This window comes from Eublepharis macularius, chromosome 12 (genome assembly GCF_028583425.1).
Source record: "Eublepharis macularius isolate TG4126 chromosome 12, MPM_Emac_v1.0, whole genome shotgun sequence".
NCBI lineage: Eukaryota > Metazoa > Chordata > Lepidosauria > Squamata > Eublepharidae > Eublepharis > Eublepharis macularius.
Window position 1 is genome coordinate 69,184,318 of NC_072801.1, and position 122,477 is coordinate 69,306,794.

The window sequence follows — 122,477 nt, forward strand, 5'->3', positions numbered from 1 at the left end:
CAAAAAAAAGCTTTGGCAATAATCCTCTTTTCTTTTGTGCTTTTGTAGTCTTTTTGTCTAGTTCCAAATCTGTCACTCCATTGAAATCTCCAGCAAGAATTATCTGGTCATATACAAGATCGTCTAAGTGCTTCCTTAAGTCCTCAAAGAAGCTTTCCTTTGCACCGTTAGGTGCATAAAGTCCGACTACCAACACTCTCTTTAAGTTCCAGTTACATTCCACTGCTACAAATCTAGCTTCCACATCTCTCATAACAAATTTTGGCTGCAGCTCCTCTTTTATATACAACACCACTCCTCTTTTTTTCTTGTTGGAAGCCGCTACAAATTCTTTGCCCAATTTTCCAGATTTTAAATATTTTACATCCTGTTTTCTAATATGGGTCTCCTGCAAACAAACAATATCACATTTTTGTTTTAGTAGCCAATGAAAAATATTTTTTCTCTTATTCGGTGAGTTTAGTCCATTTACATTCCAAGATAATACTTTACTCTCCATATTCATGGTTTTGTTGGTAAGTCTTTTTCATTGTCCTTAATAAATCTCTCCATCTCCCGCTCAGATCTGATACGCTTTTTTGCCCCTCCAAACTCAAAGGACACTCCTTCCGGTAACTCCCATCTGTACCTAATGTTCATGTCCTTCAAAGTCTGAATTAACACTCTATATTTTTTCCTGTCCAGTAACACTGATCTGGGCAATTCCTTCATTATGATAATCGTCTTGCCATCAATCTCCAATGGGTCTTGAAATTGTTTTGTCACAATCCTCTCTTTCATATTTCTAGTTGTAAACTGCACGATCACATCCCTTGGTAGTTTCCTCTGGGTTGCAATTCTCGAGTTCACACGATACGCCACATCTAGGATAGCCACAATTTCCTCCTCCTCCTTCCCCAGGTATTCAGCCAACACCTCAGTCATCTGTTCTTGCGCTGACTTCCCTTCAACTTCTGGCAGACCACGAAAACGAAGCTGCTTCTCCATGTGTTTAGTTTCTGCAACTGACATCCTCCCCTTTACCGATCTCATCTCTGTTTGTTGCGTTTCTATTAAATTCTCCATCGCGTCTTCTACTGTTTTGACTCTCTGTTTCGTTCCTTGTAATTCACTGCTAATCGTTTCCACGCCTTTTTTCACTTCTGACAGCTCCGACTTTACTGTCTGTGTAACTTCTTTGACCTCTTTAATAAGCTCCAATTTCGTGTCCTTAAGTTCTTTCATCATGTCTATAAGTTTTTTGTCCAAATTTTCTATTGCCGATTGCCACTCTTTTTTCGACATCGTGGGGCTTGCTTTAGCTCGCTCCCACGAATCTGCTCTCTTCCTCAGCTCCGTGGCGTATAATTAAACGTTTTCCTTTTTTTTCAAATGTCCCAATCTTTGCCAAAATTAATTTTTTATATCCAAAATGTCGGGCGTCTTTTCTCTATGGTTTCTCTATGTTATTATAATCCAAGATGGCCTACTTCCTCTTCCGCTGAAGCCACGACCCTTCCACTTTCAAAAATGGCGATTCCCCACTTCCTGTCCCTTGGCAAGGGCCGCTTCCCTCCAGCCACTCTATTGTTATTACGCACTTCCTGTCTCCCGTCTTCCCACAGCAGGTCTCGCGATGGTGTCTTTTTCCCACAGCTCCAAGACCACAGGTATTCAAAACAATAGTCCGATTTTTGTAATAACTTCTTTAAACTTAGTCTCTTTTAAAATACAACTCCTGCCGAGTCTTCACCTCCTTTTCACTAATCTGTTGCAGTTTAAAAATCTACTTTCTTTCCTCTCTGTTTTTGTCAATCTGTCCCGTTTCAAGAGATAGCGATCTTTACCTTCTCTTCAACTTTCTCGGGTTGTAATCGCTGTTTCGATCTTAAATTCTCCTCTCGACTTCCCTCCCCGATCGAAGCTTGGGTATGTAGGTCTTATGCCAGCCGAGTTGGCCCCAAAATTGCCGCAGAGATTATAGCCGACCCGTCGCAAGGTGGGACCTCAAGGATCGGGGGGGAGACTCCTTGTGTAGAGCCCCCCCTCGTCCGAGATCTAGCTCACCCTAGGGTCTTGAGCGTTCTTTGCCTGCTCCCCGCCTGAGAGCAGTCGGCCGCGGGTTATTTTCACCCCTCCGGCCGGTTAAAACGGCAATCCGGTCAGCTCCGCAAATGGAGCTGCGTTAGACCTCCATGAATCCCAAACCGGAAGTCGCAACGAACAAGGCTTGTGATGACCACCTGTTTGTTTGGAATGGGGACTCACTAATATTAGAATTCCTGGGCAATTAAACTCACAGTTAGTGGAGGTATAAATCCCATCTCCAATGACAAGCAGAAAGGAAAGAAGATAAGTCCATTAATTCATTCTTGCTGTCTCAGCTAATTGCCCATCAGGACACCTGCATCCACTCTGGCGCTAGGAGTTGATCCTGGGTCGAACCCTTGTCAGCTGCTACCAGCAAGGGCAACCGGACAGGAAAATTCGCCAGCTTTTGACATTCTCCAGATGTCTTTTAGGGGTGTGAAAATCCCCCGGGTGGTGCAGTTAACTCCCCACTAGAGCAGAGCTCTGAGGTTACTGCTTCACTCAGCCATTTCGGGAAGTCATCTCAACACTTGCCTTCTTCAGGATCCGTTGTTGTTGTTGTTGAGTGTAGTATAACTAAGGTTTAGAGGCAGGTCTTCTGTGTGATTTCGGTATTGTCAGTACAAAAACAGCTGCACGTATAATGATGAAGGCATATATCAGCATGGTTTTTAGGTATTAAGCTGCAGTATGAGTCACCTTTTCAAAGCCTGTCTTGGAAAGCATCTCCGTTCAGCAGGGAAGAAATTTGCTCTAAACTGAGATGGATAAACGGATGTTGTTCCAGCCTTTTGGTACCACTATAAAACCAGAAGCATGAGAGATGTGGCTGACGTAGCTATGGACTTCGGGACAGAGTGGTTTTAAGGGGGGGAACTCCTCCCCTTTTCAAGAAAAGAGGGTAGAAAAGGTCTCTTCTGCCTATTTTGTGAGTGATTCGGTGGGATGGAGAACAGAGGGCCCTAGAAATAGGCTTTCCTATGCCTTCCCAAGCCTTGAACAAGTATTGTCTGTTAACTCTGAAGGGACAGTTAGATATTGGTTTTCTTAGATTTGGTTTTTCCCCTCTTATTAGCTGTTAAGCCTTGTGCACTGTTCCTTCAATATATATTCTTGGGCTCTCTATATTTTATACTCTATAATATACTTTTTGCCTTCCTCTAGGCATAGGAGAAGGGACCACTGGGGAAAGTGAGGGGGGAATAGCTGTGTATTTTCTGCATTGTGCAGGGGCTTGGGCTAGATGCCCATTGGGTCCCTTCCAGTTCAATGTTTCTATTTTTCTATGTTCTATGTTTCTAATAAAGGTCATTCTTTTGTTAAACTAAGCTGTGTCCAATCATCACCTTTGAGTTTTCTTCTTAGCCATTTGCTAGAATTCTGCACCTACACAGAGGCTCACCTGTTCTCCAACAGCCGGTGAAGGGTCAAGTTTGTTTTAGCTTGTGCAGTGGTGGGCTACTGAATAAACAAACTGTTTAGAAAGGAGTGAGACCTCCTCATCATAATAGTATGAGAAACTTGTAATCACAATGTTTTCATAGACTTTGTTAAGATAAAATGTAGTATGAATGATCTAACACAATTTTTATATACTTCAAGAAGAAGTTTCAAATATAGACAACCTTGTTTGGGGTTTATAAGATAAGTTCACCAAGAGGGTATACCCTTCAAAGTGGGACAGATAGTTATTGTTAGGAGATAGTTCAGAAACTGTAGAAATATCAGAAGCTTCGATTCGGAGCTTCTTCCTAGAAGGGTCTCCTTGTCTGTGATCTGCTTATCCTTATGTAAAATACTTTTGAGATTTGTATGATTGCTCTCCTTTAATGATCTATGTAATTATAATGGTTAATATGATCTTCTTTTGATTGAGTTCACATTAAGAATATTAAATTATCATGTTTTATTAATAAAGACCTGGAAAAGAAGCAGAGACTCTGTAATAGTGTTACTTGTGTACTCTACCCGGTAACAAACCTAAAATGTTTTTTTGTGATGTACTTTATGCCAGGGGTTAAATGATTTGATGGAGTAAAGCTAATTAGATGCTTAGAGCTTTTTAAGTGCATGCGTATATCTGAATAAGACCTGACCAGAGCCATCTCGAACATGATGTTCCTCTCAGGTCTTGCCAGATAAGTCCCCAAGCACTTCACTCAGACACTTATGTGTAAAAGTTAAAGTTGCTTTATTAGAGATATATCAGTAGCAAGGTACTCAAACAGGGTCATTGGCAGAAGTGACGCAAGGTGGGTGAGCAGTGTTAATTATAAGCGGAGGAGGTGTTCCCACCCCTGGGAATGGGAGACTCTTAGGGTTTTGGTGCGAAGGGCCCAGGCCTGTGGGAGTAGGGAATGGGGAGGAATGAATTCACCACAATTCTTAGGGAGGACTGGCTCTGGCCAGCACTCCAAGGCCACGTTCTCAAGCTGGCTGGGAAATGGAAAGTAAAACACCTGCAGATAAGTAGCTAACAGCCAAGTAGCAATTAAGAGTATCCTTTACCCATTCTCAGAGGAGCAAAGGATTATGCATAAACCCAACCATGATAGGTATACAGGGGTTTATCTGACAGTTGCTTTCTCTAAACAGGTGAGAAATGTCACGGCTGAAAACATAGTTGAGGGACACAGCTAAAAGTTGCCATGAACAAACATGGTAGTCACATGATTTCACAAGTCTTTGAAAATACGATCACAAAAGTTGTGCACTAGTAAATTCATATCCTCATTTCAATGTGACAGGTAATATTATGCCCCCTTCCCATCTCTCTGTGATGCTAGAAGTGTGTTTCATGAACCCCAGAGCCTTTTTCAAACACCGAAAAGCCTACATGCATATTGCCTTATTGGACAGGATATCTCTTATGAGCAGATTAACCCAGCCACTTTGCATATTAAATGATCAACAACAATTCTGTAGAATGTTATCAACTCATTTTTTCTGTAAAAAAAAGGAAAATCATTATCAGTTCTGTACAATTAGCTGTGCTTTCTTGAATAAATATTTTCTAGAAAAGAAAAAAAACTAATGGGACATATTTTTTCACCCAATGACCCACAATTGGGACAAAATATACCCGAGTGCCAAACCAATGCATTTTGTTTTATATGCCAGTTACTTTTCTGATTACATAAAGCAGACTGATAAGAGAGCAAAGTGATGAAAGACTACTTTGGGGACATTAGAAGTCTGGAGAAGTGGAATACAAATTTAGGAAATCAATAAATAATGTACAGGCGACAATGTCTTGAAGGACAAAGCTGTATAGCCATTTCTTTATCCTTTATGCATTCCAAAATGCAATTGGGAAAGAATTTCATTGTAGAATATTGGGATATGGTCTGATAATAAAGCACTGTTTAGTCAATATATCTCATCCTAACCAACATCACAGCTTGTTCTGGAAATAAAGGTGAGAAAGTGTGTACATGCTGGCCTATCTCAGGGAAAGAAGAATAAAGAGCATCTACAGAGATGAACAAGTTGTGTGCATACGAATCTCTGTGGCTGATTTCTGAGGAAATTTAGCTTGACTGGATCCCTTAATTGTTCACTCTTATTAGCTGCTCCCTCTTGTTTAGTTCGGGTCTCAACACAATAATGTAGCATTTAGGGGGAAAAATGCAGCCCAGTAACCCTCCACTAGAGGCTAAGATTGAAAAGACCTCCACAGCCACCATGTCTTTCCCTTTGGTGCTCAGGTAGGTTGGAATAAAAGATAACCAAACGCTGCAATACAACAGCATACTGAAGGTGATGAACTTGACTTCATTAAAACTGTCAGGTAACTTCCGAGCTAGGAAAGCCACAACAAAGCTGACAATGGCCAGAAAGCCCATGTAGCCTAAGACAGAGTAAAACATGGAGACCGATCCTTCATTACATTTCAGAATAATTTCTTCAGTCATGGAGTGCATGTCCAAATCTGGAAAGGGAGGAGAGGTTGCCAACCACACAGCACAAATAGTGGTTTGAATAAAGGAGCAAGAAAGAACAATGGAGGCAGCCAGTCGTTTGCCCACCCAGTTTCTCATCCTGGATCCTGGTTGGGTGGCCATGAAAGCTAAAACTACTATGATGGTTTTGGCCAAGACACAAGAAACAGCCACTGAGAAGAGGATGCCAAAAACGGTTTGCCGAAGGAGACACGTCACTTTGTTGGGTTGGCCAATGAATAAGCAAGCGGCAAGGAAGGAAAGCAGGAGAGAAACTAGGAGAGTGTAGGTGAGGTTCTGGTTGTTGGCTTTAACTATTGGAGTATCCCTGTGCTTAATGAAGATTCCAAGTACTAAAGCTGTGATGAAAGAGAAAAGAATAGCCATCATGGTCAAAGTTATCCCCAAGGCTTCACTGTAGGACAAGAATTTTATATATTTGGGAATGCATAAATCTCGGTCCTTGTTTGAATAACGATCTTCTGGACATTGTAAACAGTCATCCATGTCTGAAAAGGAAAATGTGTTTTTTCAGTACCTGGCAACTCTAAGTTCAGTTCATTGAAGAAATTCTACTTTAATATTATAAATTTCCAAATGAGGGCTTTCTTGCTCGAAATGTGATAGAAAAACTTGTTGGAATTATGTTTGCATCAACATAGTCACCTGTTCCAGGAGGGAGGATCTCCAGGAATCATGATTTTTTTGGCTTTTTTTTTGCATTAGAAATATTACTTTCATGTCTTCTGCTATACTCATATAGGATACACATAAAGTACATATGATAAACTCTCTCTGGTACATTTCTTACCTCTCTGGTTGGAAATCTTCCCTTCTGGACATGGAAGGCAATCATAGCAGCAAAAAGGTTTCCCTTCCTTCTTCATTCTACTATAACCGGAAAGACAACCATTATTGCACAGAGAAAGTGGTCGTCTCTGTAAATAAATGGAACAGGACAATCTTTTAATATTTAGAATTCATATTAGAGGCATTTGTATGACCGTAGTCTTTATGCAGATAGGGAAGATAGCATGGTATATGCTGATATTATTGGACCTGGGAAGCTAAGCAGGATCAACCCTGGTCAGTACTTGGACGGTTTACTGAGGAAGACTTGGGTTGATACGGTAAGCCCCTGTGCAGGAATGGCACAGCATTTGCTGCTGTTGTAGGGTGGAAATCCTCGTGACCAGGGCTGGAAGGGAGATTCTTCCTTGCACTCAGAGGCAGCATTCCTGGCCTCTGTAGAAAATATTGGGATAGCACATCCCACACCCCTTTTTGGAGATTCAACATTAGGCGCTCCCCTCATCTTGCTCTGAGCATAAGTAAATAATCCCCAGACTTCTCTCCCCTCACCCCCAAGTTTCTTTTGAGGATCAGTCTAATACATTTGTATAGGTAGGTAGATAGATAATTATAGAGATGGATAGGTATAGATTCAGCTGCAGCATGTATTAAACTGTTTGTTTTAGAAATGGGATATCGCTGCAGCAAAATGCTCTCCGGTGGGAGGGCTGGAACAATTTGACACGGTTGCAGTACTGCAGTACTGCAGCCTGACCTCTGCTCATGACCTGAGTCCGATTCTGGCAGAAGCTGGGTTCAGGTAACCAGGTTAACTCAGCCTTCCATCCTTTCGGGATCGGTAAATTGAGTGCCCAGTTTCTTAGGGGTAAAGTGTAGATGACTAGGGAAGGCAATGGCAAACCACCCCTTAGCGAAAGGTCTGCCAAGAGAATGTCGTGATGCAACATCCCCGTGGGTCAGTGGTGACTCAGTGTGCACGGGGGACTACCTTTACCAAATGGTGTGCACAAGTTCACCTTGCGTGGTCAACTAACAAGTTTTCTTCAGCCCAGTATGCTGCAGGACGTGGAATCTGCACTGCGGACCCATAGGGGACTGGTTCTTCGGGCACATCCTGGATGGAGTTATTGGCTGGACCTGTTGCCAGCGAACCATGGAAATTTGTAACCACTCATGGGTTCAAGGGAGTTCTGGGACTGTGTGCTTCCTCCACCTCAGCAGCCCTCTCAGATGGGGTTTTAGTGTTTTGCCTGAGTCACCCAATGTCCATAGCCTTGGCTGGGCATATGCTGCTCTTCCTCGGGGGCCTGGCGCCTGGCCCCCAATGTCTAGAGGGGTATACAGTGTCTAGCTCTGTGGTCCTTTCTCACATGCCCAGGGTAATGCCGATCGCCAATTTGGGGTCAGGAAGGAATTTTCCTCAGGCCTGATTGACTCTGGGGTTCTGGAGGTTTTTTGCTTTCCTCTGGACATAGAGCAGGGGTCACCGTGCCATCCAGGTGCCCTCCCCCGGAATGCATGTCCTTGCCATTGGTGTGTTCTGCCTTCTCCCCCCTCCCATTTCCTGGGGGAAGGTGGTCATCGGCAGGATGCTCCAGGGATCCCCTGCTGCGGATGGGGGTGTTTCACACATCCAGACGTGCTGAGCTACATTGTTAGATCCTAAGCTCCCTGCTGATTCTCTCTTCTTAGCTGCAGGTTCTGACCTGGTTCTGGTATGGACTTGCCAGAGAGGATGGCGACGGCCAGGTCCTGTGGTGACAAGGTGGCCAGGTCCTGAAGGGGGTGCGCCAGCACAGTGGATCCTGGCAGTGGCATCATGGAATTCTTCCTGGAACGTGGGCATCCTGCAGTTCTTCAGGACCACCAGGGGGCTCCTCAGGGGGCTCCAGCTCAGGATGAGCCTCCTTGAACAATGGGCTAGAGAGTTTCACGGTGCCCTGCCCTGATTGAACAGGATGCAAGGGGCAGAGGCTGAGGGGCGACCAGTGGAGTCCCATGGGGTGATTCTTCCCTGGTCATCTATCGTGGTATGGTGATGGATCTTGTGATGCCCTTCCAGCTGGGGTCTGGACGTGCGGCTGTAGAACACTGAGGGAGCCGCTTGTTTTGGTTTTGCAGCTCTTGGAGCGTTGGTGGTGAGCCATTTTGTGGCTCTTGTGGTGGATTGGGGCATTGGGCACCGATCCGTTTGGGGGGAAACAGGGCCCTCAGGCTCAGTTTCCCTATTATGGGGATCCCCATAAGGGGTCTGGGGAGTGAGGAATGGCCGGTGCATGCCCAAACGGGGGCTGTCAGTCCGCCTCACTCCCAGGTGACAGGGGATGATCCACACAGGGGTGTACACCCACCTGGCATCCCACTGACTGTCATCCCATGGTTCCCCCCCCCCCTCAGCAGGGGTCTGAGGGGGCATGTGGTTCATCGGCTTGGCAGACGGGTCAGCCGATGCTCGGATCTGTGCCCTATGCACGCCTTTGCTCCCGAGCTGTAATCTCAATAAAGTTGTGGCCTCTTTACCTCCAGCACTGTGTCTGTGTGTTTCTTGTCGCCGTGCCCCCTCCCCGCTCTCCTCCCACCATTTAGCACTCGCCTGCAAATGCTGATATTATTGGACCTGGGAAGCTAAGCAGGATCAACCCTGGTCAGTACTTGGACAGTTTACCGAGGAAGACTTGGGTTGATCTGCAGAGGAAGGCTGTGGGAAATGAACTCTGCTGCTCACTTGCTGTAAAAAGACTTGATAGGCTCGCTATGACCTCATTGCCAGTTGAAGGTACTCATATATATAGTCTTTATAAAGTATAAGATGGGTTGATATTGGCAGTGCTTTTATTGAAGACCAAGAATGCAGGAGTTGTTTAGACTACATCTGGAGTTTTTGACTTTATGGTAATACGGGCACTTCCTCAAAGGCAGGTTACATTGGAAGACATTAAAAGGAAATTTGTCACATTTCTCTGCCCTTTGACGAAATTGATTAGCTTTTCATGGTCAGACTTTTCCTTTCTTTGTTAATTGTTTGCTACTGTTATTTAGTTTTTCTGCTGTGTACCTTGCCTTTTGTCATTGCTAAACTGTGCAATTGAAAAAATTGTGTTGATGGCTTTTATTCAAAGCTTATGCAGAATTCCTCAGGTGTTCTACTGTGTAATTGGTGTATTTTACAACACAGACTTAGACATCAAAAATACTGTAAGAGCATGGAGTTTCAAAACTGCCAAGGAGAAATTTCCAGTTGGAAGTCGTGGGCTGTAGGAACATCACTCAGACAAAAGAAAAAGATACTCAGGTTGGAGAAATCCTTCCAAGTCTAAGAAATTAACTGCATTTGAATGCTTTGAACATAACTTGGCATACCTTGGTACACACATGATCCCTACCTTATTAAACCTGCTCGGCCACACAATGGAATCCTCGTCAATGGTGAACATCCTCTCTGAAGGAGCCTTCGGGTCTACCTTTCCCACTTTGATTCTAAGGAATGACAGGTTAGCAGATGTGATCCAGTTGATAATATCAAACCCAGCCAGTAGTTGACCCTTTGGGTCAAATGCAATCTCTTCCCCGCAACTGTTGTTAAAGGAGACCCATCTGAGAAAGTGCTGCAGCTAAATAGGAGGAAAAGAGAATTATAAGGATTTTCAAGAAAAGATACAGACAAGCATGATATAGGGTAATTTTTCACACTTGTGCCTTGTAGCCAATGTAGTCCTCCATGCAGCCATCGATTATCAGTAGCTAAGCACACCATCATGCTGGGCCTTGTGCTGTATTGTTGCAGTAATTGTGACAGATTAGGTTTCAAGGACATAAAGGTAGATCTCAAGATGCTGTTTTGTTTGTATGAATCTGAGAGCATGAAAGCAACTAAAACACACAGAATATATAGGAAAATATATGGAGCTCCGTTAAAATGGGTAAAAACAACAGCTGATTGTACCTAATGGTTTTCAATGACCTGCCTGAGGCTGTCAGGAATGCTCCCTCCATTTACATCATTGCACTGAGGGCCAAGCTACAAGTGACGAATTACACTTGAACAGCAAGTGGATTGAGCGGAGGGCAAGTGAACAGGGAGAAATACACTTGCTGTTCAAGTGTCATTTGTCACTTGTAGCTTGGCCCTGAATGTGCAAAAAGAGAATGATAAGGATTTTCAAGAATAGATGCAGATGGGCATTCATTATGGTCATTGCGGCCGATTAGGTTTCAACAAGATCTCAGGGTGCCATTTTGTTCATACAACGAGTCTGAGAGCATGAAGGCAACTAAAACACACAGAATATATAGGAAAATATATGGAACACCCTTAAAATGGGTAAAAACAACACCTGACTACCCAGTCATTCCCCTTTTTGTGGAATGGTCTGCCTAGAAGTCAAGAATGCCCTTCTCCATTTACATCTTTCCACAGAATGTGCAGAAATAAATGCTCAGGAGAGAATTTTTATGAAGGAAATGGGGGCTGTAATATAACTGAATAGTTCAGGAGGGTGCTTTGTAAATGGCATAGGACGGTAGTCCATTTCACTTATTATTGTATGTATTTGGTGTAGTGGTTAAGAGCTCGAGACTCTAGTCTAGAGAACTGGGTTTGATTCCCCACTCCCTCACTTGAAGCCAGCTGAGGGACCTTGGGTGAATTACAGCTTCTAGGAGCTCTCTCAGCCCCACCCACCTCACAAGGTGTTTGTTGTTATGGGGAATAATAACATACTTTGTAATAATAATAACAGACTTTGGTGTTAAGGGTGGTATATAAATTGAATGTTGTTTCATTTCTTTTGCAGCCTTTTGCATTTGTTCTGTTATACTATGTCTTAATAATTTTTTTTGTCTGCACTGTCTTTGGATTTTGAAATTATCATTGTTATTGTTAATAAGAAAAATCCATAGTTGTCTGGAATGACCAGAATAACCAAATCCACGATGGATTCTGGGCTTTGAAGTGAAAATCATGTACCAAAGTCTTGTTAGAAAGAATGTTTTTTGTACTGACTGTGGCCTTCTAAGCCAGTTACCTGATACAGTTCTTGATCTATGAGCGGCTGTCTGCCTCTCCCCCTCGTTGCTCTGTGGTTAAATGTAAAGAAAGGTATGGTTTGCAAAGCATGTGCCACGACATAGACAGCATTGTAGACACTGTAGCTGTGGGCAGTCATGCTCATTTCAAACACAGACACAGGAAGAGCCTCCAGTTTCTCTTCACCGGTGCAGGCTCCCTCAACCATCTCGTCCCCCTCTGAGTGGGAGAATAAACAATTAAACGCATGTTGCCAGAAGTCCCTGATGAAGCCATCTTCTTTATGTGAGGCAGGGGTTCTCCTCTGAAGAAACCTTTGGAATCCCTGGGGCTGCTTGGAGTGAATCGCCAAAGATATTGCACCGTGCATGAAATCAAAGTCCCAGGTTCTTTGAAAGGAAATGGATGTGAAATCCATCTCAGCCGTCATAATCCAAATTTTTGTCTTTACAGAGGTCTCTCCAAATTCTGAGTAGTGGATCAATATTCTCAAGACCATTATTGTCTCAAATTCACCATGTAGGACCACTGCATTGGCTGTGCTTCTCATGACAGCAATAATTGTTGTAACTCCTTCAGCCATCAATTTATCGAAGTCATCTGAAAAACATATTCTGGGGAATGTTTCTATAAATTCAACGCAGATACCACTCTGGGAAAACATGGGGACCACATCCTTTACAAATATTTCTGCGCTTTCTTCATTCAGAGAAATAATACCAATCCATGTCCAGCTGAAATATTTCAGTAACTGGAGAATCGCCATATATTGAAGGACCCCATTTGGGAACATGGACTGGAAGCCTGTCCCTTCGATATGATAATTAATCATTGAAAGGTAACCATAAATTAGCTGTAGAAAATAAGGGGAAAGAGAGGTGAGAAGAAAAGAGGTTTTTCAAATATAACCACAGAATATTTTTTTTTAATTATGTTTGCCAAACTGTAAGTCACAGTTTTTGTTATCGTGGGTGAAGAGATTTTTTATTGCTTATACTCTGTTTCAGCATTTCTTCAGCTCTGTACTAAAGATGGGCACGGACCGGGAAAACGGTATGGACCATTGGTTCATGATCCGTCTATTTTTATGGACCACAGACCATAAACTTTTGATGGGCCGGCCCGGTTCGCAGACCAGTTCAGCAGTCCATGGACAGTCACTTCTGGGGGCCCTGGTTCCACCCCCTTCACACCCAAACTCACAGAAAATCTTCAGCAGCCTTTCCTCCAGCTGGAGGGAGTGGATTTCTTTTGGGAGACAGGAATATCCCTGGACAGGACAGAGGCAATCTTGAGGGACATCAGTGGGAAAGGCATGCCAGATGGGTGAATACACGCATGCTCTGGACATGGGTGGTGGTGGGGGCAGCAGAGGAAGTTCCTGGCCATGGACAATAGGTCCGGCCAGATGGCACCTTTCCATGCCCAATACTTCAAGGGATCAGAGCCAGGGGACTTGGGGGGGGGGGCTTAACAAGGTACTCTCGCACCATCACTTCTATCAAGTCCTCTGCAAGGGCAATCGCTTCAATTCTGATGCCAGAAACCTCACAGTTCAACACTGGGGACCAATAAAGAGGGTGGTCCCTGTTGGGTGGGCTCTCCCAGTCTGGGATGCTGGGCTCATCTGCCACAGCTGCCTCCTCCTCCTTCTCCTGCTCCTCTGGCAACAACCCCTGTTCAATGCCCTCTTCCCTCTGGCCATGTTTGTTCTCCTGAAACCTGTGGACCTCTCTGCGGAGATCCTTCTTCCAGCACTGGAGCTCACATTAGTGCATGGCAATGGCACCCTTTACACCGGTGGTGGCACATGCATGCCATTCTGTGCACCCACAGTTTACAGACAGGATGCAAGCGGGTAGCCACACCTGCCTGCAACCTCTTCACTCAATTCTTGACACCAGAGAGAAGAGCTTCCCCCTGCTCCAGCTCTTTGGACAGTGCCTGGTCCAGCCTATGGATCAAGGGGATGGCTTGCCCCAGGCTGTACTTGTAGAACCAGAGGAGGTTGTTGGTGTCCTGAAATGGCTTCAGGACATGGACCATTTGGCGCAGGGGTAGCCAGTCCATGGAGCTGATACTGAGCACCCTTCCTGTTGAAGAATGCTCATGGAGGTCATGATGTCCTCCAACATGTGTCTTTGCTCCACCAGACACGCTATCATTGTGTAGGTAGATTTCCAATGGGTGGTCATGTCCTGGAACAGCTCGTGATCATGATCTCCCCCTACCCCTGGTTCCTGTGGAGCTGGAGACTTAATGCTGTGGGAAAAGTGGACTCTGAGACAACAAAAGCTGTCCAACAACTCTCCCTTCTGCAACATTTGCCGGTCCCAGGTTTGCTTGATGTTGCAACCCAGCCCAAGAGCATCGTCCATGACCAGGTGCAGCTTGTACACTAGGCAGAAGAGGCCCTCAACGGATGTGTCATTCAGGGCTGCAAGCATGTTTCTACCTGTGTCCATCACCCAGTAGCCACGGACAGCATTAGTACCCAGTAGCCATGGACACAATTGTAGAGGGAGGACAAGACTCGTCAGCCAATGGTCCACTTTGAGGGCATTGTGAACCATGGAGTAAAATGTCTCAGCACCTGGCGAAAGCCCACTTCCTCCAACACGGGCAAAGGCAGTCCATCCAGGGCTATCATCTCAGACAGTACAAGAGCACCCGCCTCCTCAGCTCTCCCCCGGAATATTTTGCTTTGCACAGACAACCCTAAGGGAACAACCTCCTGAAAGGTATCCTGCCTAGAGGCTCCACTCCCATCCACAGCACCCTTGGTGCAAGTCTTCTTCCTCGGGGTAGATTCTTGATCCCCTCTCTCTTCACCCTGCTCAGAAACCCTCTTACCCCATCGCTGGATGGTACTTATTGAGGCAACAGGTGCAGATGATGCCTCTGCATATGCTTGCAGAGGACCCTGGATGAAAGGTGATGAGGTCCAAGGCCTTACACAAAAGGGTGTTGCAGGCCCTGCAATGCGTCAAACAGGGTCCATTTAGGAGGGTCTCGAAATGCTGCCAAAGCCTGGGACTGAAACAGCGACTGGGAGTTGGTGGGTCGGGAGGAGGATGGATCCATGACCGCTGAGGTAAGGGGTTCGGCCGGGGGGATGGACTGCAGGCAGTGGCAGACCCAGGAGGTTGGGATGTGGAGGAGCTGGATGTTCCAGGGCCTCCCAAGGCATCCTCCTGACTAGATCCCTTTTCCTGAACATTTTTTACAAGCTGCCCTTCCTCTGTCCATGCTAAGAGCAGCTGTGTCTCCTCCTCGAGCCACAAAAGCAGAGCCATAAAAAGAGGCTCTTCTTCTGATACCTCCCAGTCCCCAGTATGGCTGGTGCTGGGCACCAATGGCAATGAGCAGCCAGGACAATGCTGGCACTTCTTTCCCCCACAACTACCCTTCCTCATTGTTGCAACCTTCATGGTTCTATAAGAATAGCCCTCAGCGGAGGAAACCCAACCAGCTTGGTCCCGGTTAAAGCCTGACTGCAGCCTGCGATCGGGATGGGGCAGAGCCCTGTCCTGATGCCACAAATTAGAATTGAAAGGGGAGGGGAAAGGAGACAGAAGAAGAAAGGGCCCTCAGCCAAGGAAACAGCAGGCTTGGCCTGACTTCAGCCCTGAAACTGGTGGAGGACAGAGCCCTTAAAAAGTTAGTATGCATATAAAGTAAAGTTATACTGTTCCAAATGTTTATTATGTAACTATTTAAATTGTAACAGTACAATTTTTTAACTGTACCATGTTGTGCTTTGTACAGGAATGAAGTTTGTCAGTGGAAAGATTTGAAAAAAATGAAAATATATTTTCCTTTAAAAAAATTTCTTACACTAGCTAGAAGCAAATAAGAATTAAAAGATTTAAAAAAAAAACAACAACAACAGAACAATCCTCAGCCGAGGAAGCTTTCCTTGCACCCAGAGAGACAGATTGCACCTCAGAGACTGGAATGGAGCACAGCCCTAGATTGGCCCACCACCCCAAAAGTAAATAAGAATGGAAAGAAAAAAATATTAAACAGAAGACTGGGCCCCCTCAGCCAAGGAAACCCTATAAATAAGCTTGCTCCTTAGGCCTTGCTGCAGCACAAGTCCCAGGACGCCCTCTCATGCCACGCAATCCAGAAACAACTCCCACAGCAAGTAGTTCCTCACTCAGTAACTGTGAGCTGGAAGTAAAAGAAAAGCTCCACAGCTCTTTCTATCATACTAAACAACCAAATAGACAATAATGGGAGATTTTGGGTCAGCAGCCAGATCTGCCTATCAAGGTTTTCAGGGCTAAGATTGATGTGTTTTGAGAGTGGCAGAATATCTGCAGGCCGTTCTTATGTTGCCTAAGGAATTGATTACTCGGAGCTGAGATGTCTGGTTTCACAGACAACTGGACCGACCGTCCGGCTGAAATTTGTAGCGTCTTTGAAAAATTGTGCATCCCACGACCCACCAGCTCACGAACGCTGAACCAGTATGAACCATGCAAAATTTGGGTCCATTTTCCAGACCGTGCCCACCTCTACTCTGTACTGAATTTTTGCCTATGTGATGCCTTTGCAAATTTGGAATTGTTTATCGAATATCTCTGATACTGCCTATTCTAATCTCACACTATGTAATCCACCTTTTAGTCTCAGTGAAAAATGTGGACTGTAAATGACATAAATAATAAATAATTTTTCAGTTACATATTGGGGCAGGATAATGAAACAACAGCCAATTATTTTGTTTCCTAAGTCAGAAATATTATTGACAAGGATATGACTTTTAAGATACTTCTTAATTTTATCCATGAACAACTGAAGAAGAGAGGACAAAAATACTGGTTATACTCCTATGCCTCACATTCATATCTTACCACTGGAATCTTGTAGGAACATAGTATTGCCGTGAAACTGATATCAGAAGTTGGACCTCTGATGACTGCTGCTGGAATGTTCTGGGCATCACACTTGTAATTAGGGATGAAGTTTTCCTGTGTGGAGAGAAGCTCCAAAGAAGCGAGGTAGGTCCACGTTGCACTGAAGAGACTGTTATAGATGTTAAAGCCCAGGGTGACATTCAAGTCCATCTGGGGATCTTCATTGATCTCTTCTATAGCAAATGCCAAGGCCAGGACATGCTGATAGTTGTGAGTAGGGATGTGCGTTTCGGCATTCAGAATGCCGAAAGAATGCCGAAACAAAAGTGTTTCGGCTTCTTTCAGGGAATGCCGAAACGTTTCGGGGAATCCCGAAACGTTTCGGGTAGCCGAAAGAAAAAAGCCGAAACGTTTCGGGATTCTTTCGTCTTTCATTCGGCTTTTCAATGGGAAAATGCCTCCGTCTTCCCGGACGTCTGGGGGAGGCATCTTCCCACCGAATAAGCCCAAAATTGGTGGGGACCTTCCTCTAACCCTTCTCTAACAACCACCCAGGTTTCAGACAGATTGGACTTTGGGGGGCCATGTTATGGCCCCCCAAAGCAGGTCCCCCCATCCTCCCATAAAGGAGCATCTTCTTCATTATTTCCTATCGGGAAAAAATGAAGAAGAAGGCTTCCTTTGCCAGGGGTGGCATTTTGCATGCAAAATGCCCCCTTACCCTCAGGGGCCCTTCTCCCACCCCTCCTCCCACCCCCCACCAAGGCTCAGCCTGCTCCCACTTGGGGGGGCCATTTCATGGCCTCCCCAAGTAGGTGCTCTAATCTCTACCACTGACAGCTGGGGGAGGCTTGTGTTGCCAGGGGTGGCATTTTGCATGCAAAATGCCCCCCAACCCTCTGGGGCCCTTCTCCCACCCCTCCTCCCACCCCCCACCAAGGCTCAGCCTGCTCCCACTTGGGGGGGCCATTTCATGGCCTCCCCAAGTAGGTCCTCTCAGCCCCTAAATTCCACCCCTTACAGCTCCACACAAACCCAATTCCCCCCAGCTGCCACACACAGACCCAAATCCCCACATTAGCCCCTCACAGACCCAAATCCACCCCCACCTGCCCCACACCCATAACCCCAGGAACAGGCTGGCAAAGGCCAGCCCTCTCCCTTTGTTCCCTATGCTGGGAACTTCTAAACTCTCTTTCCCTGGGCAATTCTGCACAGCCCAGGGGTGCCACAATGGTGGGCACACTTCTGAATGCCAGCTGGTCCCTGTGAAAGAGCACCTGAACCACAGACACCCTCCCTCAAATTCCCCCACCACCTACAGAGATGGCTGGCCAGCCAGCCCCATTGTTCCCTATGATGGGAACCAACTGCACAACAAAGAATAAAACAAGAACAACACAAAATAAAGTTTTTTAAAAATTATTTTCTCCCTTCCAAAGTACAAGTAGGCAAAGCATTATGACACATAACACCAGCAGTCCCCCACACAGAAAAATAACACAACTCACTTAACATCAGAGAATCACAAAGCACGATTCCTGTCAAAAACACTTTATTTCTTGAACAGCTTTAGGCTACACAGCAGGGGGGGAACACCAAAGGGCATGGCAGCAGTATCTTACACAAAAATAACACAACTCACTTAACATCAGAGAATCACAAAAGCACAATTCCTGTCAAAAACACTTTATTTCTTGAACAGCTTTAGGCTACACAGCAGGGGGGGAACACCAAAGGGCATGGAAGCAGTATCTTACACAAAAATAACACAACTCACTTAACATTAGAGAATCACAAAAACACAATTCCTGGCAAAAACACTTTATTTCTTGAACAGCTTTAGGCTACACAGCAGGGGGGGAACACCAAAGGGCATGGAAGCAGTATCTTACACAAAAATAACACAACTCACTTAACATCAGAGAATCACAAAAACACAATTCCTGGCAAAAACACTTTATTTCTTGAACAGCTTTAGGTTACACAGTAGGAGGGCACAAAAGGGCATGATAGCAATGTACTACAAAAAATAATACAACCCACTTCACCGTTTTTGACAGCAATTGTGTTTGTGTGATTCTCTGATGTGAAGTGAGTTGTGTTATTTTTGTGTAGTACACTGCTTTCCTGCTCTGTGGTGCCTTCCTACTGTGTAACCTAAAGCAGTTACAGAAATAAAGTGCTTTTGACAGCAATTTTTTGGGGTGATTCTTTAATGTGAAGTGAGTTGTGTTATTTTTGTGTAAGATACTGCTTCCATGCCCTTTGGTGTCCCCCCCCTGCTGTGTAGCCTAAAGCTGTTCAAGAAATAAAGTGTTTTTGACAGGAATTGTGCTTTTGTGATTCTCTGATGTTAAGTGAGTTGTGTTATTTTTGTGTAAGATACTGCTGCCAAGCCCTTTGGTGTTCCCCCCTGCTGTGTAACCTAAAGCTGTTCAAGAAATAAAGTGTTTTTGACAGGAATCGTGCTTTGTGATTCTCTGATGTTAAGTGAGTTGTGTTATTTTTCTGTGTGGGGGACTGCTGGTGTAATGTGTCATAATGCTTTGCCTACTTGTACTTTGGAAGGGAGAAAATAATTTTTTAAAAACTTTATTTTGTGTTGTTCTTGTTTTATTCTTTGTTGTGCAGTTGGTTCCCATCATAGGGAACAATGGGGCTGGCTGGCCAGCTATCTCTGTAGGTGGTGGGGGAATTTGAGGGAGGGTGTCTGTGGTTCAGGTGTTCTTTCACAGGGACCAGCTGGCACTCAGAAGTGTGCCCACCATTGTGGCACCCCTGGGCTGTGCAGAATTGCCCAGGGAAAGAGAGTTTAGAAGTTCCCAGCATAGGGAACAAAGGGAGAGGGCTGGCCTTTGCCAGCCTGTTCCTGGGGTTATGGGTGTGGGGCAGGTGGGGGTGGATTTGGGTCTGTGAGGGGCTAATGTGGGGATTTGGGTCTGTGTGCGGCAGCTGGGGGGGAATTGGGTTTGTGTGGGGCTGTAAGGGGTGGACTTTAGGGGCTGAGAGGACCTACTTGGGGAGGCCATGAAATGGCCCCCCCAAGTGGGAGCAGTCTGAGCCTTGGTGTGGGGTGGGAGGAAGGGTGGGAGAAGGGCCCCAGAGGGCTGGGGGGCATTTTGCATGCAAAATGCCACCCCTGGCAACACAAGCCTCCCCCAGCTGTCAGTGGTAGAGATTAGAGCACCTACTTGGGGAGGCCATGAAATGGCCCCCCCAAGTGGGAGCAGGCTGAGCCTTGGTGGGGGGTGGGAGGAGGGGTGGGAGAAGGGCCCCTGAGGGTAAGGGGGCATTTTGCATGCAAAATGCCACCCCTGGCAAAGGAAGCCTGCTTCTTCATTTTTTCCCCATAGGAAATAATGAAGAAGATGCTCCTTTATGGGAGGATGGGGGGACCTGCTTTGGGGGGCCATAACATGGCCCCCCAAAGTCCAATCTGTCTGAAACTTGGGTGGTTGTTAGAGAAGGGTTAGAGGAAGGTCCCCACCAATTTTGGGCTTATTCGGTGGGAAAATGCCTCCTCCAGGCGTCCTGGAAGACGGAGGCATTTTCCCATAGAAAAAAGCCGAAAGAATGCCGAAATAATGCCGAAAGAATCCCGAATCCCGAATCCCGAAAGAGATTCTTGTTTCGGCTTTCAGCTTTAACGATAGAGAATTTTCTTTCGGCTTTCTACTTTCGGCTATAGCCGAAAATTTTTGGCTTGCACACCCCTAGTTGTGAGTCATTACACTGCAATGAGAGTTCCATTCTTTGTCACAGTAGATTTGCTTCAGGATTTGACATCTGGTAGAAAACTTCCAATAACAGTTGCACATGCATGCGTGCACGTGTGCACGCAAACACAAACACAGACACACACCAAGTGTTGCATTGTATGTCTGATAAACTTTATAATGGTTTTATGTACTGGACTTTCTCCTTTCTGATAGTATAGCCTGTCTGAACTGTTGGAGAAGGCCAAAACCCATAATAAAGTGGATACTGGGAAGTAGGCTTAGACCATAATAGCCTCTAAAATATCCTGGGAAATCAGTTTCTGAAGACTGGTTGCCTCTGCAGAAGCTGTAATCTTTCAAAAAGTTACAACTCCATTTTATTCTTCCCACATTTCTGGAAGCCTTATGTGACCTATTCTCTGATACCAGTGCTGTAACACCAATATTAAAGACAACAACACATGCACAATGTAGCCTCTGCTACTGCAGGAGGGTTCCATTGATACATGCAAACCATTACCAGGGGTTGTGGCATATAGAAATTCCTTCAGTCTGGGTGGACCCCCTTCAGTACATCTTGGAAAGAATGGTGATGGGTAAAAGATACATGAAGTTTGCATACTACTTAATAATAAAGGCTATACCTCTCAGAAAGGAGATTGATCAGACTGTTTCTACTAGCAGGTTGAGATAGACTCAGCAGATAGAGAGACTCTGACAACTAATACAAGGACAACTAATACAATTTACTGGAGTCAGTATACCAGTACCAAAGAAGGGTTTGATTGATACACCCAACCCTTTTTCAGGATTTGAGGAATATAGGAATTCCTTCAGCCTAGGAGCTTCTCGTGAAGTACTTCTTGGAAAAAATGATGGATGGCTGAGCTTATATGAAGATTGCTGCCTACTGAATAACAGTGAGTGGTTCATTGATCGCAGCAGTGCTTTCACTACTAGATTGAGATACACTCAGAAGATAGTGAGAAATTGATTATTGTTACATGGTAGGAAGGTTACATCAGTGCTTAGTTCTCAAGGCCCCTTGTTACATGCTGAGGGTAATGCCGGTCACCACTTTGGGGTCAGGAAGCACTTTTCCCTAAGCTAATTTGGCTAGCAGTCATGATGGTGTTTTGCTGTCTTCTGGGCATGGGGCAGAGGTTACTGGGTGTGTGTGGGGGGAAGGTAGTTTTGCATTTCCTGTGTTGTGGAGGAGGTTGGACGAGATGACCTGGAGGTACATTCCAACTGTATGAGTCTATGATTGTCCTAGGTTCAGTGTAATGGAATTTGGATGGTTTAATTCAAACAAAACATGCTCCTGAGACTAATGAAATGGGAGCAACTATTTTCCCATTGACTGTATGCCTTGTGTAGTTAGACAAGATGAGATCCAGTTTGGTGTAGTGGTTAAGAGCATGGGACTCTAATCTGGAGAGCCAGGTTTGATTTCCCACTCCTCCACTTGAAGCCAGATGGGTGACCTTGGGTTAGTCACAGCTTCTAGGAGCTCTCTCAGCCCCATCCACCTCATAGGGTGATTGTTGTGGTGGGCATAATAATAACATACTTTGTAAACTGCTTTGAGTGGGAGTTAAGTCATCCTGAAGGGCGGTATATAAATTGAATGGTGTTGTTGTTGTTATTAAATGGTTTTCTTCACACCTTTCAAGAGCTCTTAAATGGATACCAATCCATTTAAGAGCTCTTGAAAGGTGTGAAGAAAACCATTTAATGTTTTTCAGGCTGCCTATGTTGTTAGTAAAGCCTCTACAATTTCAATTGCCTAAAGGACTGGGTTTCATATTTAGGAAATGTTATTTACTCATAAGGAACAGATACAGAGTAAGAAAAAATGGAAATAATACAGAGCAGTTCAACTCTAAAAAATATTGGAGAGGTATATAATTTTCTCTGTTTGCCATCATAACACAAGCAGTGAATGCCTCACATATTTTACAGATATCTTTTTGGTACTTCTATCATTTACAGGAAAGAGAGTCAAATTCCTGAAAACTATATGCTACCAAAAGTCTCCCAATAATTAAAATAGACATTGATTACTGCTTCAATATTAGATTTTTTCAACACACAAGAAAATCTCAGTTTTAACATTCAGATTCCATTTATCTGGGAGAAATCCTGGACTCCAGTATTCCTCCAACCACACTCCCCCATTTATTCTTAATGTTCCATGATAATAAAATGGATGTCTGTCTCAGAAGCAACTAGCAGCCAAGGTAGATGCAAGATTCCATTTCCATTGGGAAATTCTTAAACAAATATTGGCATTCCTCAACAAAGAGGATTGCAATATCCACCTGCATATATAAGGAAATATCAAACATTAGTACTACTAGTAGTACAAGTACTAGTACTACTAATGCTAATATGGAATAGGCATGGTTCTAGAAAGTGAGCATTGCACTAATATATGTATGTATATGCTATCAAGTCACAACCAAGTTATGGCCACTCTAGCAAAGGACTTGCAAGGCATGTGAGAAGCAGTGGCTGTTTGCCATTGCCTTCCTCTGCAGAAACCTCCTTGATGCACCCCCATCCAAGTACCAACCCTACTTAGTTTTTGAGAACAAACAAGATTAGGCTATACCTTGCTCCTTTTCCAGCCTCATTCCCCTACCAGAAAAGGCAAAAGCCAATCCATAACATTAATCTACTGATAATACTGATAAATGACAATTGATAATCTCACTTGGCAAGGTAGTTTTAAAAGAACTAACAAATTGTAGTACTTACACGAGGCCATCAATTGGTTCCTGATGAGGATGTCTTCTGAATGTCATCACATCAGAAGAGATGTAGATATGAGATATAATGCCGCCAATGACGAGGTCTCCTGGCTGATAATACTTGTGAAAGAGAGGCAAAGGCTTGGCAACAGGGCAGTCAATGAAAGGAACCAGGCACACTGCCTTAGACAGTAGTGGCGTTAATACCAACATTAAATATGCCATCATGCTATGTGAATTGTTTTTAAGACAAACATTCAAATGTTCCCGTAATATCTTTTGTATGTCCTTGAGTGGTACAGCCTAAACTGACTAACCACTCACTTCTCTCAATTAAAGCCAGGATTATATATCATAAAGCATCAGAGACCAAAATGATGGAGACTTGTATGTCTACACCAATTGTGAATGGTAGGAGTATATTAACAGCATCTTGGTTCTTAGTTTTGGTCGTGGGCTCCAGAATGCCCTAGGGACTTGGAAAAGAAATAGAGATAATAGTGGGTAATAATGGCAAATTTGATGATTACAGGGGTGGAGAAATCACATAATTACATGAACTCTGTGTGACACAAGAAAAAAAGTGTTGCTGGTTCCTTGGCAGAAGTCCTCTCTGTTCCTCCTTGGGGAGGCAGCAATGGATACTTTGATGTAATGAAGCACTGCAGGGGGAAATTGCCATATAAAGGAGAATAAGTTTGAAATGTATTTATTTGTACAGTTGTTACAAAACGTTTGTTGCCATTTCAAATTGCACCATTTTTTCTAAATCTTTTTAACTCCCGAAGGTTAGAATTTCATTGAGCGAGAGCTGGCAAAACCACGGGTTAGTCTTTTGCCTTAAAACCCCCAGCAGGTGACGCCACATGTTGGCTATGACTTGATAGCAGTTTGCATACTAGCAAGAGGTCCTCCACTGCAGATGGAGAAGTGAGAATATGAGAAGGCAGCTGCAAAGTGTGGCTAGCCATCTCTCAAGGGTAGACATATACTGTAGCTGCATCACCAATGAGGAAAGCCCTTTTATTGGGCCATATACATAGTATTGTTAAGGACGAGAGTTGGTTGATGGGGAGTGCCAAACAGGGCAAAGGAGCCAGAAATACACCAGAAAAAACACTCTTTCATTTTGTTAAAGCAGCTTCCAGAACAGCGAACCAAGCTGGGAAACCAAATTATAATGACATGCTCCCATCAAAAAGTTCATGTGTGGGAGAGAGCCTTTAAGTTATTGATTAACTAGTCATTTATTAACTCGGTTAGCAGGAAGGGGGAATGGGAATAATGGCCATGAGAGTCTTCCCCCTCCATTGTTACCTGGGCAGTGGCATTGTCTTGTCTTGTCTTGCTACCCATCAGTCCTCACAAAAGAAGACAACTCCCCTCCTATTCCTTTTGGAAAACTTTGGAAGTGAGAAAGTTCAGATGTGATGGAATGGGCTTTTAAATGAAAGGTTTACTAAGTACAGCACACAGAGAGTGGAAGGGAAACCATTGCAAAAACTGCCTGAAGGAAGGATAATTGACATGCTGCTCACCCCTTTCTATGATTGGTCAATGAGAAGGTAACACATTGGATCTGACTGTATTGTTAGAAGAGAGATGAACCTTGGAATCTGACCAGGGAGGATCAGACTGAGATTCCTCTGTGTTAGGAAAAGAGGAAAAAAGTTGGCCCTAACTGGGGCAGCTTAAGGTTGATGAAAAGGTTTTAGTTGATGATCTAAAGCCAGCAATAATTTTACTCAGAGAAGATAGAACTGGGAGCATGTGATTGGCAGATGAAGTAGATAGTAAGGAGACTCCCCTTCAGCCAAGAGAACAGGAGAAGAATAATTCTGGCCCAGCGTCTGGGAAGTGGGTTCTGGCTCTGAGGAGGACCCTGGGTCTGGTGTAAAGGTGAAAAAGTGCTGTATGGAAGTCAGAACACCTAAGCTGTAAAGTGAAATCTCTGAAGAAACCTTCTTAAAGTAACCTAAGTCTAAAATGACCAACTTCTCACTTTTAAGATCTGTGACTACTAAAACCAAACTTTAAGATTATTGTGACAAATGCTTGTGAAATATTCTGTTTTCCAATCAAAGCGTACCTCCATTTTTCTTTCCCTGAATGTTTAATAAACATGAGGGTCCCTTTTGCACTTTACTCAACCTCTAGTGCCTTTTCATTTGAAGAAGATTTGGGCTCTTGCTTCTCTCATTCTAAATAATTGGACTGGGATATAGGACAAAATAGGTTTTTAAATGTGGGACAAAAATACCTTTGAATTACACCCAGAGACTCACAACCAGAGGCTGACCAGCTACAGGAAGCAATCTGACCATTTTGGAGGGATAATCTGCTTCCAGTGGGGGACACAGTAGGGCTTACATTGTAGCAGACATCAACCATAGGCTGCAATTTTTTAAAATAAGATTTTATTTAAAGAGATAAATTATAAATTAAGAAGCATAATAAAAGATTATACAGATACTAGATGAGAAATTTTGTTGAAACCTAAAAAATCCTTAATAAATAAAACACATAGAATAGTTTTGAGAGTTAAAGAAGGAGTACATTTAAATGTATATTGACCTAGTAAATAAAAAAAACATTCATATCATACCTAAGCACAGATGCATCATCATGATTCTCCTTCCCTCTCCTTCCCTCTTCTTGGTTAGTTTTAGTTATGCAAGCTTCTATATCAGTTAATTTCTGCCTAAGTAATCAAAAAGGCCCATTTTTTTCCAAATTCGGCTATTGGTCTATTAGATAAATAGGCGGCCAGTTTAGCCATTGATGCTTATTCATAAATCTTATGTCTTCACTCTAACACATCAGAACAGGTACCTGTTTTCCATTTGCTGCCAGCACCATGTAATGGAAAAAAATCTCCCTGTTCTTTTCTAACATTAACAGTTAGGATATTAAATTAAGAGGCTACTTTTAAGATTTAATTCAAATTTAAGAATAAATAGCACGCACATAGATGAACAATTCTGTGCATATGAATCTCTCTTGCTGATTTAAGATGAAATTTAACTTGAGTTGATTCTGTAATTCTTCCTGCTTATTAGCTGCTCCCTCTTGTTCAGTTCGGGTCTCAACATAATAATGTAGCATTTAGGGGAAAAAATACATCCCAGTAACCCTCCACTGGAGGCTAAAATTGAAAAGACCTCCACGGCCACCATGTCTTTCCCCCTGGTGCTCAGGTAAGTTGGAATAAAAGATAACCAGACACTGCAAAACAACAGCATGCTGAAGGTGATGAACTTGACTTCATTGAAACTGTCAGGTAACTTCCGAGCTAGGAAAGCCACAATGAAGCTGACAGTGGCCAGAAAGCCCATATAGCCCAAGACAGAGTAAAACATTTCAACAGATCCTTCATTACATTTCAGAATAATTTCTTCAATCTTGGAGTGCATGTCCAAATCTGGGAAGGGAGGAGAGGTTGTCAACCACACAGCACAAATAGAGGTTTGAATAAATGAGCAAGAAAGCACAATGGAGGCAGCCAGTGGTTTCCCCACCCAGTTTCTCATCCTGGACCCTGGATGGGTGGCCATGAAAGCTAAAACCACTATGATGGTTTTGGCCAAGACGCAAGAAACAGCCACTGAGAAGATGATGCCAAAAACGGTTTGTCGAAGAAGACATGTCACTTTGTTGGGTTGGCCAATGAATAAGCAAGCACCAAGGAAGGAAAGCAGGAGAGATACAAGGAGAGTGTAGGTGAGTTTCTGGTTGTTGGCTTTAACTATTGGAGTATCCCTGTGCTTAAGGAAGATTCCAAGTACTAAAGCTGTGATGAAAGAGAAAAGAATAGCCATCATAGTCAAAGTTATCCCCAAGGGTTCATTGTAGGACAAGAATTTTATATATTTGGGAATGCATAAATCTCGGTCCTTGTTTGAATAACGATCTTCTGGACATTGTAAACAGTCATCCATGTCTGAAAAGGAAAATGTGTTTTTTCAGTACCTGGCAACTCTAAGTTCAGTTCATTGAAGAATTTCTACTTTAATATTATAAATTTCCAAATGAGGGCTTTCTTGCTTGAAATGCGACAGAAAAACTTGTTGGGATTATGTTTGCATAAACATAGTCACCTGATCTCCAGGAATCATGATTTTTTTGGCTTTTTTTTTTTGCATTAGAAATATTACTTTCATGTCTTCTGCTATACCCATATAGGATACACATAAAGTACATAGAATAAACTCTCTCTGGTACATTTCTTACCCCTCTGGTTGGAAATCTTCCCTTCTGGACATGGAAGGCAATCATAGCAGCAAAAAGGTTTTCCTTCCTTCTTCATTCTACTATAACCGGAAAGACAAGCATTATTGCACAGAGAAAGGGGTTGTGTCTGTAAATAAATGGAACAGGACAATCTTTTAATATTTAGAATTCATATTAGAGGCATTTGTATGACCGTAGTCTTTATGCAGATGGGGAAGATAGCATGGTATATGCTGATATTATTGGACCTGGGAAGCTAAGCAGGATCAACCCTGGTCAGTACTTGGACGGTTTACCGAGGAAGACTTGGGTTGATCTGCAGAGGAAGGCTGTGGGAAATGAACTCTGCTGCTCACTTGCTGTATATAGACTTGATAGGCTCGCTATGAGCTCATTGCCAGTTGAAGGTACTCATATATATAGTCTTTATAAAGTATAAAATGGGTTGATATTGGCAGTGCTTTTATTGAAGACCAAGAATGCAGGAGTTGTTTAGACTACATCTGGAGTTTTTGACTTTATGGTAATACGGGCACTTCCACAAAGGTAGGTTATGTTGGAAGACATTAAAATTTGTCACATTTCTCTACCCTTTGATGAAATTGATTAGCTTTTCATGGTCAGACTTTTCCTTTCTTTGTTAATTGTTTGCTACTGTTATTTAGTTTTCTGCTGTGTACCTTGCCTTTTGTCATTGCTAAACTGTGCAATATAAAAAATTGTGTTTTTTTTTATAATATTTTTTATTTTTCAATATCTAACATACAAAGCTACTACATACATACATAACCTACAAAACAGTAACTACAAAAGACTACAATAGCACAAGGGATGGGAAAGAAGGGAGAAAAAAGAGAAAGGGAAGGGGGGGTGGAAAAAAGGGGAAGGTAACCTACAAACACTAAACACTACATTTCAATGCTTTCCCTTCATACTGCCATAATAAAAAATAGCTTAATAAAATAGTGACGGAGTGGTTGATCATACAAATTACAAATTACAGTTCAAATTAAATCTTTTTCCCTCCCCTGGGCCTCGGGCGCAATTCTCTCTGTGCAGCTACCGCCGGAGCGCTCATTGCCTCCCCCCTCCCTTCAGGCTTCGGATCCTCTTCTTTTTGCTTGGTGTCTGGTCCAAATTCTGGATTTTTATCCACAAAATCCCTTAGCTGATCTTCCGAATTAATCTTGTAAGCTTTATCTTTATAACTAAACCCGATTCCTTCCGGGAGTAGCCATTTGTACTTTATGTCCCGTTCCCTCAAAAGAGCTGCCAACATCTTGTACTTAAATCTTTTCTTCCACACTAAAAATGTAACGTCCTTCAATATCTTGACTTTATTTCCCAGAAAGTCCAATTCCGCATTGTATGAATTATATAGGATACTGTCCCGGACCCTCCTAGATGAAAACTCGATAACAATCTCGCGAGGCAGCTGCCGCTTCGTTGCATATTTTGAAGATGCCCGACGGACTCCCAAAATGGCGCTTTTCACTTCTTCTTTAGTTGCCCTCGCGGGTGTCGCTAAAAGTTCCGAGGCGAGATCCCATAAATCCTCTTTTTCCTCCTCTTTAACATTCTGGAGACGCAAAATGGTTTGTGTTCGCTCCACTTGCAGTCCGATCAGCTGGTTTTCCACCAACTTGAATTCCCTGTTCGTTGCTCTTGTGAGTGACGCACTTTCCCGGGCAGACTTCTCTGCCCCCCCGCTGCTTCTTTAATGGCTTTCACATCGCTTTCAATTAAGCCCACCCTTTGATCTGTTTCATTCAGCTTGTCAACAAAGGGTTTTATGGCTTCCATAACCGCTCTTTTAACCAGTTCCTCAAGCGTCTCGCCCCTCTGCAAGGCCGCCGTAACTGACTTGCCAAGAGAAGGACTCTGCTTTTTCACTGCCATTTTAGGGTGGGGGGAACCGCCAATCTTCCGAGACTCTATGAGGGGGGAAAAATCCGAGTCTTCTAACCTTCAGACCCCCTCACTCCTCACATACGCTTGTAGTAACAGAAGGGATTTGCTTACTTGCAGGCTTTCGCCTAATCCTGCTCCTTGCCGTTTTCCATAGCCCCGCAGCACACTAGGTGCCGCACTCGTCTGCCGGCCTCCATAGGGACAAACGGGCGATTTACCCCCTGCCTCGATCTGTCAGAGGGTTCTTCCCGCCGCGTCCCGGACTCAGACTCCCTGCCTGAGAGTCTGGGGGCTAACCTTTGCAGATCAGCCGCCCGGCCAGGTGGCTCGGACGCTTCCTCTCGGACCTGCCGAGAGGAGCATCCGACATGGCTGCGAAAACGAAACCGAATGATATAAAAAATTGTGTTGATGGCTTTTATTCAAAGCTTATGCAGAATTACTCAGGAGTTCTACTGTGTAATTAGTGTATTTTACAATACAGCCTTAGACATCAAAAATACTGTAAGAGCATGGAGTTTCAAAACTGCCAGGGAGAAATTTCCATTTGGAAGTCATGGGCTGTACGGACATCACACAGACAAAAAAAAAGATAATCAGAATGCAGAAATCCTTCAAATTCCAAGAAATTAACCACATGTGAATGCTTAAAACATAACCTGGCATACTTTGGTATAGCCACAGATCCTACCTTATTAAACCTGCTCGGCCACACAATGACATCCTCGTCAATGGTGAACATCCTCTCTGGAGGAGCTTTCGGGTCTACCTTTCCCACTTTGATTCTAAGGAATGACAGGTTGTCAGATGTGATCCAGTTGATAATATCAAACCCAGTCAGTAGTTGACCCTTTGGGTCGAATGCAATCTCTTCTCCACAAGTGTTGTTGAAGGAGACCTGTCTGAGAAAGTGCTGCAGCTAAATAGGGGGAAAAGGGAATTCTAAGGATTTTCAAGAAAAGATACAGACAGGCATAGTTGAGAATAATGCTTCACACTTGTGCCTTGTGGCCAATGTACACCCTCATGCAGGCGTCCAATATCAGTAGCTAAGACCACCATCATGCTGGGCCTTATGCTGTATTCTTGCAGTTGTTGTGACTGATTAGGTTTCAATGAGATAAAATTAGATCTCAGGGTGCCGTTTTGTTCGTACAATGAATCTGAGAGCATGAAGGCAACTAAAACACACAAAATATATAGGAAAATATATGGAGCTCCATTCAAATGGGTAAAAACAACAGCTGACTGTACCTAATGGTTTTCAATGACTTGCCTGAGGCAGTCAGGAATGCTCCCTCCATTTACATCATTGCACTGAATGTGCAAAAAGAGAATGATAAGGATTTTCAAGAATAGATGCAGATGGGCATTCATTGTGGTCATTGCGGCTGATTAGGTTTCAACAAGATCTCAGGGTGCCGTTTTGTTCATACGAGTCTTAGAGCATGAAGGCAACTAAAACACACAGAATATATAGGAAAATATGTGGAACACCTTTAAAATGGATAAAAACAACACCTGACTATACCCAGTCATCCCCCTTTTTGTGGAATGGCTTGCCTTTAGAAGTCAAGAATGCCCTCCTCCATTTACATCTTTCCACAGAATGTGCAGAGATAAATGCTCCGGAGTGAATTTTTATGAAGGAAATGGTGGCTGTAATATAACTGAATAGTTCAAAAGGGTGCTTTGTAAATGGCATAGGACTGTAGTCCATTTCACTTATTATTGTATGTATTTGGTGTAGTGGTTAAGAGCGCGAGACTCTAATCTAGAGAAACGGGTTTGATCTCCCACTCCTCCACTTGAAACCAGCTGATGTTCTGTTATACCATGTCTTAATAAATTTTTTTGTCTGCACTGTCTTTGGATTTTGTAATGATCATTGTTATTGTTAATAAGAAAAATCCATAGTTGTCTGGAATGACCAGAATAACCAAATCCACGATGGATTCTGGGCTTTGAAGTGAAAATCATGTACTAAAGTCTTGTTAGAAAGAATGTTTTTTGTACTGACTGTGGCCTTCTAAGTCAGTTACCTGATACAGCTCTTGATCTATGAGCGGCTGTCTGCCTCTCCCCATCTTTGCTCTGTGGTTAAATGTAAAGAAAGGTATGGTTTGCAAAGCATGTGCCACGGCATAGACAGCATTGTAGACACTATAGCTGTGGGCAGTCATGCCCATTTCAAAAACAGACACAGGAAGAGCCTCCAGCTTCTCTTCACCGGTGCAGGCTCCCTCAACCATCTCGTCGCCCTCTGAGTTGGAGAATAAACAATTAAACGCATGTTGCCAGAAGTCTCTGATGAAGCCATCTTCTTTATGTGAGACAGGGGTTCTCCTCTGAAGAAATCTTTGGAATCCCTGGGGCTGCTTGGAGTGAATTGCCAAAGATATTGCACCGTGCATGAAATCAAAGTCCCAGGTTCTTTGAAAGGAAATGGATGTGAAATCCATCTCAGCCGTCATAATCCAAATTTTTGACTTTACAGAGGTCTCTCCAAATTCTGAGTAGTGGATCAACATTCTCAAGACCATTATTGTCTCAAATTCACCATGTAGGACCACTGCATTGGCTGTGCTTCTCATGACAGCAATAATTGTTGTAACTCCTTCAGCCATCAATTTATCGAAGTCATTTGAAAAACGTATTCTGGGGAATATTTCTATAAATTCAACGCAGATACCACTCTGGGAAAACGTGGGGACCACATCCTTTACAAATATTTCTGCATTCTCCTCATTTAGAGAAATAATACCAATCCATGTCCAGCTGAAATATTTCAGTAACTGGAGAATCGCCATATATTGAAGGGCCCCATTTGGGAACATGGACTGGAAGCCCATCCGTTCAATATGATTATTAATCATTGAAAGGTAACCATAAATTAGCTATAGAAAAGAAGGGGAAAAAGAAGTGAGAAGAAAAGAGGTTTTTCAAATATAACCACATTTTTTTTAATTGTGTTTGGGAAATTGTAAGTCACAGTTTTTGTTATCATGGGTGGAGAGATTTTTTATTGCTTATACTCTGTTTCAGCATTTCTTCAGCTCTGTACTAAAGATGGGCACGGACCGGGAAAACGGTATGGACCATTGGTTCATGATCCGTCTATTTTTATGGACCACAGACCATAAACTTTTGATGGACAGGCCCAGTTCTCAGACCAGTTCAGCGGTCCATGGACAGTCACTTCTGGGGGCCCTGGTTCCACCCCCTTCACACCCAAACTCACAGAAAATCTTCAGCAGCCTTTCCTCCAGCCGGAGGGAGTGGATTTCTTTTGGGAGACAGGAATATCCCTGGACAGGACAGAGGCAATCTTGAGGGACATCAGTGGGAAAGGCATGCCAGATGGGCGAATACACGCATGCTCTGGACATGGGTGGTGGTGGGGGCAGCAGAGGAAGTTCCTGGCCATGGAAATAGGTCCGGCCAGATGGCACCTTTCCATGCCCAGTACTTCAAGGGATCAGAGCCAGGGGACTTGGGGGGGCTTAACAAGGTACTCTCACACCATCACTTCCATCAAGTCCTCTGCAAGGGCAATCGCTTCAATTCTGATGCCAGAAACCTCACAGTTCAACACTGGGGACCAATAAAGAGGGTGGTCCCTGTTGGGTGGGCTCTCCCAGTCTGGGATGCTGGGCTCATCTGCCACAGCTGCCTCCTCCTCCTTCTCCTGCTCCTCTGGCAACAACCCCTGTTCAATGCCCTCTTCCCTCTGGCCATGTTTGTTCTCCTGAAACCTGCGGACCTCTCTGCGGAGATCCTTCTTCCAGCACTGGAGCTCACAATAGTGCATGGCAATGGCACCCTTTACACCGGTGGTGGCACATGCATGCCATTCTGTGCACCCACAGTTTACAGACAGGATGCAAGCGGGTAGCCACACCTGCCTGCAACCTCTTCACTCAATTCTTGACACCAGAGAGAAGAGCTTCCCCCTGCTCCAGCTCTTTGGCCAGCGCCTGGTCCAGCCTATGGATCGAGGGGATGGCTTGCCCCAGGCTGTACTTGTAGGACCAGAGGAGGTTGGTGGTGTCCTGAAATGGCTTCAGCACATGGACCATTTGGCGCAGGGGTAGCCAGTCCATGGAGCTGATACTGAGCACCCTTCCTGTTGAAGAATGCTCATGGAGGTCATGATGTCCTCCAACATGTGTCTTTGCTCCACCAGACATGCTATCATTGTGTAGGTAGATTTCCAATGGGTTGTCATGTCCTGGAACAGCTCGTGCTCATGATCTCCCCCTACCCCTGCTTCCTGTTGAGCTGGAGACTTAATGCTGTGGTAAAAGTGGACTCTGGGACAACAAAAGCTGTCCAACAACCCTCCCTTCTGCAACATTTGCCGGTCCCAGGTTTGCTTGATGTTGCACCCCAGCCCAAGAGCATCGTCCATGACCAGGTGCAGCTTGTACACTAGGCAGATGAGGCCCTCAAGGGATGCTTCATTCAGGGCTGCAAGCATGTTTCTACCTGTGTCCATCACCCAGTAGCCACGGACAGCATCAGCTGGGGACACCCTCACTGCACCCTTGATCACACCAGCAATGTTCTTCTCTGTCTGATCTGCATCTGCCATCCGCACGTGGAGCAGAACTGCTATGAAGATCAGCAGCAGGAATGGGTCCTCCTCCCAGGGCACTAAATTTCCCACACTGTTCCAGGGGTCCTCTGGTTGCCACCAGTGTGCAATGATGGCAAGGTAGCTGTGATGACATCTGCTCCACAGATTGGCTGTGAAATGCATGGTTCCCCCTCGTACTCTGTCCAATGGTTTCCTGACCATCTCCACCACACAATTGTAGAGGGAGGACAAGACTCGTCAACCAATGGTCCACATTGAGGGCATTGTGAACCATGGAGTAAAATGATGCAGCACCTGGCGAAAGCCTACACCCTCCAACACAGGCAAAGGCAGTCCATCGAGGGCTATCATCTCAGACAGTACAAGAGCACCCGCCTCCTGAGCTCTCCTCCTGAATATTTTGCTTTGCACAGATGACCCTGAGGGACCCTGCCTAGAGGCTCCACTCCCATCCACAGTACCCTTGGTGCAAGTCTTCTTCCTCGGGCTAGATTCTTGATCCCTTCTCTCTTCACCCTGCTCAGAAACCCTCTTACCCCCATCGCCGGATGGTACTTGTTGAGGCAACAGGTACAGGCATATGCTTGCAGAGGACAGTGGATGAAAGGTGATGAGGTCCAAGGCCTTACACAAAAGGGTGTTGCAGGCCTGCAATGCACCAAACAGGGGTCATTTAGGAGGGTCTCGAAATGCTGCAAAAGCCTGGGACTGAGACAGCAACTGGGAGTTGGTGGGTTGGGAGGAGGATGGAGCCATGACCACTGAGGTGAAGGGTTCAGCCGGGGGGATGGATTGCAGGCAGTGGCAGCTGCAGGAGGTTGGGATGTGGAGGAACTGGATGTTCCAGGGCCACCTGAGGCATCCTCCTGACTAGATCCCTTTTCCTGAAAATTGTTTACAAGCTGCTCTTCCTCTGGCCATGCTAAGAGCAGCTGTGTCTCCTCCTCGAGCCACAAAAGCAGAGCCATAGAAAGAGGCTCTTTTTCTGATACCCCCTAGTCCCCAGTATGACTGGTGCTGGGCACCAATGGCAACGAGCAGCCAGGACAATGCTGGCACTTCTTTCCCCCACAACTACCCTTCCTCATTGTTGCAACCTTCATAGTTCTATAAGAATTGCCCTCAGCCGAGGAAATCCAACCAGCTCGGTCCCAGTCAGAGCCTGACAGCAACCTGAGATCTAGATGGAGCAGAGCCCTCCCCCAATGCCACAAATTAGAATTGAAAGGGGAGGGGAAAGGAGACAGAAGAAGAAAGGTCCGTCAGCCAAGGAAACTACAGGCTTGGCCTGACTTCAGCCCTGAAACTGGTCTAGGACAGAGCCCTTAAAAAGTTAGTATGCATATAAAGTAAAGTTATACTGTTCCAAATGTTTATGATGTAACTATTGAAATTGTAACAGTACAATTTGATAACTGTACATTGCCACCCTAGTTGGAATAAAGAGGCAGACACCAAGTTGGATCTAAGGGCCACTTTATTAACTATATACATTAACATTAATACAGACAGCGGCAAGAGCCTAAAGCGTTACAGGTCAGGCCACAGGATCCCCATGGACCACCGCCCTGACCTGTCTGGGCGAGCCCCGAAGCCCCAGGTGTGACCCATCCCTTGGATGGTGCAGACCCGGCCATCCAGGCAACGTGATCACCCCCTTCTCAAGCTCCTAACACCTCAGCCGTATAGCAGTGAGGTAAGGACTCGCAAGCTGGGGTTTCCAAAGGCAGCCTGCCCTGCAACTGGCAGCCATCAAAGCAGTACCAGCCCTTCAGGCAGGCCCCTCTTCCCATTAAAGGGGAAGCGCCAAGGGTGCTCACTGGCCCGCACCCTAACTAACCCAAAACCTGCCAGGACAGACTAACTGGCACCACCCAGCAGCCAAACTCCTCAATCCCACCTACTGGTGCAAAGTAGGCGAAAAAACCCCTCTCCACTTTGCCAATTCAGGAGGGGAGGAAAAATTCCTACCTGACTCTGACACAGCAGCCGGCTAATCCTGCACAAATACAGGGAGAGGAGGGTGGGCCAAACCACAAGCAGCGACTGCAGCTGGGCCGGGCAGAGCTCGCTCTTTGCTCCTGCTCCGCCCTGCCCAGCAACCCAATCCAGGAAGGAGGGTGGGGCTGGTGTTGCCTCACTCCTTCCAGGGAGGCAATGACGGCACCTGGCTGAAAGGCCTCCACCCTGCCGGGTAAGTGCCATATTGCCACCCTAGTTGGAATAAAGAAGCAGACACCAAGTTGGATCTAAGGGCCACTTTATTAACTATATACATTAACATTAATACACACAGCAGCAAGGGCCTAAAGCGGTACAGGTCAGGCCACGGGATCCCCATGGACCACCGCCCTGACCTGTCTGGGTGAGCCCCGAAGCCCTGGGTGCGACCCATCCCTTGGATGGTGCGGACCCAGCCGGCCAGGCAATGTGGTCACCCCCTTCTCAAGCTCCTACCTGGAGCAACAGCCTTACAGGCAAAATTAAGGTAACCCATGAGCTGCTGTAGCTCCACCAGGGTGACCTTACGCTGAGACCGCATCCTAACCACCCTGGACTTAAGCTCATCCACCTTATCCTCTGGTAACCTGAAGGACTGCTGGACAGTGTCCAACTCTATCCCTAAGAAAGTCAGCACCTGAGAAGGACCCTCTGTCTTCTCATGCGCTAATGGCACACCTAACTCATCCGCTAAGGCCATGAAAATGGCCATAATCCGAGCACACTGACCTGACCCTGCCGGCCCAGCAAACAAAAAATCGTCCAAATAATGGGCCGTATCGCGAGAGGCGACCCTATGCCGCACCTCCCATTCAAGGAATGAACTAAAGCGCTCGAAGGCTGCACACGAAATGGAGCAGCCCATTGGCAATGCCCTATCCATGTAAAACTCCCCATTAAAGGCAAAGCCCAGAAGCTCAAAATCATTGGGGTGCACTGGCAAAAGACGAAAGGCCGACTTAATGTCGCATTTCGCCATCTCAGCCCCCACCCCACACCTATGGACAACCCTGACCGCCTGGTCAAAAGAGGAATACCAAACCGAGCATAACTGTTCAGGAATTGCGTCGTTCACCGATTCCCCTCTAGGGAATGACAGGTGATGAATCAATCGAAATTCCCCCTGCGCCTTCTTGGGCACAACGCCCAGAGGAGAGACTCTGAAGTTGGGGGTCGGAGGGGCAGAAAATGGTCCCAACACTCAGCCCTCTGCACACTCCTTATCAATTTTCTTTCTAACTATATCCTCCTTTCCCAGAACCGAACGCAAATTATCAGACATAAATGGTGCCCTGGCACCCTGAAACGGAATTCTTAACCCCTCTTTAAACCTTTGAAACAAATAATCCGCGTCCCCCTGCTTAGGATAATATTGCAAAAGCAGCCTAAGGACCCTCAACCTTACCGGGCTGGGGCCCTTTGCCAGGGGGGTGCTGACCCCCTGTACCGCCACCTCCTGACTTCTTCCCACCCCACCCCGGCTTACCCTTGGGACATGAATTGTATGGGTGGGAACCACCACAGGATGGACACTCATGTCGGAATCGGCAAGGCTTCCGCATACAGGAACCCTTGTACACGAACTCCCAACACAGGAGCCAGGGTTGAACCGGCTGACCCGCAGCGATGCGGGAGCTCATGGCCTGCGAAGACCGATGCACTACGTGCCCACTATCTGACCTGTCCACAACATTCGGCTTGGCCGGGGACATAACATGTAGCCACAGTTCCTGGTGAACCCGATCCCATGGAATGTTTGGGTTCATGGCTGCCCGCATATGGAACTCCTCATCGTACTGCATCCATGCAGCACCTGAGAAGCCCGTGTACGCCTTGAATATAATATCCAAGTATTGAAATAGTTGGATCACCCGGCTAGGTTGAGCCCTGGCAATGACCCCCGCATAAATCAAAAAACCGGGCAGCCAATTATTCCACGTCCTATCCACCTTCCTCCTCTTGAGCTGCTCCTTGTCTCTCTCATCCATTTCGTCCTTACTCTTTTTCTCTAGCTCTCTAAAGAGCAGAGAAAAAAGGTCCACATACTCCCCTTTCAATATTTTATCTCTGGTCGCCTGGGTCAGGTGATCGCCTAAAGGCAATGCCATGTCCCCAAATGGAACAGCGTTGAAGGGGACCTGGCCATATTCCAACTCCGGGTGAGGATAAAACCTCCACTGGCTCCCTGCATACCCAGGCCACCCCAAAAACGGGCTGGGGAAGGGGAGAGCAGCTCCACCTCCCCAAGATGCAGCACCAGAAGGTGCCTGCCGTGGTGGTAACCCCACACCAGCTGCCGTCCAAGATGCCTGACTACCCCCGGCTACCTGCCCCCCTAAAGGCGTGTAAGCCCCCTGCAGAAGAGCAGGCACAGGACCTGCCACTGCTTGGCCCCACGGCCCCCAAGGCCAAGGACTAGCTGACTGTGGTGTAGTGTCTTTACGTCCACACTCCATGGGTACTACAGCAACTGCCACAGGGGATGATTCCTCCTGCCACGCCTGCTCCACGTCCCTGGTCATCTCTTGAGGTTCTGTGAGTTCAGTGCCACTCCTGCTGCTGCTTCTGCCAGCTGCTCCTCCAGCTGCCCCCTCTAGAAGAGATAAATACCATAAAATGTCTCTGTTAACTGCATTTCTGGACGCCCTCCTAACAGGCCTCACCATATCAGCCTCCTGCGGTGGCACCCCTGCAGACCCTTTCACCTGCTCCAAAGCAAGCAGGCGCTTCAGAATATCCTGCTGGTCCGCCCCTTCTTCTTCTTCCAATAAAGACAAGGCCGGATAAGGCCTCTTGGCTGCCTGCCTAGCTGCTGGCTGTTTCCCCTTGGGGGGTCCTTTATCTTTTTTTGTTGGCATGTTGTGCCCTTACCACCCCAACCTAGAGCAGGCAAAATGCAGCAAGCCACAAAATGGCCTCCCACTATAGTGCAACCACAAAATGGCCGCCACTTGCCTAGATGCGGCCCACAAGTCAAGCCCCAAAGAGTGGGGCAAGAACAACCCTGCAAAATCCCTTCTTAACCAATGCCAAGGAGGGAGAAACCGCCCTGAGGGCCTGATGCAGCCTAATTCCGGCTGTAAGCCCCAAAAGGCAGGCCGCACTGGGCCCAACCACTCCAAAATGCCCCTACCACCCAGGTAAAAAGGTGTCTTGGGGGAGGGAATGCCCATGTCACAACGAGGGGGGAACAGGCGGGGGTCCACCCACAGCGCAGCACCCCCCCAGCCGTACCCGCACGCTGCCTGTGCCGACGCACACAGGCCTACGCCACACTGGCCCCTTTTCCCCTCTCTTAAACTGTGCCCAAGCGGCGCTTCCCAAACGGTTAGCAGCGCCACCCGCCCAAAGTGCCCTGCCCAGCCAAAAGGCCGCGCCGCTGCCCAGAATGCCCCGCACGCAGCCGGGCAAAAGCCCCAAGCCTCCAGGCGTGCAAAAGCGCCAGCAGAGCCCCCCGTCGCATGGCCACAAGGGCCCAAAAAAGGTAACCCCCGCTCTCGCGTGGTAGGCCACTCCGCTGCCCGCAACGGCCTCACACCAAAGGCTGCGCCGTTGGGCGAAAGTGTCCCCCAGTCATGGCTGCGCTATAAAGCGCTGCACCACGCTTCCAGGCAATACTCCCACTCCCAAAGCTGCCACCACCTTGCCGCCGAATCCGCTGCCGAGACGTTGCCACCGCCGAGAGACGCTGCGACACGCTGCTTGCCCAGGGTAGACGCGTCTACCCTCTCCAAACAATGAGCAGTGATGGCAGCTGGGACGGGCAGAGCTCGCTCTTCGCTCCTGCTCCACCCCGCCCAACAACCCAATCCAGGAAGGAGGGCGGGGCTGGTGTTGCCTCACTCCTTCCAGGGAGGCAATGACGGCACCCGGCTGAAAGGCCTCCAGCCTGCCGGGTAAGTGCTGTAATGTTGTGCTTTGTATGAGAATGAAGTTTGTCAGTGGAAAAGTTTGAAAAAAATGAAAATATATTTTTCTTCAAAAGAAAAATTCTTACACTAGCTACCATCCCAGAAGCAAATACGAATTAAAAGTTTAAAAAAAAAAAAACAGAACAGCCCTCAGCCGAGGAAGCTTACCTTGCACCCAGAGAGACAGATTGCACCTCAGAGACTGGAATGGAGCACAGCCCTAGACTGGCCCACCGCCCCAAAAGTAATTAAGAACGGAAAGAAAAAAATATTAAACAGAAGACTGGGCCCCCTCAACTGAGGAAACCCTATAACTAAGCGTGCTCCCTAGGCCTTGCTGCAGCACAAGTCCCAGGACACCCTCTCATGCCACACAATCCAGAAACAACTCTCACAGCAAGTAGTTCCTCACTTGGTAACTGAGAGCTGGAAGTAAAAGAAAAGCTCCACAGCTCTTTCTTACATAACAATCCCGTAGAGAATAATGGGAGATTTGTGGTTGGCAGCCAGATCTGCCTATCAAGGTTTTCAGGGCTAAGATTGATATATTTTGAGGGTGGCAGAATATCTGCAGGCTGCTCTTATGTTGCCTAAGGAATGGATTGCTCGGAGCTGAGATGTCTGGTTTCACAGACAAACGGACCGACCGTCCAGCTGAAGTTTGTCGTGTCTTTGAAAAATTTTGCATCCCACAACCCACCAGCTCATGAACGCTGAACCGGTATGAACCATGCAAAATTTGGGTCCATTTTCCAGACCGTGCCCACCTCTACTCTGTACTGAATTTTTGCCTATGTGATGCCTTTGCAAATTTGCATTTATATACCCTCTGGAACTGTTTATTGAATATCTTTGATACTGCCTATTCTAATCTCACACTATGTAATCCACCTTTTAGTCTCAGTGAAAAAGGTGGACTGTAAATGACATAAATAATAAATAATTTTTCTGTTACATATTGGGGCAGGATAATGAAACAACAGTCAATTATTTTGTTTCCTAAGTCAAAAATATTATTGACAAGGATATGACTTTTAAGATACTTCTTTGTTTTATCCATGAACAACTGAAGGGGGAGAAGAAAAAAATGCTTGTTATACTCCTATGCCTCACATTCATATCTTACCACTGGAATCCTGTAGGAACATAGTATTGTCGTGAAACTGATATCAGAAGTCGGCCCTCTGATGACTGCTGCTGGAATATTCTGGGCATCACACTTGTAATTAGGGATGAAGTTGTCCCGTGTGGAGAGAAGCTCCAATGAAGCGAAGTAGGTCCCCGTTACACTGAAGAGACTGTTATAGATGTTAAAGCCCAAGGTGATATTCAAGTCCATCTGGGGATCTTCATTGATTTCTTCTGTAGCAAATGCCAAGGCCAGTATGTGCTGATAGTTGTGAGTCATTACACTGCAATGAGAGTTCCATCCTTTGTCACAGTAGATTTGCTTAAGGATTTGACATCTGGTAGAAAACTTCCAATAACAGTTGCACATGCATGCATGCACGTGCGCATGCAAACACAAATACAGACACACACTAAGTGTTGCATTGTTAGGTCTGACTGATAAACTTTATAATGATTTTATGTACTGGACTTTCTCCTCTCTGAGAGGTATAGCCTGTCTGAACTGTTGGAGAAGGCCAAAACCCACATAAAGTGGATACTGGGGTGACTTCTGGTTTGGGATGATGGCAAACTGAAGTTTTCTGGCGAGCTGGGCAAACAAGACTATCTGTTTTGGCAGGCCAGGTGCTTTGATCACCTGCTGCCACCCCTCTCCAGGTATGGGAGGGTCTGGAACACTACATGATCCTGAGAGTGTGTGATCTCGGCAGAGGTGGGGGTTCTCCAAATCCAAATCCAATTTATTACAGCAAAAGCCAGCAATATAAAACAATACGATTACAAGCAATAAATCAATATTATCAATACAGAAAAACCACAGGCATAAAGGGATAAGGGTGAAAATGGAATAACAATAATGAAAATAGAAAAAAAATTATAATGTTTTTTTCACTAAGAGACGTTTACGTTTTCTGATAGCTGAAGAACAGAATTTGGTCACAGCATAGGTTACTGAGCTCTGAGAATCTTCTAAAAGAAATTTGCGCAGAACTTCTGGTCTAAATTCCAAATAGGATTGCAAAGGGATAAATTTAGACAAAAGAGGTAGTATGAGGCGAGACCGTTCTTCACAATAAAATTCACAGAATAAAAGTATGTGAGTAACCGATTCCACCATATTGTCCATGCATGAACATAAGCGCTCATGCATTGGTATCTGCCAGAATTTGCCGTACAATACAGCTGAAGGCAATGCCTCAAACTGGGCTCTAGAAAATGCCCATCTGTAGGACTCATGGGTAATACTGGATAAATATGGGGCAGCTGAAAAATTAGGCCAAGATTTTAAGCACCTGAAGTTCTTGGGAAGTAAAGCTTCTTCATTTTGAAGTTCAATATCAAGAAGCCTCTGAGTAATAGCTGTTTTTGCCATATTCAGGGTTCCATTAAAAAGATCTTCAGGATTTAGGCCAATTTGCTTGATCTTGTTAAAGATTTGTGTGAACCAAGGTGGATAAGGGTTCACAGCTAGGAGATGAGTTATCATTCCCTTTGGATTATAATGAATTTTCAGCCAGAGGAATATTGCCTGTTCCCATACTTTTAATTCAACTCTGGGTAATCCTGCCTCTTGTCTAAATATTACATTAGATGTACTCTTGGGAGCACCAAATAGAGATCTAAGAAATTTTGATTGGACTGTTTCAAGAATCTTAAGATTGGCAGAGAGTCCAATTTGTGAGCCATACAAAAGTTGGGCCAAAGATTTTGCCTGGTAAGTTTTTAAGGCCATAGGGAGAAAGCCAGCGCCTAAACAATTTAAGGATGGCATTTGCACTTCTCTCTGCTGAAGTGGCTGATGAGGTCAGATGTGCTGAGAATTTGGCATTATAGGAATAAGTTATGCCTAAATACTGAAAGTTCTTAATTTGATCTATGACATTTCCTTTCATATTCCAGATATATTTCCTAAATGAGCTGCCAAAACGAACAATTTTGGTTTTAGAGAAATTAATTGTTAACAATTCGATGTTACATTGATCATTAATTTTTTCTAAAGCTCGCTTCAAGCCAACTTTGGTCTGAGATAAAAGAACAGCATCATCAGCATACATTAAAATTGGAACTTTTCTGCCACTAGAGAACACAGGGGCATGAGTGTCCGTTGTATGAAAGCATGTGATTAAAGAATTGACATAGATGTTAAATAGGAACGGGGCCAGTAGACAACCTTGTCTGACCCCTTTTTGGACTGGAATTCTTTTTGAGAGTCTGCCGTCCTCTGTAAGTCTTATCTGAAGGCTATTATTTTCATGTAACTTAATTAATAAAAATAATAGCCTTTTATTGATGCCCAAGTCAGCCAATTTAACCCAGAGCCTTCCCCTAGACACAGAATCAAAGGCTGCCTTGAGATCCACAAAGGCCCCATACAGTGTCTTCTTCCAGTGTTTCACATATTTATAAATAAAATAATCTAACACCAAGCAGTGGTTAATAGTGGAGCGACCAGGTGTAAAACCGGCCTGTTCAATCTCGAGTAGATTATTTTGGTCTAATCAATCACACAGTTTTAAACAGATGTTTTGTGTATAACTTACAGATCACATTCAAAATACTAATTGGCCTATAATCTGATGGATCAGAGGGGTTACCCTTTTTAAATATGGGAACAATTGTGGCCAAGCCCCAATCCTTAGGAAATTGAGCTGAGGCATCTATGTATGAGAACAGATTTGCTAAGACCGGAGCCCACCAGTTTATATGTGATTTCAGAAGCTCAGCAACAATAAAGTCACTTCCTGGGGCTTTACCAGATTTCATTTGTGAAATTAACAAGGAAATTTCAGATTCAGAGACTGGTGGCCACTGTGTAGAGTTATCTAATGAGATAGCAGGGGGAGCAGAGTGCCACTGATCCCTAAACAAAGCACTATAGTGCTTTTCCCATACATCTGCGGGGATAGTACTGGATACCTTGGGTGCTTTGGTTTGGAGATTAGAAATAATCTTCCAGAAACTAACATTGTCTTTTTCTTTGGTGGCTTTGATAAGAGACTGCCATAAAAGATGATCAGCATCTCTTTTTTTAGTTTTTCACAGCTCTTTATATTTCTTTTTTTTAAGTTGTAATTCAAGTTTGGTAATTGGGTTTGGGTTTTGGTGGAAAACCCTAAAGCATTCCCTAAGACCGAGGGAAACAGCACACACGGTCAGCATGAGCTCTCTGATTTTACCTTTTAAAGACTGTTTTACCTTTTAAAGACTGTTTTAATGAACGTAGAATTTCTTTTTCTTTTTTTTGCTGAAGCTTTAAGATCCTCACAGAGTGATTTAGAGTACTCAGCTCTTAATTTTTAATCTGCAACTGCTTTTTAGAAACTATAAAGCTGAACCGGGCTATCTCACAGGTGTTTCATTGATACGGCTCTTCGCAGACGGAATGGAAATATAAAATATAAAAGCATGCCAGTAACTCATTAACACTCTACTTTCCTTGAAACAAGTGCTCTACTAATTAGATAGATAACTTTTGCTGTTTTTGGAGATACTCTCTGACCTTGGAGCTTTGAGGCTGTTATGTGAAGAGAGGGATGACTCAGCAATCAGACAGCTTTACTGGCAAGGGGAGAGGGGTTGGGAAACGCCCCAGAGAATCTGAAGAATCTGAAGATGAGGAAGTGGTGTGTCTCCCTCGTATCAAGCAAACGAAAATTAGGGAATTTTTCCCTAAGAAAACAAAGGATATGTTTTCCATCCCGGTGTCAAATCCTTTCTCCCCACTGGCAGAGATGGCTGATGTCGAATCCACGCTGAAGTAAACCAATGACAAACAGCCTTCTAACTCCTCAAACAATAATACTCCTAACTCAAAGAGTCTCAGTAAGGATTCAACTACTTGTGCTCAGCTGAGAGATAGTGCTAGAGAAGGAGAAGGTTGCTACTCAGATATTCTATTTGAACACTCTGCTATGTTAGACTTAATTGCCAAAACAGTGGACTATATATTTAAATCCCTAAGGGATATCCAAGAACTTCTAGAGAAGATTCTCCCATCTGCATCTTTAAAATATAAAGACAGACCCCCAGATTCCCTGAATGATGATTGGGCTCCACAAGCTCCCCGTGCTCCTGTGTTATCTCATGCAATCTCCCAGGCTGCCTGTCAATATGAAAAGGAACAAAATAAGGGAGAGTTGCACTCTATATCTTCTTATAATCTTTCTTTGCAAGATACTAAAGACTGTCTAACTGTTTGCCCCTTTAGAGGCCAGGTGGTTAACTGGTCCTCTAAGAATTGTGTAAGGAGGCACCTGTCTAGACTTTTGAGGGAAAACCCTTACTCCATTGATCTGAAGTGTATTGAATATCTTAACAGCATGCCACAAACTCAGAGGGTATTACTTTATTTTGAGTCTAAGAAGATCCCTACGCTTATAATGTCTCAAAGATATACTTTGAGACCTTTTGGAATTTTCCCCACAAGAGTCTTTACTAATACTAAGATCTGCCCTCTCCTACCTACTCATACACATAAAAAGAAAGCAGCCAAGCCTGAGGACCAAAGCCTAATCCCTTTGACTAACACGACTTCAGCTTCCTTGGTCCCGGACCTGATTAGCTGGACTGATGCCCCTCTTCTCCCATTGACGAAGGCCACCTATCTGGAAAACTCCGTAGAGCAAGAACTACTCTCATCCTTTACTCATCTCCCAAAATCTGAACGAACAGATATTATGGATAGATTGGAGGAATTAATACTTCGTCTCCGCAATTCAGAAGGCCAACCTGATATAAATAAGTCGGTCTACCCCTCTAACTCAGCCCTGAAAATGGGGTATGAAACCTCCCCGATGATGATTGAGCCTACATCCCTGCCTTGCCCAAATGAAGTATATGCTGAAAATATTGCTGCTCCCCTTACCTCGGTATCAAAGAACTCACCACTGAATGGGTGTATTTTCCTGGATACTGAGAAGACCTTGGACACTATTGACAAGGTGGGGGTTCTAAATAAAGGATTTTCCCCACTGCCTTGAGGTCCCATCTGAGAAGGATGAGCTAAGATCTCTCCAGAGCTCTTTGGAGTTGAATGCTGACATAAGATCGCCTGAACCCAAGCATCTGTACCGAAATTGAACATCTTTAAATGGAAGGAACAACACGAACAGCCCAAGTTTAGCAAGAAAAGGTAACGATTATTATCACACTTTCCAGACTTAAAAGTGAAAGAAAAAGGATAAGAGGAGCAAAATAAAAAGACAAGGCTGCTAGCTGAGGAAAGGACTAAGGCAATCTTGAGAAATTTGGTGAATTTGAATGAAAAAAATAGCATTAAAAGGGGAAAATAAGTTTTGTTTATACACACCTGTGGCTTTGCAAGAGATAATAGCAGTGGGAAAGGGGAGGAAGAACTGGCTGGAACATTGTGAGAATATTGTGAGAATAAAAAGGACATTGAGAATAGACAACCTTCCTGCCTAGAGAGGAAATACGTGGAAGAGGAAGCAGAGAAGGAGAGCTGAAAGGACCATGGAAGCAAAACAAAGGAACCATCGAGAACCATTGAGAGGAAGAACCATCGAGAGGAGCCGAGACTAGAAGGTCAGCAGGAAGCGGAAGTCAGCCATTTTAAGAAGGGAAGGAGGAACAAACTAGGCAAAATATCATAGAGAAATTGTGCCTGACATTTTGGTAAGGTCTAAAATATTAATTTGAGACAAAAAGTAATTTTTTAAAGTAAGACCTGGAAACTAAGGGAAGCAGACATGAACATTAAAAACGGAGCTCAGAAAGAGAGCAGATACTTGGGGTGGTGCGAAAGCTAGCCCAGGCACGATGAAGAATGGTGAGAAAGAATTGCAAGCGGCTATGGAGGCGCTGGAAAAAAAAAGTGATAGATGGTAACAAGGAGTTGTCTCAATCAATACAACGAATAGAGGAGAGCTTGTTAAAAAAATTTAAAAGACCTAATAAAAGCAGAGGTCTCATGGTTATTTTACATGACTTCAGCAGCAAGACTTTTGTATGCGCAGAAATGGAAGACACAAGAAATACCAACTGTAGAAGACTGGATTTATAAGTTGCTGTACATGGCAGAAATGGATAAAATGACAAGGAAACTTAAAGATCTTGACCTAGGACAATATATTGTTGATTGGGGGAAATTGAAACAATTTTTGGGAAAAAAAAAGTGGGATGTAAAAGGAGAACTGTGGCAGTTTGAAAATTTTTAAAAAAACAATGTTGCAATGAGAACAGAGAAGGGATCTTACCATTTAGGGGGAATGTAATTATAATCTAAGCTAATATAATATTTAAGGGAATTTTACATTGAATATATGAGATAATGAGAAGGGGTAAATAGATATCTCAATGAGGTATACTATATATGATATATAACATAAAATAATGGGTTAGTGGATCAGACTTTACATTATAACATATTATGTGGTTATGCTATGTGGTGTTGTGTGCTGTGCTACATTGGTGGCATAGCATACAATATATATATATTACTATATAATATATGATAGTGTATTTGATGGAGTATATGCCTAAAAGAAAAGAAATAGAATAAGTTTAAAGTAAGAGATCGTGCGATCCCTGCTATATATTATACTATATTGTTATGTTATATTGATATGAGATATACTATATTGATAGTATGTTTGATAGAGTTTATGTAAAAGAATAAGAATGTGCTTAGAGTAAGAGATATTATGATTCAAAGTTGGTAGAAAATATAAATGAAATAGATTTAAGTAATAAGAAGGGTTAAGGGTTGGAAAGCTGTTGGAAGTCAATAGGGAGGGGGGAGGAAAAGGGTGGGGGACAGAGTAAGGGGAAAAAATGGGATTATATGTGTTAAATTTGGAAAATTTTCTTTTGTTTTTCCACTCACCAATAAAATTTTATTAAAAAAAAAAAGCAGAGGTCTCAGAATTGGCTAAGAGTATAGGAGAGTTAAAACAGAGCTTCAAACGATGAATCAAACGGTGATGGAGGTGGAGCAGACGACCTCTGGTTTAAAAACAGAAAATCAAGCATTAAAGGAGCGGATGGCGGTGATGGAATGCAGAATTATGGAAAAGCAATTAAGATTTTGAGGCGTGCTGGAGTCCTTGACTCAAAATACACAGGAGCAAATGATTGAAATACTATCAGATTACTTGGAAAAACAGCCAATATGGATTTGGCCTATAGAATAAATTCCAGCTATGCACAGCAGAAGAATTTACCCAGAGATATAATTGTACAATTTACAACCAAAAGAATGAAGGAAGAAATTTTGAGAAGACATTTTCAAAACCCACTGGAATTGGAAGGGTCAGAATCATGAAGGAGTTACCAAAGAAAATTTTGCAAGAGCGCAAAAAATACCTAGAGCTAACTGGGAAATTGAGAAAAAACATCTGGTATAGGTGGGAAATACCTGAAGGCTTGAGTTTTATGTTTAATTCTACAAGAGTGACCATTAAGTCAAAGCATGAGATGACGGTGTTTTTTTTTTTATAATTTTTTTTATTGGATTAGAAACATTTAATATCTATTACAATCACATTCCCATAAATATTCCAATTCTAATTCTAACCCCCTCCCTTTCCCCCCTTTTGTTGACTTCCAACAGTTTTCCAACCCCTTGTCTATTCTCCCCCTACTCATTTCGAACTTATTTTATTTATACTTTCAAACTCTTCTAAGCTTATCTGCAATAACATAGTGCTATCACCATTCCCTTCCCATTTAATTTATCAATAAGATAATACACTCATAATATATCTTCTTCAATAACCATAACCTTTTCGATAACCTGTAACTTATCTTCCTCTTTCTAATCTCTTCAATATGGGGCAAACAATTTGTCCCTCTATATACATAACTTCAGGTACTTCTATAAACATTGCATACATTCATTATAAATCAGTCAATTTGACCTATACTCTATGTATTACTCTTTGCTTCCTTTTACATATCTTATCTATTTTAATTGTCTAATTTCTCCATTATAAAACTGTCTGACAAGAATAAACAATTCATATACGCATTTGGCATAAGTCTATCAATTAGACCCACATTCTGTATGCTAATGTATATTACTTCTCCATTGTACAATTATCTACCAGCAAAGAGATTAATTAATTTCTGTCCTTATGGTTCTTATAGTAATAAAATGGTAGCACTTCTATAAATTGATACTATATATACTAGTCAAATAAAATAATTGCTTAGAAATTTTCATTTAACTCTCCTCCCCCGGTAAAGTCACCTCCCTCTACTTTTACTGCATTTCAGTAATTTTCAAACTGCCACAGTTCTCCTCCCACCTCCCATTTTTTCACCAAATATTGTTTCAGCTTCTCCCAATCTGTGTTAAACTGTCCTGGATCAAGGTCTCTCAGTTTTCTTGAGATGACGGTGTTTTTGGTGGATACCGAAAAAGACTTTCCAGGAGTGCTTAAAAAGTAAGAATACGGAGTAAAAATTAATATCTTGGAATGTTAATGGTTTGAATTCACCCCAAAAACGCAAAATGATTTTTCATTGGGTTAAGAAGCAAAATTGTAATATAATATGTTTACAAAAAACCCACATTAAAGAGCAAGATTGTAAGTATTTAAAAAATGGACAATTAGGACAAGAATTCTGGGCATCTGCTAAACAGAAGAAAAGAGGGATTGTGATTTATATAAAACAGGAATTGGACCCTAAATTAATTTTTAAGGATAATGAGGGAAGATATCTGGCAGTAAAGACTACTGTGAATTTCAAGAAGACCCTGGACTTAGGTATATATGTACCAAATGGAGCCAAAGAAGATTTTTATAAGGAACGAAATCAGAAAATGGATCAGTATTCGTATGAGCAAATTATAATGACTGGGGACTTTAATGGGGTGGTTAATTTGCAGTTAGACAGGAAATCCAAACTACAGAACAAAAAGGCTGGGAAGTTACCAAAATCTTTTTTGGAATTGGTTGGACAGGAAATCCTAGAAGATACTTAGAGAAAATGGAATCCTAAAATAAAAGACTTCACATTTTATTTGACAAGACACCAGTCGTTTTCAAGAATTGATATGATTTGGGCAACAAAGGACTTAAATTTGCTTACCAAAAAAAATAGAAATAATGCCAGGGGTGAGGGCGGATCATAACCCAATGATGTGGGCAATTATGACAGGAGTTAGGAAATTCAGGTGGAGATTAAATGAAGATCTTTTACAGAGACAAGAGAATATTGAAACAGTTCAAAAAGAGACAAAAGACTTTTTTCAACTGAATGCTGGTCAGGAAGTCCCAACACATACGGTGTGGGACGCTTATAAAGCTGTGATGAGAGGGATCTTGATTACATTGAACAACAGGGAAAAGCAAAGCAAAGCAAAGCAACTTCAGGAGATACAAGAGAAAATTTCTAAAAAAGAGAAAGATTTACAGAAAAGATCGGGGAAGAAATCAATAATTCAGGAAATAAAGATATTACAAGAACAATTAAGAGCTTTTGCAAACAAAGAGTTAGAATGGAACTTAAAATCTCTGCAGCAAAAATCCTTTGAGGGGGCCAACAAGCCAGGGAAATATCTAGCCTGACAGTTGAAAAAGAAAAGGGAAAAAGAGTTATAGGGAAGATAATAAAAGAAGGAACAGAAATAATGGACCATCAAGGGATAAAAAGAGCTTTTTATAAATATTATGCTAAATTATTCCAAAAGAAAACAACAGACCTAGACAAAATAGAAGCATGATTGGAAAGAGCCAAATTACCAAAGATTTCAAGGACAATGAGAGAGATTTTGAATGTTCCAGTAACAGAAGGAGAAATGTTAGATGCTATAGAATCAACTAAAATAGGGAACGCACCTGGTCCGGATGGAATTTCAGCAAAATTTTATAAAGTAATGAAAAAAACCTTGGTGCAGCCTCTACAAAAGTTGATGGAATGAAATTATCAAGAAGAAAAATCTCCCAAAGACTTGGAATGAAGCAAATATTTCACTGATTCCAAAAGAGTCACAAGATTTATTAAATGTTAACAATTACAGGCCAATATCCTTATTGAACAATGATTATAAAATTTTTGCAAGAATAATAGCAGAAAGGCTGAAGAGATTTTTAATGGAATTTGTGGGGGAGAAGCAGGCCAGATTTTTACCGAACAGACAAATTAGGGATAATTTGAGAGTTGTGTTGGACACCATTGAATATTATGATAAGCATCCAGAAAAAGAAGTAGGCCTGTTTTTGCTGATGCTGAGAAAGCCTTTGACAATTTAAATTGGGATTTTATGTTTGTGACGATGGAAAAGATGGATATGGGGCAAGATTTTATTAATGCAGTGAAAGCTATATATTTTGAATAAAATGCGTCATTAGTGGTAAATGGTGATTTGACAGAAAAATTTGAGGTAAGAAAAGGTACAAGACAAGGATGTCCACTTTCACCGTTATTGTTTGTTATGGTGTTGGAAATACTTTTGAGACAAATAAGAGATGATGACAATATTAAGGGTATAAAACTCAAAGGGTTTTCTTATAAGTTCAGAGTGTTTGCAGACGATGTAATGTTTAAAGTAGAGGATCCAATCCAGACATTACCAATATTGTTAGATAAGTTAAAGAGTTTGGAGATCTGGCAGGATTTACTATGAATAGATCAAAGTTGAAACTGCTCTGCAAAAACATGACAAAAAAGAAACAAGGACAATTAATGAATGTTTCAAAGTGTGAAGTGGTTCAGAAAATGAAATACCTAGGGATAGAAGTATCAGCTAAGAATATAGATTTATTTAAAAATAATTATGAAAAACTGTGGTCACAGATAGAGAGAGACCTGTTGAGATAGAACAAATTGAATCTGTCACTGTTGGGACGTATCTCAGTTGTTAAAATAAATGTATTACCGAGAATGATGTTTCTGTTACAAATGATTCCCATTGTTAAGGAAATGAAGCATTTTGATAAATGGTAAAGAAGGATTTCAGATTTTATTTGGGCTGGGAGAAAATCGAGAATTAAGATGAAGGTACTGTGTGATGCAAAAGAAAGGGGAGGCTTGCAATGACCAAATTTGAGACTGTATTATGAAGCAGTTTGTTTGGTCTGGCTGAAAGAATGGGTCAAATTATCTAATCTTACATTATTAGCTTTGGAAGGGTTTAACAACCTGTTTGGTTGGCATGCGTATTTATGGTATGAGAAATATAAAATGGACGGTATGTTTCAGCATCACTTTGTGAGAAAGAATATCTTTATCATTTGGCAAAAATATAAGAAGTTTTTGGGTGAAAAAAAACCTATGTGGATTGTACCGCCGTAAGTGGTGAACCCAAATATGTATTATAGAGGGGAAGATTTGTTAACCCAGAAGGAGTTATTGGGTGGAGAGAAGGATACCCTCAAGATAAAAGGTAAAGATGAGTTACCATTTGAGTATGGTTGGTTACAATATAGGCAAATTAAAGATGTATTTGAAACTGATAAAAGAAATGTAGGAATGAAAAATACAGAAATAGAAGAGATTTTGTTTGGTGAAGATGTGAAAATGATTTCTAAAATGTATAAAATTTTGCTGACATGGTATACACAAGATGAGGTTGTTAAAACTCAGCTGGTGAAATGGGCAATAAACTTTAATAAAGAAGTTACGATGGAAAGCTGGGGATTTTTATGGAGGAATACTTTGAAGATATCCACATGTAACAATCTGAAAGAGAATGGCTATAAGATGATTTATAGAAGGTATCCAAAAAAATTAGCAAATGCAAACAGTGAAATGTCAAATAAATGCTGGAAATGTAAAAAACATGAGGGCTCTTTTTATCATATGTGGTGAGAGAGTAAGATACTGAGTCTTTTAGCCTCAACCAAGGTTGAAGTCACTGAAATGGTGGCAAACTTCCTTTACCGTGTATACCAGAGGAGAAGTGTGTTTAGAATGTTTAACAATTAACAGGCTCCACTTGTTTTTGACACTGTTATGGTTATGGCAATAAAGGTTCTGTCTTGTCTTGTCATATGTGGTGGACATGTGAAAAGGCCAAAATATTTTGGTCTAAGATTTATGGAGAAATGCTGTTAATTATGAAGTGTAATTTGTTGAAAAGCCTGGAAATGTCGTTGTTAGGGTTGAATATGCAAGAAGTTAACATGAGGGGCAGAACTCTGTTATATTATATGACTATTGCAGCAAGAATTTTGTATGCACAATACTGGAAACAAGAAGACATGCCAGAAGTTGAGGAATGGATTCAAAAGCTGTTGTACATGGCGGAAATGGACAAATTGACAAGGAAATTGAGAGAGCAGAATCCAAATGAATTTTTAACAGATTGGAAGAAACTTAAGGACTATGTGGAAAATAAATGGGATGTGAGAGGACAACTGTGGACTTTAGATAGTTACTAAGTGATCTGAGCTATGAGAACGAACATGGACTTTGCCTTTGATAAATAGGGACTATAGAGTAATTAGAGATAACGATAAGAAATTAAGGGGTTTTAGTGCTGTTGGAAGTCAAAAAGTGAAAAGGGGGAGGGGGAAGGGATGGGGGGCATATACTTTAACAATAGGGGTAAATGAGTATGTATTGTGCTGCATGTTAACCCATTCAATAACATCTTTTTTAAAAAAGTGGATACTGGGAAGTAGGCTTAGACCATAATAGCCTCTAAAATATCGTGGGAAATCAGTTTCTGAAGACTGGTTGCCTCTGCAGAAACTGTAATCTTTCAAAAAGTTACAACTCCATTTTATTCTTCCCACATTTCTGGAAGCCTTATGTGACCTATTCTCTGATACCAGTGCTGTAACACCAATATTAAAGACAACAACACATGCACAATGTAGCCTCTGCTACTGCAGGAGGGTTCCATTGATACATGCAAACCATTACCAGGGGTTGTGGCATATAGAAATTCCTTCAGTCTGGGTGGACCCCCTTCAGTACATCTTGGAAAGAATGATGATGGGTAAAAGATAGATGAAGTTTGCATACTACTTAATAATAAAGGCTATACCTCTCAGAAAGGAGATTGATCAGACTGTTTCTACTAGCAAGTTGAGATAGACTCAGCAGATAGAGAGACTCTGACAACTAATACAAGGACAACTAATACAATTTACTGGAGTCAGTATACCAGTACCAAAGAAGGGTTCAATTGATACACCCAACCCTTTTTCAGGATTTGAGGAATATAGGAATTCCTTCAGCCTAGGAGCTTCTCGTGAAGTACTTCTTGGATAAAATGATGGATGGCTGAGCTTATATGAAGATTGCTGCCTACTGAATAACAGTGAGTGGTTCATTGATCGCAGCAGTGCTTTCACTACTAGATTGAGATACACTCAGAAGATAGTGAGAAATTGATTATTGTTACATGGTAGGAAGGTTACATCAGTGCTTAGTTCTCAAGGCCCCTTGTTACATGCTGAGGGTAATGCCGGTCACCACTTTGGGGTCAGGAAGCACTTTTCCCTAAGCTAATTTGGCTAGGAGTCATGATGGTGTTTTGCTGTCTTCTGGGCATGGGGCAGAGGTTACTGGGTGTGTGTGGGGGGGAGGTAGTTTTGCATTTCCTGTATTCTGCAGGAGGTTGGACGAGATGACCTGGAGGTACATTCCAACTGTATGAGTCTATGAGTCTATAATTGTCCTAGGTTCAGTGTAATGGAATTTGGATGGTTTAATTCAAACAAAACATGCTCCTGAGACTAATGAAATGGGAGCAACTATTTTCCCATTGACTGTATGCCTTGTGTAGTTAGACAAGATGAGAGCCAGTTTGGTGTAGTGGTTAAGAGCATGGGACTCTAATCTGGAGAGCCAGGTTTGATTCCCTACTCCCCCACTTGAAGCCAGATGGGTGACCTTGGGTTAGTCACAGCTTCTAGGAGCTCTCTCAGCCCCATCCACCTCATAGGGTGATTGCTGTGGTGGGCATAATAATAACATACTTTGTAAACTGCTGTGAGTGGGAGTTAAGTCATCCTGAAGGATGGTATATAAATTGAATGGTGTTGTTGTTGTTATTAAATGGTTTTCTTCACACCTTTCAAGAGCTCTTAAATGGATTGGTGGAGGTTTTCAGGCTGCCTATGTTGTTGGTAAAGCCTCTACAATATCAATTGCCTAAAGGACTGGGTTTCATATTTAGGAAATGTTATTTACTCATAAGGAACAGATACAGAGTAAGAAAAAATGGAAATAATACAGAGCAGTTCAACTCTAAAAAAAGATTGGAGAGGTATATAATTTTCTCTGTTTGCCATCATACCACAAGCAGTGAATGCCTCACATATTTTACAGATATCTTAATGGTACTTCTATCATTTACAGGAAAGAGAGTCAAATTCCTGAAAACTATATGCTACCAAAAGTCTCCCAATAATTAAAATAGACATTGATTACTGCTTCAATATTAGATTTTTTCAACACACAAGAAAATCTCAGTTTTAACATTCAGATTCCATTTATCTGGGAGAAATCCTGGACTCCAGTATTCCTCCAACCACACTCCCCCATTTATTCTTAATGTTCCGTGATAATAAAATGGATGTCTGTCTCAGAAGCAACTAGCAGCCAAGGTAGATGCAAGATTCCATTTCCATTGGGAAATTCTTAAACAAATATTGGCATTCCTTAACAAAGAGGATTGCAATATCCACCTGCATATATAAGGAAATATCAAACATTAGTACTACTAGTAGTACAAGTACTACTACTACTAATGCTAATATGGAATAGCCATGGTTCTTGAAAGTGAGCATTGCACTAATATATGTATATATATGCTGTCAAGTCACAACCAAGTTAAGGCCACTCTAGCAAAGGACTTGCAAGGCATGTGAGAAGCAGAGGCTGTTTGCCATTGCCTTCCTCTGCAGAAACCTCCTTGATGCACCCCCATCCAAGTACCAACCCTACTTAGTTTTTGAGAACAAACAAGATTAGGCTATACCTTGCTCCTTTTCCAGCCTCATTCCCCTACCATAAAAGGCAAAAAATCTATTGATAATACTGATAAACGACCATTGATAATATCACCTGAAAAGGTAGCTTTAAAAGAACCAACAAACTGCAGTACTTACACGAGGCCATCAATTGGTTCCTGATGAGGATGTCTTCTGAATGTCATCACATCAGAAGAGATGTAGATATGAGATATAATGCCGCCAATGATGAGGTCTCCTGGCTGATAATACTTGTGAAAGAGAGGCAAAGGCTTGGCAACAGGGCAGTCAACGAAAGGAACCTGGCACACTGCCTTAGACAGTAGTGGCGTTAATACCAACATTAAATATGCCATCATGCTATGTGAATTGTTTTTAAGACAAACATTCAAATGTTCCCGTAATATCTTTTGTATGTCCTTGAGTGGTACAGCCCAAACTGACTAACCACTCACTTCTCTCAATTAAAGCAAGAATTATATATTATAAAGCATCAGAGACCAAAATGATGGAGTCTTGTCTGTCTACACCAATTGTGAATGGTAGAAGTATATTAACAGCATTTTGGTTCTTAGTTTTGGTTGTGGGCGCCAGAATGCCCTAGGGACTTGGAAAAGAAATAGAAATAATAGTGGGTAATTATCATGGAGTTAAGCTCTAAATGTATTTTTGTATTTGTAATACAGGATTCTTTTAACTTTGTTCTTTCCTTTCGTAAGTGGATAACTTGAATTGCTGCTGTATGCCAATAAAGGCTAACTTGACTTGACTTGATAATAGTGGGTAATAATGGCAAATTTGATGATTACAAGGGTGGAGAAATCACATAATTACATGAACTCTGTGTGACACGAGGAAAAAAAAGTGTTGCTGGTTCCTTGGCAGAAGTCCTCTCTGTTCCTCCTTGGGGAGGCAGCAATGGATACTTTGATGTAATGAAGCACTGCAGGGGGAAATTGCCATATAAAGGAGAATAAGTTTGAAATGTATTTATTTGTACAGTTGTTACAAAACGTTTGTTGCCATTTCAAATTGCACCATTTTTTCTAAATCTTTTTAACTCCCGAAGGTTAGAATTTCATTGAGCGAGAGCTGGCAAAACCACGGGTTAGTCTTTTGCCTTAAAACCCCCAGCAGGTGATGCCACATGTTGGCTATGACTTGATAGCAGTTTGCATACTAGCAAGAGGTTCTCCACTGCAGATGGAGAAGTGAGAATATGAGAAGGCAGCTGCAAAGTGTGTCTAGCCATCTCTCAAGGGTAGACATATACTGTAGCTGCATCACCAATGAGGAAAGCCCTTTTATTGGGCCATATACATAGTATTGTTAAGGACGAGAGTTGGTTGATGGGGAGTGCCAAACAGGGCAAAGGAGCCAGAAATACACCAGAAAAAACACTCTTTCATTTTGTTAAGGCAGCTTCCAGAACAGTGAACCAAGCTGGGAAACCAAATTATAATGACATGCTCCCATCAAAAAGTACATGTGTGGGAGAGAGCCTTTAAGTTATTGATTAACTAGTCATTTATTAACTCTGTTAGCAGGAAGGGGGAATGGGAATAATGGCCATGAGAGTCTTCCCCCCCCCATTGTTACCTGGGCAGTGGCATTGTCTTGTCTTGCTACCCATCAGTCCTCACAGAAGAAGACAACTCCCCTCCTATTCCTTTTGGAAAACTTTGGAAGTGAGAAAGTTCAGATGTGATGGAATGGGCTTTTAAATGAAAGGTTTACTAAGTACAGCACACAGAGAGTGGAAGGGAAACCATTGCAAAAACTGCCTGAAGGAAGGATGATTGACATGCTGCTCACCCCTTTCTATGATTGGTCAATGAGAAGGTAACACATTGGATCTGACTGTATTGTTAGAAGAGAGATGAACCTTGGAATCTGACCAGGGAGGATCAGACTGAGATTCCTCTGTGTTAGGAAAAGAGGGAAAAAGTTGGCCCTAACTGGGGCAGCTTGAGGTTGATGAAAAGGTTTTAGTTGATGATCTAAAGCCAGCAATAATTTTACTCAGAGAAGATAGAACTGGGAGCATGTGATTGGCAGATGAAGTAGATAGTAAGGAGACTCCCCTTCAGCCAAGAGAACAGGAGAAGAATAATTCTGGCCCAGTGTCTGGGAAGTGGGTTCTGGCTCTGAGGAGGACCCTGGGTCTGGTGTAAAGGTGAAAAAGTGCTGTATGGAAGTCAGAACACCTAAGCTGTAAAGTGAAATCTTTGAAGAAACCTTGTTAAAGTAACCTAAGTCTAAAACGACCAACTTCTCACTTTTAAGATCTGTGACTACTAAAACCAAGCTTTAAGATTATTGTTGCAAATGCTTGTGAAGTATTCTGTTTTCCAATCAAAGCGTACCTCCATTTTTCTTTCCCTGAATGTTTAATAAACATGAGGGTCCCTTTTGCACTTTACTCAACCTCTAGTGCCTTTTCATTTGAAGAAGATTTGGGCTCTTGCTTCTCTCATTCTAAATAATTGGACTGGGATATAGGACAAAATAGGTTTTTAAATGTGGGACAAAAATACCTTTGAATTACACCCAGAGACTCACTACCAGAGGCTGACCAGCTACAGGAAGCAATCTGACCATTTTGGAGGGATAACCTGCTTCCAGTGGGGGACACAGTAGGGCTTACATTGTAGCACACATCAACCATAGGCTGCAATTTTTTAAAATAAGATTTTATTTAAAGAGATAAGATATTAAAATAAGAAGTATAATAAAAGATTATACAGATACTAGATGAGAAATTTTGTTGAGACTTATGCAATCCTTAATAAATAATACATTGAATAGTTTTGAGAGTTAAAGGAGTACATTTGAATCTATATTGACCTAGTAAATAAAAAAACATTCATATCATACCTAAGCACAGATGCATCATCATGATTCTCCTTCCCTCTTCTTAGTTAGTTTTAGTTATGCAGGCTTCTATATCAGTTAATTTCTGCCTAAGTAATCAAAAAGGCCCATTTTTTCCCAAATTCAGCTATCGGTCTATTAGATAAATAGGCAGCCAGTTTAGCCATTGATGCTTATTCATAAATCTTATGTCTTCACTCTAACACATCAGAACAGGTACCTGTTTTCCATTTGCTGCTGGCACCATGTAATGGAAAAAAATCTCCCTGTTCTTTTCTAACATTAACAGTTAGGATATTAAATTAAGAGGCTACTTTTAAGATTTAATTCAAATTTAAGAATAAATAGCACGCACATAGATGAACAATTCTGTGCATATGAATCTCTCTTGCTGATTTAAGATGAAATTTAACTTGAGTTGATTCTGTAATTCTTCCTGCTTATTAGCTGCTCCCTCTTGTTCAGTTCGGGTCTCAACATAATAATGTAGCATTTAGGGGAAAAAATACATCCCAGTAACCCTCCACTGGAGGCTAAAATTGAAAAGACCTCCACGGCCACCATGTCTTTCCCCTTGGTGCTCAGGTAAGTTGGAATAAAAGATAACCAGACACTGCAAAACAACAGCATGCTGAAGGTGATGAACTTGACTTCATTGAAACTGTCAGGTAACTTCCGAGCTAGGAAAGCCACAACGAAGCTGACAGTGGCCAGAAAGCCCATGTAGCCCAAGACAGAGTAAAACATTTCAACAGATCCTTCATTACATTTCAGAATATTTTCTTCAATCTTGGAGTGCATGTCCAAATCTGGGAAGGGAGGAGAGGTTGTCAACCACACAGCACAAATAGAGGTTTGAATAAATGAGCAAGAAAGAACAATGGAGGCAGCCAGTCGTTTGCCCACCCAGTTTCTCATCCTGGATCCTGGTTGGGTAGCCATGAAAGCTAAAACCACTATGATGGTTTTGGCCAAGACGCAAGAAACAGCCACTGAGAAGATGATGCCAAAAACGGTTTGTCGAAGAAGACATGTCACTTTGTTGGGTTGGCCAATGAATAAGCAAGCACCAAGGAAGGAAAGCAGGAGAGATACAAGGAGAGTGTAGGTGAGTGTCTGGTTGTTGGCTTTAATTAGAGGAGTATCTCTATGCTTAAGGAAGATTCCGAGTACTAAAGCTGTGATGACAGAGAAGAAAAGAGCCATCATGACCAAAGTCATCCCCAAGGGTTCATTGTAGGACAGATATGTTATGTATTTGGGAATGCATAAATCTCGGTCCTTGTTTGGATAACGATCTTCTGGACACTGTGAACATTTGTCCATGTCTGAAAAGGAAAATGTGCTTTTTCAGTACCTGGCAACTCTATTTCTAGCCCATTGAAGAAATTCTACTTTAATATTATAAATATCTAAATGAGGGCTTTCTTGCTCGAGATCTGACAGAAAAACCTTGTTAGGATTATGTTTGCATCAAAATAGCCACCTGTTCCAGGAGGTAGGATCTCCTATCACGAACCATGGTTGTTATTATTTTTTTTTGCATTAGAAACATTACTTTCATGCCTTCTGAACTCATACTGGATACCCCTAAAGTACATATTATAAACACTTTTCATAATGTTTTTACCTCTCTGGTTGGAAATCTTCCCTTCTGGACATGGAACGCAATCATAGCAGCAAAATGGTTTCCCTTCCTTCTTCATCCTAGTATAACCAGAATGACAACCTTTATTGCACACTGAAAGGGGCCGGGTCTGGAAATAAAAAGAATCGGGAAATCTGTTATTATTTAGAATTCATATTAGAGGAGTATGAATATGGGGAAGAGGCATGGTATATCCTGATATCGCTGGATCTGGGAAGCTAAGCAGGGTCAACACTTTCCTTGGCAATCCTTGGAAGAGTTGGATTTCTCTGCAGAGGAAGGTGGTGGCAAAAAAAGATGGGCACGATCCGCATTGCGATTGAAAAAACCCACGATAATGGCGATCGTGCGACTGGGACCTGGCGGATAGTGCTTGGCCACGGCCAATGATCCAGCGATCGGGGGGGGGGGGGCTGTATCGGAGCTTGATCGGGGTGATCGTGCTCGGATCGGGAAGCCAGACACTCAGGCGCCAGTAATCTATTCCTCTGGCAATGGAGCCAGGGGAATGCCTGAGCTGTGTTTGCCCTTCTTCTGTCGCCCTGAAAACCCGAATGGAAGCCCAGCCTTCCTTGATTAGCAGGGCTTCCTTCCAACCACGGAGCAGCAAAGCAGTCACCAGTTGGAAGAAGATAGCCAGGGGAGGGAGGGGGGGAGGGGGTGTTCTGTAGCCATGGGCACTCCAATCTCACCCCTGCAACCCCTGATAGGCAGCTCTGACAGCCAAACACAAATGGCCAAACAAAAACACAGATGCTGCCGGCATCAACCACCATTCCTGTATTGCTGGGAACAGCGGGGCGCCCCTCTGCTTTGGCCTCCATGATCCATGGATCTGAAACGGGAGATGATCGGTGTGGATTGCTTATTTGGGATCGTTGCCGGCGCTGATCCACGATCAGCTGGATCGTTAATTCATATTGGATCGTGCCCATTTCTAGTGGCAAACCAACTCTGCTCCTCACTTGCCATGAAAACCCTTGATGGGCTCTTCATGAATCCATTGCCACATGGAGTCACTCACATGCATAGTCTTTATGAACTGATATTGGCAACGCACCATGGGAGTGTTTTTATCAAAGGTACTAGTATGCATGGACTGTTTAGACTATGTCTGGAGTTTTTGTCTGCATCATAATATGGGCACTTCCTCAAAGGTAAGTTGCGTTTTCTACATGTCTTCCAACATGTAGGGAAATTTGCCATATTTCTCTGCCCTTTGATGAAATCGATTAGCTTTTCTTGGTAAGATTTGCTCTTTCTTTGTTAATTGTTTGCTACTGCTATTTAGTTTTTCTGCTGTGTACTTTGCCTTTTCTCCTTGCTAAACTTTGCAACTGGAATAAAAAAAAATGCCTTGCTGGCTTTTACTCAAAGCTTATGTAGATTTATTCAGGAGTTCTTCTGTGCAATTAATGTATATCACATTACAGCTTTATACATCAAAAATGCTTTAAGAGCATGGAGTTTCAAAACTGCCAGGGAGAAATTTCCATTTGGAAGTCATGGGCTGTACGGACATCACACAGACAAAAAAAAAAGATAATCAGAATGCAGAAATCCTTCAAATTCCAAGAAATTAACCACATGGGAATGCTTAGAACATAACCTGGCATACCTGGGTATAGCCACGGATCCTACCTTATTAAACCTGCTCGGCCACACAATGACATCCTCGTCAATGGTGAATATCGTTTCTGGAGGAGCCTTTGGGTCTACCTTTCCCACTTTGATTCTAAGGAAGGACAAGTTGTCAGATGTGATCCAGTTGATAATATCAAACCCAGCCAGTAGTTGACCCTTTGGGTCGAATGCAATCTCTTCCCCACAACTGTTGTTGAAGGAGACCCGTCTGAGAAAGTGGTGCAGCTAAATAGGGGGAAAAGAGAATTTTAAGGATTTTCAAGAAAAGATACAGACAAGCATGCTTTAGGGTAATTTTTCACACTTGTGCCTTGTAGCCAATGTAGTCCTTCATGCAGCCATCGATTATCAGTAGCTAAGCACACCATCATGCTGGGCCTTGTGCTGTATTGTTGCAATGATTGTGACAGATTAGGTTTCAAGGACATAAAGGGAGATCTCAAGGTGCCGTTTTGTTCGTACAATGAATCTGAGAGCCTTAGGGCAACTAGAATGCACAGAAAATATAGGAAAATAAATGGAGCCCACTTAAAATGGATAAAAACAACAGCTGACTCTACCCAATCATTCACTACTGCAGCCTCCCATTGGGGGAATGAGCTTCTTGATGAGGTCAGAAATGCCCCCCCCCCCCACTTTGCATCATTCCATTGAAAGTGCAGAAAGAAATGCTCAGGGGGGAATTTTCATGAAGGAAATGGGGACAGTAATATAACCTTATTCGTTCAGGAGGGCACTTTGTAAAGGGCGTTAGATTGTAGTCCAGTTCACTGTTTATTGTATGTGTTTCTTTTTTTGCAATTTTCTCTTATACTTCTGTAATCCCTTTTCTGCACTTCTTACATCATATCATATCTTAATAATTTTTTGTCTACACTGTTACCATGCTCAGTTCAAGACATTGGTTATTACACACAAAGCTTTTCAGTGCCTAGTTCAGCATATCTCCTTCCCCATGTTCCTCCACGGCAGCTTCACTCATCTGAATAGGGTCTCCTGAAGGTGCCAGCCTGCACATGGGTGAAACCAGCAGCAGCCCTTACATGGGCTTTCTCTGTGGTGGCCCCTACCCTGTGGAATGGCCTGCCTGAGGAGGTCATGAGATCCTCCACTCTCCTGGCTTTCCAGAAACGATGCAACAACTTATCATTCAAAAAGGCTTTTTACTCAGATAGGAGGGCGGTATGGTAGGGAGGAAGTCTCAGATGCTTCGCTAATAAGTTAGGGACCATATACTTCACTACTGTGTTGCCTTACATATGATCTGTTGCTTTAAATATGTACTCCTATATACTACCTGTACTTCATGTTGTCTAATGTAAGTCCTAGAATTGATTATGTTCTGTTTCATCCATTTTTCCGCTGTGTATTGGATCCTTTCTAATGCGATGTCTTTGTAAAATTGTTTTTATTTAACCTATGGCATTGTTTATGGAAATGTCCTTAATACTGATTGTTCTAATCTCACACTATGAAATCCACCTTGAGTCTAAGGGCGAAGCTACAAGTGACAAATGACACTTGAACGGCAAGTGTATTTCTCCCTGTTCACTTGCCCTCCACTCAGTCCACTTGCCATTCAAGTGTCATTTGTCACTTGTAGCTTGGCCCTTAGTGAGAAAGGCAAATTTTAAATGACATTAAATAAATAAATAAATAAATAAATAATCATATTTTCTATGCTGTCTGATTACATTTTTAATATTTATGAGTCTGCTTGAAGTTTCAGCAAGAAAAGCAGGGTATGCTGTACACAGATTTTCCGACTCTCATACAACAGGGCCACAGCTGAGAGCCCCGTGGCACAGAGTGGTAAGCGGCTGCACTGCAGTCCAAGCTCTGCTCATGACCTGAGTTCGATCCTCCGGTGAAAGCTGGGTTCAGGTAGATGGCTCAAGGTTGACTCATCCTTCCATCCTTCCGAGATTGGTAAAATGAGTACTCAGTTTCCTGGGGGTAAAGTGTAGATGACTGGGGAAGGCCATGGCAAACCACCCAGTTACAAAAAGTCTGCCAAGAAAACATGATGCAACATCTCCACATGGGCCATTAATGACTCAGTGCTTGCTACCTCTACCTTTACATAAGGGCAGGGCCATTGTCTTCTATTTGTTTTAAATGATCAAGTCTAATTGTCATGTCTAAATAGCTATGGAATATCCCTTCTTGGGGTTAGTGTTGACCACAGCCCTCCTCATCAGGTTTTATAGAGCTTTCTTCCTGATGTGCATTGCACATCGAAGGGTTTTTTTTGTGGGGCGGGGGGGGGGGGGGTAGAGATTTTTAATAATGTTCTGAAAAGGTAAAGGTTGCCCCCGGTGCAAAGTCCTGTGCAAAACTCTGAGGTTTTGAAGTGAAAATCATGGACCAAAGTCTTGTTAGAATGTCAGTTGACTTTGAAGTGAGTTACCTGATACAGCTCTTGATCTACAGGTTTCCATCTGCCTCTCCCCATCATTGCTCTTTGGTTGAATGTTGAGGACGGCATGGTTTTCAAAGCATGTGCTACAGCAAAGACAGCATTGTAAATGCTATAGCTGTGGCCAGTCATGCTCATTTCAAAAACAGACACAGGAAGAGCCTCCAGCTTCTCTTCGCCAGTGCAGGCTCCCTCAACTGTCTCATCTCCCTCTGAGTCGGATAATAAACAATTAAACGCCTGTTGCCAGAAGTCCCTGATGAAGCCATCTTCTTTATGTGAGGCAGGGTTTCTCCTCTGAAGAAATCTTTGGAATCCCTGGGGCTGCTTGGAGTGAATTGCCAAAGATATTGCACCGTGCATGAAATCAAAGTCCCAGGCCCTTTGAAAGGAAGCGGATGTGAAATCCATCTCAGCCGTCATAATCCAAATTTTTGTCTTTACTGATATATCTGCAAATTCTGAGTAGTGGATCAACATTCTCAAGACCATTATTGTCTCAAATTCACCATGTAGGACCACTGCAGTGGCTGTGCTTCTCATGACAGCAATATATGTTTCAGCTCCTTCAGCCATCACTTTATCGAAGTCATTTGAAAAACGCATTCTGGGGAATATTTCTATAAATTCAACACAGATTTCACTCTGGGAAAACATGGGGACCACATTCTGTACAAACCTTTCTGCATTCTCCTCATTTAGCGAAATAATACCAATCCATGTCCAGCTGAAATATTTCAGTAAGTGGAGAATTGCCTTATATTGAAGGGCCTCATTTGGGAAAATTGGCTGGAAACTCATCCCTTCAATGTGATTATTAACCACTGAAGAGTAACCATATATTAGCTATAGAAAATAAAGGGGGGGGGGGGAAGAAGCAGGAAGAAGAATGATTTTTCCCAAAAAAATATTACCCAGAATATATATATTTTTCTAAAATTATGCTTATCAAACTTTTAAGTCACACATTATATTAAAGTGGATGTAGATTTTTTTTTGTGTGGCTCCTTCCTCACCAGCACCTTGAACTGATTGTCTGACAGTGTGATTCTTATTCCCCCAACAGATACCCTGTGAGATAGGTGTGGCTGAGAGAGCTCTGGAAGAGCTTTGACTGACCCAAGGTCACCAGGCTAGTTTCAAGTGGAGTAGAGGGGTATCAAAAACAGTTCTCCAGATTACACTCCTGCCGCTCTTTATTGAATATCCAAGAAAACCAAACAGTTGTTGGGGATGAGAATAAGGGAAAGACTAACAGAGATTGAGGATGGAGAAAGAGAGAAAGTAAAATTATGTGTGTTTCTGTGTATATGCATGTATGGGGGGGCACTTAGGCTCCTGTCTCACTGGTGCCCCCACCTGACAGTCTGACATCCTGCCAGCTCCCCAGGTAGCTGTTCTCTGGCCTGAGAAAGGCAGGGAAGGAGGTTGCACCAACTTGTTCCTAATCCTGCCCTGGATGTGTCAGCAAACTCCAACTGTCTCTCCCTACAATTCCACCTCATCCCTCACAGGAACCTGCCTTTGAAGGATTTCCCTTGCCCTGTCTCTCTGGGTCTTCTCCCAATCCTAACCCAGCCTCCCTGAGTGGCCCTTCTCCCAGCCTATCTGATTGGAAGGCAAGGTAGACTCCGCGGTCTCCCATTCCCACCCTCTCAATCCCAACCAATGGTGAGATATTTGCTTTGTTCTCTGCCTGCCTCATCCCTTGTACTTCTGAAGACTCTCCAATGCTCCCCTGGCAGTTTTGAGGTCTCTGATTGCCTGGCTCATGCTATGGGCCTGGCTGAGGCTGAGCCTCCTGGGAAACTGCAAGAGAAGGGTAAGTCAGCCGGGTGGCTGACTTATGCTTCTCCGGGGTTGTTCCTGGGTATCTGCTGCTACTGTCCTAACAGTGAAGGTGGTCTGGATTTCTGTAGAGGCACCTGCAGCAGAGGTACTGACAGAGGTGGCATTGCAGGGTCTGAGGATGGTGCTTGCTCTTGCAGGGCTGGTGGGTGGGTGGGGGATAGACAGGAGGATGGTGTCACTGGATATTAGCAAATGATAATGAAACAGCAGCCAGTAATTGCATGTAATAAGTCTAAATAACCTCAAATATTCTTGGTCAGGATTGGATTTTGCCTATTTTAGCTATGCAACAACTAAAAGGGAAGAGATAAGCCCAGATACTTATAACGATTTATTCTCCATATATCTTACCATTGGAATCTTGTAAGAACATAGGATTGTGGTGAAATTGATATCAGAGGATGGTCCTCCGATGACTACTACTGGAACATATTGGGCATCACACTTGTAATTGGGGATGAGTTTCCCCTGGGTGGATAAAAGCTCCAATGAAGCGAGGTACGTCCATGTTGTACTGAAGCGACTGTTGTAGATGTTAAAGCCCAGGGTGACATTCAAGTCCATCAGCGGATTTTCATTGATCTCTTCTACAGCAAATGCCAAGGCTAGGATGTGCTGATAGTTTTGAGTCAGTACTCTGCAATGAGAGTGCCATTCTGCGTCACAGTAGATTTGTTTCGGGATGTGACATCTGCTACAGGACTTTCAAAAAAAGCTGTGTGTGCAGTCTTTCTCACACACAGAGTCTTTATGTTTTATGTCTGACCGATGACTTAAAATGGTTTTATGTACCAGCCTGTCTCCTTTCTGAGAAGTATAGTCTGCATGAAATGTTGGAGAAGGCCAAAGCCAGAATGGGCACAAACAGCAATACGAACAAAAAAAAGTACGAGCAGCCCAATCTGCTGTTCGTGAAAAAGCTGTTTGTGAGACCACATTCTAAATGAACAGGTGGTCATTGCAAGCCTTGTTCATTGCTGTTCGTTAAGCCATTGCTGTTCGTCAAGTTCCAGGGCTGCTGCCAGGCTCTGGGGCAAAGCTATTATTTTTTATTGGTACCTTTCCTGGTGTCTTCTCAGGTCAGGTTTCTGGGAGTGGTGCAGTAGGGATCTTGACCAAACTTGGGTGATGGCTGGAGGAGAGCCTGCTGGCCCCAATGAACATCCAACCACGAACATGTTCATGAACAGGTCATGTTCATGGTTGTTTGTGAGACCCTGTTCATGGATGCTAACGAACAATGAACATCATGTTCCTTCCCCCCACCCCCCGCCCTGTTCGTGCCCATCTGTAGCCAAATTCATCATAATGTGGATACTGGCAAATAGGATCAGAACGTAGCAGCCTCCAAACTATCCTGGGAAATCAGTTTCTAAAGACTGCAGAATCTGTAGTCTTGCCAGTAGTTACAACTCCTGTTTACTCTTCCAACCCACCTTGAAGACTTATGAATCTAAGGCTTTGATACCACGGTTGCAACGCCAGCAATGAGGAGAATAACCCCACACAATGTAGCTTCTGATACTGAAGGAGGTTGATACACCTACACCATTTACAGGATTTGAGGAATATAGGAATTCCTTCATGGGCAACCTAGGAGCTGCCCATGAAGGAATTCTTGGAAAGAATGATGGAGGGCTGAGGTTATGTGAAGACTGCAGCAACTGAATAATAGGGAGTGATTCATTGATCATATTGTTTCCACTAGCAGGTTGAGATAGATTCAGCAGATAGAAAGAAATTGGCAACTGTTACAAGGGTTCTCTTAGGTTCAGCATTTGGATGGTCTAATTCAACCCAAACATGCTCATAATACTAATGATATGAGAGCTAGCTATTTTTCCATTGATTGTATGTCTTGTGTAGTAAGACAAGATGAAATGAGAGCCAATTTGGTGTAGTGGTTAAGACTGGCAGGACTCTAATCTGGAGAGCTGGGTTTGATTCCCCACTCGTCCCCTTGAAGCCAGCCGGGTGACCTTGGGTCAGATCCAGCTCTTTCACAGCTCTCTCAGTCCCACCTACCTTACAGGGTGATTGTTTTGAGGACAGTAACTTTGTAAAGTGATCTGAGTGCGGCATTAAGGTGTCTTGAAGGGCACTATAACAACTGAATGTTATTATTATATATTATTTGATCATTCCATTCAAGAGCACTAAAACAGAATATTGTTTTCAGGCAGTCTATGCCATTGATAAAACCAGTACAATATCAGCTTCCTAAAGGAGTCGTTTCTTATTCAGGAAATGTGATTTATTCATGTAGAATCACTCCAGACCCAGGCAAAAATGGAAGGAATATAGTGCAACTCAATTCCTACAAATGTTGGAGAGGCACATAATTTTCTAGGGTTTTCATCATTCCATAATATATACCCAATGTATTTAAGATATATTTATTCTGAACCTCTATTGTTTACTGGAAAGGGAGTTAAATTTGTCCAGACTGATGGCTGTCAAAAGTTTCCCAGTAATTAAAATAGAAATTGATTACTGGTTTAATAATAGACTTTCTGGATGTACAAGAAAATCTTGATTTTTACAAACAGATTCCATTTAATTGGGAGAAATCCAGAATTCCAGTATTTCTCCAACCGCACTCCCCCATTTATTCTAAATGTTCCATAATAATAAAATGGGTGGCCAATGGACATCTCAGAAGCAACCAACAGCCAAGGTAGATGCAATATTCCATTTCAATTGGGAAATTCTTAAATAAATATTGGTATTCCTCAGCAAAGGAATGCCACTTGCATGAACAATGAAAATTCAAATACTGGTGCTGCTGCTATTATTGCTGCTGCTATTGTTGTGGGAAAAGCAGGGTTCTTGAAAGTGAGGTGTCATGTTGGTATTCCGCTACCATATGTACATATGTGCTGTCAAGTCACAACCAATGTACAGCCAGCCCACCAAAGGGTTTTCAAGCTATGTGAGAAGCACAGGTGGTTTGCCTTGGCCTTCCTCTGCAGAATCTTTCTTGGTGGTCCTCCATCAAAGTACCAACTCTGGTTAGCTTCTGAAAGCCAGTGAGATGAGGCTACACCATACTCCCTTCCCAGTTCTATTCCTACACCACAATGAAGGCTAAATCTCATCCATAGTACTGACCTGTTTGATAATATCAATAAATGATAGTTGGTCATTTCATCTGGAGAGGTAGTTAAAAAGGAGCTACCAAATCCAGCTACTTACATGAGCTCATCATTTGTTTCCTGGTGAAGATGTTCTTTGAATGTTATCACATCAGAAGAGATGTAGATATGAGATATAATGCCGCCAATGATGAGGTCTCCTGGCTGATAATACTTGTGAAAGAGGGGCAGAGGCTTGGCAACAGGACAGTTATCGAAAGGAATCTGACACATTACCTCAGACAGCAGCATTAATAACAACATGAAACATGCCACCATGCTGTGTGATTTCTTCCTTCTTTTAAGACCCCCGTTCAAATGTTCCAGTAATGTCTTTTGTATGTCCCTAGGTGATACAGCCTAAACTGACTGTCCCCTCACTTTATTCGATTAAAGCCTGGATGATATATTATAAAGCATCAAGGACCAAATGGGTGGAGCCTTGTCTTTTTACACCAATTGTAAATGGCAGGGTTATACTAATAGCATATCTCAGTCTTAGTTCTTTGTTTTAATCATGGAGACCTGAATACCGTCGGGATTTGGAAAAGAAATAGAAATAATGATGACAAATTATATAATTATGGGGTAGGCAAAACACATAATTATATTGACCATGTGTGACAGTGAAGAAGAAAACATGTCGATGTTTTCTTGGCAGAAGACCTCTCTGCCCTTCCTTGGGGAGGCAGCCATGAATACATTGATGTAGCAGATTGGGGAATACATTGATGCAGACATTGGGGAAGAAATTGCCACAAAACTTGAGTTTGTTTCAAACTTATTTATGTGTACTATTGCTTTAAAACTTTTGCTGCAGTTCAATATTGGACCTCCCCCCAAAACCTGAAGGTTATCTTTCTTATGATGTAAGAAAGTATGAAGCAAAGTATGATGTATGAAGCAAATGGCAAGGGTTGGGGAAGAAAGAATATGATGGGACATCTAGATAGTGTGGCTAGCCATTTCTCAAGTGCGAACAAGGGTCCTAGCTTCATTACCAACTTCGAAAGCCATGCTATTGAGGCCATCTAGATAGAATCGAGTTAGTTTATCATGGTAGTCTAGAGTGAAGATACTTTTTCTCCAGTCCATACTTAAGGAACAAATAGTGTTACAAGCCAGGCCAAGGCCCAGTGTTCCTGCTTTGCTAAGGAGATATCACACAGGCCTTCATATATCAAGCTTGCCTTCATATATCAAGCTTGCCTTTAATTCACCTATGACTCAGGGCTGGGAAAGCCAATCTCTTCTCAGGAAGGAGAAGACATAAAGAAGCCTGGGCATAGCTACTTGCTCTGTCACCCTGTGATGTTCGGAGAAATGGATGTTTTTCTAGCCTTTAGGCATTACCATAAAACCAGCTTTCCATGGAGTCTGGGAACGCTTGTCTTAATTCACATGGGGGTGAGATTCTTTCTTTCTTTCTTTGGCCAAATCCACATTACCTCCACGCATCCCGGTGTTGCACTAAATGTCCGCTAAACACCCGGAAGTACAGCGTCTTTCAAGTGCAATTTCTGAATCATGCTAGAAAGACGCTATACTTCCGTGTGTTTAGCGGACATTTAGTGCAACACTGGGACGCGTGGAGGTAATGTGGATTCAGCCTTTCTTTCTTTCTTTCTTTCTTTCTTTCTTTCTTTCTTTCTTTCTTTCTTTCTTTCTTTCTTTCTTTCTTTCTTTCTTTCTTTCTTTCTTTCTTTCTCTCTCTCTCTCTCTCTCTCTCTCTCTCTCTCTCAGCAAGGAGGAAGTTATTGTGTTTGTCTCTGCCTCCTGTGTCTCTGTTTCGGGTAGGGTTCTGCCTCCTGTGATAGCCATTTTGGATGATGTTCACCATACCCTCCTAAAATTCAGGATCAAAAAGACTGGGAAAGCCTCCTTTAGAATATCTATGAAAAGATTGTTAAAAAAACTGCCCTGCATTTTGTGTATATCTCCATATGTACTCCCATGCCTCCATTGTGTTTTCTTTATTACAATTTACTGCCCATTTTACCATTTGAATTTTAACTGTTTCATCCTCTTTATACCATTCTAGTAAAACTTAGAACAGGCCATTATCTCCTCTGCAACAATTAAATTTAAAAAAAAAATCACTCACCTTTTTAATAGGTCCCCCATGCTTCCCAGAGGCCACCAGAAAAATTATGACCTCATTCTTTTGAAAAAGATAAAGCCCCACCAATTTGATCTTTCATTCTTTGCACTGTACAGTTTTGTCCCTGAATCATCAGAGTAAGTAAACCATTCAAGCCAAGTTGCACCAGGCAAGAGCCTCAATGGCCAGATGTGATGGAATGGGCTTTTAAATGAAAGGTTTACTAAGTACAGCACAAAGAGAGTGGAAGGGAAACCATTAAAACAACTGCCTAAAGGAAGGATGATTGACATGCTGCTCACCCCTTTCTATGATTGGTCAGTGAGACGGTAGCACATTGGATCTGACTGTATTGTTAGAAGAGATATGAACCTTGGAATCCGACCAGGGAAGATCAGACTGAGATTCCTCTGTGTTAGGAAAAGAGGGGAAAAGTTGGCCCTAATTGGGGCATCTTAAGGTTGATGAAAAGGTTTTAGTTGATGATCTAAAACCTGCAATAATTTTACTCAGAGAAGATAGAGCTGGGAGGATGTGATTGGCAGATGAAGTAGTTAGTAAGGAGACTCCCCTTCAGCAAAGAGAACAGGAGAAGAATAATTCTGGCCCAGTATCTGGGAAGTGGGTTCTATCTCTGAGGAGGACCCTGGGTCTGGTGTAAAGGTGAAAAAGTGCTGCATGGAAGTCAGAACACCTATGCTGTAAAGTGAAAACTCTGAAGAAACCTTGTTAAAGTAACCTAAGACTAAAACAACCAACATTTAAGATCTGTGACTACTAAAACTTTTAAGATCTGTGACTACTAAAACCAAGCTTTAAGATTATTGTGACTAATGCTTGTGAAGTATTCTGTTTTCCAATTAAAGCATACCTCCATTTTTCTTTCCCTGAATGTTTAGTAAACATGAGGGTCCCTTTTGCACTTTACTCAACCTCTAGTGCCTTTTCATTTGAAGAAGATTTGGACTCTTGCTTCTCTCATTCTAAATAATTGGACTGGGATATAGGACAAAATAGGTTTTTAAATGTGGGACAAAAATACTTTTGAATTACACCTAGAGACTCACTACCAGAGGCTGACCAGCTACAGGAAGCAATCTGACCATTTTGGAGGGATAATCTGCTTCCAGTGGGGGACACAGTAGGGCTTACATTGTAGCAGACATCAACCATAGGCTGCAATTTTTTTAAAATAAGATTTTATTTAAAGAGATAAGATATTAAAATCAGAAGTATAATAAAAGATTATACAGATACTAGATGAGAAATTTTGTTGAGACTTATGCAATCCTTAATAAATAATACATTGAATAGTTTTGAGAGTTAAAGAAGGAGTACATTTAAATGTATATTGACCTAGTAAATAAAAAACATTCATATCATACCTAAGGATAGATGCATCATCATGATTCTCCTTCCCTCTCCTTCCCTCTTCTTGGTTAGTTTTAGTTATGCAAACTTCTATATCAGTTAATTTCTGCCTAAGTAATCAAAAAGGCCCATTTTTTCCCCAAATTCGGCTATCGGTCTATTAGATAAATAGGCAGCCAGTTTAGCCATTGATGCTTATTCATAAATCTTATGTCTTCACTCTTAACACATCAGAACAGGTACCTGTTTTCCATTTTGTTGCAAATAAAACTCTTGCTGCCGGCACCATGTAATGAAAAAAAATCTCCCCGTTCTTTTCTAACATTAACTGTTAGGATATTAAATTAAGAGACTACTTTTAAGATTTAATTCAAATTTAAGAATAAATAGCATGCATATAGATGAACAATTCTGTGCATATGAATCTCTCTTGCTGATTTAAGATGAAATTTAACTTGAGTTGATTCTGTAATTCTTCCTGCTTATTAGCTGCTCCCTCTTGTTCAGTTCGGGTCTCAACATAATAATGTAGCATTTAGGGGAAAAAATACATCCCAGTAACCCTCCACTGGAGGCTAAAATTGAAAAGACCTCCACGGCCACCATGTCTTTCCCCTTGGTGCTCAGGTAAGTTGGAATAAAAGATAACCAGACACTGCAAAACAACAGCATGCTGAAGGTGATGAACTTGACTTCATTGAAACTGTCAGGTAACTTCCGAGCTAGGAAAGCCACAACGAAGCTGACAGTGGCCAGAAAGCCCATGTAGCCCAAGACAGAGTAAAACATTTCAACAGATCCTTCATTACATTTCAGAATAATTTCTTCAGTCCTGGAGTGCATGTCCAAATCTGGGAAGGGAGGAGAGGTTGCCAACCACACAGCACAAATAGAGGTTTGAATAAATGAGCAAGAAAGCACAATGGAGGCAGCCAGTGGTTTCCCCACCCAGTTTCTCATCCTGGACCCTGGATGGGTGGCCATGAAAGCTAAAACCACTATGATGGTTTTGGCCAAGACGCAAGAAACAGCCACTGAGAAGAGGACGCCAAAAACGGTTTGCCGAAGAAGACACGTCACTTTGTTGGGTTGGCCAATGAATAAGCAAGCGGCAAGGAAGGAAAGCAGGAGAGAAACTAGGAGAGTGTAGGTGAGTTTCTGGTTGTTGGCTTTAACTATTGGAGTATCCCTGTGCTTAATGAAGATTCCAAGTACTAAAGCTGTGATGAAAGAGAAAAGAATAGCCATCATGGTCAGTTATCCCCAAGGGTTCATTGTAGGACAAGAATTTTATATATTTGGGAATGCATAAATCTCGGTCCTTGTTTGAATAACGATCTTCTGGACATTGTAAACAGTCATCCATGTCTGAAAAGGAAAATGTGTTTTTTCAGTACCTGGCAACTCTAAGTTCAGTTCATTGAAGAAATTCTACTTTAATATTATAAATTTCCAAATGAGGGCTTTCTTGCTTGAAATGTGACAGAAAAACATGTTGGGATTATGTTTGCATCAACATAGTCACCTGTTCCAGGAGGGAGGATCTCCAGGAATCATGATTTTTTTGGCTTTTTTTTTTTGCATTAGAAATATTACTTTCATGTCTTCTGCTATACCCATATAGGATACACATAAAGTACATAGAATAAACTCTCTCTGGTACATTTCTTACCCCTCTGGTTGGAAATCTTCCCTTCTGGACATGGAAGGCAATCATAGCAGCAAAAAGGTTTTCCTTCCTTCTTCATTCTACTATAACCGGAAAGACAAGCATTATTGCACAGAGAAAGGGGTTGTGTCTGTAAATAAATGGAACAGGACAATCTTTTAATATTTAGAATTCATATTAGAGGCATTTGTATGACCGTAGTCTTTATGCAGATGGGGAAGATAGCATGGTATATGCTGATATTATTGGACCTGGGAAGCTAAGCAGGATCAACCCTGGTCAGTACTTGGACGGTTTACCGAGGAAGACTTGGGTTGATCTGCAGAGGAAGGCTGTGGGAAATGAACTCTGCTGCTCACTTGCTGTATATAGACTTGATAGGCTCGCTATGAGCTCATTGCCAGTTGAAGGTACTCATATATATAGTCTTTATAAAGTATAAACTGGGTTGATATTGGCAGTGCTTTTATTGAAGACCAAGAATGCAGGAGTTGTTTAGACTACATCTGGAGTTTTTGACTTTATGGTAATATGGGCACTTCCTCAAAGGTAGGTTATGTTGGAAGACATTAAAAGGAAATTTGTCACATTTCTCTACCCTTTGATGAAATTGATTAGCTTTTCATGGTCAGACTTTTCCTTTCTTTGTTAATTGTTTGCTACTGTTATTTAGTTTTTCTGCTGTGTACTTTGCCTTTTGTCATTGCTAAACTGTGCAATAGAAAAAATTGTGTTGATGGCTTTTATTCAAAGCTTATGCAGAATTACTCAGGAGTTCTACTGTGTAATTAGTGTATTTTACAATACAGCCTTAGACATCAAAAATACTGTAAGAGCATGGAGTTTCAAAACTGCCAGGGAGAAATTTCCATTTGGAAGTCATGGGCTGTATGGACATCACACAGACAAAAAAAAAGATAATCAGAATGCAGAAATCCTTCAAATTCCAAGAAATTAACCACATGTGAATGCTTGAACATAACCTGGCATACTTTGGTATAACCACGGATCCTACCTTATTAAACCTGCTCGGCCACACAATGACATCCTCGTCAATGGTGAACATCCTCTCTGGAGGAGCCTTCAGGTCTACCTTTCCCACTTTGATTCTAAGGAATGACAGGTTGTCAGATGTGATCCAGTTGATAATATCAAACCCAGTCAGTAGTTGACCCTTTGGGTCGAATGCAATCTCTTCCCCACAACTGTTGTTGAAGGAGACCTGTCTGAGAAAGTGCTGCAGCTAAATAGGGGGAAAAGGGAATTCTAAGGATTTTCAAGAAAAGATACAGACAGGCATGGTTGAGAATAATGCTTCACACTTGTGCCTTGTGGCCAATGTAGCCCCTCTTGCAGGCATCCAATATCAGTAGCTAAGACCACCATCACGCTGGGCCTTATGCTGTATTCTTGCAGTTGTTGTGACTGATTAGGTTTCAATGAGATAAAATTAGATCTCAGGGTGCCGTTTTGTTCGTACAATGAATCTGAGAGCATGAAGGCAACTAAAACACACAAAATATATAGAAAAATATATGGAGCTCCATTAAAATGGGTAAAAACAACAGCTGACTGTACCTAATGGTTTTCAACGACTTACCTGAGACAGTCAGGAATGCTCCCTCCATTTACATCATTGCACTGAATGTGCAAAAAGAGAATGATAAGGATTTTCAAGAATAGATGCATATGGGCATTCATTGTGGTCATTGTGGCTGATTAGGTTTCAACAAGATCTCAGGGTGCCGTTTTGTTCATACGAGTCTGAGGGCCAAGCTACACATGACGAATGACACTTGAACGCCAAGTGGATTGAGTGGAGGGCAAGTGAACAGGGAGAAATACACTTGCTGTTCAAGTGTCATCCGTCATGTGTAGCTTGGCCCTCAGAGCATGAAGGCAACTAAAACACACAGAATATATAGGAAAATATGTGGAACACCTTTAAAATGGATAAAAACAACACCTGACTATACCCAGTCATCTCCCTTTTTGTGGAATGGCTTGCCTTTAGAAGTCAAGAATGCCCTCCTCCATTTACATCTTTCCACAGAATATGCAGAGATAAATGCTCCGGAGTGAATTTTTATGAAGGAAATGGGGGCTGTAATATAACTGAATAGTTCAAAAGGGTGCTTTGTAAATGGCATAGGACTGTAGTCCATTTCACTTATTATTGTATGTATTTGGTGTAGTGGTTAAGAGCGCGAGACTCTAATCTAGAGAAACGGGTTTGATCTCCCACTCCTCCACTTGAAACCAGCTGATGTTCTGTTATACCATGTCTTAATAAATTTTTTTGTCTGCATTGTCTTTGGATTTTGTAATGATCATTGTTATTGTTAATAAGAAAAATCCATAGTTGTCTGGAATGACCAGAATAACCAAATCCACAATGGATTCTGGGCTTTGAAGTGAAAATCATGTACCAAAGTCTTGTTAGAAAGAATGTTTTTTGTACTGACTGTGGCCTTCTAAGCCAGTTACCTGATACAGCTCTTGATCTATGAGCGGCTGTCTGCCTCTCCCCCTCGTTGCTCTGTGGTTAAATGTAAAGAAAGGCATGGTTTGCAAAGCATGTGCCACGGCATAGACAGCATTGTAGACACTGTAGCTGTGGGCAGTCATGCTCATTTCAAACACAGACACAGGAAGAGCCTCCAGCTTCTCTTCGCCAGTGCAGGCTCCCTCAACCATCTCGTCCCCCTCTGAGTCAGAGAATAAACAATTAAACGCATGTTGCCAGAAGTCCCTGATGAAGCCATCTTCTTTATGTGAGACAGGGGTTCTCCTCTGAAGAAATCTTTGGAAACCCTGGGGCTGCTTGGAGTGAATCGCCAAAGACATTGCACCGTGCATGAAATCAAAGTCCCAGGTTCTTTGAAAGGAAATGGATGTGAAATCCATCTCAGCTGTCATAATCCAAATTTTTGTCTTTACAGAGGTCTCTCCAAATTCTGAGTAGTGGATCAACATTCTCAAGACCATTATGGTCTCAAATTCACCATGTAGAACCACTGCATTGGCTGTGCTTCTCATGACAGCAATAATTGTTGTAACTCCTTCAGCCATCAATTTATCGAAGTCATTTGAAAAACGTATTCTGGGGAATATTTCTATAAATTCAACGCAGATACCACTCTGGGAAAACGTGGGGACCACATCCTTTACAAATATTTCTGCATTCTCCTCATTCAGAGAAATAATACCAATCCATGTCCAGCTGAAATATTTCAGTAACTGGAGAATTGACATATATTGAAGGGCCCCATTTGGGAACATGGACTGGAAGCCCATCCCTTCGATATGATTATTAATCATTGAAAGGTAACCATAAATTAGCTATAGAAAAGAAGGGGAAAAAGAAGTGAGAAGAAAAGAGGTTTTTCAAATATAACCACAAAATTGTGTTTGGGAAATTGTAAGTCACAGTTTTTGTTATCATGGGTGGAGAGATTTTTTATTGCTTATACTCTGTTTCAGCATTTCTTCAGCTCTGTACTAAAGATGGGCACGGACCGGGAAAACGGTATGGACCATTGGTTCATGATCCGTCTATTTTTACGGACCACAGACCATAAACATTTGATGGACTGGCCCAGTTCTCAGACCAGTTCAGCGGTCCATGGACAGTCACTTCTGGGGGCCCTGGTTCCACCCCCTTCACACCCAAACTCACAGAAAATCTTCAGCAGCCTTTCCTCCAGCCGGAGGGAGTGGATTTCTTTTGGAAGACAGGAATATCCCTGGACAGGACAGAGGCAATCTTGAGGGACATCAGTGGGAAAGGCATGCCAGGTGGGCGAATACCCGTATGCTCTGGACATGGGTGGTGGTGGGGGCAGCAGAGGAAGTTCCTGGCCATGGACAATAGGTCCGGCCAGATGGCACCTTTCCATGCCCAGTACTTCAAGGGATCAGAGCCAGGGGACTTGGGGGGGGGGGGCTTAACAAGGTACTCTCGCACCATCACTTCCATCAAGTCCTCTGCAAGGGCAATCGTTTCAATTCTGATGCCAGAAACATCACAGTTCAACACTGGGGACCAATAAAGAGGGTGGTCCCTGTTGGGTGGGCTCTCCCAGTCTGCGATGCCGGGCTCATCTGCCACAGCTGCCTCCTCCTCCTCCTCCTCCTGCTCCTCTGGCAACAACCCCTGTTCAATGCCCTCTTCCCTCCGGCCATGTTTGTTCTCCTGAAACCTGCGGACCTCTCTGCGGAGATCCTTCTTCCAGCACTGGAGCTCACATTAGTGCATGGCAATGGCGCCCTTTACACCGGTGGTGGCACATGCATGCCATTCTGAGCACCCACATTTTGCAGACAGGATGCAAGCGGGTAGCCACACCTGCCTGCAACCTCTTCACTCAATTCTTGACACCAGAGAGAAGAGCTTCCCCCTGCTCCAGCTCTTTGGCCACTGCCTGGTCCAGCTTATGGATCAAGGGGATGGCTTGCCCCAGGCTGTACTTGTAGAACCAGAGGAGGTTGGTGGTGTCCTGAAATGGCTTCAGGACATGGACCATTTGGCGCAGGGGTAGCCAGTCCATGGAGCTGATACTGAGCACCCTTCCTGTTGAAGAATGCTCATGGAGGTCATGATGTCCTCCAACATGTGTCTTTGCTCCACCAGACACGCTATCATTGTGTAGGTAGATTTCCAATGGGTGGTCATGTCCTGGAACAGCTCGTGCTCTTAATCTCCCCCTACCCCTGCTTCCTGTGGAGCTGGAGACTTAATGCTGTGGGAAAAGTGGACTCTGGGACAAAAAAAGCTGTCCAACAACTCTCTGTTCTGCAACATTCGCCGGTCCCAGGTTTGCTTGATGGTGCACCCCAGCCCAAGAGCATCCTCCATGACCAGGCGCGGCTTGTACACTAGGCAGATGAGGCCCTCAAGGGATGCTTCATTCAGGGCTGCAAGCATGTTTCTACCTGTGCCCATCACCCAGTAGCCACGGACAGCATCAGCTGGGGACACCCACTCCCTCACTGCACCCTTGATCACACCAGCAATGTTCTTCTCTGTCTGATCTGCATCCGCCATCTGCACCTGGAGCAGAACTGCTATGAAGATCAGCAGCAGGAGTGGGTCCTCCTCCCAGGGCCCTAAATTTCCCACACTGTTCCAGGGGTCCTCTGGTTGCCACCAGTGTGCAATGATGGCAAGGTAGCTGTGATGACATCTGCTCCACAGATTGGCTTTGAAATGCATGGTTCCCCCTCGTACTCTGTCCAATGGTTTCCTGACCATCTCCACCACACAATTGTAGAGGGAGGACAAGACTCGTCAGCCAATGGTCCACTTTGAGGGCATTGTGAACCATGGAGTAAAATGATGCAGCACCTGGTGAAAGCCCACTTCCTCCAACACGGGCAAAGGCAGTCCATCCAGGGCTATCATCTCAGACAGTACAAGAGCACCCACCTCCTGAGCTCTCCTCCTGAATATTTTGCTTTGCACAGACGACCCTGAGGGAACAACCTCCTGAAAGGTATCCTGCCTAGAGGCTCCACTCCCATCCACAGTACCCTTGGTGCAAGTCTTCTTCCTCGGGGTAGATTCTTGATCCTTTCTCTCTTCACCCTGCTCAGAAACCCTCTTACCCCCATCGCCGGATGGTACTTGTTGAGGCAACAGGTGCAGATGATGCCTCTGCATATGTTTGCAGAGGACACTGGATGAAAGGTGATTGAGATCCAATCCCCTACACAAAAGGGTGTTGCAGGCCCTGCAATGCGTCAAACAGGGTCCATTTAGGAGGGTCTCGAAATGCTGCAAAAGCCTGGGACTGAGACAGCAACTGGGAGTTGGTGGGTTGGGAAGAGGATGGAGCCATGACCACTGAGGTGAAGGGTTCAGCCAGGGGGATGGATTGCAGGCAGTGGCAGCTGCAGGAGGTTGGGATGTGGAGGAGCTGGATGTTCCAGGGCCTCCTGAGGCATCCTCCTGACTAGATCCCTTTTCCTAAAAATTGTTTACAAGCTGCTCTTCCTCTGGCCATGCTAAGAGCAGCTGTGTCTCCTCCTCGAGCCACAAAAGCAGAGCCATAGAAAGAGGCTCTTTTTCTGATACCCCCTAGTCCCCAGTATGACTGGTGCTGGGCACCAATGGCAACGAGCAGCCAGGACAATGCTGGCACTTCTTTCCCCCACAACTACCCTTTCTCATTGTTGCAACCTTCATAGTTCTATAAGAATTGCCCTCAGCCGAGGAAATCCAACCAGCTCGGTCCCAGTCAGAGCCTGACAGCAACCTGAGATCTAGATGGAGCAGAGCCCTCCCCCAATGCCACAAATTAGAATTGAAAGGGGAGGGTAAAGGAGACAGAAGAAGAAAGGTCCGTCAGCCAAGGAAACTACAGGCTTGGCCTGACTTCAGCCCTGAAACTGGTCTAGGACAGAGCCCTTAAAAAGTTAGTATGCATATAAAGTAAAGTTATACTGTTCCAAATGTTTATGATGTAACTATTGAAATTGTAACAGTACAATTTGATAACTGTACATTGCCACCCTAGTTGGAATAAAGAGGCAGACACCAAGTTGGATCTAAGGGCCACTTTATTAACTATATACATTAACATTAATACACACAGCGGCAAGAGCCTAAAGCGGTACAGGTCAGGCCACAGGATCCCCATGGACCACCGCCCTGACCTGTCTGGGCGAGCCCCGAAGCCCCAGGTGTGACCCATCCCTTGGATGGTGCAGACCCGGCCATCCAGGCAACGTGGTCACCCCCTTCTCAAGCTCCTAACACCTCAGCCGTATAGCAGTGAGGTAAGGACTCGCAAGCTGGGGTTTCCAAAGGCAGCCTGCCCTGCAACTGGCAGCCATCAAAGCAGTACCAGCCCTTCAGGCAGGCCCCTCTTCCCACTAAAGGGGAAGCGCCAAGGGTGCTCACCGGCCCGCACCCTAACTAACCCAAAACCTGCCAGGACAGACTAACTGGCACCACCCAGCAGCCAAACTCCTCAATCCCACCTACTGGTGCAAGGTAGGCGGAAAAACCCCTCTCCACTTTGCCAATTCAGGAGGGGAGGAAAAAATTCCTACCTGACTCTGACACAGCAGCCGGCTAATCCTGCACAAATACAGGGAGAGGAGGGTGGGCCAAACCACAAGCAGCGACTGCATCTGGGCCGGGCAGAGCTCGCTCTTTGCTCCTGCTCCGCCCTGCCCAGCAACCCAATCCAGGAAGGAGGGTGGGGCTGGTGTTGCCTCACTCCTTCCAGGGAGGCAATGACGGCACCTGGCTGAAAGGCCTCCACCCTGCTGGGTAAGTGCCGTATTGCCACCCTAGTTGGAATAAAGAAGCAGACACCAAGTTGGATCTAAGGGCCACTTTATTAACTATATACATTAACATTAATACACACAGCAGCAAGGGCCTAAAGCGGTACAGGTCAGGCCACGGGATCCCCATGGACCACCGCCCTGACCTGTCTGGGTGAGCCCCGAAGCCCTGGGTGCGACCCATCCCTTGGATGGTGCGGACCCAGCCGGCCAGGCAATGTGGTCACCCCCTTCTCAAGCTCCTAACACCTCAGCCGTATAGCAGTGAGGTAAGGACTCACAAGCTGGGGTTTCCAAAGGCAGCCTGCCCCTGCAACTGGCTGCCGTCAAAGCAGTACCAGCCCTTTAGGCAGGCCCCTCTTCCCACTAAAGGGGAAGCGCCAAGGGTGCTCACCGGCCCACACCCTAACTAACCCAAAACCTGCCAACGCCGAGGCCAAGCCTCTGCTTAGGCCTTGGCGCCCCACCGATAACCTAGGGCCAGCTGTAGCCCTTGCCGCAAGTCATCCAAAAATATTTGGTTGCCCGCCTCCAAAGCCTTCTGAATGGCGCGATTGGCCTTCATCCTCGCTCTCTCGATGGCTTGTTGGCACCCAGCTTCCCTCCAAACCAAACGAGGGATCATTGCTGACCATATAATCAGCACTCCCGGCCATCGCTCAGCAATAAGGCGCAAATCAGCATGCACCTGCGCAGACAAGGCCTTGCTCTGGAGCATCCCCAAGTCATTGCCACCCAAATGAATAACTAGGATATGGGGGGGAGGGTCGCGCCCCATTCCAAACAGCAAAGGTAAGAGTCCCGACCACCTGAGGCCACGGCGACCCTGCCATTCCAACTCTGCCTTCTCGCTCAATCCAAGCTGTGACCCCACTGACGTCCATCTCGCCTGATGGGCCGCCCAAAAAACATAACTGTGCCCGCAGATCAGTATCCGTTGCTTGGCACCGCGCACTCCAGAACCTAAGAAACAATCAATTAACAACATTTGACATGGGAAAGAGGACATACATAGGCACGGTAGGCAGTCGATTTCCACCTGCCCACCCGCTGAATTACCTGCCCAGTATATCCCATGGCTGCAGCGGTGGATGCAGCCCCGATTCTAAATGAGTGGGTACCAAAATTTACTCCCTTCAACCCTAACCTGGTCAAAGCTCGCTTCGTCACTGCCCAAAACTGGTAACGCGTAAGAGGAGCCCCGCTCTGGTGAGAGAAGAGCCAGCCCTCACCGTCTCCTCTCACCTTCCAATACCTGCTCAATGCCCTAACCGGGCATAACTCCACATCAGCACAGGTGCCCAACCGAACAACCGCCCCTTTCCTCTGTTGGTCTGTTTTGGACCAACGAATCACAAGGGTAACGGCTTCCCCTTCAAACTTCAAATCCCCAGCCATCAAAGCGCTATCAGAGGAATCCTTACCTGAATGAGCCACAAGCTCACTGACCCTAAGGGCCCCGAAAAAGGCAGTTAAAGCAGCCGCATGGAAAAGTATCACTTCATACCGCGACGTACAAACCTCTTTCCATGCCACCTTCAGCCCCTAAAGGACTGCCGGGGAAATGGGCTCCCGCGAATCCACACCCTTGAGGCATTCCCTAGCCCAGCCTTCTAACATCTTCCTCACCCGGAAGTTGCCCGTGGCTTCAGGCAACCCCTGGGCTTTGCTAACGAACGCTAGCACTGCCAACTGCCCCCTGATGGATTGCACCGCCAACCCCCTACCCCTTTGCCAGATACAAAATCGGAGCACATGCTCCACCGGTACCGGCCAGCTATCGGCCAAACCCTCGGCCGTCCTAAACTCCCTTAACTGGTCTACCACTCTCTGATAAGCTCTCCGTGTGCTGGGTGCAATGGCTGCTTGAATAGCCTGACATACTTTGGCCTCCCAAGCTGCCATAGGTCTGGCGGCATCCGAGCCGGTTGCCGATTGGCCTCCGAAGCGAGGTTCCAAAAACGCTCCATCTGTAGGCGAGAGAAAGCATCTGCCATACCATTGTCCACCCCAGGAACATGCCTAGCTCTAAATAAAATGTTCCTCCGTAGGCACAACAGGGTAAATTCCCTCACTAACCGCATCACCCTGGGGGACTTGGATGTTAACGAATTAACTACCTGAACTACTGCCTGGTTATCACTCCAAAAATGTACTGTGTGATTAGCCAGCTCCTGCCCCCACAGGTGAACCGCCACCAAAAGTGGGAAGAATTCCAAAAAGGTGAGGTCCCTCACTACTGCAGATGCCCGCCAATCTTGCGGTCACTGCTCCGCACACCAATGTTTACAGAAGTAAACTCCGAAGCCAGTGGATCCCAACGCGTCCGATGTCACCTGAAGTTCCGCCTCGAGCAACAGAACCTCTTGCCAAAGAGAAACCCCATTGAATTTAGCAAGAAAGGCCTCCCACACTGCTAGATCTGCACGCGTACCCCCGGACACCCGTAAGCGATGATGAGGTGCACTCAGACCTGCCATAGCATCACATAGCCGATGCAGGAAAGCCCTACCTGGAGCAACAGCCTTACAGGCAAAATTAAGGTAACCCACGAGCTGCTGTAGCTCCACCAGGGTGACCTTACGCTGAGACCGCATCCTAACCACCCTGGACTTAAGCTCGTCCACCTTATCCTCTGGTAACCTGAAGGACTGCTGGACAGTGTCCAACTCTATCCCTAAGAAAGTCAGCACCTGAGAAGGACCCTCTGTCTTCTCATGCGCTAATGGCACACCTAACTCATCCGCTAAGGCCATGAAAATGGCCATAAGCCGAGCACACTGACCTGACCCTGCCAGCCCAGCAAACAAAAAATCGTCCAAATAATGGGCCGTATCGCGAGAGGCAACCCTACGCCGCACCTCCCATTCAAGGAATGAACTAAAGCGCTCGAAGGCTGCACACGAAATGGAGCAGCCCATTGGCAATGCCCTATCCATGTAAAACTCCCCATTAAAGGCAAAGCCTAGAAGCTCAAAATCATTGGGGTGCACTGGCAAAAGACGAAAGGCCGACTTAATGTCGCATTTCGCCATCTCAGCCCCCACCCCACACCTATGGACCACCCTGACCACCTGGTCAAAAGAAGAATACCAAACCGAGCATAACTGTTCAGGAATTGCGTCGTTCACCGATTCCCCTCTAGGGAATGACAGGTGATGAATCAATCGAAATTCCCCCTGCGCCTTCTTGGGCACAACGCCCAGAGGAGAGACTCTGAAGTTGGGGGTCGGAGGGGCAGAAAATGGTCCCAACACTCAGCCCTCTGCACACTCCTTATCAATTTTCTTTCTAACTATATCCTCCTTTCCCAGAACCGAACGCAAATTATCAGACATAAATGGTGCCCTGGCACCCTGAAACAGAATTCTTAACCCCTCTTTAAACCTTTGAAACAAATAATCCGCATCCCCCTGCTTAGGATAATATTGCAAAAGCAGCCTAAGGACCCTCAACCTTACCGGGCTGGGGCCCTTTGCCAGGGGGGTGCTGACCCCCTGTACCGCCACCTCCTGATTTCTTCCCACCCCACCCCGGCTTGCCCTTGGGACATGAATTGTATGGGTTGGAACCACCACAGGATGGACACTCATGTCGGAATCGGCAAGGCTTCCGCATACAGGAACCCTTGTACACGAACTCCCAACACAGGAGCCAGGGTTGAACCGGCTGACCCGCAGCGATGCGGGAGCTCATGGCCTGCGAAGACCGATGCACTACGTGCCCACTATCTGACCTGTCCACAACATTCGGCTTGGCCGGGGACATAACATGTAGCCACAGTTCCTGGTGAACCCGATCCCATGGAATGTTTGGGTTCATGGCTGCCCGCATATGGAACTCCTCATCGTACTGCATCCATGCAGCACCTGAGAAGCCCGTGTACCCCTTGAATATAATATCCAAGTATTGAAATAGTTGGATCACCCGGCTAGGTTGAGCCCTGGCAATGACCCCCGCATAAATCAAAAAACCGGGCAGCCAATTATTCCACGTCCTATCCACCTTCCTCCACTTGAGCTGCTCCTTGTCTCTCTCATCCATTTCGTCCTTACTCTTTTTCTCTAGCTCTCTAAAGAGCAGAGAAAAAAGGTCCACATACTCCCCTTTCAATATTTTATCTCTGGTCGCCTGGGTCAGGTGATCGCCTAAAGGCAATGCCGTGTCCCCAAATGGAACAGCGTTGAAGGGGACCTGGCCATATTCCAACTCCGGGTGAGGATAAAACCCCCACTGGCTCCCTGCATACCCAGGCCACCCCAAAAACGGGCTGGGGAAGGGGAGAGCAGCTCCACCTCCCCAAGATGCAGCACCAGAAGGTGCCTGCTGTGGTGGTAACCCCACACCAGCTGCCGTCCAAGATGCCTGACTACCCCCGGCTACCTGCCCCCCTAAAGGCGTGTAAGCCCCCTGCAGAAGAGCAGGCACAGGACCTGCCACTGCTTGGCCCCACGGCCCCCAAGGCCAAGGACTAGCTGACTGTGGTGTAGTGTCTTTACATCCACACTCCATGGGTTCTACAGCGACTGCCACAGGGGATGATTCCTCCTGCCACGCCTGCTCCACGTCCCTGGTCATTTCTTGAGGTTCTGTGAGTTCAGTGCCACTCCTGCTGCTGCTTCTGCCAGCTGCTCCTCCAGCTGCCCCCTCTAGAAGAGATAAATACCATAAAATGTCTCTGTTAAACTGCATTTCTGGACGCCCTCCTAACAGGCCTCACCATATCAGCCTCCTGCGGTGGCACCCCTGCAGACCCTTTCACCTGCTCCAAAGCAAGCAGGCGCTTCAGAATATCCTGCTGGTCCGCCCCTTCTTCTTCTTCCGATGAAGACAAGGCCGGATAAGGCCTCTTGGCTGCCTGCCTAGCCGCTGGCTGTTTCCCCTTGGGGGGTCCTTTATCTTTTTTTGTTGGCATGTTGTGCCCTTACCACCCCAACCTAGAGCAGGCAAAATGCAGCAAGCCACAAAATGGCCTCCCACTATAGTGCAACCACAAAATGGCCGCCACTTGCCTAGATGCGGCCCACAAGTCAAGCCCCAAAGAGTGGGGCAAGAACAACCCTGCAAAATCCCTTCTTAACCAATGCCAAGGAGGGAGAAACCGCCCTGAGGGCCTGATGCAGCCTAATTCCGGCTGTAAGCCCCAAAAGGCAGGCCGCACTGGGCCCAACCACTCCAAAATGCCCCTACCACCCAGGTAAAAAGGTGTCTTGGGGGAGGGAATGCCCATGTCACAACGAGGGGGGAACAGGCGGGGGTCCACCCACAGCGCAGCACCCCCCCAGCCGTACCCGCACGCTGCCTGTGCCGATGCACATGGGCCTACGCCACACTGGCCCCTTTTCCCCTCTCTTAAACTGTGCCCAAGCGGCGCTTCCCAAACGGTTAGCAGCGCCACCGCCCAAAGTGCCCTGCCCAGCCAAAAGGCCGCGCCGCTGCCCAGAACGCCCCGCACGCAGCCGGGCAAAAGCCCCGAGCCTCCAGGCGTGCAAAAGCGCCAGCAGAGCCCCCCGTCGCGTGGCCACAAGGGCCCGAAAAAAGGTAACCCCCGCTCTCGCGTGGTAGGCCACTCCGCTGCCCGCAACGGCCTCTCACCAAAGGCTGCGCCGTTGGGTGAAAGTGCCCCCCAGTCATGGCTGCGCTATAAAGCGCTGCGCCGCGCTTCCAGGCAATACTCCCGCTCCCAAAGCTGCCACCACCTTGCCGCCGAATCCGCTGCCGAGACGTTGCCGCCGCCGAGAGACGCTGCAACACGCTGCTTGCCCAGGGTAGACGCGTCTACCCTCTCCAAACAACGAGCAGTGACGGCAGCTGGGACGGGCAGAGCTCGCTCTTCGCTCCTGCTCCACCCCGCCCAACAACCCAATCCAGGAAGGAGGGCGGGGCTGGTGTTGCCTCACTCCTTCCAGGGAGGCAATGACGGCACCCAGCTGAAAGGCCTCCAGCCTGCCGGGTAAGTGCCGTAATGTTGTGCTTTGTATGAGAATGAAGTTTGTCAGTGGAAAAGTTTGAAAAAAATGAAAATATATTTTCCTTCAAAAGAAAAATTCTTACACTAGCTACCATCCCAGAAGCAAATACGAATTAAAAGTGTTTTTTTTTAAAAAAAAAAAAAACAGAACAGCCCTCAGCCGAGGAAGCTTACCTTGCACCCAGAGAGACAGATTGCACCTCAGAGACTGGAATGGAGCACAGCCCTAGACTGGCCCACTGCCCCAAAAGTAATTAAGAACGGAAAGAAAAAAATATTAAACAGAAGACTGGGCCCCCTCAACTGAGGAAACCCTATAACTAAGCTTGCTCCTTAGGCCTTGCTGCAGCACAAGTCCCAGGACGCCCTCTCATGCCACACAATCCAAAAACAACTCTCACAGCAAGTAGTTCCTCAGTTGGTAACTGAGAGCTGGAAGTAAAAGAAAAGCTCCACAGCTCTTTCTTACATACTCAACAATCCCGTAGAGAATAATGGGAGATTTGTGGTTGGCAGCCAGATCTGCCTATCAAGGTTTTCAGGGCTAAGATTGATATATTTTGAGGGTGGCAGAATATCTGCAGGCTGCTCTTATGTTGCCTAAGGAATGGATTGCTCGGAGCTGAGATGTCTGGTTTCACAGACAAACGGACCGACCGTCCAGCTGAAGTTTGTCGTGTCTTTGAAAAATTTTGCATCCCACAACCCACCAGCTCACGAACGCTGAACCGGTATGAACCATGCAAAATTTGGATCCATTTTCCAGACCGTGCCCACCTCTACTCTGTACTGAATTTTTGCCTATGTGATGCCTTTGCAAATTTGCATTTATATACCCTCTGGAACTGTTTATTGAATATCTTTGATACTGCCTATTCTAATCTCACACTATGTAATCCACCTTTTAGTCTCAGTGAAAAAGGTGGACTGTAAATGACATAAATAATAAATAATTTTTCTGTTACATATTGGGGCAGGATAATGAAACAACAGTCAATTATTTTGTTTCCTAAGTCAAAAATATTATTGACAAGGATATGACTTTTAAGATACTTCTTTGTTTTATCCATGAACAACTGAAGGGGGAGAAGAAAAAAATGCTTGTTATACTCCTATGCCTCACATTCATATCTTACCACTGGAATCCTGTAGGAACATAGTATTGTCGTGAAACTGATATCAGAAGTGGGCCCTCTGATGACTGCTGCTGGAATATTCTGGGCATCACACTTGTAATTAGGGATGAAGTTGTCCCGTGTGGAGAGAAGCTCCAATGAAGCGAAGTAGGTCCCCGTTACACTGAAGAGACTGTTATAGATGTTAAAGCCCAAGGTGATATTCAAGTCCATCTGGGGATCTTCATTGATTTCTTCTGTAGCAAATGCCAAGGCCAGTATGTGCTGATAGTTGTGAGTCATTACACTGCAATGAGAGTTCCATCCTTTGTCACAGTAGATTTGCTTAAGGATTTGACATCTGGTAGAAAACTTCCAATAACAGTTGCACATGCATGCATGCACGTGCGCATGCAAACACAAATACAGACACACACATTGTTATGTCTGACTAATAAACTTTATAATGATTTTATGTACTGGACTTTCTCCTTTCTGAGAGCCTGTCTGAACTGTTGGAGAAGGGCAAAACCCATCAGAAAGTGGATACTGGGGTGACTTCCGGTTTGGGATGATGGAGAACTGAAGTTTTCTGGCGAGCTGGGCAAACAAGAGTATCTGTTTTGGCAGGCCAGGTGCTTTGATCACCTGCTGCCACCCCTCTCCAGGTATGGGAGGGTCTGAAACACTACGTGATTTTGAGAGTGTGTGATCTCGGCAGAGGTGGGGGTTCTAAATAAAGGATTTTCCCCACTGCCTTGAGGTACCATCTGAGAAGGATGAGCTAAGATCTCTCCAGAGCTCTTTGGAGTTGAATGCTGACATAAGATCGCCTGAACCCAAGCATCTGTACCGAAATTGAACATCTTTAAATGGAAGGAACCGCACGAACAGCCCAAGTTTAGCAAGAAAAGGTAAAGATTATTCTCACACGCTCCAGACTGAAAGGTGAAAGAAAAAGGATAAGAGAAGCAAAATAAAAAGACAAGGCTGCGTTACGCTAAGCTGTATAATAAAAAAGAAGTAAACAAAGAATCAATAGCGTCATATTTGGAGAAAACCAAACTTCCAGAAATCTCGGAAGCTTGGAGAAATAAGTTGAATAGTGAAGTAACTGACGAGGAAATAAGTAAGGCAATACAATCTGCAAATCTAGGAAAGGCGCCAGGGCCAGATGGACTTACGGCTAAATTCTATAAGACAATGGCTAATGAACTGGCACCATTCCTAAAAGAGGTGATGAATGGGGTTTTAAGGGATCAAAGGATTCCAGAAACTTGGAGTGAAGCGAATATATCATTGATCCCAAAAGAGGGCCAAGACCTGACTAATGTGAAAAATTATAGACCTATATCGCTACTCAACAATGACTATAAAATTTTTGCGAAGATATTGGCGGAGAGATTGAAGGGGTGGCTCTCGGAAGTCATAGAGGAGGAACAAGCAGGCTTTTTGCCAGACAGACAAATAAGAGACAACTTAAGGACAGTGATCAATGCTATTGAATATTATGACAAGCGTTGTGACAAAGAGGTTGGTTTCTTCTTTGTTGACGCTGAAAAAGCGTTTGACAATTTAAACTGGGACTTTATGTTTGCCACTATGGAAAAGCTACAATTGGGAGAAAGATTCATCAGAGCAATTAAGGAAATTTATAGAGACCAGACTGCAGCAATTGTGGTGAATGATGAATTGACCAAGAAATTGACGATAAGTAAAGGAACAAGACAAGGTTGCCCGTTATCTCCATTGTTGTTCATTTTAGTATTGGAGATTCTGATGATACAAATACGTCAAGATGATGAAATTCGTGGAATAAAAATAAAGGACTATTCATACAAGGTCAGAGCATTTGCGGATGACATAATGTTAATTGTAGAGGACCCATTGGAGAACATGCCAAGAGTGATAGATAAGATCAAGGAGTTTGGAGACTTGGCAGGTTTCTTCATTAACAAAAAGAAGTCAAAGATATTATGCAAAAATATGACTAAGCAGAAACAACAATTGTTAATGGAAACAACGGATTGTGAAGTAACAAGTAAAGTGAAATATTTGGGAGTCGAATTAACTGCAAAGAACATAGATCTATTCAAAAACAATTATGAAAAACTATGGACTCAGATAGAGAGAGACTTGATTAAATGGAATAGATTGAATTTGTCATGGTTGGGCAGGATTGCAGCAGTTAAGATGAATGTGTTACCAAGAGTAATGTTTTTGCTACAGACAATACCAATCATCAGAGACTCCAAACAATTTGAAAAATGGCAGAGGAAAATATCAGATTTTGTTTGGGCAGGCAAGAAGCCTCGAGTGAAAGTGAAAGTTTTACAAGATGCAAAGGAAAGAGGCGGAATGCAACTGCCCAATCTGAGACTTTATCATGATGCAATCTGCCTAGTTTGGTTGAAAGAATGGATGACATTAAAGAACAAGAAACTATTAGCCCTAGAGGGATATAAAAAAATATTTGGATGGCACGCATATTTATGGCATGACAAAGTAAAGGTCAACTCGATGTTCCTGCATCACTTTGTTCGGAGAAGTCTATACATAATCTGGAAGAAGTACAGAATTTATCTACAAGAAGGAACCCCTTTGTGGGTGGTTCCATATGAGGTGATAGACCCGAGAGCTGTTGATAATGAACAACAATGTTTAACGTATAAAGAAATAACTAAAACTGAAGCATCCAAACTTAGAATAAAGACACAAGAGGAACTATCACCTAACTACGATTGGTTCCAGTATAGACAGATCAGAGACTTATATAATTCGGACTCTGTAAAGGGAGGTATACGAATAGAGAATTCGGAACTAGAGCAGACCCTTCTTAAAGAAGATAAGAAAAGAATATCCAAGGTATACCAAGTACTGTTGAAGTGGTATACCGAGGATGAGATAGGTAAAACACAAATGGTGAAATGGGCTATAAACTTTAATAAAGAAATAACAATGGAGGCATGGGAATACTTGTGGAAAACTACAATGAAGACAACGACATGTATTAATATCAAAGAGAACATTTATAAAATGATCTATCGTTGGTACATGACACCAAAGAAGATTGCGCTAGGGAATTTGAATACTTCTAATAAATGCTGGAAATGTAAGAAGCATGAGGGCTCCCTCTATCATATGTGGTGGTCGTGTGAGGTAGCCAGGCAGTACTGGGGGGAAATAATAAGAGAAATGAGTGAAATTTTACAATTTCAAATTAATAGGAACCCAGAACTCCTGCTACTGAACTTGGGAATGGAGGGAATTCCAGCCCAACACAGGACGTTGATATTTTATATGACAGCAGCAGCTAGACTTTTGTATGCGCAAAAATGGAAAGTACAAGAAGTGCCAACTATTGAAGATTGGACTTACAAATTGCTGTATATGGCTGAAATGGACAAGATGACAAGAAAATTGAGAGATCTGGACTCAGGGCAGTTCAACACAGACTGGGAGAAGCTGAAACAATACCTGGAGAAGAAATGGGAGGTGGGAGGAAAACTGTGGCAGTTTGAGAACTACTGAAGTATTGAAGTAGAGGGGGGAGACTTTACCGGGGGGAGAAGAGATAAATGTGAATTAATAAGCAGTCAGATTAATAGATTGACAAATATATAGATATATATAGGTTAACAAACAGAACATAGAGAAAATAATCAATTATAAGGACTAAATATAAGGAGCGATTAACTAACAATATTTTCTTTTTTTTCTGACAAGTTTTGTACCAAACTGAATGTCTGAAGATATAGATGGGTCAAATTGATTGACTACGTGAGGAGAGATATATAGAACTATTATAAAAAGATAGAATGAGTAATATATATAGAGAATAAGTCAAATTGTTTGATATAAACGAATGTATGATCTATATGGTTTATGATATATAGAAATACCTGAAATTGAAAAATTGGGATAAATTGTTTATCTAAGATGGAAACAAAGGCTTACAGTTTGGGCATATAATGTTAAAAATAGTTAAGGATGTACTGCTTAGAATAATGGAGAATATATATTTGTTTTAGATAGAGGAAGCTAATAAAAGTAAGGGAAAGGGGACAAAGGGTTGGAAAGCTGCTGGAAGTCAACAAAAAGGGGGGGAAAGGGAGGGGGTTAGAGATGAAAAAATTGGGGAAAATTGAATGTAAATGTGGAAATAACGGATTCTAACCCAATAAAAATTTTTCAAAAAAAAAAAAAAAAGACAAGGCTGCTAGCTGAGTAAAGGACTAAGGCAATCTTGAGAAATTTGGTGAATTTGAATGAAGAAAATAGCATTAAAAGGGGAAAATAAGTTTTGTTTATACACACCTGTGGCTTTGCAAGAGATAATAGCGGTGGGAAAGGGGAGGAAGAACTGGCTGGAACATTGCAAGAATATTGTGAGAATAAAAAGGACATTGAGAATAGACAACCTTCCTGCCTAGAGAGGAAATAAGTGGAAGAGGAAGCAGAGAAGGAGAGCTGAAAGGACCATGGAAGCAAAACAAAGGAACCATCGAGAACCATTGAGAGGAAGAACCTTCGAGAGGAGCCGAGACTAGAACGTCAGCAGGAAGCGGAAGTCAGCCATTTTAAGAAGGGAAGGAAGAACAAACTGGGCAAAATACCATAGAGAAATTGCGCCTGACATTTTGGTAAGGTCTAAAATATTAATTTGAGATGAAAAGTAAATTTTTAAAGTAAGACCTGGAAACTAAGGGAAGCAGACGTGAACATTAAAAACGGAGCTCAGAAAGAGAGCAGATACTTGGGGTGGTGCGAAAGCTAGCCCAGGCACGATGAAGAAAGGTGAGAAAGAATTGCAAGCGGCTATGGAGGTGCTGGGAAAAAAAGTGATAGATGGTAACAAGGAGTTGTCTCAATCAATACAACGAATAGAGGAGAGCTTGTTAAAAATTTTTAAAAGACCTAATAAAAGCAGAGGTCTCAGAATTGGCTAAGAGTATAGGAGATGTTAAAACAGAGCTTTAAACGACAAAACAAATGGTGATGGAGGTGGAACAGACAACCTCTGGTTTAAAAACAGAAAATCAAGCATTAAAGGAGCGGATGGCAGTGATGGAATGCAGAATTATGGAAAAGCAATTAAGATTTCGAGGAGTGCTGGAGTCCTTGACTCAAAATACACAGGAGCAAATGATTGAAATACTATCAGATTACTTGGAAAAACAGCCAGAAGAGATTCAAGGCAATATGGATTTGGCCTATAGAATAAATTCCAGCTATGCACAGCAGAAGAATTTACCCAGAGATATAATTGTACAATTTACAACCAAAAGAATGAAGAAATTTTGAGAAGACATTTTCAAAACCCACTGGAATTGGAAGGGTCAGAATCATGAAGGAGTTACCAAAGAAAATTTTGCGAAAGCGCAAAAAATACCTAGAGCTAACTGGGAAATTGAGAGAAAAAAAACATCAGGTATAGGTGGGAAATACCTGAAGGCTTGAGTTTTATGTTTAATTCTACAAGAGTGACCATTAAGTCAAAGCATGAGATGACGGTGTTTTTGGTGGATAACGAAAAAGACTTTCCAGGAGCGCTTAAAAAGTAGGAATATGGAGTAAAAATTAATATCTTGGAATGTTAATGGTTTGAATTCACCCCAAAAACGCAAAATGATTTTTCATTGGGTTAAGAAGCAAATTGTAATATAATATGTTTACAAAAAACCCACATTAAAGAGCAAGATTGTAAGTATTTAAAAATGGACAATTAGGACAAGAGTTCTGGGCATCTGCTAAACAGAAGAAAAGAGGGATTGTGATTTATATAAAACGGGAATTGGACCCTAAATTAATTTTTAAGGATAATGAGGGATAATCTGGCAGTAGAGACTACTGTGAATTTCAAGAAGACCCTGGTCTTAGGTATATATGCACCAAATGGAGCCAAAGAAGATTTTTATAAGGAACGAAATCAGAAAATGGATCAGTATTCGTATAAGCAAATTATAATGACTGGGGACTTTAATGGGGTGGTTAATTTGCAGTTAGACAGGAAATCCAAACTACAGTACAAAAAGGCTGGGAAGTTACCAAAATCTTTTTTTGAATTGGTTGGACAGGAAATCCTAGAAGATACTTGGAGAAAGTGGAATCCTAAAATAAAAGACTTTACATTTTATTTGACAAGACACCAGTCGTTTTCAAGAATTGATATGATTTGGGCAACAAAGGACTTAAATTTGCTTACCAAAAAAAATAGAAATAATGCCAGGGGTGAGTTCGGATCATAACCCAATGATGTGGGCAATTATGACAGGAGTTAGGAAATTCAGATGGAGATTAAATGAAGATCTTTTACAGAGTCAAGAGAATATTGAAACAGTTCAAAAAGAGACAAAAGACTTTTTTCAACTGAATGCTGGTCAGGAAGTCCCAACACATACGGTGTGGGATGCTTATAAAGCTGTGATGAGAGGGATCTTGATTACATTGAACAACAGGGAAAAGCAAAGCAAAGCAAAGCAACTTCAGGAGATACAAGAGAAAATTTCTAAAAAAGAGAAAGATTTACAGAAAAGATTGGGGAAGAAATCAATAATTCAGGAAATAAAGATATTAGAAGAACAATTAAGAGCTTTTGCAAACAAAGAGTTAGAATGGCACTTAAAATCTCTGCAGCAAAAATCCTTTGAGGGGGCCAACAAGCCAGGGAAATATCTAGCCTGACAGTTGAAAAAGAAAAGGGAAAAAAGAGTTATAGGGAAGATAATAGAAGAAGGAACAGAAATAATGGACCATCAAAGGATAAAAAGAGCTTTTTATAAATATTATGCTAAATTATTCCAAAAGAAAACAGCAGACCTAGACAAAATAGAAGCATAATTGGAAAGAGCCAAATTACCAAAGATTTCAAGGACAATGAGAGAGATTTTGAATGTTCCAGTAACAGAAGGAGAAATTTTAGATGCTATAGAATCAACTAAAATAGGGAACGCACCTGGTCCGGCCAGAATTTCAGCAAAATTTTATAAAGTAATGAAAAAAACCTTGGTGCAGCCTCTACAAAAGTTGATGAATGAAATTATCAAGAAGAAAAATCTCCCGAAGACTTGGAGTGAAGCAAATATTTCACTGATTCCAAAGAAGTCACAAGATTTATTAAATGTTAATAGTTACAGGCCAATATCCTTATTGAACAATGATTATAAAATTTTTGCAAGGATAATAGCGGAAAGGCTGAAGAGATTTTTAATGGAATTTGTGGAGGAGGAGCAGGCCGGATTTTTACCGAATAGACAAATTAGGGATAATCTGAGAGTTGTGTTGGACACCATTGAATATTATGATAAGCCTCCAGAAAAAGAAGTAGGCCTGTTTTTGCTGATGCTGAGAAAGCCTTTGACAATTTAAATTGGGATTTTATGTTTGTGATGATGGAAAAGATGGATTTGGGGCAAGATTTTATTAATGCAGTGAAAGCTATATATTTTGAACAAAATGCGTCATTAGTGGAAATAGTGACTTAACAGAAAAATTTGAGGTAAGAAAAGGTACAAGACAAGGATGTCCACTTTCACCGTTATTGTTTGTTATGGTGTTGGAAATACTTTTGAGACAAATAAGAGATGATGACAATATTAAGGATATAAAACTCAAAGGGTTTTCTTATAAGTTCAGAGTGTTCGCAGACGATGAAATGTTTAAAGTAGAGGATCCAATCCAGACATTACCAATATTGTTAGATAAAGTTAAAGAGTTTGGAGATCTGGCAGGATTTACTATTAATAGATCAAAGTTGAAACTGCTCTGCAAAAAGATGACAAAAAAGAAACAAGGACAATTAATGAATGTTTCAAAGTGTGAAGTGGTTCAGAAAATGAAATACCTGGGGATAGAAGTATCAGCTAAGAATATAGATTTATTTAAAAATAATTATGAAAAACTGTGGTCACAGATAGAGAGAGACCTGTTGAGATGGAACAAATTGAATCTGTCACTGTTGGGATGTATCTCAGATGTTAAAATGAATGTATTACCGAGAATGATGTTTCTGTTACAAACGATTCCCATTGTTAAGGAAATGAAGCATTTTGATAAACGGTAAAGAAGGATTTCAGATTTTATTTGGGCTGGGAGAAAACCGAGAATTAAGATGAAGGTACTGTGTGACGCAAAAGAAAGGGGAGGCTTGCAATGACCAAATTTGAGACTGTATTATGAAGCAGTTTATTTGGTCTGGCTGAAAGAATGGGTCAAATTATCTAATCTTACATTATTAGCTTTGGAAGGGTTTAACAACCTGTTTGGTTGGCATGCGTATTTATGGTATGAGAAATATAAAATGGACGGTATGTTTCAGCATCACTTTGTGAGAAAGAATATCTTTATGATTTGGCAAAAATATAAGATGTTTTTGGGTGAAAAAAAACCTATGTGGATTGTACCGGCGGAAGTGGTGAACCCAAATATGTATTATAGAGGGGAAGATTTGTTAACCTACAAGGAGTTAATGAGTGGAGAGAAGGACACCCTCAAGATAAAAGGTAAAGATGAGTTACCATTTGAGTATGGTTGGTTACAATATAGGCAAATTAAAGATGTATTTGAAACTGATAAAAGAAATGTAGGTTTTAGAATGAAAAATACAGAATTAGAAGAGATTTTGTTTGGTGAAGATGTGAAAATGATTTCTAAAATGTATAAAATTTTGCTTACATGGTATACACAAGATGAGGTTGTTAAAACTCAGATGGTGAAATGGGCAATAAACTTTAATACTTTACGATGGAAAGCTGGGGATTTTTATGGAGGAATACTTTGAAGATATCCACATGTAACAATCTGAAAGAGAATGGCTATAAGATGATTTATAGAAGGTATCCAAAAAAATTAGCAAATGCAAACAGTGAAATGTCAAATAAATGCTGGAAATGTAAAAAAACACGAGGGCTCTTTTTATCATATGTGGTGAGAGAGTAAGATACTGAGTCTTTTAGCCTCAACCAAGGTTGAAGTCACTGAAATGGTGGCAAACTTCCTTTACCGTGTATACCAGAGGAGAAGTGTGTTTAGAATGTTTAACAATTAACAGGCTCCACTTGTTTTTGACACTGTTATGGTTATGGCAATAAAGGTTCTGTCTTGTCTTGTCATATGTGGTGGACATGTGAAAAGGCCAAAATATTTTGGTCTAAGATTTATGGAGAAATGCTGTTAATTATGAAGTGTAATTTGTTGAAAAGCCTGGAAATGTCGTTGTTAGGGTTGAATATGCAAGAAGTTAACATGAGGGGCAGAACTCTGTTATATTATATGACTGTTGCAGCAAGAATTTTGTATGCACAATACTGGAAACAAGAAGACATGCCAGAAGTTGAGGAATGGATTCAAAAGCTGTTGTACATGACGAAAATGGACAAATTGACAAGGAAATTGAGAGAGCAGAATCCGCATGAATTTTTTTTTATTTTTTTTTATATTTTTCATAACTACAAAACACTACACCAGACTATCACAAGGAAAGGGGAGAGGGAAGGGACAAAGGGGGGTGGAAAAAGAAAAGGGGGGGGAATGAACTACAAACACTAAACACTACACTTCAATGTTTCCCTTCATACTGTCATAATACAAAAATAGCTCCATAGAATAATGATGGAGTGGTTAATCATACAGAGAATAAACATTTCAAATTCTGATTAAACTTTCCTCCCCCTTCTAGGTCCCGGACGCAGTTCTCTCTGTGCAACTGCTGTTGCGATGCTCTCCTCCTCCTCCCCCCCCCTCCGGCTCCTCCTTTTCTTCGTTCTTGGTGCAGCAGAGTTCTGGGTTTTTATTCTCAAAATCCTTTAGTTGATCTTCTGATAATATCTTATAGGCCTGATCTTTATATCTGAACCATATTCCTTCCGGGAATAACCATTTGTACTTTATTCCATGGTCCCTCAGAAGAGCTGCAAACTTTTTATATTTAAAACGCCGTTTCCGGACTAGAAATGGAACGTCCTTCAAAATCTTGACTTTCAAACCCATAAAGTCCAAATCCGCATTGTATGAGTTATATAGGATGGTGTCCCGAATCTTTTTAGATGAAAAGTCAATAATGATCTCACGAGGCAACTGTCGCTTTGTTGCATATTTTGAAGAAGCCCGACGGACCTCCAAAATGGCGCTTTTAACCTCTTCTTTAGTCGTCCTCGCGGGTATCGCCAATAGTTCCGAGACCACCTCCCACAGATCCTCATTTTCCTCCTCTTTCACGTTTTGGAGACGCAAAATTGTCTGCGTTCGTTCCACCTGTAGCCCGATCAGCTGGTTCTCCACCAACTTCAGCTCCTTTTTTGTAGCCTTCACAAGTGACGCACTTTCCAGAGCAGACTTCTCTGCCCCCCCGCTGCTGCCTTAATGGTTTTCACCTCGCTTTCAATTAAGCCCACCCTTTCATCAGTTTCGTTCAGCTTGTCAACAAAGGGTTTTATAGCTTCCACCACCGCCCTGAGCACCAACTCTTCGAGCGACTCCCCCTTCTGCAAGGTAGCCGAGATTGACTTACCGAGAGCGGGACTTTGCTTCTTTGCTGCCATTTGGGGGGGGGGGGGGCGCCAACAAAATTCTGGAACTCAACGAAGGGGAAGAGCGAGTCTTCTTCAGATCAACCTCTCCTTCACAAACGCTTGTAGAACAGAAGGGATTCGCTTGTTTACAGGCTTCCGCCTGTTTCTTTTACTTGCCGTTTCTCGTTGCCCGGCGGCACTCGAGGCGCCGCGCACGTCTGCCGGCCTCCATACGGACAAACGGGCAATTCCCCCCCCCCCGCATTGATTTCGGGGAGTTCTTCCCGCCGCGTCCCGGACCCTGGCTCCCTCCCTGGGAGTCCTGGGGGCTAATCCTTGCGGATCAGCCGCCCGGTCAGGGTGCCCGGTTGTTTCCTCCCGGACCAGCCGAGAGGAGCGTCCGGCATGGCTGAGAAAACGAAACCGGATCAGAATCCGCATGACTTTTTAACTGACTGGAAGAAGCTTAAGGACTATGTGGAAAATAAATGGGACGTGAGAGGACAACTGTGGACTTTAGATAGTTACTAAGTGATATGAGCTATGAGAACGAACATGGACTTTACCTTTGATAAATAGGGACTACAGAGTAATTAGAGATAACGATAAGAAATTAAGGGGTTTTAGTGCTGTTGGAAGTCAAAAAGTGAAAAGGGGGAGGGGGAAGGGATGGGGGGCATATACTTTAACGATAGGGGTAAATGAGTATGTATTGTGCTGTATGTTAACCCATTCAATAACATCTTTTTTTAAAAAAGTGGATACTGGGAAGTAGGCTTAGACCATAATAGCCTCTAAAATATCCTGGGAAATCAGTTTCTGAAGACTGGTTGCCTCTGCAGAAACTGTAATCTTTCAAAAAGTTACAACTCCATTTTATTCTTCCCACATTTCTGGAAGCCTTATGTGACCTATTCTCTGATACCAGTGCTGTAACACCAATATTAAAGACAACAACACATACACAATGTGGCCTCTGCTACTGCAGGAGGGTTCCATTGATACATGCTCACCATTTCCAGGGATTGTGGCATATAGAAATTCCTTCAGTCTGGGTGGCCCCCCTTCAGTACATCTTGGAAAGAATGATGATGGGTAAAAGATAGATGAAGTTTGCATACTACTTAATAATAAAGGCTATACCTCTCAGAAAGGAGATTGATCAGACTGTTTCTACTAGCAAGTTGAGATAGACTCAGCAGATAGAGAGACTCTGACAACTAATACAAGGACAACTAATACAATTTACTGGAGTCAGTATACCAGTACCAAAGAAGGGTTCGATTGATACACCCAACCCTTTTTCAGGATTTGAGGAATATAGGAATTCCTTCAGCCTAGGAGCTTCTCGTGAAGTACTTCTTGGATAAAATGATGGATGGCTGAGCTTATAGGAAGATTGCTGCCTACTGAATAACAGTGAGTGGTTCATTGATCGCAGCAGTGCTTTCACTACTAGATTGAGATACACTCAGAAGATAGTGAGAAATTGATTATTGTTACATGGTAGGAAGGTTACATCAGTGCTTAGTTCTCAAGGCCCCTTGTTACATGCTGAGGGTAATGCCGGTCACCACTTTGGGGTCAGGAAGCACTTTTCCCTAAGCTAATTTGGCTAGGAGTCATGATGGTGTTTTGCTGTCTTCTGGGCATGGGGCAGAGGTTACTGGGTGTGTGTGGGGGGGAGGTAGTTTTGCATTTCCTGTATTCTGCAGGAGGTTGGACGAGATGACCTGGAGGTACATTCCAACTGTATGAGTCTATGAGTCTATGATTGTCCTAGGTTCAGTGTAATGGAATTTGGATGGTTTAATTCAAACAAAACATGCTCCTGAGACTAATGAAATGGGAGCAACTATTTTCCCATTGACTGTATGCCTTGTGTAGTTAGACAAGATGAGAGCCAGTTTGGTGTAGTGGTTAAGAGCATGGGACTCTAATCTGGAGAGCCAGGTTTGATTCCCCACTCCCCCACTTGAAGCCAGATGGGTGACCTTGGGTTAGTCACAGCTTCTAGGAGCTCTCTCAGCCCCATCCACCTCATAGGGTGATTGCTGTGGTGGGCATAATAATAACATACTTTGTAAACTGCTGTGAGTGGGAGTTAAGTGATCCTGAAGGGCGGTATATAAATTGAATGGTGTTGTTGTTGTTATTAAATGGTTTTCTTCACACCTTTCAAGAGCTCTTAAATGGATTGGTGGAGGTTTTCAGGCTGTCTATGTTGTTGGTAAAGCCTCTACAATATCAATTGCCTAAAGGACTGGGTTTCATATTTAGGAAATGTTATTTACTCATAAGGAACAGATACAGAGTAAGAAAAAATGGAAATAATACAGAGCAGTTCAACTCTAAAAAAAGATTGGAGAGGTATATAATTTTCTCTGTTTGCCATCATACCACAAGCAGTGAATGCCTCACATATTTTACAGATATCTTTTTGGTACTTCTATCATTTACAGGAAAGAGAGTCAAATTCCTGAAAACTATATGCTACCAAAAGTCTCCCAATAATTAAAATAGACATTGATTACTGCTTCAATATTAGATTTTTTCAACACACAAGAAAATCTCAGTTTTAACATTCAGATTCCATTTTTCTTGGAGAAATCCTGGACTCCAGTATTCCTCCAACCACACTCCCCCATTTATTCTTAATGTTCCATGATAATAAAATGGATGTCTGTCTCAGAAGCAACTAGCAGCCAAGGTAGATGCAAGATTCCATTTCCATTGGGAAATTCTTAAACAAATATTGGCATTCCTTAACAAAGAGGATTGCAATATCCACCTGCATATATAAGGAAATATCAAACATTAGTACTACTAGTAGTACAAGTACTAGTACTACTAATGCTAATATGGAATAGCCATGGTTCTTGAAAGTGAGCATTGCACTAATATATGTATATATATGCTGTCAAGTCACAACCAAGTTAAGGCCACTCTAGCAAAGGACTTGCAAGGCATGTGAGAAGCAGAGGCTGTTTGCCATTGCCTTCCTCTGCAGAAACCTCCTTGATGCACCCCCATCCAAGTACCAACCCTACTTAGTTTTTGAGAACAAACAAGATTAGGCTATACCTTGCTCCTTTTCCAGCCTCATTCCCCTACCATAAAAGGCAAAAAATCTATTGATAATACTGATAAATGACCATTGATAATATCACCTGAAAAGGTAGCTTTAAAAGAACCAACAAACTGCAGTACTTACACGAGGCCATCAATTGGTTCCTGATGAGGATGTCTTCTGAATGTCATCACATCAGAAGAGATGTAGATATGAGATATAATGCCGCCAATGATGAGGTCTCCTGGCTGATAATACTTGTGAAAGAGAGGCAAAGGCTTTGCAACAGGGCAGTCAACGAAAGGAACCTGGCACACTGCCTTAGACAGTAGTGGCGTTAATACCAATATTAAATATGCCATCATGCTATGTGAATTGTTTTTAAGACAAACATTCAAATGTTCCCGTAATATCTTTTGTATGTCCTTGAGTGGTACAGCCCAAACTGACTAACCACTCACTTCTCTCAATTAAAGCAAGAATTATATATTATAAAGTATCAGAGACCAAAATGATGGAGTCTTGTCTGTCTACACCAATTGTGAATGGTAGAAGTATATTAACAGCATTTTGGTTCTTAGTTTTGGTTGTGGGCGCCAGAATGCCCTAGGGACTTGGAAAAGAAATAGAGATAATAGTGGGTAATTATCACGGAGTTAAGCTCTAAATGTATTTTTGTATTTGTAATACAGGATTCTTTTAACTTTGTTCTTTCCTTTTGTAAGTGGATAACTTGAATTGCTGCTGTATGCCAATAAAGGCTAACTTGACTTGACTTGATAATAGTGGGTAATAATGGCAAATTTGATGATTATTATGGGTGGAGAAATCACATAATTACATGAACTCTGTGTGACACGAGGAAAAAAAAGTGTTGCTGGTTCCTTGGCAGAAGTCCTCTCTGTTCCTCTTTGGGGAGGCAGCAATGGATACTTTGATGTAATGAAGCACTGCAGGGGGAAATTGCCATATAAAGGAGAATAAGTTTGAAATGTATTTATTTGTACAGTTGTTACAAAATGTTTGTTGCCATTTCAAATTGCACCATTTTTTCTAAATCTTTTTAACTCCCGAAGGTTAGAATTTCATTGAGCGAGAGCTGGCAAAACCACGGGTTAGTCTTTTGCCTTAAAACCCCCAGCAGGTGATGCCACATGTTGGCTATGACTTGATAGCAGTTTGCATACTAGCAAGAGGTTCTCCACTGCAGATGGAGAAGTGAGAATATGAGAAGGCAGCTGCAAAGTGTGGCTAGCCATCTCTCAAGGGTAGACATATACTGTAGCTGCATGAGGAAAGCCCTTTTATTGGGCCATATACATAGTATTGTTAAGGACGAGAGTTGGTTGATGGGGAGTGCCAAACAGGGCAAAGGAGCCAGAAATACAGCAGAAAAAACACTCTTTCATTTTGTTAAAGCAGCTTCCAGAACAGCGAACCAAGCTGGGAAACCAAATTATAATGACATGCTCCCATCAAAAAGTACAGGTGTGGGAGAGAGCCTTTAAGTTATTGATTAACTAATCATTTATTAACTCTGTTAGCAGGAAGGGGGAATGGGAATAATGGCCATGAGAGTCTTCCCCCCCCCCATTGTTACCTGGGCAGTGGCATTGTCTTGTCTTGCTACCCATCAGTCCTCACAAAAGAAGACAACTCCCCTCCTATTCCTTTTGTAAAACTTTGGAAGTGAGAAAGTTCAGATGTGATGGAATGGGCTTTTAAATGAAAAGTTTACTAAGTACAGCACACAGAGAGTGGAAGGGAAACCATTGCAAAAACTGCCTGAAGGAAGGATGATTGACATGCTGCTCACCCCTTTCTATGATTGGTCAATGAGAAGGTAACACATTGGATCTGACTGTATTGTTAGAAGAGAGATGAACCTTGGAATCTGACCAGGGAGGATCAGACTGAGATTCCTCTGTGTTAGGAAAAGAGGGGAAAAGTTGGCCCTAACTGGGGCAGCTTGAGGTTGATGAAAAGGTTTTAGTTGATGATCTAAAGCCAGCAATAATTTTACTCAGAGAAGATAGAACTGGGAGCATGTGATTGGCAGATGAAGTAGATAGTAAGGAGACTCCCCTTTAGCCAAGAGAACAGGAGAAGAATAATTCTGGCCCAGTGTCTGGGAAGTGGGTTCTGGCTCTGAGGAGGACCCTGGGTCTGGTGTAAAGGTGAAAAAGTGCTGTATGGAAGTCAGAACACCTAAGCTGTAAAGTGAAATCTTTGAAGAAACCTTGTTAAAGTAACCTAAGTCTAAAACGACCAACTTCTCACTTTTAAGATCTGTGACTACTAAAACCAAGCTTTAAGATTATTGTTGCAAATGCTTGTGAAGTATTCTGTTTTCCAATCAAAGCGTACCTCCATTTTTCTTTCCCTGAATGTTTAATAAACATGAGGGTCCCTTTTGCACTTTACTCAACCTCTAGTGCCTTTTCATTTGAAGAAGATTTGGGCTCTTGCTTCTCTCATTCTAAATAATTGGACTGGGATATAGGACAAAATAGGTTTTTAAATGTGGGACAAAAATACCTTTGAATTACACCCAGAGACTCACTACCAGAGGCTGACCAGCTACAGGAAGCAATCTGACCATTTTGGAGGGATAACCTGCTTCCAGTGGGGGACACAGTAGGGCTTACATTGTAGCAGACATCAACCATAGGCTGCAATTTTTTAAAATAAGATTTTATTTAAAGAGATAAGATATTAAAATAAGAAGTATAATAAAAGATTATACAGATACTAGATGAGAAATTTTGTTGAGACTTATGCAATCCTTAATAAATAATACATTGAATAGTTTTGAGAGTTAAAGGAGTACATTTGAATCGATATTGACCTAGTAAATAAAAAAACATTCATATAATACCTAAGCACAGATGCATCATCATGATTCTCCTTCCCTCTTCTTGGTTAGTTTTAGTTATGCAGGCTTCTATATCAGTTAATTTCTGCCTAAGTAATCAAAAAGGCCCATTTTTTCCCAAATTCAGCTATCGGTCTATTAGATAATTAGGCAGCCAGTTTAGCCATTGATGCTTATTCATAAATCTTATGTCTTCACTCTAACACATCAGAACAGGTACCTGTTTTCCATTTGCTGCCGGCACCATGTAATGGAAAAAAATCTCCCTGTTCTTTTCTAACATTAACAGTTATTAAATTAAGATTGTACTTTTAAGATTTAATTCAAATTTAAGAATAAATAGCACGCACATAGATGAACAATTCTGTGCATATGAATCTCTCTTGCTGATTTAAGATGAAATTTAACTTGAGTTGATTCTGTAATTCTTCCTGCTTATTAGCTGCTCCCTCTTGTTCAGTTCGGGTCTCAACATAATAATGTAGCATTTAGGGGAAAAAATACATCCCAGTAACCCTCCACTGGAGGCTAAAATTGAAAAGACCTCCACGGCCACCATGTCTTTCCCCTTGGTGCTCAGGTAAGTTGGAATAAAAGATAACCAGACACTGCAAAACAACAGCATGCTGAAGGTGATGAACTTGACTTCATTGAAACTGTCAGGTAACTTCCGAGCTAGGAAAGCCACAACGAAGCTGACAGTGGCCAGAAAGCCCATGTAGCCCAAGACAGAGTAAAACATTTCAACAGATCCTTCATTACATTTCAGAATAATTTCTTCAATCTTGGAGTGCGTGTCCAAATCTGGGAAGGGAGGAGAGGTTGTCAACCACACAGCACAAATAGAGGTTTGAATAAATGAGCAAGAAAGCACAATGGAGGCAGCCAGTGGTTTCCCCACCCAGTTTCTCATCCTGGACCCTGGATGGGTGGCCATGAAAGCTAAAACCACTATGATGGTTTTGGCCAAGACGCAAGAAACAGCCACTGAGAAGATGATGCCAAAAACGGTTTGTCGAAGAAGACATGTCACTTTGTTGGGTTGGCCAATGAATAAGCAAGCACCAAGGAAGGAAAGCAGGAGAGATACAAGGAGAGTGTAGGTGAGTGTCTGGTTGTTGGCTTTAACTAGAGGAGTATCTCTATGCTTAAGGAAGATTCCGAGTACTAAAGCTGTGATGACAGAGAAGAAAAGAGCCATCATGACCAAAGTCATCCCCAAGGGTTCATTGTAGGACAGATATGTTATGTATTTGGGAATGCATAAGTCTCGGTCCTTGTTTGGATAACGATCTTCTGGACACTGTGAACATTTGTCCATGTCTGAAAAGGAAAATGTGCTTTTTCAGTACCTGGCAACTTTATTTCTAGCCCATTGAAGAAATTCTACTTTAATATTATAAATATCTAAATGAGGGCTTTCTTGCTCGAGATCTGACAGAAAAACCTTGTTAGGATTATGTTTGCATCAAAATAGTCACCTGTTCCAGGAGGTAGGATCTCCTATCACGAACCATGGTTATTATTATTTTTTTTTGCATTAGAAACATTACTTTCATGCCTTCTGAACTCATACTGGATACCCCTAAAGTACATATTATAAACACTTTTCATAATGTTTTTACCTCTCTGGTTGGAAATCTTCCCTTCTGGACATGGAACGCAATCATAGCAGCAAAATGGTTTCCCTTCCTTCTTCATCCTAGTATAACCAGAATGACAACCTTTATTGCACACTGAAAGGGGCCGGGTCTGGAAATAAAAAGAATCGGGAAATCTGTTATTATTTAGAATTCATATTAGAGGAGTATGAATATGGGGAAGAGGCATGGTATATCCTGATATCGCTGGATCTGGGAAGCTAAGCAGGGTCAACACTTTCCTTGGCAATCCTTGGAAGAGTTGGATTTCTCTGCAGAGGAAGGTGGTGGCAAAAAAAAGATGGGCACGATCCACATTGCGATTGAAAAAACCTACGATAATGGCGATCGTGCGACTGGGACCTGGCGGATAGTGCTTGGCCACGGCCAATGATCCAGCGATCGGGGGGGGGGGGGGCTGTATCGGAGCTTAATCGGGGTGATTGTGCTCGGATCGGGAAGCCAGACACTCAGGCGCCAGTAATCTATTCCTCTGGCAATGGAGCCAGGGGAATGCCTGAGCTGTGTTTGCCCTTCTTCTGTCGCCCTGAAAACCCGAATGGAAGCCCAGCCTTCCTTGATTAGCAGGGCTTCCTTCCAACCACGGAGCTGCAAAGCAGTCACCAGTTGGAAGAAGATAGCCAGGGGAGGGAGGGGGGAGGGGGTGTTCTGTAGCCATGGTCACTCCAATCTCACCCCTGCAACCCCTGATAGGCAGCTCTGACAGCCAAACACAAATGGCCAAACAAAAACACAGATGCTGCCGGCATCAACCACCATTCCTGTATTGCTGGGAACAGCGGGGCGCCCCTCTGCTTTGGCCTCCATGATCCATGGATCTGAAACGGGAGATGATCGGTGTGGATTGCTTATTCGGGATCGTTGCCGCCGCTGATCCACGATCAGCTGGATCGTTAATTCATATTGGATCGTGCCCATTTCTAGTGGCAAACCAACTCTGCTCCTCACTTGCCATGAAAACCCTTGATGGGCTCTTCATGAATCCATTGCCACATGGAGTCACTCACATGCATAGTCTTTATGAACTGATATTGGCAACGCACCATGGGAGTGTTTTTATCAAAGATACTAGTATGCATGGACTGTTTAGACTATGTCTGGAGTTTTTGTCTGCATCATAATATGGGCACTTCCTCAAAGGTAAGTTGCGTTTTCTACATGTCTTCCAACATGTAGGGAAATTTGCCATATTTCTCTGCCCTTTGATGAAATCGATTAGCTTTTCTTGGTAAGATTTGCTCTTTCTTTGTTAATTGTTTGCTACTGCTATTTAGTTTTTCTGCTGTGTACTTTGCCTTTTCTCCTTGCTAAACTTTGCAACTGGAATAAAAAAAAAATGCCTTGCTGGCTTTTACTCAAAGCTTATGTAGATTTATTCAGGAGTTCTACTGTGCAATTAATGTATATCACATTACAGCTTTATACATCAAAAATGCTTTAAGAGCATGGAGTTTCAAAACTGCCAGGGAGAAATTTCCATTTGGAAGTCATGGGCTGTACGGACATCACACAGACAAAAAAAAAGATAATCAGAATGCAGAAATCCTTCAAATTCCAAGAAATTAACCACATGGGAATGCTTAGAACATAACCTGGCATACCTGGGTATAGCCACGGATCCTACCTTATTAAACCTGCTCGGCCACACAATGACATCCTCGTCAATGGTGAATATCGTTTCTGGAGGAGCCTTTGGGTCTACCTTTCCCACTTTGATTCTAAGGAAGGATAAGTTGTCAGATGTGACCCAGTTGATAATATCAAACCCAGCCAGTAGTTGACCCTTTGGGTCGAATGCAATCTCTTCCCCACAACTGTTGTTGAAGGAGACCCGTCTGAGAAAATGGTGCAGCTAAATAGGGGGAAAAGAGAATTTTAAGGATTTTCAAGAAAAGATACAGACAAGCATGCTTTAGGGTAATTTTTCACACTTGTGCCTTGTAGCCAATGTAGTCCTTCATGCAGCCATCGATTATCAGTAGCTAAGCACACCATCATGCTGGGCCTTGTGCTGTATTGTTGCAATGATTGTGACAGATTAGGTTTCAAGGACATAAAGGGAGATCTCAAGGTGCCGTTTTGTTCGTACAATGAATCTGAGAGCCTTAGGGCAACTAGAATGCACAGAAAATATAGGAAAATAAATGGAGCCCACTTAAAATGGATAAAAACAACAGCTGACTCTACCCAATCATTCACTACTGCAGCCTCCCGTTGGGGGAATGAGCTTCTTGATGAGGTCAGAAATGCCCCCCCCCCACTTTGCATCATTACATTGAAAGCACAGAAAGAAATGCTCAGGGGGGAATTTTCATGAAGGAAATGGGGACAGTAATATAACCTTATTCGTTCAGGAGGGCACTTTGTAAAGGGCGTTAGATTGTAGTCCAGTTCACTGTTTATTGTATGTGTTTCTTTTTTTGCAATTTTCTCTTATACTTCTGTAATCCCTTTTCTGCACTTCTTACATCATATCATATCTTAATAATTTTTTGTCTACACTGTTACCATGCTCAGTTCAAGACATTGGTTATTACACACAAAGCTGTTCAGTGCCTAGTTCAGCATATCTCCTTCCCCATGTTTCTCCACGGCAGCTTCACTCATCTGAATAGGGTCTCCTGAAGGTGCCAGCCTGCACATGGGTGAAACCAGCAGCAGCCCTTACATGGGCTTTCTCTGTGATGGCCCCTACCCTGTGGAATGGCCTGCCTGAGGAGGTCATGAGATCCTCCACTCTCCTGGCTTTCCAGAAATGATGCAAAACCTTATCATTCAAAAAGGCTTTTTACTCAGATAGGAGGGTGGTATGGTAGGGAGGAAGTCTCAGATGCTTTGCTAATAAGTTAGGGACCATATACTTCACTACTGTGTTGCCTTACATATGATCTGTTGCTTTAAATATGTACTCCTGTATACTACCTGTACTTCATGTTGTCTAATGTAAGTCCTAGAATTGATTATGTTCTGTTTCATCCATTTTCAGCTGTGTATTGGATCCTTAAATAATAAATCCTTAATAAATAAAAAAATAAATTTCCTTAATAAATAAATAATAAATTTCTAATGCTATGTCTTTGTAAAATTGTTTTTATTTAACCTATGGCATTGTTTATGGAAATGTCCTTGATACTGATTGTACTAATCTCACACTATGTAATCCACCTTGAGTCTCAGTGAGAAAGGCAGACTTTAAATGATATTAAATGAATAATTAAATAAATGAATGATTGAATGAATGAATAAATAAAGTTTCTATGTTATCTGATTACATTTTTAATATTTAAGAGTCTGCTTAAAGTTTCAGCAAGAAAAGCAGGGTATGCTGTACACAGATTTTCCGACTCTCATACAACAGGGCCACAGCTGAGAGCCCCATGGCACAGAGTGGTAAGCGGCTGCACTGCAGTCCAAGCTCTGCTCATGACCTGAGTTCGATCCTCAGGTGAAAGCTGGGTTCAGGTAGATGGCTCAAGGTTGACTCATCCTTCCATCCTTCCGAGATTGGTAAAATGAGTACTCAGTTTCCTGGGGGTAAAGTGTAGATGACCGGGGAAGGCAATGGCAAACCACCCAGTTACAAAAAGTCTGCCAAGAAAACATGATGCGACATCTCCACATGGGCCATTAATGACTCAGGGCCAAGCTACACATGACGAAAGACACTTGCCTGGCAAGTGGATTGAGTGGAGGGCAAGTGAACAGGGAGAAATACACTTGCCATTCAAGTGTCATTTGTCACTTGTAGCTTGGCCCTCAGTGGCAGGGCCATCGTCTTCCATTTGTTTTAAATGATCAAGTCTAATTGTCATGTCTAAATTGCTATGGAATATCCCTTCTTGGGGTTAGTGGTTAGTGGTGACCACAGCCCTCCTCATCAGGTTTTATAGAGCTTTCTTCCTGATGTGCATTGCACATCAAAGGGGTTTTTTTTGTGGGGCGGGGGGGGGGGTTAGAGATTTTTAATAATGTTCTGAAAAGGTAAAGGTTGCCCCCTGTGCAAAGTCCTGTGCAAAACTCTGAGGTTTTGAAGTGAAAATCATGGACCAAAGTCTTGTTAGAATGTCAGTTGACTTTGAAGTGAGTTACCTGATACAGCTCTTGATCTACAAGTTTCCATCTGCCTCTCCCCATCATTGCTCTTTGGTTGAATGTTGAGGACGGCATGGTTTTCAAAGCATGTGCTACAGCATAGACAGCATTGTAAATGCTATAGCTGTGGCCAGTCATGCTCATGTCAAACACAGACACAGGAAGAGCCTCCAGCTTCTCTTCGCCAGTGCAGGCTCCCTCAACTGTCTCATCTCCCTCTGAGTCGGATAATAAACAATTAAACGCATGTTGCCAGAAGTCCCTGATGAAGCCATCTTCTTTATGTGAGGCAGGGTTTCTCCTCTGAAGAAATCTTTGGAATCCCTGGGGCTGCTTGGAGTGAATTGCCAAAGATATTGCACCGTGCATGAAATCAAAGTCCCAGGTTCTTTGAAAGGAAGCGGATGTGAAATCCATCTCAGCCATCATAATCCAAATTTTTGTCTTTACTGATATATCTGCAAATTCTGAGTAGTGGATCAATATTCTCAAGACCATTATTGTCTCAAATTCACCATGTAGGACCACTGCAGTGGCTGTGCTTCTCATGACAGCAATATATGTTTCAGCTCCTTCAGCCATCACTTTATCGAAGTCATTTGAAAAACGTATTCTGGGGAATATTTCTATAAATTCAACACAGATATCACTCTGGGAAAACATGGGGACCACATTCTGTACAAACCTTTCTGCATTCTCCTCATTTAGAGAAATAATACCAATCCATGTCCAGCTGAAATATTTCAGTAAGTGGAGAATTGCCTTATATTGAAGGGCCCCATTTGGGAACATTGACTGGAAGCCAGTCCCTTCAATGTGATTATTAACCATTGATGAGTAACCATATATTATCTATAGAAAATAAAGGGGGGGGGGAAGAAGCAGGAAGAAGAATGATCCCCCCCCCCAAAAAATTACCCAGAATATATATTTTTCTAAAATTATGCTTATAAAACTTTTAAGTCACACATTATATTAAAGTGGATGTAGAATTTTTTTTCAATCTCATATCAGCTATGTGGCTCCTTCCTCACCAGCACCTTGACCTGTCTGTCTGACAGTGTGATTCTTATTCCCCCAACAGATATCCTGTGAGGTGAGTGGGGCTGAGAGAGCTCTGGAAGAGCTTTGACTGACCCAAGGTCACCAGGCTAGGTTCAAGTGGAGTAGGGGGGTATCAAAAACAGTTCTCCAGATTACACTCCTGCCAGTCTTTATTGAATATCCAAGAAAACCAAACAATTGTTGGGGGAATGAGAATGAGAGAAAGACTGACAGATTGAGGATGGAGAAAGAGAGAAAGTAAGATTGTGTGTGTTTCTGTGTATATGCATGTATGAGGGGGGGGGGACTTAGGCTCCTGTCTCACTGGTGCCCCCACCTGACAGTCTGACATCCTGCCAGCTCCCCAGGTAGGTGTTCTCTGGCCTGAGAAAGGCAGGGAAGGAGGTTGCACCAACTTGTTCCTAATCCTGCCCTGGATGTGTCAGCAAACTCCAACTGTCTTTCCCTACAATTCCACCTCATCCCTCACAGGAACCTGCCTTTGAAGGATTTCCCTTGCCCTGTCTCTCTGGGTCTTCTCCCAATCCTAACCCAGCCTCCCTGAGTGGCCCTTCTCCCAGCCTATCTGATTGGAAGGCAAGGTAGACTCCGCGGTCTCCCATTCCCACCCTCTCAATCCCAACCGATGGTGAGATATTTGCTTTGTCCTTTGCCTGCCTCATCCCTTGTACTTCTGAAGACTCTCCAATGGCTCCCCTGGCAGTTTTGAGGTCTCTGATTGCCTGGCTCATGTTGTGGGCCTGGCTGAGGCTGAGCCGCCTGGGAAACTGCAAGAGATGGTGAATCAGCTGGGTTGCTGAAAGTTCTTTTCTGTGGTTGTTCCTGGGTATCTGCTGCTACTGTCCTAACAGTGAAGGTGGTCTGGATTTCTGTAGAGGCACCTGCAGCAGAGGTACTGACAGAGGTGGCATTGCAGGGTCTGAGGATGGTGCTTGCTCTTGCAGGGCTGGTGGGTGGGTGGGGGATAGACAGGAGGACGGTGTCACTGGGTATTAGCAAATGATAATGAAACAGCAGCCAGTTATTGCATGTAATAAGTCTAAATAACCTCAAATATTCTTGGTCAGGATTTGACTTTGCCTATTTTAGCCATGCCACAACTAAAAGGGAAGAGATGAGCCCAGATACTTATAATGATTTATTCTCCATATATCTTACCATTGGAATCTTGTAAGAACATAGGATTGTTGTGAGACCGATATCAGAGGATGGTCCTCCGATGACTGCTACTGGAACGTATTGGGCATCACACTTGTAATTGGGGATGAGTTTCCCCTGGGTGGATAAAAGCTCCAATGAAGCGAGGTACGTCCATGTTGCACTGAAGCGACTGTTATAGATGTTAAAGCCCAGGGTGACATTCAAGTCCATCAGGGGATTTTCTTTGATCTCTTCTACAGCAAATGCCAAGGCTAGGATGTGCTGATAGTTTTGAGTCAGTACTCTGCAATGAGAGTGCCATCCTGCGTCACAGTAGATTTGTTTCGGGATGTGACATCTGCTACAGGCCTTCCCAAAAAAGTTGTGTGTGCAGTCTTTCTCAGACAGAGAGACTTTACGTTTTATGTCTGACTGATGACATAAAATGGTTTTATGTACTGGACTGTCTCCTTTCTGAGAAGTATAGACTGCATAAAATGTTGGAGAAGGCCAAAGCCAGAATGGGCACAAACAGCAATACGAACAAAAAAAAAAAGCCATGAACAGCCCAATTTGCTGTTCGCGAATGAGCAGTTTGTGAGGCCACATTCTAAATGAACAGGTGGTCATTGCAAGCCTCGTTCGTTGCTGTTCATCAAGCCAGACAGTCTGCCACCTGCAATCAATTCCCTTGGCAACTTAGGCAGGGATTGTCAGAACTCTGTCTGAACTCCTGCTGTTGCCCTGGAAACCCCAATCTAAGCCTAGCTTGATAGGCAGGTCTTCCTTCCAAGTGTAGAGATCCAAATTTGTTACAAGAGAGCAAAGAGCAGGGGGAAGGGTGGGCTCCCAGCTCTGGCTTTCAGTCTTTATAGACAGTGGAGAGGGAGAGGGAGCTGCTGTTGGCATTTTGATAGAGAGAGTGCATTGGAGGTTGAATTTTCTTTGTGTGTGTTGGGTTTAGGGATCTACCCCTTCCAGTTCCAGGGCTGCTGCCAGGCTCTGGACCAAGTTATTATTTATTACTGGTACCTTTCCTGCTGCCTGCTCAGGTAAGGTTTCTGGGAGTGGTGCAGTAGGGATCTACCCCTTCAAGTTCCAGGGCTGCTGCCAGGCTCTGGGGCAAAGCTGTTATTTATTATTGGTACCTTTCCTGGTGTCTGCCCAGGTCAGGATTCTTTGAGTGGTGCAGTAGGGATCTTGACCAAACTTGGATGATGGCTGGAGGAGAGCCTTCTGGCCCCCACAAACATATAACCATGAACATGTTCATGAACAGGTCATGTTCGTGGTTGTTTGTGGGTCCCTGTTCGTGGATGCTAACGAACAATGAACATCATGTTCCTCCCCCCCCCCGCACTGTTCGTGCCCATCTGTAGCCAAATTCATCATAATGTGGATACTGGCAAATAGGATCAGAACGTAGCAGCCTCCAAACTATCCTGGGAAATCAGTTTCTAAAGACTGCAGAATCTGTAGTCTTGCCAGTAGTTACAACTCCTTTTTACTCTTCCCTCCCACCTTGAAGACTTATGAATCTTAGGCTTTGATACCAGGGTTGCAACACCAACAATGAGGAGAACAACCCACACACAATGTAGCTTCTGATACTGAAGGAGGTTGATACACCCACACCATTTACAGGATTTGAGGAATATAGGAATTCCTTCATGGGCAGCCTAGGAGCTGCCCATGAAGGAATTCTTGGAAAGAATGATGGAGGGCTGAGGTTATGTGAAGACTGCAGCAACTGAATAATAGGGAGTGGTTCATTGATCATATTGTTTCCACTAGCAGGTTGAGATAGACTCAGCAGATAGAAATTGGCAACTGTTACAAGGGTTCTCTTAGGTTCAGAATTTGGATGGTCTAATTCAACCCAAACATGCTCATAATACTAATGATATGAGAGCTAGCTATTTTTTCATTGACTGTATGCCTTGTTTAGTAAGACAAGATGAAATGAGAGCCAATTTGGAGTAGTGATTAAGATTGGCAGGGCTCTAATCTGGAGAGCTGGGTTTGATTCCCCACTCCTCCCCTTGAAGCCAGCTGGGTGAGCTTGGGTCAATCCCAGCCTTTCACAGCTCTCTCAGCCCCACCTACCTCACAGGGTGATTGTTTTAAGGACAGTAACTTTGTAAAGTGCTCTGAGTGTGGCATTAAGGTGTCTTGAAGGGCAGTATAACAACTGAATGTTGTTATTATTATATATTATTATTTGATCATTCCATTCAAGAGCACTAAAACAGAATATTGAAGGTTTTCAGGCAGTCTATGCCATTGATAAAACCAGTACAACATCAGCTGCCTAAAGGAGTTGTTTCATATTCAGGAAATGTGGTTTAATCATGTAGAATTACTCCAGACCCAGGCAAAAATGGAAGGAATATAGAGCAACTCATTTCCTACAAACGTTGAAGAGGCACATAATTTTCTAGGGTTGTCATCATTCCTCAATATATACTCAATGTATTTAAGAGATATCTATTCTAAACCTCTATTGTTTACTGGAAAGGGAGTTAAATTTGTCCAGAATGATGGCTGTCACCAGTCTCCCAGTAATTAAAATAGAGTTTGATTACTTGTTCAATATTAGACTTTCTTGATGTACAAGAAAATCTTGATTTTTACAAACAGATTCCATTCCAGTCACAACCAACATATAGCCAGCCCACCAAAGGGTTTTCAAGCTATGTGAGAAGCACAGGTGGTTTGCCATGGCCTTCCTCTGCAGAATCTTTCTTGGTGGTCCTCCATCAAAGTACCAACCCTGGTTAGTTTCTGAAAGCCAATGAAATCAGGCTATACCATACTCCCTTCCCAGCTCTGTTTCCATACCACAATGAAAGCTAAAGCTCTTCATCAGTACTGACATATTTGATAATATCAATAAATGATAATTGGTAATTTCATTTGGAGAGATAGTTAAAAAGGAGCTACCAAATCCAGCTACTTACAAGAGGCCATCATTTGTTTCCTGGTGAAGACGTTCTTTGAATGTTATCACATCAGAAGAGATATAGATATGTGATATGATGCCGCCAATGATGACGTCTCCTGGCTGATAATACTTGTGAAAGAGGGGCAGAGGCTTGGCAACAGGGCAGTTAACAAAAGGAATCTGGCACACTACCTCAGACAGCAGCATTAATAACAGCATAACACATGCCACCATGCTGTGTGATTTCTTCCTTCTTTTAAGACACCCCTTCAAATGTTCCAGTAATGTCTTTTGTATGTCCCTAGGTGATACAGCCTAAACTGACTATCCTCTCACTCTATTTAATTAAAGCCAGGATGATATATTATAAAGCATCAAGGACCAAACGGGTGGAGCCTTGTCTTTTTACACCAATTGTAAATGGCAGGGTTATATTAATAGCATATCTCAGTCTTAGTTCTTAGTTTTAGTCACAGGCAACTGAACACCTTTGGGATTTGGAAAAGAAATAGAAATAATGATGACAAATTATATAATTACGGGGTAGGCAAAACAAATAATTACATTGACCATGTGTGACAGTGAAGAAGAAAATATGTCGATGTTTTCTTGGCAAAAGTCCTCTCTGCTATTCCTAGGGGAGGCAGCCATGAATACATTGATGTAGCAGATTGGGGAATACATTGATGCAGACATTGGGGAAGAAATTGCCACAAAACTTGAGTTTGTTTCAAACTTGTTTATGTGTACTATTGCTTTAAAACTTTTGCTGCAGTTCAATATTGGACCTCCCCACAAAACCTGAAGGTTAGATTTCTTATGAAGTAAGAGGTCCCTCATTGCAAATGGCAAGAGTTGGGTAAGAAAGAATATGGTGGGGCATCTAGATAGTGTGGCTAGCCATTTCTCAAGTGTGAACAAGGGCCCTAGCTTCATTACCAACTTAGAAAGCCATGCTATTGAGACCATCTAGATAGAATGGAGTTAGTTGATCATGGTAGTTTGGTAGTTTGGAAAAGATACTTTTTCTCCATTCCATACTTGAGGAACAAATAGCCAGGCCAAGGCCCAGTGTTCCTGTTTTGCTAAGCAGATATCACACAGGCCTTTATGTGTCAAGCTTGCCTTTAATTCACCTATGACCCAGGGCTGGGCAAGCCAATCTCTTCTCAGGAAGGAGGAGTCATGTGATGTTTGCTCTGTTATCCTGTGATAGAGAAATGGATGTTTTTTCTAGCCTTTAGGCAATACCATAAAACCAGCTCTCCATGGACTCTGGGAAAGCTTGTCTTAATTCACATGGAGGTGGGATTCTTTCTTTCTTTCTTTCTTTCTTTCTTTCTTTCTTTCTTTCTTTCTTTCTTTCTTTCTTTCTTTCTTTCTTTCTTTCTTTCTTTCTTTCTTTCTTTCTTTCTTTCTTTCTTTCTTTCTTTCTTAGCAAGGAGGAAGTTATTGTGTTTGTCTCTGCCTCCCGTGTCTCTGTTTCGGGTTGGGTTCTGCCTCCTGTGATAGCCATTTTGGATGATGTTCACCATACCCTCCTAAAATTCAAAGGTGTCTTCAGGATTAAAAAGGCTGGGAAAGCCTCCTCTAGAATATCTACGAAAAGACCATTAAAAACCTGCTCTGAGCTTCTTCTTTTTTTAAAAGAAGCTTTTGCTTCTTTAGCTGATAGTTTGATTTCTGGTGGTTTTCCTAATCTGTGTTTCTAGGACCAAACAAAACTTGGTAACATGCTGGAGTAGAGGAATTTTTTTCATTTTCTCAGAAGTAGCTCCCATTAAAGAGAATGTTGGTTACCTTTGAAATGGAATTAACACAAAGCCCTTCTCTCCTCTTATATTTTCCTAGACCTTAAATCTGGAGGCTTATTTTCTATCCAAACTGCACCCTCATGATGAAACAATGTAATAAGATATAATGTTGTGTGCCTTTTAATGATGATCCCTAAGTCTTCCACCGAAGGCAATCTGCCTGTCCTTGTTAATATTGGGGAAGCAGCACTCAGAGGGGAAAAAAAGGAAAGAATACACACAGCAGGAGAAAGAGAAAGTTTCTGTAACTCCCCTTCTTTATCAGATACTCTTTTTTGTCCAAATCAAGCCATAACTCTTACCATTCTAGACTGAGATTTTTCCATTGGCCATGGAAGACTATCACAGAGCAAAAGGGGTTCCTGTCTTTCTTTCCCTGACATAGCTGTAACTGCACTTTTTAATTTTTTAAAATTTATTTTACTTCCTTTATATCCAACCTTTCTCCTCAATGGGGACTCAAGGCTGCTTACATCATTTTCTTTTCCCTATTATCCTCATAACAACCAGCCTCTTAGGTTAGGCTAAGAGTGTGTGACTGGCATGAGGTCATCCAGTGAGCTTCCATGCAGAGTGAGAAATTGAACCTGGGTCACCCAGATCCCAGTCCATCGCTCTTCCCGCTACGTCCCACTGGCTCTCACACTCGTCATTACACAATGAAAGGGGGCATCTCTGTGCATACAAGAGAGGAAAATGTTCCAAAACTCAAAAGCTATGTTTGATCCACAATTAAGAACTGGGTTCAAAATGGCATGTTATGACAGTATCACTTCCCATGATCACTTAGTATGCAATCTGTGCCTCTACCAGTACTGTTGTTTTTTGGCCACATGAATATTCAAAGCTGGCTTATACTGAATCAGAACATTTGGCCCATCAAGCTCTATATTGTCTACTTAGGCTGGCAGGAGCTCCTTAAGGTCTTGGGTAGAGGTTTTTCACATCACCTGTTACCTGATCCTTTCAATTGGAGACACCCAGTATTGAACCTGGGATTTCTGCAGGCCAAGTGTATGCTCTACGAGTCTATGACTGAACCATGTTCTCTCCAATATGATATGATAGTATTCCTGGATATGATAAAATAAGATACCATGAAAGACCTGGACAAGTATGTCTCAAGGATTCATTTTGTGGAACTAGGCAGACAACCAAACTTTAGAGCATCCCATTCAAATTGGAAATCTCCTTTTCATTTTCATGTTTATTTTATGTAATACAAATCCACAAGTCTTTCATCTTTTGTGTTGATTACTGTTTCCTTGTGCCCAGTTCCTCATGTAATTCAAAATATTACTTTTGCTTCAATTGTCCATCAGTGGCACATGGTACAGAAACTGAGTAGGAGAAACAAATCAGAAATGCGAAGAATAAAAATAGGCAAAATGAAAATGCTGTTCATATGTGGAAACAATAATGGAAAAAAGGGAAGTGTCTATACATTCCTGAAGAGGAACACAACCAAGTTGGTACTGCTTGGTTATATTATGGTTGGTCTTCTTCATATTGTCATGCTCTACATATCTTACACATCCTTCCTTGGAAGAAAGTTCCAGTGTTTTTGATGTTCCATTTTATGTTTATCCAATTTTTAGCCCACCTTCCCCGCAAGTGAGCTCAGGGTGGGTTACAACAGCAATAAAACTCATACACAGGTATAGAGAATAAACGTGTATAAAATCAAGAATCAATAAATATACAATATAAAACAGAGATAACAATATCACTCCAGATTATGCATCTGACGAGAACTGTGATTCTCGAAAGCTTATGCTACAATAAAGTTGGTTAGTCTTAAAGGTGCTACTGGACTCTTTTTGATTTTGCTACTACAGACTAACATGGCTAACTCCTCTGCATCTATGACTCCAGATTATGTTGTCTAAAATACAAATCAAATAAGGCACTCGAATCATACTAGGATGGACTAAGAGACAAAATCTGCCAAGAACTGCAGAAACAGAACAAAACCAGAGCAAGAGGGCCATTGGGACAATTCACCATAGCCTCATCTACAACCTTAGGCTTGGTGAAACATCTCCATTTTATAAGCCTAGCAGAACTGAAACAGCTCCTGCAGGCCCAGGATCTCAGCAGAGAGAGTGTTTCACCAGGCCAGTGTTGAAAAAACTGGCACTGGTCAAGGCCAGGCAAACATCCTTACTGTTTACTTCTTTCCTAATATAGCTTTGCCAGTTGTTAAATGTGTTGGTTTGAAATTATTTATGGAGGGATCCAGCAAGCTTTTTCGTCCAATATGGGCCTTTTCATTCAGTATTGGCTTATTACGGTCCTTGCTCCATATAGCTTTTGTTTGTGCAGGTCCCACAACTAGAGATGGGCATGAACCAAAATACAAACCAAAATTAAGCACGGACCAGGACCCATTTCTGACGAACCACCACGAACTTTAGGCTGGTTTGTTTGGTTCGTTTTTTTGGGTCGTCACAGCAGACAACCTGGTGCCAATCAATCAGTTTCCTAGGCAGCAGGGGATGGTCTTCCTGCAGACCTTCTGCTGACCTGGAAGTTAACTTCTGCTGGCCTGGAAATGACGATTTTCTGACCTGGATGTGACGTTTTCACAAACCAAATGAACCAGTTCACGAACCAGGGGCAGGTTCATGAAAGTTCGTGATTCGTGAAATTTGATGAACCACGAACCACATGGTTCAGTTTTTTTCTGGTTCATGCCAACCTCTACCCACAACTCCTAGTACAGGCTTTTTTATTGGTCCAAGGCAACACCACCTTCCATTTTCACCAACAGAAAATGTCATATATTCCTCCTGCATATCTGCCATGAATGCATATGGGTTCTTCTAACTATGGCTTCTGAGAATGGGGGAAGTTCTTTATTACTCCATGCCTGTTATCTTGCAATGTTTACTTTCTCTTTCTCGCTCCAATGAGCTAGTGTCCCTGACTGCCAGCCGAAGCTAGCTCATGGTGTGCTCTCCCTGAGAGCCAAAGATAAGTCCACCTTTCTCACTGCTTGTTCTAAATAATGTCTCACTCCAACCCCCCTCCCCAGGCTAATGGTCAAAATTAAGATGGGAATATGTCCTATAACTAACACTGCTAGCCTTACCGATGTCACTTCTCCCCTTTTTCATAGTCTATGAACCTTGCACTGAATTGATCTATAATAAAGTAACTTCAACTGGAACACCTATGTGTTAACTGTGGAGAACTTGGGGGCTTAACTGCCAGGGACTGATATAAAAGCTGATTGCTTTCAACCCAGAGCCTTTATGAAATGGAGGTCAAATTGCAATTGGCTAATATAGCTGTAAAGTGTGGCTAGCTATGAATTTGGCATTGGAACTTCAGGTGCTCTTCCACTGGTGGAACACAGCTTTTCTGTTGGTGAAGGAATGAATGCCATTGCTGCAAGACTTCTACTTTGTCCCTCACACTATTTCTGAAGGTTCTATGAACCCCAACAATTTCAGAAGGGAATTCAATTTCAGAGAATTTCAGGGGGGCTCAGTGATTGCAGCAGGTGGGTGGAAGTGGGAAAGTTCTACTGTGCCAACTTGGCTTAGCTGAAGAAACTTTGACCCCACACTCCAAAGAAACTTGCAGCAAAAACTTGCTGCTGAGAGCAGGGGTGAACTGTTTCAATGAGCTTCAATGTAGGCGACCACCAACAGTTCCTCAAGAGTCATCATGTGTGCTTTCATGTATTATTTGAAATGGAACAAGCGCAAAGCAGCATCCTAGCCTTATAAACCGGGAACTAAATTCTGGAATAACAGCTATCAATCTGGAAGGATATCAAGTCAGTATCATCCTTCAGCAGAGCTGAGCACAAACAATTGCAAACATTTTGAGTTGGCAACCCAAAATGAAAAACAAAACCTTTGCCTCATCAATAACATTTTCCATTTAAATGTTCTAGAAATATCCTCATTTCTAAACAGATCCGAATAGGAAATTGTATACAAGTCCATGCTTCTTCTACAAGTGCAAACTATGCATCAGTACATGTAGCTTCCTTAGACAGACAGTTTGGTGTAGTGGTTAAGAGTGCGGGACTCTAATCTGGAGAACCAGGTTTGATTCCCCACTCCTCCACTTGAAGCCAGCTGGGTGACCTTGTGTCAGGGCCAAGCTACAAGTGACAAATGACACTTGAACGACAAGTGTTTTTTCTCCCTGTTCACTTGCCCTCCACTCAATCCACTTGCCGTTCAAGTGTCATTCGTCACTTGTAGCTTGGCCCTTAGTCACAGCTTCTAGGAGCTCTCTCAGCCCCACCCACCTCACAGGGTGCTTTGTTATGGGATAATAATAACATAGTTTGCAAACCACTCTGAGTGGGCATTAAGTTGTCCTGAA

At 43.1% G+C, this 122,477-nt stretch overlaps 4 protein-coding genes and 1 pseudogene across 4 annotated transcripts; all 5 read right to left on the reverse strand.

Annotated features, from left to right (window-relative positions):
• Positions 1 to 5,618: 5,618 nt before the first annotated feature.
• Positions 5,619 to 16,925, reverse strand: LOC129339683 (vomeronasal type-2 receptor 26-like). Its single transcript, XM_054994262.1, has 6 exons — positions 16,713 to 16,925; positions 13,341 to 13,607; positions 11,849 to 12,703; positions 10,208 to 10,435; positions 6,823 to 6,949; positions 5,619 to 6,520 (listed from the first exon to the last, which is right to left on the reverse strand). The coding sequence occupies exons 1-6, from the start codon at positions 16,923 to 16,925 to the stop codon at positions 5,619 to 5,621; spliced, it is 2,592 nt and encodes an 863-aa protein (XP_054850237.1).
• A 9,288-nt stretch (positions 16,926 to 26,213) lies between these two features.
• On the reverse strand, positions 26,214 to 56,224 carry LOC129339684 (vomeronasal type-2 receptor 26-like). The gene is made up of 6 exons (XM_054994263.1): positions 56,007 to 56,224; positions 40,973 to 41,144; positions 31,377 to 32,231; positions 30,026 to 30,253; positions 27,424 to 27,550; positions 26,214 to 27,133 (listed from the first exon to the last, which is right to left on the reverse strand). The coding sequence occupies exons 1-6, from the start codon at positions 56,222 to 56,224 to the stop codon at positions 26,214 to 26,216; spliced, it is 2,520 nt and encodes an 839-aa protein (XP_054850238.1).
• A 2,926-nt stretch (positions 56,225 to 59,150) lies between these two features.
• On the reverse strand, positions 59,151 to 69,672 carry LOC129339685 (vomeronasal type-2 receptor 26-like). Its single transcript, XM_054994264.1, has 5 exons — positions 69,500 to 69,672; positions 66,656 to 66,941; positions 64,445 to 65,299; positions 60,373 to 60,499; positions 59,151 to 60,070 (listed from the first exon to the last, which is right to left on the reverse strand). Exons 1-5 carry the CDS (start codon positions 69,670 to 69,672, stop codon positions 59,151 to 59,153), a joined length of 2,361 nt encoding a protein of 786 aa, XP_054850239.1.
• A 3,688-nt stretch (positions 69,673 to 73,360) lies between these two features.
• LOC129339686 (vomeronasal type-2 receptor 26-like) lies at positions 73,361 to 102,901 on the reverse strand (annotated as a pseudogene).
• Positions 102,902 to 105,817: 2,916 nt separating this feature from the next.
• Positions 105,818 to 116,550, reverse strand: LOC129339687 (vomeronasal type-2 receptor 26-like). The gene is made up of 6 exons (XM_054994266.1): positions 116,333 to 116,550; positions 113,391 to 113,562; positions 111,165 to 112,019; positions 108,700 to 108,927; positions 107,040 to 107,166; positions 105,818 to 106,737 (listed from the first exon to the last, which is right to left on the reverse strand). The coding sequence occupies exons 1-6, from the start codon at positions 116,548 to 116,550 to the stop codon at positions 105,818 to 105,820; spliced, it is 2,520 nt and encodes an 839-aa protein (XP_054850241.1).
• Positions 116,551 to 122,477: the final 5,927 nt, after the last annotated feature.

What these genes read in the sequence shown, in the direction of transcription:
- LOC129339683 (XM_054994262.1), bottom strand. Translation starts at nt 16,925, where the DNA reads ATGGACTTGAATGTCACCCTGGGCTTTAACATCTATAACAGTCTCTTC. An exon ending in GTTCCTACAAGATTCCAGTG is followed by an intron (nt 13,608 to 16,712) that starts GTAAGATATGAA and finishes TGTGAGCTCCAG; the next exon opens with TGCTGGAAGAAGGATCTCCG. An exon ending in GAAGATTTCCAACCAGAGAG is followed by an intron (nt 6,521 to 6,822) that starts GTAAGAAATGTA and finishes TTTCCTTTTCAG; the next exon opens with ACATGGATGACTGTTTACAA.
- LOC129339684 (XM_054994263.1), bottom strand. Translation starts at nt 56,224, where the DNA reads ATGGCATATTTAATGTTGGTATTAACGCCACTACTGTCTAAGGCAGTG. An exon ending in GAACCAATTGATGGCCTCGT is followed by an intron (nt 41,145 to 56,006) that starts GTAAGTACTGCA and finishes CATCTATAACAG; the next exon opens with TCTCTTCAGTGTAACGGGGA. An exon ending in GAAGATTTCCAACCAGAGGG is followed by an intron (nt 27,134 to 27,423) that starts GTAAGAAATGTA and finishes TTTCCTTTTCAG; the next exon opens with ACATGGATGACTGTTTACAA.
- LOC129339685 (XM_054994264.1), bottom strand. Translation starts at nt 69,672, where the DNA reads ATGTGTCAGATTCCTTTCGATAACTGTCCTGTTGCCAAGCCTCTGCCC. An exon ending in GAAACAAATGATGAGCTCAT is followed by an intron (nt 66,942 to 69,499) that starts GTAAGTAGCTGG and finishes CTCTCATTGCAG; the next exon opens with AGTACTGACTCAAAACTATC. An exon ending in GTTCTTACAAGATTCCAATG is followed by an intron (nt 65,300 to 66,655) that starts GTAAGATATATG and finishes TATTTTCTATAG; the next exon opens with CTAATATATGGTTACTCTTC.
- LOC129339687 (XM_054994266.1), bottom strand. Translation starts at nt 116,550, where the DNA reads ATGGTGGCATGTGTTATGCTGTTATTAATGCTGCTGTCTGAGGTAGTG. An exon ending in GTTCTTACAAGATTCCAATG is followed by an intron (nt 112,020 to 113,390) that starts GTAAGATATATG and finishes TATTTTCTATAG; the next exon opens with ATAATATATGGTTACTCATC. An exon ending in TAGATCAAGAGCTGTATCAG is followed by an intron (nt 108,928 to 111,164) that starts GTAACTCACTTC and finishes CCCCCTATTTAG; the next exon opens with CTGCACCATTTTCTCAGACG.